The sequence below is a fragment of the Toxotes jaculatrix genome, chromosome 11, assembly GCF_017976425.1.
Source record: "Toxotes jaculatrix isolate fToxJac2 chromosome 11, fToxJac2.pri, whole genome shotgun sequence".
NCBI lineage: Eukaryota > Metazoa > Chordata > Actinopteri > Toxotidae > Toxotes > Toxotes jaculatrix.
The window spans coordinates 14,908,968-15,053,146 of NC_054404.1; the positions used below are offsets into that span (position 1 = coordinate 14,908,968).

The 144,179-nt window shown below is 39.8% G+C and overlaps 5 protein-coding genes across 7 annotated transcripts; 2 read left to right on the plus strand and 3 right to left on the minus strand.

The window, feature by feature from the left end:
- Nucleotides 1-8,051: 8,051 nt before the first annotated feature.
- Nucleotides 8,052-25,070, minus strand: thbs2a (thrombospondin 2a). 2 transcript variants are annotated; one of them, XM_041049534.1, is made up of 23 exons: nt 24,870-25,070; nt 24,441-24,512; nt 23,643-24,196; nt 23,061-23,145; nt 20,607-20,806; nt 19,082-19,222; nt 18,905-18,998; nt 18,332-18,502; nt 17,266-17,442; nt 16,766-16,939; nt 16,455-16,582; nt 16,196-16,348; nt 14,868-15,086; nt 14,664-14,771; nt 14,409-14,568; nt 14,167-14,285; nt 13,840-14,074; nt 12,229-12,456; nt 11,836-12,107; nt 11,657-11,754; nt 11,111-11,250; nt 10,148-10,178; nt 8,052-9,797 (listed from the first exon to the last, which is right to left on the minus strand). In XM_041049534.1, the coding sequence occupies exons 2-23, from the start codon at nt 24,505-24,507 to the stop codon at nt 9,794-9,796; spliced, it is 3,558 nt and encodes a 1,185-aa protein (XP_040905468.1). In that variant the 5' UTR covers nt 24,508-24,512; nt 24,870-25,070; the 3' UTR covers nt 8,052-9,793. The 2 variants fall into 2 exon arrangements, with proteins under 2 accessions (XP_040905468.1, XP_040905469.1); XM_041049535.1 differs by lacking the exon at nt 10,148-10,178.
- Nucleotides 25,071-34,846: 9,776 nt separating this feature from the next.
- wdr27 (WD repeat domain 27) lies at nt 34,847-74,887 on the minus strand. The gene is made up of 25 exons (XM_041049536.1): nt 74,681-74,887; nt 74,193-74,334; nt 73,762-73,886; nt 73,369-73,482; nt 73,158-73,209; nt 72,728-72,798; nt 72,515-72,629; nt 72,298-72,400; nt 70,164-70,255; nt 69,633-69,697; nt 68,892-69,004; nt 67,857-67,930; nt 63,522-63,591; nt 62,763-62,831; nt 62,568-62,671; nt 61,589-61,678; nt 60,597-60,718; nt 58,557-58,690; nt 57,366-57,463; nt 56,483-56,580; nt 54,174-54,271; nt 50,299-50,401; nt 47,298-47,396; nt 36,494-36,603; nt 34,847-35,991 (listed from the first exon to the last, which is right to left on the minus strand). The coding sequence occupies exons 1-25, from the start codon at nt 74,831-74,833 to the stop codon at nt 35,910-35,912; spliced, it is 2,496 nt and encodes an 831-aa protein (XP_040905470.1). The 5' UTR covers nt 74,834-74,887; the 3' UTR covers nt 34,847-35,909.
- Nucleotides 74,888-75,941: 1,054 nt separating this feature from the next.
- psme4a (proteasome activator subunit 4a) lies at nt 75,942-99,895 on the plus strand. Of its 2 annotated transcripts, XM_041049636.1 has the most exons (48): nt 75,942-76,573; nt 77,781-77,921; nt 78,024-78,140; nt 79,401-79,457; nt 81,045-81,089; nt 82,342-82,491; nt 83,468-83,531; nt 83,623-83,697; nt 84,112-84,234; nt 84,329-84,421; nt 85,573-85,838; nt 86,004-86,190; nt 86,287-86,376; nt 86,483-86,547; nt 87,090-87,240; nt 87,329-87,427; nt 87,535-87,604; nt 87,708-87,775; nt 87,913-88,128; nt 89,004-89,161; nt 89,300-89,395; nt 89,641-89,696; nt 89,810-89,866; nt 90,013-90,068; nt 90,404-90,502; nt 90,675-90,737; nt 90,819-90,914; nt 91,108-91,239; nt 91,347-91,556; nt 91,980-92,116; nt 92,428-92,481; nt 92,581-92,710; nt 92,833-92,914; nt 93,027-93,180; nt 93,330-93,399; nt 93,515-93,640; nt 93,734-93,886; nt 94,037-94,141; nt 94,240-94,331; nt 94,413-94,544; nt 94,674-94,882; nt 95,058-95,143; nt 95,295-95,423; nt 96,066-96,221; nt 97,898-98,060; nt 98,158-98,291; nt 98,474-98,614; nt 98,797-99,895. In XM_041049636.1, exons 1-47 carry the CDS (start codon nt 76,377-76,379, stop codon nt 98,606-98,608), a joined length of 5,544 nt encoding a protein of 1,847 aa, XP_040905570.1. In that variant the 5' UTR covers nt 75,942-76,376; the 3' UTR covers nt 98,609-98,614; nt 98,797-99,895. The 2 variants fall into 2 exon arrangements, with proteins under 2 accessions (XP_040905570.1, XP_040905572.1); XM_041049638.1 differs by lacking the exon at nt 79,401-79,457.
- A 1,445-nt stretch (nt 99,896-101,340) lies between these two features.
- gpr75 (G protein-coupled receptor 75) lies at nt 101,341-103,068 on the plus strand. Its single transcript, XM_041050394.1, has one exon. It carries the CDS (start codon nt 101,341-101,343, stop codon nt 102,982-102,984), a length of 1,644 nt encoding a protein of 547 aa, XP_040906328.1. The 3' UTR covers nt 102,985-103,068.
- A 1,496-nt stretch (nt 103,069-104,564) lies between these two features.
- erlec1 (endoplasmic reticulum lectin 1) lies at nt 104,565-109,710 on the minus strand. Its single transcript, XM_041050673.1, has 14 exons — nt 109,409-109,710; nt 109,134-109,238; nt 108,565-108,645; nt 108,308-108,385; nt 108,142-108,205; nt 107,982-108,028; nt 107,645-107,868; nt 107,359-107,500; nt 107,106-107,267; nt 106,966-107,025; nt 106,447-106,571; nt 106,264-106,341; nt 106,049-106,124; nt 104,565-105,503 (listed from the first exon to the last, which is right to left on the minus strand). Exons 1-14 carry the CDS (start codon nt 109,547-109,549, stop codon nt 105,432-105,434), a joined length of 1,455 nt encoding a protein of 484 aa, XP_040906607.1. The 5' UTR covers nt 109,550-109,710; the 3' UTR covers nt 104,565-105,431.
- Nucleotides 109,711-144,179: the final 34,469 nt, after the last annotated feature.

The following is a 144,179-nucleotide window of genomic DNA, read 5'->3' on the forward strand; positions in this document are numbered from 1 at the left end:
CCTCAATGTAAAGAAAACAAATAAATAAATAAATAAAATGAAGTAACCTCTCAATATCTGTCTGTCTTCTAGCTGTACTCTAAGAGCTGCCTAGGCTTGAGGCATGTACATGAAAGCAACCAATAAGTGGAAAATGTAAATCAGGGCAAAAACATACGTTTTGAAATTGGTAGAGACTAACTATCAGCATGTCTCCTACCCAAAGTGGGTAGCCAGGAAGGAGAGTGCCTCGTTCACATTTCACTTAGTCTTTAGTGGAAAAGTGCAGCTGATATGAGGTTACTAGATTCAAACATGTGTTGCAGGGACACCTCACCACAAGAACTTACCCTTTTCCAAGAAACGTCAGCTTTCATTAAATGAGTTATGTGTTACTGTTAAAGTTGCCCTTCTAGGGCCCTTCCTTGGTACAGCAGGCAACTGGATACCATATAAGAGCAATGTCGTAAGTTTGAGCGCAGCTCTTGACGTTTGTTGCATGACATTCCCCTGCTATTATTTATTGTCCACTGTTAAATCAAGCAGAGAGGCTATAAAAATAATTTAAAAAAGCTTCCTTGCTAGATCAAACTAAAGACCAGATGTAATGAAGCTGGACTACATGCTTCTCTGACATGCAGGAAAACCAGCCAACTCAGCGCCAAAACATCCGCTTTAATCTCTAAAATCACTCTGTTATCACCCTATTAGGAATGCAGAACAAATTTTCAATAGCCGATGATGATGCTTGTTCCTTTATTTATTTGGTATAATTAATTAGCTACTCTTAAAAACAAAAAATCCATGGCTGCAGCTGACTTTTTTCAGCCAAGGCTGAATCAGGTTGATGCAGCTGGCCGAAGCCAACAGCGTTCAGCCAGGAAGAACTATACTTTTGGCTCAGCAACACAGGGGTGATTTGGATGAACATGCTGTATAAAGAATGCACTGAGGATTAAGTGAAATCACTGAATAAGTGTGATTTATGAGCCATTCTGCGTCAATAGACTGTGACTGGCTTTCACTCTTTTTACCCGAAACAAATTAACACTCATTCGACCCCTCTGCATGGCTCTTTAGAGTAATGGGCCTATCAGCGGACGATTCTCATCCTTCACTCATGGGTTTTTGGGTCTCACTGTGAGAAAGCCTCCCTGAATATTCCTCACAATGCAGTGAATTTATTCATTAGGATATTATAATGTGTGGCTCAGTAACAGAACTGCATGAGCGAGGGAAAAGATGTTTGAAGCACAAAATGCAGCTGCACAACAAGCCTGATGCAAATGATTTGACCAGACAGCACAGTTGGCTGCATTAGTTGGTATCATGCATGGAAAACTGTGACTGACTACATTTGTGCAAATGGTCTGAATAAATCAGGAAAAACTCTGACCTGGAAAAGACTATATTCATTCAAGTTTTGTGCAGGCTTTAGTAAATTAGGCGCTAAATCTGATTAAGTAATTGCGGATGACTGCATGTTGGAATGTCATGAAAGAAGATAGCGTGCTCAGATTTTCTGAATGCATGCATCAGGCTTTTGGACATATAGGAAAAAAGTACAAATGAGAAAAAGTGACAACACAGCCTGGGGCCTAAACTTTATTTGACACAGTGTATATGCGCAATAAGCCAGTAATGAGATCAAGATGTATGCAGTGTCTGTTTCCCCTGAGACTCTGCTCTGAGTAACCGCGGGCCCCACCGACACATCCGACTGTCAGTGAAACACTGGGAGGTTTTCTGGAGACACCTGTCCTGCTGTTCTCTGGGGCCCATACATTAGGCCTGAACCAAGTGCCAAAAAGTGCAGGCCTGAGTGAAGTTATTTGATGTAATGCCATCACCAAGGTGAAGAAGATTAAAATACTGCATGGTTATGCAATTACACGTCCTCTTTTTCAACTTTTACTCATGCATCCTCTGACAGATGTCAGAATTGGGATTTGAACACTCAGGAATGAGAAGATAATTCAATACGAGGTCACGTGCAAAACTCTGGATGTTGGTCACAGCGTATGTGTGAGAGAAACAGCGTATGCTGTTAGTGTAATGTGTCCAAATGGGAATAGCATGATATTTCTAATGTTTCTGCAGTGGTAATGTGGTCTCGGTGCAGAATGTGTTAGTTGCAGTTGTACAAAAGGCAGGACGGGTTTCATTCAGTCATTTTGGTTAAAATGACCAGTGTTGGACTGTAACTACATGTACGCACATATTGTACATAAGTGGTATAGAAAATGGATGGATGGATGGAAGGACTATATCTAATATGCAAGTGGTCCCTCATTATGTCAAACAAACTCTGCAGTTCCCCTCAGCTCTACAGCCCATTTCAGCTAGTTTTGGTTTTACAGCTGTTTCCAGATGCAGAGACAGCAGTTTTTAGCCAAATAGGTCTTGTAAACCCACTGTATGCTACCTACCCAGCACCAAATAGCAGACAGCCAGGGCATTTTAAACATTTCTAACTTTAGAGCCAGAGATTTCCCTGCGGAGTTGGTGGACACGAAAAAAGAGCTAAAAGAGAAAAAACAGGTTTTTAAAAAATCCAGTAAAGCAAAGCTAGAAAACCTACATTACCAAACCAAAAGAAAAATACCATGAGTAGGAGTAGCAGTATTCAAATGTTAAAGAGTAAAGCACTTTACTGAGCTTCTGTGTTACTACGGCTGTTCAGTGCTGTGTGATGATTATTTTATGAGGTGAAGGTTCACGCAAAAATAAAATTCACTAATCACCTCACAAACACCATTAAAGTCTGAAGGACCAGACACAGAGTCAGCATTCTTACAAATGACCTAAGTTGTCCATTGTCCATCAGGTCCATTTTTACTGCTCCTACAAGCATAAAGGAGGCCATCACATTTTTTTTTCCAAACAGCTTGCGAAGACTATTCCAACTGTTTGTTAGAGAAAGGACTGCCTAGAAAGATTTTCATCACAAAGACACACACACACACTTCCTGACATTGCGTTGTTTTAGACAGTGCCAACAGCTGTGCTTCTGGACATGTGTGCAGCCAACAACCCTCTCACAGAAGTCGGTAGACTGTGAACATATAAAAAAAAACCTGACCTTTTTGGAGGCGGCACATGCAGATACAGCAGCAGTCAAAGAATTCACCACATGTTCTGTAAGATCAATTATTTAGGTTGAAAGCATGACCCCAACCCTACAGTCATTTTCTCAGTTTTGGCCAGAAGTCACCGTCAATCAGTCAACACCCAGAAAGCTGAAGTGTTGGCAGTCTGTTGAAGACACATGGAAAATGTTAACGTCACTTTCACTGCTGTCTATGTTCTTATCGCTTAAAGAGTAAATTGATGAAGTTTCCAGAAGTTTTTGTGCATTTCTTTTATGAGCGAAGTTTAAAGTCACAACAAAATCAGAGCTTGTGCAGGAGCAGCTGATCTGACCTCTCAGGCATAAATGTCATAGAGTTATTCTCTGATTTCTTCTGATATTCTCTGAAGGTATCATTGAAATTCAATCATATGTCATGAATAAAAAAAGAACAATATCAACAATAATATAAACTTTTGTCTTTCTATTTTGTAAACTGAAATGAAAGTACAACAATATGTTTCTTAACACACCACCACAAGATTTGGTTGTTATGTGAAAAAAATGGAAAAATATATAACAAACATATTTCCATTTACATGTTTTAAAATGTTATTAAAATAAACTGCTTTGTCACAAAGATTGGAAAACTCTGGCAGATTTATAAGCAATTCTGTAATGGGGAAGTGACAAAAAAAAGAGAGAGAGAAAGGTGAGAACGGCTGATATCTTCAAACAGCTTGCCATGTGTATTTTCATGAGTGGATGTTCCATTACAGCAGAGCGCAACATGGCTGAAAAACCCATCAGAGATGTAAAAGGATATGGTATGATCACTTGTTTCCACTGGTGAAAAAGGGAGGGGAGCTTGTAGCATTATAGTCCCTCTCATAAAGAGCAGACGCTGCACTGCCTTCGTCATGTTGATTCATCAGGCTGGCCCCACAATGCCTCTGCTGCATTTACACTAACATATTGTACAGAGACCTTTATGAGCCATGATCTGGAGTCACTGTTACCAAAACTTTTTTTTAGTTTGGGTTTTCTCACCAAAACCATTGAAATGCCTGAAGAAAGCAGGTTAAATGCTAACATTTTGTTTTAGCACCACCACATTCACACACACCAGTGAATGATTTGTACATATGATTTGTTCATGTCATAAGCTACATTATAGTTAGTTATAACCTGTTTATTTAGAATTGCTTTATTGATTCTAAATGCTTAGCAGCTAAATAAACTGTTACTGGTTAAATTCACTGATCACTGGTGACTGATTTTCCTCACTTTTTTTTTGGTTTTCAGCTTCAAGCAGCAAACAGGCAAGGTCTTGTGACAATTGGGCAACATGCAGTTTTGGCTTCACTGTTATTTCAGGTGTAGGCGGAGGGTAACGGGATGTCTGGACTGTGTAAAAGTGTTTATGTGTGCCAAAAGCTTTGACACTCTTCCACATGCCTCCTGTGGACAGCGCACACTGCAGCCAGCACCCATCACTGAGCGTGGCAATGTAGGCTACTGATTTCCAGCTGGAAATTATGACTCTGTCACAAAGTCTTGCATTTCAGTATTCATTCAGACGTAGTGTTTAGCTGTTTGTATTTGCTACATGCTGGTAATGTGAAATTGTTTCTCATCTCAGAATGGTTCAGTTTAATTTTAACCTTCATGTGACCTGGACTGTTCATTACTTCAGCAGGTGGAGGCTGCGTCTTGCTCAAGGACACTTCACTGGCTCTGTTTCACACTGACTCACCATTCAGATTTTCCCAAACAACTGGGGATTTGAGCATCTATCAGGACATTTAAAAAGAAAAAAGTTAAAATAGTTGAAAGTCATCCAGCCCAAGATTAAAGCTTCTTTGGTGACACAGGACGTCTTGATGTGTTGATGTGGCTCAAGTATCACGATGCACAGCCAATGCAGCTTTCCAAATATCAAACAATTTCATAAAATTGTTTGATATATGTTTGCATTCTTGGATAATACTATTAAAACAAATGAAAGGTGATTTATCTCAAAGCAAAAGGAAGTAAGGGATATCTTGATTGTCTCTTCTTTCCAAAAGATATGGCTGTATTTGATCTGAGTTTATTTTTCTAAGTCAGATAAATCAGGCTTTAGAGGGCCCGCAGCTATCTGCACTGTCTGGCTTTGTTTTGTGCAAGGTTACTGCCAGGCCAAGACTTCACAACCTGATTTAATGAGACCCAATGCATCTGTTCTCAGTTTCACACCGGTGCCATCAAGACTTAAGTGGAAACAAGCCTTGCTTTGACACCCTGAACATTTTTGAGGATCAGACTATCTGTGAAAAAAAAATCCTGTTCCATTTGGTTTCCTTGAATATGCATCCCTAAAGATCAGTACATCTTTCAGCCTGGATTTGAGCAAATGTCCAAACATATAATTACTGCTGCATGGGAAAACTCCTTCCTCTTTTCCTTCTTTCCACTTGAAAATTTCCTCTACTTCTTTTTTACTTCTAGCTTCTTGAATGTTGCACTAGTCTCCGATGTCAGTCATTTAAAACATCTGAAGTGAAGCATCTCAAACCCAGGAGTAATATCAAAGAGCTGGGTTCTTGTAGACAGCTTGGAGCCCCTGTGCTGCAGGACTTCAGCCTGCAGCCCAACACATCTGGCACCCCTGTTTTCTGGGTGCAATGAGTGTGCGCCCCCAAGGCTGGCAGAGAGAAGGACCATGGATATTTTCCCGATGACGGGAGGAACTCATGCCCTGAAATAAATGACTTACTTTATTTCACATGACAGACTCACTTCTTTCCTAACACACTTGCCCTTGGCAGCCCCTCAGTCACTTTGTTCAGTAACAACATAGGTTCCCTCATTAAAAGAGCTAGTGGGAACACTAAACACTGATTTCTCTTGGATTCCGAGAAGCAGAAAAAAAAGAAAGAAGAAAAATGCATGGAGTCAAAACTACAATTGCTCTTTGATCAAAAATATGTTTCCGTTGATGCACCGGACTGGGTGGCTGGGGTTTAAGCTCGGGCTAAGGTTTGATTCTCTGATATGAAAGGTGGATTTTGATACAGAGCCAGCTGTTTCCAGTCTTTGTGCTAGGTTAAGCTAACGTGCTGTTAAACTGTTCCTTTGAGAGAGAATATATTTCAAGAAAAAGAAATCAATATTTTTTTTTAAATAAGAGAAGGTCGATTCACCCACAAACGTCTTTAAAAGAGAAAGTTGATATGCAGTGGAAATACTGGAAATAATCTCAGCTGTTGGCTGATTTCGTCATGTTCTTAGAAAAATAAAAAATTTTGGACCAGATGAACTAAACTTACAGATGGATCTTTTCTGTCAGCAGTGACTTTTGTCAGTAAGCTGTCATATTGATTTAGATATGTCTGTGTGCAGTTTTCTTAAATTACCTCAGCTTCTGAGTTTATCTTTCCCCCCCTGCTCAGTTGTGTCTGTCCAGCTTCATTAGAAAAGTACATTTTTATACAGTTACTTTAGGAGGCGATATGAAAAATGGGCAAGGAGAAAAAAGCGAAAAGAGGTGGAAGTGGGGTTAGAGTGGAGAAAGTCAGCAAATAGAATATTGTTCATAGTTACAGTTGTCCAGCATTGGACAGGCTGGTATTTCACACCACTGTGACCAAAAGGGAACATCACACACAGAGCAGATCTCTTTTTAAACTTGTATTTGAATAAGAAGCTTCCCTATCCAACCTCAGCTCTCTGTGTGTCGCTGTGTGCTGTTAAAACTAACAATCTGGTGCCAAACTCTGTATTCATATCCCCAAATAAATACACGTCGACACCAAACCATCCGATCTTCATCTCATTCAGCATTGATGATCTCATCCTCGGGCTCACTCCAAACAGCTCACCTTGTGACACCTCTTCTTAAAAACCACTGGAGAAAGTGAACTGTTCTTGATGTTCTTTTAGTTAATTGCAGCCAGTTTGCTTTGCGGTTATTTATCCTTTTAAAATGCATGCTGGTTGCTAAATACTCGCCTCAGCAGAAACTGCTGGTTTACTGTGTCACACATTGACATCCTCTGGCAAAGCTGTATGAACCACCCTGGAACGTGCTCTGGGCTCGAAACGAGCCACCAGTGCCAGACCCATATAGCCAATCTTTGGTGTGTGCCACGTGGACTATTCCAAGAACCTCAACCCAAATATCTCTACATTTTATTCCTGGCCTCATCATCGTTTACTTAACCCCTTCACTCCTTGGTTTGTGCACTGTGAGACAGATGGTCTGGTGCAAAACCACAGACAAAACCGTTTCATCTCCCAAAACCATAAGATTCTGCAAACTGACTTGGACATCATAACAACGACCTCTTTCAAATTTTATTTTACTATGAAGGATATTTTGCGGCACTGAACTTGAGGTGGTGGGAGACTCACTTTCTTTTATGTTGAGAAGAGGGAGGCTTTTACAGGAAATTGACTGTTCATGTTCTTTCATCTATTGTTGCATGCTAACGTTAATGTCTGGAGTCCATGCCAGACATGGATCAGACAAACTTGGTATATCTGATAAACTTTTCAAAGAACAGGATGTGGGCAAATTTGATTGTGCATGACATAAATAGTTGAATTAAAATCAGTATATGACACAATTTACAACAATTGTCACCAGATGTTTGTGCACGCCAGTGAACAAGCATTTTCATTGTGTATTAATCCGCCGCTGACAATAGTCCCCAAAAACTGCAGATTAGATTTCTTCCTTTTCTAGTAGCATTTGCTAAAAACAGTGCCCAGCTGTTGTTACAAGTATTAATAAGCCTTTAAAAAACATAAATCTACATTTTTGTGGTACGTAATTAATGATTTATATCTTCAGTTGGAATTAATGAGTTTGGGGCTAAGAGCAACAGACAGTTGCTCTTAGTTATCTGCATTTTAACCAACATTACTGTCTCAGTAATGTTGGTTAAAATGCATTATATGAGGGCCATTATAATGGGATAACTGTCAATCCTCATGTACACAATCAACAGAATGGTGTACAAGTGATTTATTTATGAAACAGAACAATCTTACACTAATGTCTGTAGAAAATGTATATCTAACAACACAAGTATACAAAAACATTTACATTTTGTGCATTGCAAACTCTCAACAAAATGAACAAGATGGAAACCAAACACGGAAGAACACGAATGCTACACAGACTAACGACACCAAGGTTGTACACTAACACGTCCTCGCTCCACACCACACAGTCACACAGTCACACTTTGTTCTTAGAGACCTTCATCTGGATTCCTTTTCAGCCAACACTGGAAAGTTTCACGACATCCAAAAGTGATACTTATGAATGGTATATGAATGAAAAAGTTATTTGTATAAAATGTTTTTACTGCATTTGATCTTCATGAATCGATCACACACAATGACTGACTCTCAGCTGCTGATGTGACATGTGCTTGGTACACAACATTAGATTTAATGGATATCAGGCACCTAAACTGCAATTCTATTTAAGTCATACCTTTCAAACTAATGTTATTACCTAACTCTACCTTCTGTTTTTGTATTTGTATTACAGATAGAAAAAAATTGATTTTTTAATATTAAATAGGAAAAGGGTGCTTGCTACAGTGCCAGTAGCTCAAGCTGCAGCCAATTTTAGTGATGGACCGTTTATAAACTCCTATAGACACAGAGTACGAGAACTGAAAAATGTTCCACGTGCACAAAAGTGATATATCACTTTGAGGACAATGAGGCCCTGTCTTGTCAGCTATGGAAATAAACACAGTGGCTTTTTTAACATACACATCCCACCAGAATTAACATTCTCTGGCAGCTACTATCACATACATAAACACATGATGTGTCTATGTATGTGTTTATTTAAAAAGCAGCTGATGTTTATCCTTTCCAAAGCCTTACGTTACAGTTTGTCTAAAAGATTTGAAAAACTAACGTGAAGGAAGTGCATGACAACACCAAAAAAAAAAAAAAAAACTGGCAATACTATAATGTGTTATCTTGATATTTGTGATATTCAATTATGTGTTTTGTCAGTGTAAACAAATAAATAATTATGTACAAGCATAAAATGCAAACAAACAAAACAAGCAGGGCATAAATAATTTACAAAAGGAATTATTATACAGACTTAGTATAAACATCTTTGGCGCTTATTTAAATCGTTCACTCATGTTCTCCATTAAAAACAAACAAAAAAAAACACCTTCAGGATGAAAAGAATGAAGAGAAATAGTAATGGACTAGAGACAGCTAAATGATTATGCTTTGGTTACAGTTTATGTTTGTCAGACACTATGATCATTTGTTCTGCAAAACAGAAGCCATGACTGAGCCTCCTAATCCCAAACAGAACGAAACACATTAAAAATGGAAGAACCAAGTCATTTATATGTACTAGAAAGCAAGAAACTGTTGGAAAGCACATACAGCATGTAAGTGGTTGTACAATGAATCCTTTAAAAATGTAGACATAGGTACACTAAATATAATTAGATATTCTGCAGATCCATTTTTTAAAACTTGTCCACTCCCATCAGTTTATCTTTCCCAGCTTGGGAAATGTATATAAGTTACCAGGAAAACTGAAATCTGCCATGGTTTCCTCTCCAGTGGATGGATCAAGGAAAAACATGAAAAAGTATGGAAAGTCTCATTTACGTCGAAATGGATTTAGTGATGACGTAATGTTTACTTTGCAAGATTCTTGTCGTTTGCCCTTTGATGTTTTTTTTTCTATCCGACTTGATTCAGTTATCTGCGGAAAGATTGAGAAAATAGCTTCCATTACTACCACATTTATAATCAAAACTAAGACACTCAGTGAGCTTCACACAGTCAAAGTGCCAGAGGAGCAGCAGCAACATGTGCAAAAAGCGTGTCTACGGCAATGTGACTGTGATTGTGAAAAGGCTGCAGGCTCATTTTCCACTGTTTAGCACTCAACAGAAGATCTGAAGTCCTTGGACCAACAAACTGTTGGCCTTTCACAATGCATCTGGGGCATTGTACATGGGCAAGCTGACAAGCAGAAAGAAAAACAACAAGCATGATTCTTTTTTTTCTTGCTCCAGCCAACACACAACACGTAACCCCTCTCATCATTACCTTGTGAACACTGTTGGCAACTCCGGCTTATCTGAGGTTTGAAAAAGATGTTGAAGGTTTAAAGACTTTACTCACATTATTCAAATGTGGAGACGATTTGCTCCACCAATTACTGATTTTTGTGCGTATTCACACATGCGGCTCATTTATGTGCCAGTACACACACACACACACACACACACACACACACACACACACACACACACACACACACACACACACACATACTTACTGCTGCAAGCCTTTAATCATCAAGACACATAAAAGATAAAATTCCTAATATTTATACTTAGAGTTACGTAATTCTTAATACCTTAACATTTATTATTAGCTATATTTACAAATATAGCTAAATGCTAACCTAGCTTCCCAACACCATATCATCATGTGCTGACTCATAGTTTAACCACAATTATTAACCAGCTCAAACTCAAAGGAATTCATTGAGCCATGAACAGCTCCCTCACATGAACAAATGCAGGAATTACAGCGTGAAGCCCTAACTGCTGTTAACTACCAATAGTTTTCAGCATCTACAGTTGTAACAAAAGCATTTAGTGCGTTTGTCTTGTGTTTGTTTGCAATATTCTATACTAATTTATCTCAGCTTGAAAAACTGCAATCAAACAAATGCACTTGTTTCTACACATTGTAAACATGGCGTTGGCTGCTATTTTCTGCTATGGTTGCAGTCAAAAAGGGAAAAAAACAAATCCCAAAAGGGCCTTGGCTAGATTGATGAACTATTTCAAAGTGTATGGGACACTTTTTGGTACAAGGTGTCCTGTAATGCATTAACATAGACATATGAAGTTTAGTACACAGGAGTAGATGGCACCTCTACAGCCATCGCTAAGATATCTCTTTTTGAAATTTAATCTCATACATGCAGACACACAGATACATACACAACAGAAACATTTTTGGTTATAACTTTAAAGTAATTAAAGTATTTGTACTAACCTCTGCATTCATACTTGAGGTCGGAGAAGAACACCAGCTCTTGCGAGAAGACAAACAAGCCTAACCTTCCTCCAGCAAAGGTCTTGTCATAAACTGGTCCTGAGTCGGCCATGATCTGTTTACCTTCATAGACCACAACCCTGCAAAACACAGGACAAACATGAACTTTATTTCACAGCATATTCTACCAATATACTATCATTTCAGTCTCCAACTCCCTAATATACATTTGCCACCTTCATTGTATAAACAGAAACATGTCTATGGCTAAACCAACATTTCACCATTTCCTTTTTGTAAATTGCATTTTGTTGTCACTGTTGACTTTTTTTGTGGTCTTCTATTTCTCTCTGCTATATCACATCTTTCCAATCTTTTCTGAGAGGCACTCGAAGGCCATGTGGCAGTAGATGGATGTGACGGGTAACATAAAATTACACAAAATACATACTGTAGCTCTTTGTGGAGTCCTGCACTCCCAGTTACCTATCACTGAAACAGAAAAAAACAACAGGGTCTCCTGGTCTGGTCAAATTTATTTCTTACCTTATAAAACCAGTCTTTGGTCTGTGAATGAGATGCCACCTGTAGGCTGTATAATCCTTCCAACCAATGTTTTTGGGGTCATGCCACAGAGTACGCACCTACGTAAAATAGTTAAGAATTGTTAACATTAATGCCACAGTCTTTAAAACAGACCAAAGAGTATTTAGAGGGCAGCCCACCTGACCAGGAGTGTTGCCCGTGTGCCACAAAGCATTCCTGAGGTTTTCTCCAGTGCCAGTGGTCGAGTTGACAACTTTGAGAGAAACGCCAGAGATGCCAAAGGCTTTAGAGGGCTTGTCCTCCCAGTAAGTCTGTGTGATCTGCTTCCACATCACCACATAAAAGCGCCCACTCGACTGGTAGCCAAACACAAAGCCTGCATAGTCATCATCTCTGTCTGTGTTCACGTACATTGTTCCACTGAAGTCCACTGCATTGAACTCATCAAAACCTGTGATGGTGTGAAAGAAAGGTTAGCATTCTGTGCAGTAAAAAGGAGTTTCAAGTCTTTTAAAGAGCATCAAATTAACACAAACAGATTGTCGGATAGTAAACATATGTGTGCTTCTCACCTACTGCAATGCCTGGGTCAGAGTTGGCAGTCTGGACCAGCTCTTTGCCCTGGTGTCTGACCACCCAGTTGGGATCAATTTGAGTGGTTCCCTTAGGATCCAAGTGGACCATCTGGAACTTCCTGAAGTCCGTGGCACTGATGGCACTGTTCTCCGGACACACATCAAGAATATCTGGTATATTGTCGTTGTCAAAGTCATCTTTGCAGGCATCCCCTCTTCCATCACCTGTTAAAAAAAATTCATCAAATATATAAGTCTAACCTGATTTAAATTAGACATGCATGATATAAACTACGTTTTTCCATAGGTTGGAAAAATCTCTATGGCAGCTAATGTGAGTGTCATAATACTCCCACTGCAGTGAGTGTTGAGGAGCGCCACCAAGTTAATATTAAAAAAGAATGGAAAAAATAGCAATTCCTCCCAGGAAACTGGCTTTAATACCTTTGCCAAGTCTACTAAGGCAAATCAGCCATCTTTTCATGCTGCGACAACTTCCACTGATACTTGTAACTATCTGAAGCCTGAAGTCTATTAGAGCCAGACTCCAAGCCAGAAGCTCACAGTGGAAATGATGCCAGTGGCTAATGAAGGCCACTGCGTGGAGGTAGCTCGTTGTTTTCTGTCATCATCTTTGTTATTGCACAAGGGGCTAAAACGATTCTATCAAATAAACGCTATCTGACGAGCTGTGCACAGTGTGAAAGCATCTGTGTCCGGGGGCCTTCATGGTCTTTTTCCAGTTACAGACAGCTGTACAAACTCCAGGTAACCCTGTTTAATTTGGCACTGTGGATTAATCATGAGCAAAGCCTAAAGGAAATAAAAACTTGCCCTCCTGGGCAGCTCACTGAAGTCATGCAGAATGACCTCACCCATGCCAACTCAGTCTCTGACTCTTTCCACAGCCACCACATTTCACACCTGCTGCAGCTAATTACTAACAAATCAGGAACATCACTGAGCAATGAGCACAAAGTAACAACAGACAGAAGGTAATGGGTGTTTATACGATAAAATCTAGCTATCTATAAATCTAGCTATCAAATTTAGCATCAATTCCCAGACTGTCAAGTACAACTACTCAATAAGTCTCTCACATCAGGACAACTTACATTTACACAGGAATGTGTCTTAAACTGGTCGTGAGAAATTTATGGTGATAATTAACTAGTGGTAATCAAATGGTAATTCATCAATTAATGATGACATTATTGTGCCAACTGCTGTCTCTGAGGTCAACTTACAACCTCAAATTTCAAGCCAACACAGACAAGAAGTCCTTAAAGTGTTCATGAAAATAAGAAATCTGAATGTACAATTCCATGGCAACCGGGCAAAGTTTCACTTTTTAAATGTCCTGATGTATCTTTTATGTAAAACTTGTATGTTGTTACTCACCACATAATATCTGCAACAAATATTTTTTCATGTTATTTTCTAGTTTTTGTGTGCATACTGTTAATATTTCATATTTAGAATATCTATATAATGCACATTGATTACAAAGTACAAAATAGCTTGGTTAGTCTGAAGCCAGCTACCTCTGACTCAGGCCAGTATTAAAACAACTAAAGTTTGTGTTGACAGGGTTAGGGTTACCCTCACCATCAGAGTCCAGCTGGTCTGCGTTGGGTGTTAGTCTGCAGTTGTCCTTGTCATCAGGTATACCATCATCATCATCATCATAGTCACATGCGTCTCCTTTGCCATCCTTGTCATGGTCAGCCTGGTTGGCGTTGGCCACATAGGGACAGTTGTCCAGGTTGTTCTGATGGCCGTCTTCATCAATGTCCTGGTTATTGTCACACTGATCTCCAACCAGGTCATTGTCTACATCAGTCTGTTGGATAAATGCAGGTGTTCACAGTGTTAACACCTCCTGTGCCTACTCTTGCACTGGAATGTTTCGTTATATGCAGTGTGGTACAGTACCTGGTCTGGGTTGTGCAGCATTGGACAGTTGTCGCACTGGTCACCAACTCCATCCATGTCAGTGTCCTTCTGGTCAGTGTTGTACACATAAGGACAGTTGTCGTTTTCATTCAGAATGTCTGAGAAACAAACAGGCAGTGGATGACATTTCATTTTCTTGAGAATTTAAAGTATAAATACAATAATTAGCTGCCATTGATGGACTGGCTGCAGTATTTTATGTTTAGGCTCATCTATTTTACCGTCTCCATCAATGTCCACTGCACAGGCGTCCCCTTCTCCATTGTGGTCGGTGTCTATTTGAGCAGGATTGTGTTCATAGGGACAGTTGTCGCACCGGTCACCAACCTCGTCCTTGTCAAAGTCAAACTGGCGAGGATTGTAAAGGAGGGGACAGTTGTCCTGTGGTGGAAAGTACACATTTGTTAGGGAACTCTTTGATTATAATGAATATGATTATAGAATAAAAGGCGTCCATGTGTTAAAGACTCTTGTACCCTCTCATCTAAAATGCCATCGTTGTCGTCATCCTTGTCGCAAGCATCACCTTGACCATCTTTGTCAAAGTCTTCTTGGCCAGAGTTGGGAAGGTTAGGGCAGTTGTCCTGAAATAGTAGTGTTAAATTCACAATTATTTAGATTCACTGCAGGATAGGCTACATCACATAAGATGACGAAGTTCAATTAAAAAAAAAAAAAACCTTCTTGCAGTGATAGGTGGCGTTGGCACCACACACAAGGTTCTGATTGGGCCAGCCATCCAAGTCAGAGTCTTCTCCGCAAATGAAGCCATCTCCAGCGTAACCAGTCCTACATTCACACTTGTACATTGGATCACTGAAGTGGCTGATGTAGATACATTCGGCATATTTGTGACAGTTGTGGGTCTTGTCCTTGCACGGGTTTTCTGGCTCACACACCTAAAGAAAAAAGGGCAGGTGGAACTGTATTATAAAATTTATCACCAACCACATCCAGCATCAAGGACACTGGGTGTGATCTGCCTGAAAAAGAAAGAAAGACGGCCCTCTATGCCCTTCTCTGCAATTTTTTTTTTACATGGTTTCCATTTTGTTGTCAGCTTCTGACGACATGTTCAAGTTAACCGTTTTTATTTTACCACTACTCTTTGTAGTTTCTTTTTGGAGGGCCATTCCAAAATGAATTGAAGGGTTAAGGAAGAGATTTTGGACAAAGCCAAACTACTGGGGCACTTCTGGGCACCATTGATTTTATAAAATCCCACTTAATGCATCATATATCCCAGTACGACCCACTGTTACTTCTTTATTGTAGCACAGGGTATTCACAGCTGCCACTCATTACCAGAGGATGAAGAATAACTACAGTTTGGATGCCACTCCATGAGCTCATAGAGCAGAAAGTGACAGCAAGCACAGGCCTTTGATCAAAACTGTGAAATGGAGCCCCTTAATGCCAGCAATGAGACAATTCCCCTTTTCCCTAATCAATTAGCGAAATTGGGGCATCAAATTAAAGACAAGCAGCTCCAGAAGCCAAAGAGTGACAAAACGCTCCATGAGGGATGTTATGCAAATGCCAGTCAGAGTGGCATGGCAAGTTTTTCAGTTTTCCAGGGACTATGTGAATTCAGTGATCACGAGGGAGCAGAAACTGTGTGTTCCACTCAAGTAGTTAATGTGACATATATGACATCTCATATTACTTGTGATATAGCTGAAATTTAGGACAGGAGTGGAAAGTGGAAATATTAAGTTGTTTTAAAGATCGAGTGGGTAGAGCCAAAATGAAGAGAAAAGCTTTTGCTTTGCACCATTTTGCTAGAGTAGAAGCACTGACCAATTCAACATTTACAGTAAAGATGCAGCATAAGAAGCTGTTTCAATCTACCTCTGATCTTACAGTGAAAGTACCAGAGATGTGCAACATATGTTTGATGTCAACAGTTGCCCAATTCTTCTTCTACTTCTTCAAAAGTTACCCATGTTTGAATGGCATCCAATCAATAGTCTGTCACTGGCACTGAACGAGAGTAACTTCAGCTCACCTGTTTGTTCTTCTTGGCAGCCTCCACACCCATACCAAAAGGCTGGGTGCCCTTGTAGCGCTTTGGGCAAGGCAGGCAGTGGAAACCTGGATCTGTGTTGACGCAGCGATGTGTTCCACTCACTTTGTAGCAAACATCAGACACCATATCACACTGGAGGAGGGACAGAAAAGCCTCAGTAAAATGCAAACAAACAGTTACACGAGTGAACTCTTGAATAAGTCTTATTTATGCGCATAAGAAAAACAGGAACTTTTACCTCATTAATGTCTTCACAGTGGGTACCATTTCCGCGGAAACCAGCAGGACATGGGCCACACTCCCAGGAGCCATCTGGAGAGCTGTTGCAGTCCACTCCCCCAAAGCATGGGTTAGACAGACAGCCATCTGCAATGAATTAAGATGACAAGAATGGATACAAACAAGAGAAACTGATTTGAACATTGCTGGACCAGTCTGTATAGTGCATCTCCACATGATTCAACTTTAATTTTTAATAGTCTTTATCTCAACTTGGTGCTTCAAGATAAAGCTCCACCAGCTGGGACAAGTAAAGTGAGTGGTGCTCACCAATAGGACAGTCCTTTTTGTTACAGATGTCACTGTCTTTGGCCTCCCCGATACACTTCTTCCCGCCATGCTGAGGTTGAGGGCTGTTGCACTCACGTGTGCGACTTTTGATCCCCCCTCCGCATGTTGCTGAACAGGTCGCCCATGGAGACCAAGGACCCCAACCACCATCGACTAAAAAGATACAGAAGCATTTCATTCATTTATACACAGATGTTTCAAACTCTGTATTTCTAAACAAAATTATGTCAGCATTCAAAGTCCAAAATCTGAAAAGCAGCCAGAGTCAGAAGCCTGGAACTTAATACTACAAGAGAAAACATACTGAGCTGATTTGAGTCAACATTTCTTGAAAGACAGACAGGAGGCCAAAACACATGGGGAATGTTGCCTCAAGGGAGCCATGAGGCACGAGGAAGTCTGCTTGTTCAACATGGATGCTAGCTGCTGTAATGGAGATGCTGCTGATGAATGTTCCCCTCAAGGGCTCAAATACTTACTGGGACATGGCTTGGCAGTGCAACGCTGAGTCTCTCTCCCACTTCCTTCACAGTCGTTGCCCCCCAGCTGTGGCACGGGAGCGTTGCAGTGTCGTATCCTGGTGATCTGGCCTTCTCCACAGGTCACTGAGCAGGACGACCACGGCGACCACAAACTCCACCCTCCGTCCTGGCGAACTGGGTATCAAACATCAAACATATCAGACAGAGATCACCACAACACATGTCATGTATTATCCTCCAGACTTCTATTCAGTCAAACAGTTACAGACATGTATAATTTGCAAAAGTAAGAAAAAAAAAATGACCACCACATTTTCTACAAGTAAACATTGTGTGATGTTGGCAATGATGGCTCACTTTCAAAGATGTTCTAAGATGCTCGCGCCAGTATTTATGTCACTGTGGGTAAACTATTCTCCAGTGGTTAAACTGCATCCTGACTGAAGTCACTGACACAGACTTCAGTCACTGACACAGATGCAATGTAATGTTAGCTGTAAGCAATAACAAATGCTAATCCCACAACTCATCAAACACCCGGTTTGTCAGTTTTGGCATCCAGCACAAATCTAAAGAAATCTCCTGACATTCCATCTCATCTATGGTACATCTAATGATCAAATTCATTATTATTATTATTTTTTTTATTTTTTGCACACTGGTGAGTCATTGCACTGTGGAAAACCCTCTCAGCCAGTGATTTATTTGGAATCAACTTTGACTGGGCACACCCAACAACCCAACCGTGCGATCCAGCTCTTCACTTGGATTCAGCCTCACTCAGATGGATCCATTTTCAACAGATTTATGGAGGCGTGAACTTGGTCTTTTGCACTTTGGAGGATCTCATCTCATATTTAACTCAGTGCTGAGTTTTTTCCACAGTTCCATCATGTTCCTCCCTCCCATATGTCATGCTGTTGTTTGTTTTAGATGAATGTGTAGTTGTGGCAGTGGAAGACACATACTTTGATCAAGATGATATCACCATCACTAAGGCGGTTACTACTGGATGTCAGCTATTTAAATGAAAACTGAGGGACGGGAGGAAAAATATCCTCACCACGGCTGTCGCATTTTCCCAGGCTGCACTTGCGGGTCTGGATAGAAGGTCCGGTGCAGGGGTTACTGGTTGCATCGCATGACCGACCCCTCTGCTGAGTTCCTGTCCCACAGGTGACTGTGCACTCTGTCCACTCTGACCAGGGGGACCAGCCATCCTCACTGTCTTTAGCTGGAAGAAGTAAAAGCACAGAAGGAACATTTTTTTTGCATAAGAAAGACTCTCATATCTACTCACTGTTAAAAAAGAACAATAAAAGCACTGGAAAAAGACCATGTCTGCACTGTTTTTATCCTCTATGTCAGCCTGTTTATCACATGACTTCATCTGAAAAAGCCACAGTGGCCATTCTGAGAGTCTTATATTTTGACCAATAAATATGTGGTTCACTCACAAAGACAAACTGGCTGTAACAATCCTGTGGTATTAAAATTTAATATGCGTGGAATATTGCTTTTATGGCATATTGCACCATTAATTTAAAATAGCATGCATGCATAAAACTGCATGTGTGTTTATAATTGTGTTTATATGCTAGGTGCATTGGCTAACAGGACAGTTCCGTCTACTTACGCATACAAACGGGGCAGCACTCGCCGTCGATAAACGAGGGGCTAGCACAGGCCACCGGGGGGCATGTAATTTGGTGGCACACGATCTTGGACTCCTGCCATCAAAGAATATTAGATATATCAGGATCCCTGATATCCACAGTGAATCTGTACATATTTCCTTAAGACTTGGCACTACCTGGCAAGTACATTTGGTGCAGCTGTCTACAACCCAGTCTTCCTTATCGTCAAACAGGCGGCCATCCTGCCAGCACATGTTTTTCTCTTTAGAGTTCCTCATCCTCCCAAGGGCCTCCTTCATGACTGTGTTCTCCTCTGTCTGAACATACAACAACAGACAGATTTGCAGTCGGACAGGAGATCAGTCAGAAATGATTAGGACACGCTCACAGTATAGGTACACTGCATTCCATTAAGCATGCAAAGGTATACACCTGCTGACAAGCTGATTCTTTCAAGAGAGCACAGGTTGAGGTTACTTTTCACCAGCTGGAAACTCTTTAAATGTTATTCTTATCTTACTTATGATAGATTACTTATGTTCAAGTCAAGTCAAATTCAGTCATGTTCCAGACCAATGAAACACTAACATCACTCCCAACCAACCAGCACTATACATATCAGAATAATTAAGGGCCAAATGTAATATTCTGTCACACTTTCAATGAACCCACCCTACAAACATACATCCCTCTTCAGCTCAGTGATGCTTTGAAGTAGACACTGTCACATCATTGAGACATCTCATGAGGGAAACGAGCCTCAGAGGACACTTAAATAAACTACACCTACACAAAAAAGCTACTCCACTGTATTAACGAGAAGATTTGTAAAAATGTTAATTTTGAAATGTGCTTCTCAACACTAAAGCTCTTTAATGTTTCTAGGAAAAAAGCCCATTGAAAAGTGCTGCTCAGTTATGCACATTGTAACCTCCAACCCAATTGGAGACCGGGGGATTTTTGGCTGGACTCCTTAACACTTGGGAACTGTCAGTTGATAAACTACTGCCAAAGGTTTGTGTGTAAATGTGGTGTGTGTGTGTGTGTGTGTCCTCCTGTTGGAAAAGGGAGGCAGCAGTGTGCAGCACTAGAATCTAAGACACCACTCGGTCTGGAAGAGCCTCAGGGACCCTTCTCATCCCAGCCGTTTGTTTTTTTTTTTTCCCAAGGTTCATGCCCAGACTCTCTTATTGCTGGGAGGCTCCCAGAGGAAACACATGGGCTGTTTAAACACAACCAGACATTAGACTGGACCCTATCGCTGCCAGGGGAACACTTCCTATATCCACATGTAACATGTCATAAAATCTGTCTGACTCACGCTGCCACAGATAGCAGGAGTCAAACGGGTTCAGCCATCACAAGCGACTCTATAAACAGTCCTGCGGCTACTTACTGTTTGCTTTCAAACCAATGTAGGTTACCTAGTAACCTAATTCAGACCTCTTACCTCCTGGCTGCCACGCTGAGGATTCAATCATTTATTTTCCTAAAAAGTAAATTTTCTCTAAAATGTTAATTTTCTTCCCTCACACAGAGACAGACTGTGGCGATTTCACATTAATCAGTGAATCTGGCCTGTAACGTACGGTCAAACAGGCAGTAGCTCGTCTAAAACAAACACAAGTCAGGATTATGTTGATTTACGCCACAAAAGAGTGAGTCAGTCAAGTTAACACATTTGTCACATCTGCTACTTACCACTTTTTGCAAGCCATCAATAAGGTTACTGACGACCACGCGAAGGCCTTTGAGCTCCTGGAACATGGTGCTAAGTTCCTCGCAGGAGCGTTCGCACATATCTGCACCCGTCTCATCTGTCTTCTGACCTATAATATTTGTAGTGATGGAGGGACTCACATCCACAATTTCTGTGCTCTCGCTCACAATATTGGCATCATCTGGAAAAAAAAGAAGAGAAATCGGGGTGAATGAGCTAGCAAGCAAATGAATGAGCAACACAGGCCGGTGATGGAAAACATATTTGAGAGACATGATGATTGAAACACAAGGACCCTGATCGGGGAACGAATCAATTTCCTGTTTTCCTGTACTCGGCCAAGAGATCACAACAATGCTGTGATTACAATGTTTATTGTGTTCCCAAAAACAGATGTTCAGTTAGCGGTGTTTGAGTTGAAAAATGTATATGCTTGAAAAGGCGACGGTAGAACTTTCCACCACAGACGACAGCAGGGCTGACTGTGGGAGGACGGGAGGGGATGGCACTGTGAAGCTCGAAAAGCTAAAAATCTGGGTGTTCCTTGTGTGATGGGAAAACCACACCACGTTGTCATAAATCTCCATGACCTTTTAGATAAGTGGACACTTCCAATATGAACTTAACAGACATGAGTGACCACACAGATGGATTTACAAGGAGCCTGTGAAGCTCATGGTCTTGCCCTTACAGCTGATCAGTAGCACAGGCACCACAGATACTCTCCCTAGATGTCAACACACATCTAGCATCTAAAGTGTGTGAAAATCCCTTGAGTCACAGAATTTGTCATTCATTACTAACACTGAGGGCTTTACACTAGAAACTTTTGCCCTTCCGTGCTCGATGTGGGGTGTTTGAAGAGTGTAATGAGGTTAAATGCTGAGTCTTCTCTGCACAGTCTGCAAATTTTGGAGCAGGAAGTCCAGCCCAATGCAATGCGTCTGCCAGTTGTGACACTACCTCAATTTAGCCCTCAAATAATTCCCACAATTCGTATCTCAAACTAATGAACCTCAGTCATACGATGAAGTTTCTGAATGCGTGAAACCAAAAACAAAAACACAAGACACATATCGAGGCTCCGTGGAATGCCTGTCATTCAGCCAAATCTCAGGACGTATCTACAACTGGTTTGGACCTTGCTATGTAAATTGGTGAAGATTAATAGCAGACCAGGGACACTAAATCAAAAAAGTCATCCAAATTGCCCAATGATGTCCCACTGTAGCCAGTGCTATGTTTTCTTTCCTTTTCAGTCTGCTGGATTCATTCAAATCTCAGGAGGGCTTCACGCTGTGTGTGCATGTGAACGCACGCTAGCTCATCTGTGAAAGCGTTTACACATTCTTTTCTCCCTGATAGACATTCTCTCTTTTCTCCTGACAGATAGAGGAAAGAATTAAAAAAAAAAAAGCCTGGGTAGGTTTAATACTGCTCATTAATGTCCCACATGACAGGTTTTACAAGTGTGGGTTGTGTGGGTTTATGAGTGACTTTTGGCATTAAAATTGCCACCAGTGCAGAACCTCAACTGGTACCAGCCAGCATGCAGGGAACTTCCAGGTCTTGGTGACATTTGTTAAACAAATAAACTCATTCAGCTGGAATTCAACACTGCATGTCTCTATTATACACAAACCCTCACACTGCATGTGCATTTGCTTTGTCACAGCAAACCAAAGACACTGTTAGCAGATATGCTGACCCTATAAGGTATTTTTTTTTTTACTGCAACCGCTCCTTGCATGAGCCCTGCTGAGGTTCACAAGGTACCGCTCCTCATGAGAGCAAAGATTCAGCTGAGAAAAGCAACCCAATCAGCCAATTCATGACTTCACTGTGTGTGTGTGTGTGTTTTGTGTGTGCAGCTGGAAGTGGAAGCTCCCAGCTCTGCAGCTTAGCATTCACTTTCTCTTTTCTATTTTCTTTCCCAAGGCATGATCCTGAGTCCACTGCCAGGAGAAAGAAATAAATGTAAGCATCTGTATCTCCTTTTGTTCACCACGCACACTGCACAACCTCAAGCCACTGCATCGACTCTGCTGTTTCCGTAAATATGAAGTCATGGTGGGAGATCTTGCCACATATCAAATCTGCAAGCTTTCTGACCCACTTAAAAAAAAAGAAAAATAAGAGCTAAATTCATACAAAGGGAAGTCAACTGAGAATGCTAAACTGTTTGGTCTGGAAAGTCGCTGTGGTCGATACTTAACAAAACACAGATACCATGCTTTGGAGAATTGCATGTGAACGAGTTTCCCAATCACATCTGCAAGGTATCGGGTCTTGAAATGGTTTGCAAATATAATTATTTTGACTTATCTTTTGGATTATGAAAATCACACAAAGCAAAAATGGTTCCCAATGATCCAACAGAGCAGGAATTTTAGGGTGAATGCTGGTTTAAACTCCTTAAAGATAACCACTCTCACCTTGCTTAGTGACCTCGCAGTCTCTGCTCAGGAGGACGTCCTCCACTGAGGTGTCAAAGATGAAACGTACATTCTGTAGAAGGCCCTGTTTGGAAAGAAAATACACGTCTCAACCACCACAGTTACAGTCTCTGTTATAGATTTTGGCTAGTGATATTCAACATATCCATTTTCTTTTCCCACTTACTCCTTTTCAAGTATGCACTGGGAATCAGATCCACACTCGAACACAGAAGTTCACTCTTGACCTTGTTACACACATTTGCACTCGTTTTTACACACAAGGGGCAATTTAGAGTCTAAATTTGGAGTCCTGTCCATACACAGAGACTAGGGCAACAGTGAGCCACTCTGGCACACTTTAAAGAGGGAGTATGTTAGTCTCTGCTTCTGGAAACTGTTGTTTAAAACAAGCTTCTATTATAAGCTTAGTGTAGAGCACAGTTTTGTAACTTGTGAGAGGTGACAAAATATTGTATGGCCAGCTCACAGAGGAACTGAAGTAGCGAGGAAAGTAAAAAGCTTTCAGATCCTGGGTGAAATCCTTGTCTAGCTACCAAAAAGTCACAGTCTTGGCCTTACCCTGAAGTGGTTCTCCCGGATGGATCCCTTCGCAACATACATGCGGCTTCCCTCAGCCTGCAGGTGCTCGTAGAAAGGCTCATCCAGGATGAAGCTGTCTATCAGGTTGCAGCCCACAAACAGGTTTGCATTTTCCCCATGAACATGAAGCGTGATATTCTTCCACTGTGAGTCAGACAGGTCCACGTCCTCGAATGAAACCACGTTCTGCGACCCATCCACCCAGTATACCAGGTCCAGAGTGTTGGCCCGTCCATTGGACACAATCTCAAACTGGCGCTGGCCATCGGGGTCCTCCAAGCCAATCAGGGTGCCCCGTGAGGCACGGTCCTGGCGTATGCTGGCCACAAACACAAAGCCCTCATTGTTTTGGATCTGACGTAGTATTTGTTTTAGTATGGGGGGGCTAACTGGAGGAAGGTGGTCGAAGCGGATGAAGCGGTATGCAGGGATTTCTGAGTTTTGGCCCCTGAACTGTTTGGCCCCCAGAGTTTTGCGTGTGATGTGGCTGATTTCAAACAAGTCAAATGATGTCTCATCCTCCTGCTCACCATCTGTAAATCAGACAAGAGGAAATGCAAATGGACATTTATTTTAGAATCACTGGAAAATGGCAAATAGCAAAAGAGGAGGTTTAGTCTTGAACTGGATGATGACACCTCAAGTTAGTTAAGACTTTAAGAGCTTTGAGTTAGTTACAATAATAAAAACTATTATATGAATAAATATGAATATTATTACTATTAATTATCATCATTATTAGTCAGCATTATACCCATTAAAAAGTTTTCCCCTTACCTTGAGTTAATGCGTGGAGGAAATTAAATGATAAGAGCAGCAAGAAGAGACTTCTCCTGAGTATCATATCTCCTTCAAAAAAACAAAAAAACAACAGAAATGTCTTTTTTTAATGAGTTTTTAGGTCACTCGTATTTTTCCGACATCCTGGGTCCGTCTCAAATGTCTGCACTTGAGCTTCACAGTTGAACAGTGCATAATTCGAAAATAAAAATCAAGCGAGATGATCATGTTACAATAGAAGTAAGTCATGAATCGCCTACAATAAACCGTTTACACATATAGACTCTGTTTTGTGTGTTGAGTGTTAAAGAATAAAATCGCGAAGTTATTCAGATTTAACGTTAAGTCTCGTACCTTACTCTACACCATATCTCCACATAGAAATATTCAACGATAAAAAGCTACTGTTCCGTCTATGTAACTTACCTGACGAATGCAGTTTTATTTTTATTTTTTAATTCAAGTATCCGACAACAGGGGAAAAAACAAAACAAAACAGAAAAAGCAGCTTCTTTGATTTGATCTGAGCCGATGATTAAATGAATGAGAAGTTGATATCTCCTGTAAACCTCTTGCGTAAAAAAAACAAAAAAACGTAAAGTCCACTTTGGTTCACTACATCCACAGTCTGGAGGACTGGAGGCACAACAGTGACTGAGGCACCCACCTCCCTCCTCTTATATAGAGGCTCGCAGAGAGCCTGTCAATCAAAGTCTTTTGGGTATGAACCGTTTGTGACCGGTTGTTAAGAGACAGAGTTACATAATTATCTTCCGATGGCGTAATTTTCTTATCCGTGCTCGTACACGCACCCGCACGCACACACACACTCGCGCGCGCGCGCGCGCACACACACACACACACACACACACACACACACACACACACACACACACACACACACAGAGGCTGGTTTGGGGGGATTCGCGACCCCTCCTCCCCTCCTCCTGTCTCTCTCTCTCTCTCTCTCTCTCTCCGTGATGCCCACCACCTTCCCCTGCTTGTCAAACCCACCTTTCCACTGTGTCTGGAGGTGACTCACTTTCACTGGGGAAGAGAGATGGGGGGCGGCTGCTGCAATTACATAGCATACATAATTAAGAACAGCAGAACTATAATTAATCCTGAGAGTTGTGGGGCATAAAGCAAAGCTTTGACGCAAAGCTTATTTATTTATTTATTTATTTATCTATCTATTTTTAAAGAGATAACTCTACACAAGCATAAAGTAAAGATGTTCTGGAATATATGATTAAAACCATTTTGATTAAAACAGTGTTATAACTCAAAACTTGCCAAATATATCCATAACTTGCCAAATATATTTATAAATAGTGAGAATGCCAGCTATGTCTGCAATGTTAGACAAAAAAAAAAAAAAAAAAAAAAAAAAAGAACATGAAAATGACCTCTAATACAATAGATACTTTGGATGCTTCCACTTTGCTGGCAAGCAGTGTCTTGTGTCTGGAGATTGTCAGGTGTTTGCCAAGACTTCCCTACTGCGGTGTCAGGGAAAGAAAAGCTGATACAACGTCTCATTCTTGGAGCCCTGCAGAGGGATCACAGGGCTGTGGATCTGGGTAGGCCTTCGTGTACCAATAGGATACGTCTCAGCGATGGTTTGCGTCAATTGGAAATGTGCATTCCATTTAGAGGAAAAGAAGAGGGTGAAGAACAGACAGTTTCTTACTGCCTTTCAACAACACAGATTCACTAACCTGACAGAAATTAGAAACAGTAGTGGACGGTTAGTCTGACAAGACAAGAATATAACAATGATCGCTGATGATAAAAGCATTCCACAGTGACCACCAGACATCAGATTAAAACTGTCAGGGGTGGAAAAAGTTGAAATAGTCCACAGACTTGCACTTATTAAATGTGGTGGTGCAACTGTCAGTTGTAGTTTCTCAGGATGGGTTTTAATCAGTTTGAATGTGTTCCTTTTAAATCGTTAATCATCAAAATTATAATGTCAGTTATGGAAGAAAAACGTTTTTAATGGCTGTTTTAGTATGAACTTGGATCACTTCTGGTTGAATATATACACAAATTATAAATAAGACTTTTAAAAGTACTTTTTAAATACTTTTTTAAATATAGTAATCTTTATTTTAAGAAGGCATTTACTGTCACCAAGGTGCCTCCACTGATACCTTTTTTGTGATCAAAAAATACATACAAATACATTCAAATTAGAAGAGAAGAATAAAAGGCACCAACAAATCCATGTCAGACTTGTTTATACCAAACTGTCCCATGAACAGACAGTCAAGAACACACTGCTCTTATGTCTTGCTCAAAACAGAATTTGTACAGTTCAGGTTTCTGTCACTTTTAAGATATTGTTGAAAACTTTCTGGGTCATTTGGACCAAATCACGATCCAGTGCTCACCTAGTATGCAGCAGAGACGCACACATAAAAGCAGACTCCTCTATTAATTCTACAAACACCAGAGATGTGGAGGAGCCATGAAATGAAGGTGATGGATGTCAGTTTGGTTGATAAACAATTATAGTTTCCAGCTCTCTTCTCCAAGTTGTGACTTCACCATAGAGGTTTATGTGTTTTTAACAAAAAATTGGTTCAGTGTGACTCAGGAGCACAATCCAAAAAGGAAATCTGGCACCTGAAATGTTTAAAGTACAGAGAGCTGGAGAGAGTGACACATGTAACATGCAAATCTCACATCCTCTGTAAAAATACAATAGTTTTGGGAGTGATGAAAATAAAGATGTTAGGTAGAAATGGTCTTTTTAGTTAAGATTTACTTCAAATAGCCCCTTTAAGTTGATCATGCCAAAAGCTGAGTAATTCCAATGAAACAAATTTGGCAAGAATGGCTGGCATTGTAAAATATCCTTGCATAAGCTCCCAAATGGAATGACGGCTCTGTTTGCATGACAATTGGTCTATAATGTACAGTATGTATTTAAATCTATGGAGATAAACACCATTTTTTTTCTTTGGATATTACTGTCCTCATTACTCATTTACTGTGCTCTGCACACAGCAGTATTTACTGGTTAGTTACTGTTAGTTTGCTTGTAGCCATGACAATGGCATTAAATTCATCTTTGCTGCTCCAAAACCAATGTTGATATCCCTCTCCCCATCTAGCTACAGCCTCCTCTGGAGGTGGATTTCAACATTATCACTGGTAACCTCCAGATTTTTATTGTTTCTTTCAGAAGGTTTGCTATAGATGATATGATTAAGTGTTGGTTGGCCCACTGCTTGTGAGAGTGAAATGTCTGACTTTTCTTCAATCTCCACCATGAGGTTGACAGTTGTGGTTTTAAATGTCTTGACAAAAAGTGAAAGTTAGTATTTAGCTGAAAGCACTTCTGTGCTAAATCGGCAGCCACACAGAGCTGCTAGCACGGCAGTAAAAAAAATCCTTCAGTGATTCTGCCCGAGAGAGAAAGTTTGGAGATTCAGACATTTTCTTCACAAGTTCTCACAATAGCAGTTTTCACTGTTAAAATATTTTACTGACACAGGTCAGTTAAGTTTCACCGTCGCTGACTTCATTTGTTTCTGTCTCTTCCCTCAATTCAAACACTTGTGTACTCTAGCTTATTTTCTTTCTGCAAACTTTAGACAACAACATATCCTCCTACCACGATTGTTCACTTGACTTGGTGACACAGTTTACAGTTTCTAGCTGATGTATGGAGCCACATCACAGAAACCACCAATCAAATCCTCTGGGCTGCAGAAAGCTATGGAAGCTTTGTGCAGAAACAGATCTTCACATGAGCCTATGCCAGTTTTACAAATTTCATTACAAATGCACCAAATGTGTGCATAAATTTACTGGTTCAAGTGATGTCATTTATGAACAGGTTCTTGTATTATTCAAAAATCGACACCATGATAATATTCATATCCCCTGACTTTCTGAAATCACCAGAACGTCCTACCTAAAAGTCTGAAAGTCCTGATCTTATTTCTGCTAAGACATACAGTGCATTTCCCCTCACATTGAGATGGATTGTTACAGGTAGCAATTTACAAAAACATTTGAGTCATCAGACAGGCCTGTTTTTACAGAACAGGGCTCTATGAATTATTCTCATAGGTTTTGTGAGGCAATTGGGAAGTCAACGGGGGAGCAAGAAAACTGTGGAAAATATTCAAGCTGATCTGTACACATCATTAATTATTAAATCGCAACACAGCAGGACTTCCAGTTTGACTTTCTGACTTTAAAGGGAATTCTAACTGTGTACTGACACACTGATACTGTCCATTAGTCACCCTCCACTTTGAACAAGCTGGGGCTCATTTTACGAGAAGGTGACTTTTATTGTCATCAAGGATTTTACAGCAATCTGGAGCGTGAGCATTAGCATTAGCATTAGCAAAGTGTGCACTCCAGCAGTACGAGAACTATGTTGAAGATATTATGCGATGATGCATATTGTCTACAGAGTCTAGTGTGCAACATCCAAAAAGAAGAGCTTGCAAAAAGGATTTCTTGTTTCCAAGATACCGCATGTTTGCTTTCAAAGCATCTAATTCCAGTTTCATATTAAAATGGCTCGCATATCTTGGCTTGGACCAGGCATTACATCAAAGTGAGATAACCAATGTTTGACTTGTTCTCCTCTCAAAGGTTTATATGTGACCTACGTGAGTGGGATTTGTTGATACATGATTTGTAAATTCAACACAACTGAATATTTCTTGGGTGATATTATGCTTGGGATAATAACAGGATAAGGGCTGGATTTTTGTTTTATTGTCACAGAAAGTTCAAAATCAGATGATGCGGCTCAAAACGAAGATCTGTCAAATCTTTGTTTGTTCTTAGCCAATATCCTAAGTGGAAGGATGAACAGAGGGGATCTTGTTTACTTCCTTTGTTGCCTGCAGGACTGTTGGAGGATGGCAGGCTGTGAGAACCCCATTAATTGCCTCCTGGTTGCTCATGTTTAGCGAGGGTCGAACACTGCCAGCTTTATGCAACATCGCTTGTCAAAGTGACGTAATCAAGCCTCAGTTGACTGAGTGGGCTAGGACTTATTACCAGATGTGTAATTGAACTGTTGGATTTGAACATTTGACTGATACTTGCCAACATTTATGTTAATAGGTAAGGGATTACACAAGAACAATTTTGCTTCCGCTCTCTTTTGTCTCAATTGCATTTTCATTTCTGAGATACAATCATTTTAGAATGAGTTTCAGATTCCCATTTTCCTCCTTGTGCTGATGGGATGAGTGGAGTTACAGCACAGAAGTAAGATATATTGTGCAAATTTATAAGAGCCTGAGAAAAGGGAGAATTCTGGGCTCATTTTACAGACCACGTGTACTTGTATGACAAAGAGATCTAGAGGGAACAACAATAAAGGACCTAGAAAAAGATTGATGTGTATGGACAGCGAAAGCAAGAACCATGAATAGTGTTGTGTGAGAAAGAGAACAAAGTGAGAGTGAGATCTCTTCAGTGCAGCGCACAGGAGGAGGAGGAAGAGGAGGAGGAGGAGGAGGAGGAGGAGGAGGAGGAGGAGGAGGAGGAGAGGGAGGAGCTCTGGCCTTGGGTCCCTGGGCACAGAAGGTGCTGCAGCATAGCTGAAGCTACACTGACTATACAAACTGATCCTGCACAGATGTGGTTCTTGGAGGTGGACTAAACAAGTTTAGGTTCATGCTAATAATTATATTTAAGTAAAACATCCATTTCACACTAAAGTTCCCTGCAATAGTGGTGGAAAGTAGCTGGGTGCATTTACTAAAAGACAGTTTTAAGATACTTGTGCTTCACTGACATATTTCCATTTTTTGCTGCTTCATACCTGTACTTTCCTACATTTTCAGAGGTACATAAAATACTTTTCTACTCCACTACATCCATTTTTAGTGTTATTGCTTTTGAGTTACTACATACGCTAAGTTTATTTTAATAACAATTATTTTTTAGAATAAATTATTCCCAGGTACCCATACATTTAAAAACTGTGATTAAGATAAAATTAAACCTTGAACAGCTACATCATTAAAATGCACCTTACACATGTATACGTCAGTAACAAAACTTCAATAATATAATATAGCATACTGTATAATATTGATGAAGTATTGTACATAAAGTATATTGTATTAGTATAAAGTATAATGATAACTTTTAAGTACATCACCCCAATCTTGAATTTTTAGAAACACATGCTTTTTAAAAAGCATGTGGAAATGTACACTGCAGTTTATATACATGTAGTTTATGTATAAAAATAAACTACAGTGCCCATGTTCATTACAATGAGGGAACATATCAACCAATGCACTGACTTGGCTTGTTGATATATCTTTTAATAGTTTTTGGACAACAGTGGAGCTCTATGACAGGGAGAAAGATTAGGAGGATCCGTTCATTGTTTTTGATTTTCATGGGATTTGTTGACAATAAGAACAATAAAGGTATCATCAGACATATCCTTTAGAGGTAGAGCAACACTTCGCTGTTGGCACAGTTATAAAATGAAGCGCCTTGTATTGTCAAGTTGAGAAGAGAATGTACTGCACATTGGACTTAGATACAGAAGCACAACCACTGAAAATACCCTGAAGATAGTGAGATGCAAGGAGCGGGAATGATATGTTGAAGAATACCAAATGTTCCAGAGGAGAATTTCCTGCTCATTATTGAGTCCAGGTTTTATAGCTGGCATCCTGCTTCTGTCTGTATGCCGACAGTTTTAAGCATTCAGGGTAAATTAGCGTGATGCAGCCGTGGTGAAGGAATAAGATTTGTCTACGTCCCTGCAAAAACGAGTGTGCTTGGTGCTGACGGAAATTAGATTGTGAGATATTTTCCTTACTGCTGAATTGGATTTCATTCGAGGGTATGAAAACCTGGCGCACAGTTGTTCCTCAAAGTTAAGTTAGTCAGGCAGGTGATAGCCATGGTTAGTTGGCAACCAGACAACCTGAAAACTAACTTCTAGTACAGACTTACAGATGATACGTTTGGGCTTCTATTTTGTTCACTTTGATGGATTTTCAAACTCTGCCAGCAAACTGAACCTGAGTAGTATCACATCATTCTCTTCATTGCTTTTTTTAAATTTTGTTTCTTCATTTTATGGCAAAAGTAAAGATTAAGCACCAAAGTTAAGTTTAACGTGACAACAGTATCGCAAATCCAGTACAAGAAAGCTACACACAGAGACGTGTGCAGCAGTCACATCCATTCACTAAAGTGGAGCTCAACCACATGTGCTGTTAATTCTCCACCTTAGTTAAACACGATTACAGAGAAAAACATAAAACTTAGAGGAAATAAATTCAGCCATAAAAAACAAAGGAATTTGCTAATAGTGGAGGTTGATGCTGAAATGCTATCTTTGCTGTTCATGAAAGGTTGGAGTTTAGGTTGGTGGGGGTGAGTTAATGATCCTGAGAAATGTGCAGAGACTTGATGGTTTACACTCAGATGCCAAACTATCATCTCATCTCGCCCTTGCACCTTGGCTTAATGGAGCTGATTAAGTGTCTTAAATTTATGAAGACCTTGCATAAGGAAACACTCCGCACTTAGCAAGTGCTTCTCCTTTCAGGGCACAAATGAAAACTTGGAGTATCCTTTTCTGCAGCAAAAAGTCAGAAAGAGTCAGGAATTAATGGAGCACAATGAAAAGCTTTTAAAGCTCAAGATTGTTATTCAGAGGTTTGCTATTTGATTTCAACTCTAATACAGTGATCTGGCACCTTGTGTTACGCGCTCCTGTTTTCCCCATTTGTCCCGCTAACTCCACAAGGGTCTTGTGTTGATTTATCGGAGTGTTAAGCACTCGAATGTTTATGCCTTGTTCCCTGGATGACACCATCTGCTACTAATCTGTATTTCCGTCGTTGTCTGCACAAAGCAGCCCAGAACAGCTCGGGACAGAGTCAAGAACAAAGACACCGATTTCTAAGTCTGGCTCTTCCTGTGTGGCTCCATCTGGATATTTCACCAGTATATACTACTCCACAGCTTACCATTCATGTTCATCCTTTGCAGTTACCTCGTATACTGTAGTCAAAAAGAGTTAATGTTAGAGTTACTGAATACTGGGATGTGCTGCCTCATTCAAGCCACTCTACATAATCCACTGCAGATTAATATCCAGTGATACACTAAACTGAGTGCAGCTATTTCTTGCTCATTTTGGTGACTGGTGCTACTCACTGCTCACTGTCGTTGTGGTTTTGCACAGCTCCTTTCTAATATTTCTTTTTTTTTTTTTTGAGTTCCTGTTGATGAAGTTTCACTTTCTGCAAGGTCGCACTGTTTTCTTTGTTTACCTTTAGTGTCTCAGCTCATGCTAACCGCCAGCACTACTGGTTACTGGTTGACTCATGTAGAATTTAGACAAGACCTAAGTAAAAAGTTAGCCATGACATGTGACATGTATAGGAGATTTAAAAAAAGGAGGTGCCAGGAATCAACTTTACTGTTCCACTTGACAGGACCAACAACATTTCAATTTTGTTGTTTAATCATGTTGTCAGTTGTGTGTGCATTAGCGCCCTGTGCTCCTGTGGGACAGCATCATGCAACACGTCAGAGTTGTCAAACTAAAAGATGGTCCCACACAAGTCTTTGGGACTGTTGTCGGGACGTCATGAGGTGTCCCAGATGCTGCCTCTGTTGACATCCATTATAATACATTACATAGGATAGGACAAGCAACTGTCAAAGCCATCACTATTTTTTTTTGTTCTTGATGCCCAACATCTTTCATGCCAAGCCATATCATGTAGTCTGATCCCACCATTATTTTGCACCAGGTCTTTAAAGCAGCACTGAAAGCAGATGTCAGAGATTATCGCCTTTATATCCGTCAGTCTTGTTACTTTTTTCTTGTAAATAATTCATACAACATTATACAACCAGAATTGCATAAGACTTGCATGAGTCACAGCTATATGACAGCAGTTTTTGACATGTGCACAAATATTCCACTCCCTTGACTTTTGAGTTTCACAGAGTTTATGAAAACAAAAGAGCAGAGATCCTCAGAGGTCTCTGGGGGATCATTAAACTGCACCTGTCTCGTGATGTATATCTTGGTTTTCTTTACATAAATTACTCATGAGGGAAAGTGAAGGCCCGCATTCAGACCTCAGGCCAACACAGAGACCGGAGAGTCAGTCAGCTACCAAAACACTTTGCAGGCAATGTCGCCGACATGCACAGACTATGCTTGGGTTGTAGATGATACTGAAATTCAAAATGGACGTCTAGACTGTGAGTCCTGTACTGTATCTTCCTTCAAAGTGACACTCTGCTCTGTTCAGTGCTGCCATTCGGTACATTCAGCGTCCTAATTCTATGCAAAGTTGGAGTTGCTTCTCCCTGTCAAATTGTATGATAAAGTATTGTGAGAGATCAAACTTTGGACCAGATTGCATTATGATGTACGGGTGTGGCTATTCTTGAAATCCTTTTATTTGCGAGTATAAACCCGTCATTCTTTACTGGTGAGATCAATGCAGGGAGTGCACCCAACACGACCTCACACAGACAAGGAATGTGCCTGTACATCAGTATATCACTTTGGTTTGTGAATATGATCTCCAACCGAATCTTAGAGTAGCAAGTTAATTCATTCAAGAGAAGATACTCACTCCTAAACACACGTACACTCACTCACTCACGCACATTCCAGCGCATTAAAATGGAGAAAGAACATGGCTACATAAATTTACTCCAAAGACAATTTATTGTGTTTTGTTCCAGTAGAGAGTCTCTGCTGTTTGCAGGAACACTAAAGCTCACCGTGACAGGGCGGACTTAACCTTGCCAGTGCATACCTATCTTTGTGGCACAAAGAGCACATGCACACACACATACATACATAGTAAGGTGTATGACAAAAGAATAGGTACCACCCCATAAATCCCATACAGCCTCAGCCCAGCTTTCTTTTAATGTCTAACATCAGTTTTTTGTGATAGGAAACCTGGCAGCTGATATTGTGCAACTTCAAAGCTATATTTCATCTGACCTAGCTGAGGCTGGTGCTGCACGGAGAACAACCTTCACAGGCAGTCTGCCTCGGTATCAATTAAAGCACACAGTCCAAAAAGACAGAGTAAATCAAACTCGGAATATTGGATAAGGGACAAGGCAGAAATGAGCAGTCTTCTGAAAATTCATCTCCGTCTGAGGGAGTTAAGACAAGCAGCCTATCAGGATTTATCATTCTATCATCATCGTCAGCGTCAGATAATGCGTCAAGTACAATATCTTTTCCTAATGGACAAGGAATGAGTGACGCTTGAAATTTCATTCCATTCCAGATAGGCAGAATTTTCCTTCAGCCTCTTTGAGGACTTAGCTGTGGGTTACAACATGTCTGCACTGATAATGGCAGCATAGCGGGAGATAATAAGAGTTTTTCCTGGTCAAGAAGTAAGTGAGAATTACGACGAGATCACAGGAAAACAAAGTGGTGCCAGTGACATGTCCCCAGGAAATATTAACACTTTTTTAACTTTGGTATTATGTTGGGAGAGTATTACTGGAAACAAATGCAATTAGTTTCAAGACACCAGAATAAGTCATGTTTACGTTTGCCAAATGATGACAGAGAACAAATATGTGCAGGTAAAATATTCCAATTAGAGGAAGCTCTCAATACGAAAACTTGAGACTCTTGAGCATTGTTTCAAACAATTTGACTAGAATGAATGTGTTTCAAAATAAATTCATACATTTCTAATTCATTCTAATACAAATTTTCATAAACTATTACAGACGACAGAGAGAGTTTGGTTTTAAAAGAATTTTGATGACTAATGTCACCACAGTCCAGAGTCAGGAACATAAGTTGTGAAGTAAGTCTCTGTCTGACATTAAAATTCAAAACAATGTCTGGAACAACCGAGAACACTAATAACAAAATTAACTTTCTTTCTAATGTGAACAATGTGTGGTTTACAGACTCCATCCATAAACCCAATTTTATCAACTTTCTGGACAGACTGACCCGTCATTACAAACTAAAACCAGAGCTGGATATGTAGTTGAGGTTCTGTCTCATACCAAAGACCATTGTGTAAGACTTGTTTGTTTTATTGAGTTTGTTAGCTGACAACCCAGTTTGTAGAGTGTTAAAGTCAGATTGCAATGCCTCTTGAATTTGTGATGAATAAGGTTACAAAGTATATATTACAATATTGTTGGCATATAATTTAACCCAACAGTCGTAAAAAAAATTAATTGGAGATAAGTAAAAAGAAAAAAAAAAAGTACTTAAGTGTTCCTAAAGTAGAACTGTGAAGCACACATAACATGCATGTAAGTATGATGTGGCAATGTATTTATACCCCTAAAGCTTTCATTTCACATTGTCACAGTCCTGTGTTTTTATTCTCTTTTATTACAATTGAGTGTAACTGACATTTTGTTGTGACTGAGGCAGAGAACAGTAAATGTAGAGCTCAAACAATGTGGACGGGTGTGTCAGTATGAACAGTAGTAGCATCTGTGCGTCTGGCATCCAAAGAGGTTGCACCCAGCTGATGTCATCGCTTTGTGTACTGATCTGCTAAGTGGTGGTCACAGTCAGTAATACAGAAATACATCTGTTCCACATACTGAAACGAACAAAATCTGATTCTTGACCATGAGGCATGTGCATGAATGGATGGGAATAACTGCTAATAAAACTGTTTTCCCGCAATTTTAGCTGCAATTATCTGTAATAGAGTCACGATAATGTGGATTAATGAACCTGGTGCAAGATACTTAATCAAACCACTTGGATCTCAGTTAAAAGAAAAGTGGTCTGATTATGCACATACTGGAAGTTTAACAAAGATGAGTGAGCTGAAATGGGTGGTTCCTTCTGACAATTTGAAGTGCTTAAGTAGAAGAACATATAAGAGTAGATACAACTTTTTAAACTTGTACCTATTTTTGATCTTCATCAAACAGCCAAAAAAACAAAACTCCTGTGTTCTTCTTTCCCAGTGAAATCCTAGCCAGAAGGCTGGAACTGCTTTAACAAAACCTGCATGGCCTTTGCAGCAGCCTGCTGTAATTACCTAGTCATGTTGGGGACGCCATGCACAGCAGAACTGGTGTCATGAGACAGACGGGCCCCACTGCTGGACTGAAACAGTCTCAGCCTCCCATCCAGGGTCCCAGTCAGCAGCTAGGAAAGACAGAGGGAAAAAAACACATGACATCACATTCAGCTTTTACTCTTGTGGATGATACTTCAAAGGAACTGTGTCACACATCACTCTCCTTTTTACGACTCTCTATTTGGAGGACCAAGTTGCGTAACAGCACACCTGCTTCCTTAAAGACGAGCATCACCAAGGTCAAGATCCATACTGTGTTTCCTATTGAAATTCTTGATTTTCCATACCTGCTATTTATCACAAAAAAACATAAAGCCACCTGGCCATAACTCTGTTATATAACTCTGTATAATCAAAACTGAGGCTCGAGGTTCCTGCCAGTGTTAGTCATGGTGAGGCAACTGTTTACAGATTAAAAGGGCACCCACACATCAATAAACTAACATCAACCCACACCCTGCATGTCCAGTTAAGATTAAACACGTGCAAACTATTTCACTTTTTAAGCAGCAAGATTTTTCAAATCTTTTTATCAGCCAGCAGAGCAGATGAGAGTGAGGGAGCATTACCTCAACAATCAATCAGCAGCAACAGCAATAGGAAACTCCACATTTGGGGTTCACAATGAGGTTTATGATACATATTTTTATCTGTAGCTGCTCAAAATAGAGTGTATAATATGATGGAACAATCCTAATTCAAGACAGTTGTTCACAAATTGCTCTATTTTCACTTTATTTTTAAGTGTATGTGATGTGTAAGACCAGGGTGTGTAAGAAACCATTTAAAAACTGTTTCATAGTACTTCAAGCCAGGGTTATTTGTACTACACTTAATCCCACTTAAAGTTTTAAAGGACTTCACAAATCCTACATGATGAAAAAGAGGGAAGTGAAAACAACCCAACAAATTGCAAACTAAATGGGAACGCTTGGGTGAATGTCCAGATCTGCTGTGTAGTATCAATGTCATTTATGGTGATTTCAGAGATTTTTAGGTCATTGTAAAGACAGAGTATCTTTTTTAAAATATACTAACAGCGGGAGTCTTGGAAAACACTGATTTGCCAAGCAGTGATAAAAACCACATTTGGTACAGCAATAGTCCAACATTTTTTCCCATGTACTAAAGCTGTTTTATGCAGGAGAAATCATCTTTTACCAGCAAACAGATGCCTGTGCTGGGAAAGGGAGTCACAATAGCTGAGGTCTGACGATGACTCAAGCATACAATGACTAAACTGGGATGGATTTAATCTTCCTTTGATGGTGATCCTTGCAGCCTCTCTCCTATAGACACACAGAGGATTTCCAGGTGTGTGTGGAGCCCAAAGACAAGAGGATTTCTCTAAAAAGGCAGCCAATCAAGCATAAGTGCATTACACCCACATAAGCATTTCTTGTATTTGTTTTTTTAGTGTATGAAAGTGTTTGAGACTCCCACAAAACAAACAGTTCATTTCACTAGCTCTTCCATCTTCAAGGAGTCTTCTTTCACCATGACCTCTTGCTCAGTGACCTTAATGAACAATGGCCAAGCTGTCTGGGTCCCGCCCCCGGGGCTGCTAACATAGCTATTTAAAACTTAAAGAGGGTCAGAGAGCAGTTCCATTAGCAACCACAGCTCTCTTCATCAATTGCCATCCAAAACCATTAGACTGTGTAATCACCTAGGCATTACACTCCTCCATGCAAACATGCTGTCCAGAGTTGAAACTAAATCCTGGGTTATCTAAAAAGGTGACAACAACATTAGTGGAAATTTTAAGTCATAAACTTGCAACAAACGTCTGTAATCCAACACATTCCATCTCTGCAGCCATCCGCCTTTGTTCACTGAGGCTGAAGCAATCTAAGCTGACGAGGGCTGAAGGTTTTGGGTGACCTTCAGGGTCAGAAGGCAGAACTTGCTGAGAGCTGATTCACTGTAGAAATATAGCAGGGGCCATGCTGGGCCATCTCAAGTGAGTTATTAGACTTTCCTTAACATTCCATTTCTAAGAAATGCAGTTTTCATAGGTTTGATCTCTGCTTGAAGATTTATTTACAATGTCAGATGTTGTTATGCAATCCTAAAACTACTGACATACACTACCGGTGAAATGATTTAGAACACTCCCATTTTTTCATTTTTTATTGAAATTTCAGGAGTTCAAGTCCAGTGAATAATCTCAGACAGCTCAAGGTAAATAAAATCAAGTTTAGGTCATCAAAAACTGAAAAATCCTATAAATCTCATGGAAAACAGGTCTTTCCTAATGATTAAGAAATTTACAGTTCTCCAACAGCCATGGAAGTAAATGGAGCCTTAAAAATGAATATAAACAATTCCTGCTGGAGGCCGAACTTTTGTTGATGACTTACAAACCCTCTGTCTGTACAAAGGCAGTCTTGGAACAAACTGTGTTACTACACCCTCTGATGCATTATTAGGACACTGCTGTACTGCAGGAAGTAGTGCTGTATAAGGCTATCAGAATGCTGAGAAATAGGCAAGTAACAAAGGAAGAAAGACTGGTTGGTCAGAGGAAAAAGACCACAAATCAATGGTTCAAAGCAGGAATAAAAATGATAAGAATGCAACGTGGGCCAGACTTTCCAGTGGTGAACACTGAAACTGATACGAACATAAGCTTCACAAATGCCAACATACCAGGATGTTTTGTGCTGTACATGTTGAGGAAGGGTGATCCACATGAGAGATGGGAAAGAAGATCAGATGGTCACCATGGTTATCTCCGCAATGAGGTTACAAAAGGAAATGTATAGTCTATTGCTGATAGTGACTGATATATATTAAATGGTTTGATGCTTTAATAATATTTAAGCATTAATTATCGACTTTGTATTGAAAATAATTTTAAATTGATGGCCAAAATTTGTTCCTAATAAAGCAATTATGAGCTAGATTCTAAAAAGACTTAAAGGGATTTGTTTTAATCCTGAAAATCCATAAAAGCTTCAGGAAAATGAAGCTCACCGCCCACTAAAGACATGACATTGAGTTTTTATTTCATAGATTTTCAGTTCTATCTGACAGGCTCAGACTTTCTGCCTGTTTATCCATCTGCCCTCTAGCCAGTCTCTGACAGGCTGTGTAGCTAGAGCTCATTTCTAAGGCCCTGGACACGCCCATCTGAGTGAGTGTAACACAACGCAGAGGAACGCAGATACAATCAGACTCACTTCATTCCCTGTGTTTGCTCCAGAAGCTGTGTGAGGAATGTTACTTGAAAAAAAGTGCAGGGAACACCCATAAATAAAAGTGAACGGTGAATGTCTATTAAGGCTGACACAATCACAGAATTATTACTTATTTTTATATCAGTTTATGACATGTTGGAGGGCCAGCCCTGTCAATATCTCAGCTGTTTCAAAGTTTAATGCTGTCACCAAAATCATAATGAATAATGAATAATGAATGAGAAACATATTAAAACTGATCTTTTGAGAGTTTTCATTTGGTAGCTTCAAATTAGAAAAAAGAAAAAGACATACGTTCTATGCTTCTACAACATTAAATATATTCTATATTTGTGTGCCTCTGAATGAATCTATGTGATGCTTATTTAGAAAGAATAGTTTGACATTTTGGGAAATATCCGTATTTGTTTTCTTGCCAAGACTTCAATGAGTACGTATGTAAGCAAACAGCTGGTTAGGTTAGCTTAGCTTAGTATAAAGACTGGAAAGTATCCAAAAGTAACAAAATCTGCCTACTAGTAGCTCTAAGGCTTATTGATCAACATGCTAATTAGTATGCTTATTTGCTGTCTTACACTGAGTTAGATCCAAAGTAATTTTCAGTCATAATATATGCCTTTTAACTGTAAATGTGCACATCTGAGCTGCCTTCATGCACTGAAGCTGCACACTCAAGACAAAATGTTGTGTCATCCCAGTTTACACAGAGTCCTTCATAGTTTGTGTACTCAAGCAAAGAACAGGACAACGCTTTCAACTAACACCATGACCAAATGAGAAAAGCTGTCTACTACATGTGAGAGGTTCGGATACTTAAAAAGGCCTCTTGTAACTTTGCAACTGGACCCAAACTTTTTATTTCCTCACTTCCTATTCATTGCAGTTCCAGCTGTGTTGAACACAGGCCAGTTGATTTCAGAGAGGCTGTCTCAGCTCAGTCTGTGTCTCACTCTAATGTGACATTCTGGACCAGACAGCAGAGTCCACCTCTGTATTTGCTGTCTGGCCAGTACAGTAAGAAGAGAGGCGTTTTGCTCTCTGGGGTCAGGCAAAGAGGAAACGAAAAGATAAAATTAAAAGAAAAAAAGAAAGAAACTAAAGAGTGTGAATAGCTAGCTTTTCAAATGACAAATGGCCACAAATGAAATGATACAGTAAAAAGGTCTAGTGGGACGCCAGCTGCTTTTTTGCCTGCCTGCAAAGAGCAAAGATGATACGTGCTGACATTTGGAGACAAGAGTAGCACTGAGCTTGAAAGCCAATGAGATGATTCACTCATTGTTCATCTTCCTACTTGGGACGATAGAACATGTTAACTTTTAGAGACAGCTGCTTGTGTCAGTAAGCGGTCACAGTCCTGCACTAACTCCAACACATGAAGTGCAAATTAGGTCCAAAGTACTTGAGGGAAATAGTTCAGAAAGTTCTCACTTATTCAAAAGACTGACACTGAAAACTGTGTTTTCATTTTTAAAAGAGTTCTAATTTGGATTTTGTTTCTTTTCTTATTCCCTTCCAATAAACACATGTGTATGCATTTAAAAAGTGACCAGAAATGTCAGAGTGCAGCAGTGTCTCTGGAACAGACGAGAGTTCAGTATCTTGCTGAAGGATCTTTCCACGGAAACAAACACATATCTAGCAACTGAAATTACACAACAAACATGATGACAATATGCCAGACTCTTCACCACGAGCTGATTCAGCTGACACTGAAACTCCTTGTCAGTATGTTTAAAACTCTGAAACAAGCACACCTGGTTTAGGATTATTCAAAGCAAAACCCCTGCTCTGGCTTGTAAATGTGTCTCACTGTGCAACCATCCTGTTCATGTCTTTCCAGTCTCCCACAGGTAAAAGTTACAACTTTTACAAATGTTCCAATTCATATGAGTCACATTTAACAAGGGCTGACACAACATACAGAGACTTCAACACCACTGTGAAGATTTGTTTCCCTTCTTTCTTGAATCACTTGAAACCTTTTATTACAAAAAGTCCATCTCCTTCTTTGTCATTTCTCATTGGCATTCACTTGTTCTAAAGCTAAGATTGTAGAGAACCATTCATTATGGTCTACTATTCAAATTCTAGGCGTTTATTTATATTTAACATTTGCCTACCTAGAGAATGGTCATTAAGATGAAAAATCCCCTTTTACACAAACAAGGAGCCAGAAACTCAAACACCTGAATGTACAGATGACAGCTTTCCCATTTGTTATCAATACCAGTGTTCAGTGAGATTCAATAACCAAAGCACAAAGGCATTCATCCTCTCAATTACAAACACAATGGAAGGACAAACAAGCCATTTTTAAATAAGAAGCAAAAAAAAACTTCAGTGTGAGGCTTTGATGAACAGGTCACCAATTCAAACAAAGCATCTGAATGAAGAAACTATCATAACAATAGACAGGGGGTTCAACAACGTTTCTTGTTACTTATTATTAAAAAATACATCAGCATTCAAATCAGTCCACTGGAAAAAAAAATATTAAGGAAAAACAGAGGATACTCCACTGTCCTTTAAAAGAACTCATCTTCCGTAGTAAGCTGATCTTTGCATTACAAAGATGTTTCCACTGCTGATGTGGAACAATGTAATTGGAGCCATCAACAGTACAGAAATCTGAGTAACTCAAATAGAGCATAGCCCCATGAAGTCTATTTCTCTAGTCTGACCTAGTAACCTGTTTCTCTGAAGTCGCTGTTGATTCGCCTCGGGCTACAGCATTTTTCTTTGCCTTTACTTATGATCCTAAATCTCTTAAATTCCAAAATTAATTGGAGGAAGTCACTACAGATGCAGTAACAATGTCTTGTTTTGAGGCCCTACTCGAATTGGACAAACCTTTGTTTGCCTCCCTCATGCAAACGCAATGAAATAAATGAGAAATGAATGACAGAGAACATCCTTATGTGTAGAACCAGCAGGGACAAAATCATTCCTGTTACAAGTGAGAAAATACGCCTTCTAAAATTTGCAAGTGAACTTTTATGGCAGCACATTTAGGTCCAACAGAGGGGAGCGTACAAAACTTTACAGAGGTGCGCCATGTGAAATCCCACAAGATTTTACAAGACAACAAAGTGAAGTGACAGTAAAAGTTGGGATCTCTCATTACAGACTAAAGTACAGGAATAAACCTGAGGGAATGAACCCCGGAGCTAGATCTGCCTGCTTGATGGTCTTTTAAGTATTAGGGTGGAAAACATGAGTGAAAAATGAGTGGAAAATATGCATTGCATTATCTGTCTGTGCCTTGCATCGGAGGGTTCTCACAGCAGTAAATATGGAGAACATCTGGCCATCAAATGTGGCTTAAAAGCAAGGTGAGTACAGGTTGGGGACACTTTTTGCCAGCAAATGTCTTGGTAAGGAGAAAGCACTGGTTTAGGAAATTCAGCTATGTTACTGTTGCAATGTCATAGACTGGCCATTTCCCAGGTATTCTTGAACTTCCACTCATTTTTATTTACACATGACTTCTTTGGCCAAAAATAAAGTAAAAATAAAGATACATATGTACGGTATGAGTCCATTCCAGTCAGACATTAAATCAACCAAATCAAGGTTAACTAGAAACAGCCTCACAAAGTAAAGCCAGGCACTCAATATATCAGTAGAAGCCCAAGTGTCTGAGGAGTAGGAAAGAAACACTTTTCAGTTAATGTGAAGGAGAGTTTTCTGTAACTCTCTTTGTATGTATCTATGAAAAATCTTACACTCAGTTATATTAAGAAGATTGCTCATTTAAATGATGAGGGCATTACTGTAAGAGTCAAAGGTGTAACTTTCTGGATTCTATAGTACTGAACTTCTCAGCATCTTGAAATAATTATAAATCCTCACATTTTCCAAGATACTGTGCAAAGATTTTCCTCACACAGACTGAACTGTTGTTGTTTCCCACTATCCTGCTCTGCTGATGATGTTTTTGTATATATGTCAATGAGTGACTGGAGCTACTCATAATATGACAGCTGAAATGACAAATAATAAGATGTCACTGGTAAGAGTTTTCACATGATTTCAGTAAGATATGACCAGAGGGAGAATTTGTCTTAAAACAATCCATCTGAATGACAAGAGAGCAAACAGCCCCTGCTGGTGAAGAACATGTGATAAAGCTGTGGAAATGCTAGTAAGTGGACCTTGAGTTGGGACTGTTGCAAAGTCAAGAAGTCATAAAAGTGCTATGGATGGAACCACAATATTTACCAAACTCCTATGTCAACAGATCTGTCTCCATGACAACTGAGCTAACTCACTCCACTAATCAAGACTGTGAGATACGGTTGAAAGCTAGTAAGTCAAACCACCCTGAAATTAATTCGGTGAAAATAATAGGCACAGGATTGGAATGTTTCAGTTTGATACAGTTTTATCTCAATTCAATAATAACTGTTAGAGGTCTTCCTTCCCTCAAGGAGGTCCAGAGAAACATTAGGCCACAGTGAATGTAGATTTTAGCCACTGATGAAGAACAGCTCTGTCCCTCTGGGTTAGCAAACAAAAACGTCACTGTGCACTGGCGTATGCACGTGACTGTCCCCAGCTGTGTGCTAATCATATTTAGAGAATTGTCTGACAAGCGCTGGAGCCAACAGTTTGCCAATACAGAATTGCTTGTGTAATGAGAAGCTGTAATTCAATGAACTACAGTATTACTGGTCATTGGTTAGTAGGGCAAAGCAAGTTTCTTTCATGAGAACCAACTTCTGTGCTTTAAATTAAAATGGGAATGAGACAAACAACAACAACATAACTCTGAATCAGGCTGTTCCCATGTGGACATCCTGATTTCCAAAGTGGGAAGCCTTGTCATGGCTCTTTTAGACCCCGTGGAGCCTTCCATTTTTTTCACACATTTGTAAAATTTTATGACTTCAATCTGGTCAAATCTTAGCAGGTATCTGTAGTATGAGATGGCCACTGACAAAAACCTGAGAGTAGAAATCAATAAGAGATGATAAAAAATTATGAGCACAAGTCTGTGCTCCATGTGTGAATATTTGTAAAGAAAAACAGCCACATTTTCATGTGGAAATAATTTGTTATTACTGCAACACTACCACTGCAAGTGGTGACATTTGTATTATCATATATGTTTGGTAAGTTTAAAGCAATATTAAAGCAATATTTTAATCTATCCACCTGACACCAATAGTGAAAAATACAACTGCATTTCAGTGTATAGTGCCAACATTTCTCAATATTTTGGGGGTTTCTGCTTTGACTGCATGTCCTATCAAACCAAACAGAATGTACAGAGGTACTGATGGGGAGTGAGCATGCTCTGACTGATGAAGTGTGTCTTCAAACTCTGCAGATCACTGTAATTCAGCCAGTAAATGGCCATGGATCAAACTTTCCACTTTCAAACTTGGAAATCTGAATGTAACATTGTGCTGCAAAATTTAACTGAATGGATTTACGCAGATGGACATGCAGATTTAAAACATGTGTCTCAAGTCCAAAAGACAGTCAACAAGAAGCCTCATGAGACGTCCAGCAGAGGTTGTGATATTATATTTTAAAAGCTTTCTTTTGCAAACCTACTTGCTTTGAACGGTTCCAAAGGAAAATCATTAACTGGACAATAAAACACTTCCAAAGGGAATTGTTGCTCTGTAAGAAATGCTCCGGAGACTTTGTTGGAGACGTTGAAAGGATGCTGGCATAAAGTAGCTCTGTAAACTTCGATTTCTTATATTCCTGTAATGGCAATTCAAGATAAACAAAGGCCTTTGTCCAGTGCTAAGCATTACTTTTTGTTTTCGTTGGCAAGACTGCTTACAGCCCCCAAACCTCTATGGATATCTACCGGTTTAAACTGAGAGAAGGCCAAGTATAGAAAACAGCTTTAAATTTACTATGGGGACAACTGAAATAAAGACATCACAGCAACAAACTTTAGAATTCACATAATTTTTGACATGTGGCACTCACACAATCCAGTCAATATTGAACTGTCTCTGTTGCATCAGTTTAGACAGAATGCAACAAAATGGTATAACATTATGCTACAAGGGATCTAGTAAGACTGATAAACAGTCAACAGAAAAAGGTGGAAAGCAGCTCCTGAAGTCCACAAGCATATCCTTGTATATATCTTTTGTCGACTGTGGAACTGTGCAGCAAATCACAGGCTGGAACAACCCTACAGGCAGCCAGTCATTCAGTCATACAAGTGGATCAGCACAGTCCACAAAGCGAGTCACTAGATCCCACAGATTTATGGTGCGGAAGAGTGGTAGTCATTATCTGATTGGACTATAAACTGGCCACCACTGGTTAAACCCACAAAGTGATTTGGTGGGATATTCATTCTAAATGAAAATGGTATTGGTCCAGGAGGCTGACATTTAGAAAAAAGGTTGTTGTCTTAGCAGTGTTTAGAGATGCAAAAAGCATTTTTATGTGCGTTTATACACATTGGAATTTCAGGATATTCATATTTTTTATGAGAATACTATATAGTCTGCAACTTCAGTATAATATGCAGTATTTATGTACATACAAAGACAAAAAAGTATGCACCCACACACTAAAACACACATACAAGTACACTCATCCCACACATATGAAATGCTACAAAGAGTTGAGCTTCTTATTATTTCTAGCTCAATTGTAATATTGAATACTTTCATGGCTACTAGTAGAAACACTGTGAGACTACAGACATAAAATCCACCCAGCCTGAACCGTTGGGTTGGTCTCAATAAGCCCTGCTATGTGACCTCAGCCTGAGGATATCATTCCTTCTTTACAAAAACTTACAAAGAGTGCAATGCAAGTAGAGATGGTGCAGACCTGTGCAAACACCTGACTTAATGCATTTGTGAAAATGTATATATAAAACTTTCAACTTTCATAGGCTACCAGTATTTCTATTTGTAAAGTCACCAAGTGAAACTCGAGTAAAACTGAATTGACTGAAGCAGTTTCTTGGACTAAGGATGACATGTCCTCTGACTTACACTACTTTTCACTGTGGCTTTTTTGCTTTTAAACAATTTCCTTCACACCTGTTTGAGATGCTTGAGATAAAGCACAATATTTGGAAGTAGAACAAAACCCACTGATTAGTAGTGCTGTTTTAGCCATGATGTGCAGGGGAGGGGCATTGGGCAAATAAATGTTTAAAGACTCAGCCATTAAGCAGGCCTTTTATAACTGTGGGTATTACACCATTGATGCATATGCATAATCAGGGATGGAGTGGAGGGTAAAAACACACATTAACACTGTTGGCTGTATGAATGTCCCCTGGGGTGTTTATACAGAGTTAACATAGGTCAACATCTGGAAAGAAAGAACAATCTCTGGTTTTACTTTGGCTGACTGATGTCAGTAAAAGAGAGTCAAAATAAGACATTTACTACATCTGTACAAAATATATACTCTGGCCAATAGCTTACAGGGATGTGGAGAAATATGACTGATGCTTTATTTAAGATGATGAGCGATGGAGCATTGAAAGCACGGTAGAGGAGTAACAAAAGAAAGGAAAAAAACAGCCACAAAGACAAAAGGTAAAGAAAGGTTCTTACTTCAGGTGAGGCAGGGTTGAACGTCACACTGAGCACTGTGTCTGAGTGTTTCTGAAGTTTGTGGAGGTAGCTGCTGCTACGGATGTCATACACATAGGCCTGAAATGAACGAGACAGATTACATGAACAAAAGCAGTGATGTACAGATGGAGGACACACTGATCATGAGTTAAGTTGACCCACCTAGTGAAGCTCATTTTAGGTGTATAATACATACAACACACAAGAGTGTTTAGACTGAACAAGAAGCGCATACTACTGTAGATTTGGTACGACTGCATACAAAGTCAATGGAAAGACATAAGCAGATGGAAACAGATTTCCTTTAGGGAAACTTGGAGGGAAATCTTTGTGCTAATCATGTTTAAGTTTTGAGGTTCACACACACACACAGATAAAGGCATGCTTCATACACATGCAGTTATTGTGCGTATAGCTCCACACTGCTCCACACTGTCATGTCTGTTGGTTGTTTGGGGTGAATAACGGAGTATTTGGTCTGAACACCTCAATAGTTCACTGTAAATATTTTCACGCTATTAAAATCTTCTTGATGATCACTAGAAGTTTGTGTCTAAGTTGAGAGATTGGCTAGACAGTAAGTTGGCTTGTGTTGACATCGGTAATCAGACACATAAAATCATGGAATATTTGTGCCAGAATCATTTATCTCAACTGAAGCCAAATGACTGTGGAGGTCAATGGTGTATTTAAATAAAAATCTGGAGCTGGTTATCCATTCAATATTCAATAGTTTTTTAGTGATAAACAAAATATGTCTGTAGTATCAGAAGCTGGCATCAAATACTTTGCCAGATCTACTTTTCTTTGCTGACAGAAACTGATTCTCCCATCAAAGTGCTAGTAAAACTGCCTGCGGTGAAGTAACATTCAACACTGATTCACAAAGCACTTTCAAATATTTTGTTAAAGAGTAACTTAATACCAGACTGAAAGGCTTGGTTTCATTGCAGTGTTTGGTTGGAAGTTTTAAATGTGTTGTATCCAGCACCCTTATTCAGTGATGGTTGTGGTCAGAGGTTTGCTCCGTTGCACCTGTAACTATACTCAACAGTGATGCCACAGTGTACTGACACACCTGAATACTTCTACATCACTGCAGCAAGGTGAGAAGTTAAACAACAATCCTTAGGATTTGCCACTGTCTGCAGCAAATCCAAACGAGACATCAAGTACTGATGTCAGCTGATGTCAGCCTCACAAGACAAAATACTGTCATGCTGACTCTCAATAGCTTTGCAATAAAAAGCCACTTAGAGTCACGGAACCCTTGCAGATTGATTACTGTTATTTTCTGCTTTGAGGTAGTAAAAGTCTTATTAATCAACCCTTTTCTTGTGTGTTAAGTAGGTGAAGATTTTACACTTGGCCTTGGGTGCACAAAAACCATTTGCATACTGCTTGTGTAGACATCTTGGAATCAAGACTTAAAAATGATATCTTTGAAAAGATATGTGAATGTGTTAGCACAGTTTTTGGAGTGCAGTCTGAGTTTTAAGACTAATTCGTTTGCTTCAGTGCCACGAGCACAGATAAAAATAGATGTGGGGATGTTTGTTACCAGACGGCAACTCATCAGATTCCTGCAGCTGTTTTGCATTATGTTTCCCTGAAAAATGCTTCAAGTGAGCTCTGTCAAATGGTCCATGGGTAGAACGTCTCCTGTCTGAGGCATATGACGTGAGTGGTGCCTGACAGGGCATTAGATACTTGGAAAAGAAAGGTTCTTTCGGGAATGCTAAAATATAATAAGGAACCCCAGATGTATCAGTTTATATCAACAGTAACTGAAGCAAAGAGCAGGGGCAACAGAGCATGAGGTATGAAAACTATCACTAGGCAGGCGTCTTGATTAATAATTTAAAAAAGAAAACTGGTATATTCTAAATAATCAACCATGGCAGTTGATAAGAGGGGAAGTGAAAATTATACGTATTTCAACTGAAAATATAATAGGTTAAAATCGACCACACTGAAATCATATTCAACTTAGATTGTTTTTGGCCTTGTGTTTTTTGGAAAATGTGTAATATGATCTAGGGAGTCTTTTTAGAGCATTCTGTTTCTTTTTTTTATTTTCCATGATTGCTTTTTGATATATTAAGACAAGTACAAATGTGTCTGGCTTATGGAAGTCTCAGGGCAGCTACAAATAAATATGGTGTAGCTCACTACCGTATACTCTCCTGATTTCCACGAAACGTTGGAAATGTCCGATCTCGACAGGGATGCTCTCAAATGTCCATGCTGTGCTTGAGTCCCAATAATTAATAATAACCAGCAGCATGCATATATTATTCCACTGCTTTCAACAAGCACATAGTCCAGAAGAAAAGAGAGATGGATAAGGAAAAGGGAGGCAGTCTTCTGAAAACGTCTTGAAAGCAAATATAAGGCATGGTCTGGAAAAGCAATTAAACAGTTCTGCTTCGACATGAATGTTGAATTTGACTTCTATGGAAAAAGGCTGGAGTCCAAATAAAAATCTGTGAGTCAAGCACAAACAGTCCTCACCTTAAAAGATGGTGAAACTGATAAAGGTACGCTGCTGTTTTCCTGACGTCTTTCAGATATACAAGGTCAAGTAAAATAATACAATATAAAGCGTATTTTCTTTATATTATTATTAAATAATTTACTGTAGTAAGTCTTTATACTTTGCTGCTTATGGGTCTGGTGAACTGCAACTACACTTCAACACACTTAGCAGCATAAATAAAAGCGGACTAGCGTTTTCATAGAGGACTTATCTGCCCCTTTGCATTATGGGAGTGTGGGAATGATTTAAACTTCTGTGAAAATATCTAGCAGAACAGCAGATTCACCAAAGACTAGACAAAAACTAGCCAGACACTAAAAAACTAGCCAATGAAAATTTGATTATTATGGTAATCTTGTCAAATTATGATTGCACAAGAACATGACTGTGCGAGATACAGTATAACCAGAGAGGTGTATTCAAGGGAGTATTCCAACTTACACAGTTATCCTCAGAGCCTGAGGCAATGAATCGGCCACAGGGAGAGATGGAAGAAGAGCATGGATGGCAGCGATTTAGATGGTTCTCGTAATGACGTACACACCTGAGGAGTAAATGCAAACAGTGGTCCAAACATACAATCATACAATCTTAGTTTGACTGAGTCCCTTTGGGATTTAATCAATATATGTAAATTTTGGCTTGTGCCACTGCAATGGTCATATTAAGAGCAACTTAATATGTATACTGTAAAATAATCTAATTTAATTCAAATTATTTTACCCTGATCTCTCTGTCCCAAAGAAAAAGTGTGAAATAGAAAGGGCCATCATTGTTAAAAATAATATTATAAAAAAAAACAATGGTTGAGAAGTGAGATATCTTTGGTATGAGCATGAGTTGTGTTTCATACCCGAGTGCAGTTATTTTTATGTTAAAGTGATCTGAACTCTGCAGGAGTACCCAAGGAGCAGAATGCCACCCTGCAGACTTCACGTTTTACAAACATCTGAACAAGCTGAAGACAAGGAGTTGAGAATGACTCAAGCAAAACACAGGAAAAGAGAAGGTAGTAATGACGAATGGCCCCCTCGTGCAACTTCTGTGCTGTTTCATTTGGTTTGCAACAGCATGTAATGTCTTTACAATGCCACTAACAGCTAGCTGAGCTGGGGTTTGTATATGGGCTGGCATGTTGGCAGGGCTGGGCTTTGACAGGATCTGGTGAGAACATGTCTTTGACATTCACATGTTAATGTCATTAAGCTGGACTAAAAGTAGGTCATATTCACTGGTGACTGAAAAGAAATCTGATATACTCAGTAACAGTGAGTTCTTGAAACATACACGGAGTAGACACATGGGAACACATTCATACAATTACTAAGAAATAAATACAAACTTTATGAAACTTATAGTGTCATAAAGTTTGTATTTATTTCTTAGTAAAAACTTTATAAAACTTATAGTGTTGAATAGTTGTAAAGACTGTATCAGTGAGATTTTTTGTGGTGTTGTAATCAAAGGGATAACTGTATTTTGTAAGGTGTTCCTCTCATTTTTCCAGTATGACTGACAGTTAGTGAGGCCAATCAAATGGGAAAAAAATGCAACGCAAAACACAACAAGATAAACGACTCAAGACAACCCATAATCTTGACTGTGGGGATGATGGACTAGTGCTAAGCTCTTTGTAAGAAAACACTGAAAACTGAGAAAGAAAATTGAAAGTTATTCATATTTGAAACAATTTCATCTTGTAAATGCTTCTAAATTTGTACTGGTTAGCTTGAATTTAAGGATATATTTATAACCAGTAGAGTTATATTATTTCCAGTCTGACATCTACTCATGACAAAAATAGACAAAAATCTGACCTCTAATCCTTTTGACGCATGGCAAGATGAATGAGACATATCTGTTTCTAAATCCCTAGTACATCTGGACATTCAGGTCTGCACCAGAGCTGACACAACCTGTTACTATCACACTGATAAGAAGCAGTTCAACAAGTTAGATTAAACACTCTTCTCTCTGGTTTTCTAGGTCAGGATGAGGATCTAATGTTTTGACTGAAGGAGAAGAGATGCTGGGCTGAATCCCACACAAACACATCCTCCACGTTGTGTGAGTGATGACTATCCGGCATTTGCCTGATGAGTAACGCAGACTGCACTGGAGGGTCTGATCCCCTTGAGTGGGAGACTATTCGGTTACCGAATCCACCTGGGTATTCAGTGTCAGTCATCAAGGTAATCAGCAGGCTATTCATAGCTCCCTGTATTCAGCCAATAAAGTTCACCCAATTTAACTGTGTCAATGCAAATCAGGTGAAAGCTTGTTTCTACAGTAGCATTTGATATTATTTAATTTTAATACATTAATGATCTATTTAGCCACAGGATGTACTGCTCAGCATGAATTTATCAGATGGAATTCCAAGAGATTTAAGGGGAATAGATCACTGAACTAAAGAGAAACAGATCACCATCTGTTCCTTCCAGCTTTACAATCTGCATCTGAGTGGGTCTGATTTCTAACTATGCTAAAATACTGGTGTCTAGATCTCTAAACTGGAACCTTACACACTGAATCACTTCATTGGGAACTGCATGGAGTGAGTGAAGGGCTGGGGGTGGGGGACTGAAAAATAAACTGTAACCATTTCAGTGGTTTACATTGTTTATAAAACTTTCTGTAAGTGGGGAAAATTTTCAAAAATCATTACCCTCATTCAATCTTTGTTGGATTCATGTGCGTATCATGAGTGTTTGTGCTCCTGTCTGAAAAGGAAGGGGCAAGGAGTGTTGGGAATTCTCTGGTGACAAGGTAAAATAAAAATGAAGATTGAGTTTCAGAAGTTTCCACTCAGTGAAATGTACATTTCCCATTGTGGTTTTTCTGGAAGTTCTCTAGTTTGATTAGAGACAGAATAGAGCTTAAACCCCAGTTTAGTACAAAATCAGTCACTGTAGTTAACGTTAATTCACATAACATAATTTCAAAAGATTAAGAAAAAAAGCATAAAACCATTAAGAGTTGATTTTCACAACTGATAAATCTTCATCATTCATTCATGATCTCAAGCCAAGTCTTGAACAAAAATACATGAAATTGCTTCATTTAGGGGAAAAAGCCACAAAGACTAAAATAAACTGATTATCACCAAGAGCAGTCACATGAACACCTTATGTAAGCTTTACTCATGCCACACTTGTTCCAAGAATTTTTATATTGCCTTCTGACGAACATAAAACCTAGAACTATCTTAACTACTTCCATTAGCTGCAAGCCTCACATAAAAAGAAATAAATACAAACATCAATGTAGGAGAGCTGTAACTTTTTGTGGTCGGTACTAGCTACAGAAAAAGGCCCATAAGGTTTATCAGAGTGGGAAATAAAATTACCAGAGCCGAAAAAAAAAAACCAAAACAAAAATAAATAAATAAAATGCTTTGGCATATTGTTTTCATACATTCATATGTTTCACCTCAGAGGATCTGCATCTGCTGAGGGATACTTGATGACAGCTCTCAGAATCAGAAGTTGACCTGGAAACCAGGCACAAATATTTATCAGAGAGCAATAAGGTTTTGATGGAGTCTGGGATGAGGAGTTAAACATGGAAGCAATCGCAGACATGAAAGAATGAAATACTCAATAATGCCTTCTACTGGGCCAAAAAGAACATTTTGAAATCCAAGAGAGCCTACTTGAATTATCCGCCTTATATGGATATCTGCTACTAAGGGCCAAAGAAAAATATTCTCAGCTACGTACTTTGGAAATTGAACAACTGCCGATTCACTCATCAACTTAGGAATGTTTGTCTAAGACAAAATGTTGGTGTGATTTGAATATAAGGTAATTTTGCACTCCCAGGAATAGCAGAAGCATAAAAAACGATCATGGTTTCTTCCTTAATGTGCTTGAATATTCATTACTCTTATGTAATTTTGACAGATTTGACCACTGATTTGAAATTGAGGCTAATAAGTTGGAGGTTGCATTCTCATGTTACAAACACCTGAATCTGAATTCAAGGCATTACACTACTGTGATTTGTGTAATGACTAAGTCATTTCAGAACTGACTGCCAGTCAGTCTAGAGAACAAGCACTCAAGTGTCCATAATGCCACGACCAAAGTAAATGTATAGAGTGTCAGTGCTTTCTTGTTTTGGTTATCTTTCCATACAGAACTGTAATGCCACCAAGGTTTTGGACGGGGTTTTGAACACAAGTTTTCTTCTGAAGAACCTAGTAAACAATCAATATACAGACATGGCTGTTTGATTGCACTTTTCTTCCCTGATTTTCACATTAAAGGTGCACAGATTACATACCCAACAGAACAGCAAGAATCAATACCGACCTAAGTGTACGAAGGTCCCAGATCTTAACACCGTCTGTGACTGCACTGGTGAGGAAGAGGTTGTATGAATCCGGTGCCTGTGTGCTGAACATGGAGCCCTGTGAAATATATACACACACAAAAAAAGAAAACAAAATGACTGAAATAGACTGTAAATCAGTTTAACTTAATGTCCAGTACTTGAATATTCTGCTGCTGTGTACCCTGCACTGGCCAACCGGTGTTTATATAATTATTTAAGGTAGCATTAGTAGTACCTACAATTAGAAGCTGACATTGAAGATGATGTAAACACATTGGGGCTGGAAATTAAACTGGAATGGAAGCACAGTTGTTGTTAAGCTACCTTTGAGTGTCATCGTCCATCTTTTATGTGCCACAGTGAGACAGACTGCAGCTATAAATATATTGAGTTTCCACTGCACATCTATACATAAATTCTATATCTTTCACACCAAGTTATCAGATGATACAGTCGAGTGTGTGTATGTGTGTCTGTATGAGGGAGAGAGAGAGAGAGAGCAGCGGTGGGGGTGTTTTTTGTTTAGATTTCCATTAAGAGTGTGAGAACGGGAGTCTGAGAGGGCATTTCCAGTTCCATTTTCCGAGAAGTCCTCTGCTCTGATGAGTTCCAGGTGAATTTTGCAGAAGAGATGATGGAAATTTGAAGTAGGAAAAGCTGCTGCTTCACATGCTGCAGTTCCTGATGTTTGGTCCACCTCGGGACAAGAGAGCAAGAGTGGAGAGAAGACGTTGTGTGTGCAGTCCCCAGGCAGGGGCAATCCCTCTGATCCACAGGTATTAACCCTCCAGCACCCAAAGGCCCTCGGGCACCCAGGAGGAGGACCCCACACTGACGCAACAGCCAAGCTGAAACAACACACTGCAGGCTTTCCACAATGCATGGAACACAATAGCTGGCGTGACAAAGAACCGGCACCTCTGGGTAGAAGGAGTAGAGTCAGCTGTGTGCAAGACTGCATCACAGTTGAATGGGTTAATGCATTTAATCCATGCTACTAGCTGCACTGTGTACAGCTAATCCAGGCTGGCCTGAGTGTTAAGTATGCACAGGTCAACATGAAGAAGTGACTGAGGTCAAAACTCCAAGGTCACTGGGTACAAGCCTCTGTCTCACACAAACACATTTCTGTATTCCAGTAAGTTGTATAAGTTTCTGTAAGATTGGTCAAAATTTCCATCATTTTTACGATCAAAATTAATGGTTTTATTGTGATTACAAAGCTGGCAAACATTCACATGACTATATGTGAAGAGAAACCATGACCTTCTTTTCACCGTAAAAAGTAATGCGATATCTATAAAGAAATGTAAATAATATGCAGAACCACAGATTTTAATGCATAAATTTATAACTGATATTTATAATTTCATTTTGAGCGATGCAGTATTACATTTTTCATAGCACTATAATGGATGTGGAAACAAGCCCAAGCTGTCTACTTGTTAGACACCAGCAAATTGGGCCCACATTGGTCCAAGACACTGATGTGGGAGTAAGGCCACAAAAACCCAAACTGCATCATGGAACAGTTTTACTCCAAGGCCATGATCCAGCGTGGAATCTCCTCCTGCCATCTCCAGTGGCAGTCTTAATCCTGATTCAACAGGGATTTACATTCAAACACTCATGATGATGAATGATACTGATGATGGCATGTCCTGTCTGTCTGTCATGGAAACGTTTGGGTAACCATGACATTTTTTTTAACCATGACCTTTTTTCATTCACACCACAAGCTAACACTTTTATTCCCTCAAAGACAATCTGTGCCTTATGTAACTCGCTCAACACTCATAGATGTCTTATGTAACACTATAACATCTGCCAAATAGTAGACCCTTCAAGAAAAGATGGAAGATGGAGCTCGCACTACCAAGTGATGCCAAGCCAAGCAAATTCTTTACTGCGTGGGTCAGGACTATAAGTCACTCAGTCTGCCTGTTGAGTGATGAGATGTATTTGCCTCTGTCATTCGCAAAGGTTAGGGGTTATCGTACGTTTTTGTCAAACTACAAATGAGGAAAAAAATCTGAGAAAGATATTTGACAAAAACCCCAGAGTGTAAGAAACTTGCATGTGTGATTTTGCTGTTTGTTTTTCAGTAATTAAAATTAGTTTTTTAAAATGTCATTTTCAGGATATTAATGTGCAAAGAGGAAACTTCAGAACAAATGTAATTAAATTTGTAAGAAATCATTTTGATTTCAAGAATGACACTTACAGTAGATGGTTGATCTATTAGAGTTGCCTGTTTTTTCACAGGAACATTTAAATTGCTTCTTACCTTGTTCTGAGTAATACAGTGGATGGCTCTGCTGTGGGCATCAACCGCCTCTGCAGCAACTGTAAACTTGTTCATGTCAAATACTTGAATGGATCGATCTGAACCACACAGCAGGACAATGTCTGAGACAACTGTTAAGGGAATTTATTATAATTATTATTTTAGAAACTATAGGCCTATTGTTGATGAGATGCAATTCATACACACGCACATTCTTTGTGACATTTATCTCAGCAGTGCAAAGTAAAACAACATATATCCGATCAAAAACATATGTAAAGAGTATCAGCTTTCCCTCATTCTTCATGGGCCATTACTAGAAGCTAGTTCTAAGCTGAGAAGACAGCTGAATACATTAGTTTAGTCATAAGACAACCCACACATTACACACAGTTTGCTTTCTTGCAGACAGCTTCTATCATTCCATGCCAGGATACAAGAGTGTATACTGATAAAAAAAAGTGTAAATGATAAAAATATCAGAAGTCATTTCTACTTGTGGTATTTTTGTTTGGCCTGTGCACAGAGGTGCAAAATAATTCCTGACAGGATCTCACTCATCCAAACGCAGCTCTGTTCAGTGGATTTACTGGAAACTAAATGCATTGTAAACCCTAACAAGGGGTTGGAATGCAGACATTCCTGAAAAATTAAAGACACCTAAATCATTTACAGGTAAAATCAGCAGTGGAAGCCCCGAGGCAACATGTGAAGTCTTTATGAAGCACAGACTGATTGCTGTGGTTGACATGGAAGTGGTCCAGCCAGATGCTCTGAGTAAAACTACTGACGGAATAGGTTCACTTTGCAGTCTACAGCATCAGTGCAGTCTAGACTAGTTTGTAACAGTTCCGTGAACAATAACAACAAGCAAAAAGGATACAGGAGAAGAAATCATTGACTGCAGACAAGGCGGTGATGTCTGTTGATGGTGTTGTTGTAAAGCAGCTTGCCAATTTGACGACACTCCGTTGCTGATATCTAAGACGAAAACGATGTTGCATTATTTTCTAAACCAATAAAGGTAACTGCTGTACATCTCACCGCACACCAATCACTCTTGCTCTCTGTCTGAATTATACAGCTTAAGGACAGAATTCAGCAGGATTTAAGATACACAGTAGTAGTACACAGTCAAGCAGTCTGTGTGGTAATGAGTGTCAGCAGTGACTGTGGTAGCAGCTAAATAAAGCCTTCCTAAATAAATTACATACATCTTAAAACAATCTAATCCTTTGATTTATGTTCTCCTTTTTGCAATGTTATTGCAATATATGTATTTGCATAGCTAATCATTATTACAATAGGTGGGTGACTGAAGGTGAAAAGGTCCAGATGACTGGTTTGAATCTCTGACCCTCTTTATTCTGCAAGTATTGTTCATTGTCCCTTGAGGAAGGCACTTAACCCCCAATGTGCCAGAGTTAATGTTTAGAGGCCAAGAAGACTGTGGTCCTTCCGTACAGCTTTGAGGTTTGAATATATTCCATTGTGATTGTGTAATACAATCTGATTTATTTTATGTTATGATGCTTCTTTCAGCTGTGTGAAAAGTTACCAAATACTAGAATACAAGAAGCATGAGCAGTAAACACAGTATATAGATTTGGAAAACGAATATTACAATGATATCCCTTATTTGTCATGCAAAATGTTCTTACAGTCCAAGAATAAATTTTGAGACCATACTGTGCAATGAGTCCACTGTTATATTAATGCCATAGGTTAATGTTTGATTTGAGGCCTTGCTGGCAAACGTTATAGTTGATTGCCTAATGTCAGACTGTCTCAATTTCTCCAAAAACTTGCATTTCTGCTTTTAATTTCACCAAAGTCACAGCTTAATTTGATTACCCAGGGCGTTCAATTGTATGAAAAACTGAGACTCAGCTTGACACCAAAAAAGAAAGAGAAATTTTCTTTGTCATAGTGTAATGGCTATTATATCAAAGCAATAATTTAAGTGCATCCATTAAACCAATTCACAACCCATAACTAACTCACTCATCATCATCCACTTTATATGTTATACTGTTCTGTATAAACGTACAGCATAAAAATCACTTGTAATTACCTCTTGATGTCGTCACATGTGATGTCCACATTATACAGGTATAAGTATAAAGAGGGTCCAGATGCAAAAAGCAGAAATTTGTCGAGGTAGTAAAACTGAGCACCTTTTATGGGTTTAGAGAACAAGCTGTTGCCCTACAAGAGAGAAGGAGACCACTTGAAATTAGTTTTCATTTATAATGCAGGAAAATATACTGTTAAAAATGTAATAACTGGGGACACATTAATGTAAAAAAAACTTTGAGAAAGTTTGATCCCTAATAGTTTTGTCTAATAACACAGTTTTGCGAAAAAGTGATTTCTGAAAACAATAATAAAACATCACTGTGAGTACCGTACATGCAACGCCCTCAAATCCAGAGTGATAATCTGCATCCTCGGCTTTGTTTGTGTTATTCCATCAAACCCACAGCAATAAATTTGTGGCCATGCATGGTAGACCACTTAATCTTCAATCATTGCTCAATTCAGATATCCCTTACAATATTTCACTACCAACAGCTCCTCGTTTTTGTCTCTTAACAGTTCACAGGGGAAGGTAAAAGAAAATCTGTGACAAAAACAGAGGGATTTAACACAAAAAGAAGCATCCTCACAAGAAACACTGTACATAGTGGTTCTCCTTAATTCCCAAAGGGTACAGTTGGAGTCTGTGAAGGTAAAAGAAGCAAACAGATGGGTTATCCTGTTAGATATTTTACTCTGTCTAGGTTTACAGCTGCACCACTCTCCCAACCACATCTAAAGACTTCCAGTGACAAGGAATCTTAAGGAATACTATGTGGTCAAATTATTTCTTTTTTTCTTTTCAAGTATACAGTAACTGTGCAAAGCTATTTGTAATTCTGGCTCACCCCGACAGGCTCTTGTCTCTGAAAAGACTTGCACTTGTTGCCAGGTTGTTTCACAAGAACAACAAGCAGTCAAAGGCTGCAGACCCAGCCAAGCTCAAAAACAATCTCACCGAGTGGAGCAAAGCTGGGATGGTTAGTATCAGTAATGGGGACACCCTAGATTTTGTGGACAGGCCTTTGTTTTCACTTGGCATGGGAAAGCAGAAACACTTCTGACTGTCCTATTAAACGTGACACCCAATGAAGTAAGGAGGGTCTGCACATGATCAGAGTTTTGGATGCTCTGAGCCCAGCAGATACTCTGAATGACAAAGTCACTGTCTTTGAGCCAAAAAACACATCATTTATCATCTCAATTAATTTGGCTTTCTCAATTTTAATTCCATGAGGCTATTCTTTTAAAAAAGGAAACACGGAATTAATTTATATCAAAAGGTCAAAGATACATTTTGAACAGCAATTCCCCTACAGAAGCTCAATTAAATAGGTGAGCCATGACGGAGTTTTTAAAGTGTTACACACTAAACAGATTGGCTAATTTTCATCACAGCATCTCTTATCTATATTTCACTACTATATTATTATTGTATTACATCCATCCATTGTATTACATCCATCCATCCATCCATCATCCTTACACATACACATCTCTTAGTACAGTAGACAACTTTAATGTAAAATCCAAATCTGAGACATTATACTCTGTAAGCATTTTACTGAAAACAACAAATGAGAGCATGAAGCAAAACATTGCGGATACAGTAGCAACCACTATTTTACTGTCATTTAAATGTGGTATCATTGCCTCATTTGCAACACTGCAATTATGGACAAAATCCTTCCAGAAATCACAACCTTCTTTGAAAACAGGAGTGAGAGTGAAAAATGTGTACAGCATGTGTCTGTAGTTATTTTGTTTTACTTCTGGACCAATTTGACTTTTTAGACCTTCAGAGGGAGGACATTTTTGCAATATGAGGTCACTCTGGCTGGTCCTCATTCCAATGGTTTTTTTTTTGGTTAGGTCTTGGGCTTAGAGTAATGACTGAGTGAAGCTTTGATTAAGGCTTAAGGTAGGGCATATAGTGGTGATGGTTAAGACTAGGTTAATAGAGACTGAATGTAATTCATAAATCAAGAGAAAAAATACACACAAGAGTGTACTGGTGAATACACAGGACATTTACCATAATAATAGCCGGCTCTGTGCTGCCATGGGCCCAGATTCGAAGTGAATGATCCTCTGACGCACTCAGCCACCACTGTCTGTTGAGGCTCCAATTAACACTGCTCACTGGCTTGTCGTGCCCTGCAGGCAGAGACAGAGATTTGAAATTAACCTGGAGATACAGTGTGTGACTCTAACATTTATTTTTATGGTACTGTTCAGAGTCAGGCAGAGGGAAGAGGCTCACAGTGACCCACTGGTCACCTCAACTTCTGTCCCGTTTTCTCTGCCGCCCCCTTGTGGAGATTGTGTTTCCGCTGCATTGAGTCCAGTGTCAAAGTGATGATTGACATGCATGGATATATTAGAGTTTACTGCCTAGAATCGTTGGGATTGGGGCAGTGGATGTTGGTGTGAGGAAGGATTCAATAGTGCTTAGAATTGTGAGGAATTTCTATTAGTTCAATCCTAGCTGATCTCAAAAGGCAATGCACCCTTTACATGTGTCTTTTTCCACCATCACACAGGTTTTACTGTCTGACAAAAACAAAGATAGCATGTACCAAAGTCTTGCTTTGCAGTATAAACTACACCCTTCTGGTAAAAGAGTACCGTTTATCTACAGTTTTAACAGTAATAGCTGAGTAAGTGAATATTTGGATTTTTCTGGAGTCTTTGATCATATGCCATGGATCCATGTCAAAGTATTTTAACCAGAAAAGCCCAAATAAGGCATGCCCCAAGATCAGCTTTTTAATACACACCTTGTCTCTTAAAAACATCAGGGGTAAGATCTTATCCTTGAATAGCTCTAAAATGTGAGCATAATTTGTGGGGAGTCGATTAATAAAGCCTATTATCGAAGATATCATGAATATTTCATGAAATCAATCACTCTTCATGAACAAGGAGAGAAATGCAGTGCTGATAAAGGCACAGAGGAGACTCAGGGCGCACTATGTATAACCTAAAAGTTTTTAAGGTAGGGATACTCATGTCCGCTTCACGCACCTGTGTAGACAGCTGGATTGCCAGTGAGGGAGGACTTGTACAGTAACACTGAGCTGTCGCCAAGACCACACAGGATTTGTTTTCCATCCCCTGGGAGAGACAAGGAAACAGAATTGTTTTATTAGGATATTTGAGTCAACAGCGGATTTATTATTACCAAAAATGGAAAAGCATTTTTTTTAAACATAGCAGTGAAGTGTTTCGTATGAACAATGGATCTGTTCTTAATCATATTCCATAAATTACTGTTTTACCTAAGCTCAACCTTCTAGTAGGGGATGGACAAAACTCAATGCTGTATATAACTCTTTTCTGTTTACTGAGCTGATACTGCTAATAAAATATTGTGGATTTAGGCTTCAAATGGTCTTCAGAGTTCAAACTAGAGATCATCTTGTGATAGGATCACTCCAGCCGTGATGCCTGTCAGCGTTCTGACATTCTGACCCTTAATCCATAATTACTCAGTACTTTCTCCTTCAGTAGTTATTCCTACATTACTAGTACTCATGGGTCAGACCACACCAATCTTCAAACTCGGACTTCATTTTGATCTCCACTATACACCTGTATAGTTTCATGAATGTATTTTGCACAGCTGAGACGCTATTGCGATGACAAAATCTGTCCATAAACAGACACCTGCCAAAATATTAAAAACTACCTCTGTTATAGTTCCTGCTACAGTAGGTGTCTTCAGGACACATATGTGACGACAAACATGTACATACACACACACACTCAAAGATGCACAAGGTGAAAGCAATACCATTGTTCACACATTGTCACAGCTGATAATAAATGTGAAATGCCTTCATGTTGTTGTATCTGTGGTCTATTATCAGCCGAGGGCTCACACAAATTTCAAGTAGCTCAGATCTAAAACCTAAGACATTCCTGACTGGCCACTTATTTAAATATATCATTATATTATGTTTTAAATATTATAGTAAGTGTTGCAGCAGCAAGATTGTCTCACCTGAATACTGAAGGCAATAGACTGGCTTGTTAGCAACGCTGAGATGAATGTATGGAACAGTAGGTGCTGCACTGTCTGCTGGATAATCTCTGAGGAGTAAACCCCTACATGACGAAAAATACGTTTAGCATTTATATAAAAAAAACATTTCTAAAATTTTCTCAAAACTGTATTTAAAATAATGGGACATCTTACATATTTTTGCTGGTCTTCTTAGAGGAAGGCTTCTTCTGGATATTTGTTTTAGGTGAAAACATAATCCTTCTGAAAAGAAAAACAAAAACAAAACAAACTTTTTCCCATGGTGCTTGATATATCAGTTTATTTGATTCACCAAGCCACATTTCATTCTATATTTTTTGCATTGTTTTTGCATTTTTTCGCAGGCTGACCAGTGAGCAGGCCAAGCTGCTTACTGGTCAGCCTGTGCTGAAGAGCAGAATGTCAGACAAGCCTGGAGGGTTCACTGGGAATGCTTAGTGGGGAACTCTGACTGCACAGATTATGTCTCCTGGCAGAGGTTAAATACACCCCATTCAAAAACTCTTGCTGAAATAGCTAGAAAGGGCTTATGGTTGAAAATAGTTGGTGTTTATCATAATGAAACTTGGGAGATGAGGTAATTTAGGTACCAGGGCCTCTGTGAAGTTTAAGTTCTGAGTCTTGGACTGCCTGAAAATCCCCAAAAGGATTTAAAGTTTCTGGGTAAACAACACCTGCTCTGCTTGCCCCTCTGCCCCCACTGGCCTCAACTGGATGAGTGTGCCCGAACAAGTCAAAACTTATGATGAAGATCACTTTATATGTATGTTTTATCTGAGGTGTTTTATAATAACACTGCAGTGTGATGCAAGTGCCCAGTTCCATACCCCCTCTTACTTGAATGTACTTTTAAGTTGTGCTTTACACCCTTATCCAATTTTTGGCAATAAAATAAACTGGCTATTAACCTACCGTGGGGCACTGGTGTATCCAGATGACTTCACTTTAGAGTGGAAAACCAGAGGCTGCTCCTTTAATCCTCCTTTATGAAAATGATAAGGTGGTCAATAAGACACAGACTACCACAAGCTGCATACATGACGTGTGTATGCCCAAAACAAAGATAAAAGATACTCAGCAGATGTCATGACTAAGTAGTATTACAATATGAGACAATTTTTCTAAAGGAAGAATTAGCATTTTTCACAATTAGGACAGAAATAGTCATTATACTGTAGTGGTCTTTCATGAATTATACTAGGAAAGGAAGATAAAATATTACTGGCTGACCACTCTGTGCTGTGAGGATTAAGTGTATCAGACACAAACTGTGGGATGGTTCATTCTGCTCCCTGTTCGCTGTCAGTGCCTTTACGATATTACAATGAGCTCACTTTTTCCACAGCTATTAAAATGTGTGAGGCTCTCCAAAAACTGTTCTCCTGTCAAATACAGGCAAAGTAAGAAAATGTCACATAATCTCTGAGTGGCAATTTAGGACTTAAGTTGCATCAGAACAAATATCCTGATTTGGATTACAGCCTCGACCCCAAGTCAACATCAGTTTATCTCCACCTACCATCAATTACATTAATTAGTTAATGAATTTATTTGGCTAACAAGGCTTAAAACTACAACTAAACCTGGACAAGTTAACTGTGTGAATGTCAGAATGACAGTGGCATTTGAACTGTTCTTTAAAGCTTTTTGAAAAGGAAATTCAATTACAGAATCATTTATAAAGGTCAATAACCAAAAGCAAACTTATGGCTAATTACTTTATATCTGCATAAAACAGAAGCATCATAAAGTCAGCAACAGATGTACCACATCAGTAGTTTAAATTTTCTAAAATAACATTAAACTTACAAAAACCTGGACAGCTAAACCAGCTCACCTGACTGTGTTTGAATGTTAAATACTGTTTGTTGTCCTGCTTAAGCTCTCGTACAACTCAGTGGAAACATGGTCCCAGCACAATACTACTGACATTTAATGCAAGTGAAACCAACCAGTTGAAACACATCTGGATCTCTTTTCAGTCCACTCTTATCTGGGAGAGCTGTTCATCACTCTGGTTTTGGCTTGAATGGTATTCTCCTGTAAAATACACTCGACATCCTCTGAACAACTGCTCTGCTCCCCTTTGCTTGGATTTTGAATTGAAATTTGAGCTTCTCAAGGTACATGTTGTTTCTTTATTTGTTCAGCCCCAAAGGAAAGTGCTGCTGATACTATTCATGCTGTGTTGCTTCTGTAAAAGCAATATTCTTATTTGCTTCGTTAATTCAACGTGACTTTTTTCCCATGAAGAATCCTTCATTTTATCAGGCGTTTGAAAAGCAAATGTAAAAGGTTGTGTGACACTGGTATGGTATCAATCAGCCATGACGGTGTAAAACAGTACATACCAAATGTGCCACTGCTTTTTTAACCTGAGATCAAAAGTTCTTTTTGCCACTGGTCACTCACATGTAGCACCTTCCTCCATTCCTCCATTGTCTAGAATGTGAGGTGGGGTACTGAGAGTAGCTTTTGGTCCAGAACAGATTATATGCAGGAAACTAAACATTTTAGCCCAGAAATCTAATTACCTGGCGACGCAATCACTTGGCGTTACCCAACAGCCCTATTGACCCCCTGCTGATATATAATGGTCATTTAGTTTTATGGGCCAGTAAAAATCTCATAATTTACGCTGACTTTACACTAGAAGCTATTTGAAGCAAAGTGAGAGTTTCAGACAAATTTCCAAGTCCAGTCATATCTGCGTAAAATCACAGCAGTTTGCTGAGTGTTCCTTTTACTGCCCTCATTATGTAAGACTTAGCCTAAGCTGTCTAAACCATTATGGCAAATTTCATCATATTGAAATTCTTCAATCCAGCTCAACACATTAGGAAGTTTAGCTTCTGAGGCACCAGCTAACAGAGCCACAAATGGTTATGGTGACAATGAGGTTTTGCCTGCAGTCTCAGCACATTGCACCACCATCACGTAGCCTTTGTGCTGTTTAGGTCTGCACCTGTAGGACTAAAAACCATGAATGGTTATTTGGCTGTTTAGATTGATGACACTTAAAATATCTATAATCATTTTTATTATGATGATAGATATATTATTATGTGATTGTTTACAGCTTGAGTTGCCTGCATTAGAAAGGACAAGGCCCAGGAGTTTATGCTAAAGTAAACCACTAACTCTTGTCCTCAGAGAATAGGAGATGGCAAAGCTCAGACCTCCCTCTGAGTTAGCTGATGAAATGTGGCCCAAGAAAAAGACTAAATAATTCAAGCTTCTAAAAAAGCATAAACCATAGCAGCCATATATGACTCTAAGGTATTATTTTTACTGTAGCCAGAGTCTCTGGCATGAGTTATTGCCCTGCTGACCTGTGAAAAGTGGGGCATATAGCAGGAGAAAGGAGCAAGAGTAAAAGTAAAAAGGTATCAGAGGCACAGTAACTGAAGACTGACAGGAACTACAAATACAGAACCAAACTAAGGATCTGACTGCAAAAGAAATCATGTAAGACCTGAAAAATATGCTACAGGGAACATGAGTAACGTGATGCGGGAGAAATGTTCAAAGAGGGCAAAGAATATACTACCGGATGTATATATGCAAATAAAATGCTAAGCACAATATCAAACTTTAACAGGGAGCTAGATGTAAAGTAGATGTGCTAAACAATAAGGTCCTCTGTATTAGCAGTAGCAGTGACTAATGGAGTAGTTGAAAGCAGGAAACGGGAAACACTTTGCGGTTTCATTCAAACTGGACTTGTGAAAACTTCACACTTCCCTGTGTCTCACAGATTGTTTTTCTCATCTCACTCTACGCAAAATTAAAAAGCAGCTCTAAAAACATAAGACTGAATTTATGTTTAATTCTCTATATCAGGCCAAAGTAGACTGAGGTCTTGCAGAGGTCATTGTGATGATATCGTAGATGAGCGCCAAGTATTATTATATAAATCAAAGCCTGTCTCTCCTTTTGAAATAATGTTAATTTTGCAGACATTGGTCGTATAGACAAATTAGGGCATCCTGTTTTTTTATATATATAAAACTACATATTCCTGACAAAGAAAAACAACGAAAGGTATCAATTAAATTTGTAACTGTTATTACCGATTTGATCACTGTCTATGGAAGAACGAAAGGATACATTCAGAGTGAGTTCTGCCCATGTAATTGAGGCCATTCATCACCGCTGCTTCAGTAATCCCCTGACATCCCGACTATAAAACAACTTAATCCAGGCAACAAGACTCAGGCATTAAGCTCTAGACAGGTGACATCATGCAAAAAGTAATAGCACCTGATTATCACCATCTCTAAAAGCCAACAGTCCTGGTTCACTTCATGATTATGTTACAAGGCAGTGTGACATGACAACAGATACTTATCTGTGCTCACAATTCTTTTCAAAAAGCTCCTCCAGACTCATGCCAGACTTACAATGGAAGAACATTTTCCTTTCCAGGAGTCTCAGAGGTTTATGGTGTAATTTGTATACGATTCTGCAGATATCCTCAAGAATAAGGAGATGCATGAGGGCAGCATGGTGGGTTGCGCTAGTCTGTAAATGTTTGTGGTCTCTGGTCTGACATTGCAGTCACGCAGCACTTCTAGACTCCCGTGAAGATCTCCTACATAGTCAGGCACTGGCAGCTCCCTTCACTCCAGCTGTGGGGAGTCCGGCTAATACTGGCTTTCTCAGCACTAACTCACTGTAAGAGCAACATGTAAACCTCAGTATAATATAGGTCTCCAGCAATAGTTTCAAGCTGCCTGATCCTAATGATACACCAAAGAACCACAAATAGGCTCACTTTACCCAGGAATCCACTACTGCAAGATGCAACTGTGCAACAAACTGGGCTAATTAGTGCGGATTTATCAGACTAAATGTGTTGTACTCTTACTTTTGTTTAATTTCAGGTACCTGCCTATGTGGCAAATGAAAACTGAAGGGAATCTAACTATGAATGCTACATCAACGCCCCCCAAAATGCAAAGGATGGAATTTTTTCCATCCTCTATATTTACAGATAATGAGGAGGTTCTCAGTAGCTCTTGTAATAGCCAAAGAGACTTTCTATAAACCTACAATAAGCACAGTTTAAAAGGATTGTCTGCGGCCAAGCAAAACAGACAATGAGCCAGTCATGGAGTGAACTATAAAATGGGTCATATTTTTAAAACCCAGAGTCATCAAACAGCAGTAGCTCGGTTTTTATTTTATGTGCGTGAGCATAAGTGAGAGGTGAGCTGGTGCTGAGACGATGACAGGGATGCTGACCTTTCTTTTTAGGATGACTCTGTTCCTTCTTCTTTAACTCGGCATTCAGAGGAGACTCAGGCAGCGGAGGAGAGCTGAAAACAGTGGAGGGGTGAAATGGGGGAAAAGAGTTACTGGAAACGAAGGAGCACAGCATTTTCCACCGTTATGGATTATTAGTCCCTCTAAAGCTCAGTACCATGATATTGTTGACTCATGAAAAACCAGATGGTAAGAATGGGGATAATAGGCCAAGTTAATATGGAAACGTCAGAGTCAGAAGGAGTCACAGGCAGGAGGCCAACTGAAAAACAGGCCACACTCATACGTCCCGTTGCCGGTGAGGTCAGGTGACCAGTGTCTGAGAGAAGGCAACAAAAGTCTATAACTGCACTGTTTCTGCTAATTTTAACAAGCTGAAATGATTATGCTTTTGCTCATAAATTACAAATTTGTTAAAGCAGAAACACACATAATGTTGATGAAATTATCACTGTTTATTGGTGCTGCTGGATTTTTGCTAAATAATCATTTATGGAGGTACAGGTAATACCTGAATGAATTTCATTCCTTCCCGGGAGGACAACTTTAATTTTTTGGGGGCATTTATATAGCATTGCTATTGTGAGAGAGTAATAAGTACGATTTTCTGGATTAAGGAGTACATCCAGTACAGACAGCTTTATTAAAACTCATGCAGATTTAAAAGCCTAGACAAATAAAAAATGTTCACAGTTAAGTCATTCAATGAGCAGAGCAGTTCCAGGCTGGAAACAAATGATGTGAGCTACAGTGAAGCTGTTGTTTTCTCTTATTTGTGTCTTCTATGGACTGTTTTGTGATGAACTATACTACTTCCACCAAATAAGCAATTGGCAGAAAACTGAATACTACTGAGATACATACTACTGTATTTAGCAGGTCGTCCTTAAACAAGAAAATCTTTTGGTTTTACTTTGTTTTCTATACTGAAGGAATCCAGCAAAAAGGAAATTTTTTCTACATGGTAACCATACTGTAGAGTCAACAATTTTTTGCCTTTAACTTGAGGTTTACCTTGGGAACACTGAAAAGCTGTCACCACAAGCCTGGATCCTCCCTAAGTCACAAAGATGTAACTCCAACAGCACCACGCAAGGAGTGAACAGAGAGCTCACTAGAAACACCATCTGTGTGACAAGGAATTCAAGAATGAATTCAGATTTTTAAAACGAGTCCATAATTGCTTTAAAAGAAGAAATGAAAGATACTTTTTTATGAATAATGTTCAGGAAAACAGGGACAAAGGTAAGGCAGGGTGTTACGTTTTTATAATGCACTATAGCACATAATTGCCTCTCTGTAGGAACAGAAAAATATCAGTTGCCTTAAGGAAGTAAATCACAGTCACGTCTTGTAAAAATGTCATTATGTGGTTTGCGAAAACATAAAAAGCAAATTGCAGCGTTATAAAAATTCCAAAGTTTAAGCACAGGAGCACCTTCAGACAGTCAAAATGAACCTAGGAAACAAAATGAAAAACTCCACTTAGATCCAGTGGCTTAATAGGGACTGATTTCAGTGGTTCGTATTGTGGTGAAAACTTCATTCATTGAGTAGTTAAACTTGTCATTTTATGTGACTTTTATCATCATAAACTCACAAGATTCACTAGGACTGACAAAAGAAGCCAAGCATGCACAAGCCTGAGTAAGTGGTCAAAGGATCACATGCAGCACAAGAAATAGGCCAATGAACTATAGAAGAACAGTGCAGTGTCTTACCCTGGCTCATCAAAATATTATTGCAGTTACTCACGGTGTTATCCTGTCCTGGAGAGATTGACCATGATCCAGCCATTGTGATGCTGAGGTTGGCGTAATCTAGAAGAATAAACATCAGTCATGTGTGTTGGAAGAGTAATATGAGCAAATTACAATAAATCATTACAATACCCCATCCATCCATTTTCTATCCTGCTTATCCTCTTAAGGGTGCCACCATGCCACCCGTCATTACGATTTAATTTTATGGCCATCACCTTGCAAGCCAATCAAAATGGCTTTTTTGGCTTTTTTTCATGTCTCAAGATGGAAATAGCTAAAGAGGAATTCTGTGTTTTACAGAAGGAAAATAATTGCCTTCTTTGACCTAAAGCATCATAAGAAAACTGCTACAAGAAGGTAGCCTGAACAACTCTGAGATATTTCCAAGTAAAAAACTGGGAAAGCAGGATTTGTGGGTCCTTAACAAGAATCTCAGAAATGTTATTCTTGTGAAATGATGAGATGATTTAATAAGTTATGATGTGATGCTTAAACATATTACAGAAGTACAGCAGCAGCCTACCTTTGAAATATAGGGCTGTCAGGAGTTCTGAGGTAGCCAGATCCACCACATACAGGCCATCAGAGCTTCCAATACATAACCAGCTGTTGTCCCTGCAGAGGCCCACACAGAAACGTATGGAAAATCTGTGTTACAGGATTTCCCCCAAGAAGCATTTTTTCAGATCATTTGAGGAAAGACAACGTAACCACATACTAAAGAAAAACATACTGATGTGATGGAGTGGTGAGGCATGCACACCATAGGACCATAGGTTTTTATTCAGGTTTCTTTTGACTTCATGTAGTCTAAACTACGCACACCCCACAAGATGGAAACTACTGCCACACAGAGTAGAAAGGAGAGGAAGCTGAGTCTGATGGATCCTTTTTTATCCTGTTGCTGAGCTGAGCTACATGCTGAGGTCATGGTGCAGTGGGGAATGTAAGGTAGAAGTTTGACCAGTTTTACATTTTAGTGCATCATTATTTTCATGCTGATCATGTGCTTCTGTACAGGATAAAGACAATTAAAGCCATTACATGATTACTGCTCTGTTCAAATTGTTCTTCTTGTTTGTAGAAAAATGAGCACCGTTCATTTTGGTATGCCAAGGTATCTTTTTTTGACTCTTCCACAGGAGGGCACAAAAGTCAGAATCTTAAATTCTACACATTAGCTGTTCATATTTTGGATATAGGTGTGATAAATGTTTGGATGACAAAGACCCACACAAACTTAGATATCAAAAGTCCACATGAAATTTGTTTTTTGATGGTTAAGTATACTTTTATTCAACAAAGAAATCTTTGAAGAAATGTTAAAAACAATGACTAATTTGAAGCATCAGAACCATTCGGAGTCCTTGTGTATACCTAAACTATCATACACTGATACTCTGTTACACTACACTTTAATAGTAAAGACAGGCAGCTTCTGTGGGGTTTAAAGCCCCACTGCATGTTTATCCCATAATGTATGTGATGGCTGTATCCACAGACACACAGCTGGAACAGAAATATGGTCATATTCTTTGTCTCACCACACGCAACATACAAACCCTAACAAACAGGTTTATGGTTTCACACACTCTCCCACCTCATGACTACCATCTTTATTAGTTTTCTTTACATTTAAGTTACATAAAACAGATTGTTTAGTTTTGTTTATTGCTATATTTTGACACAACACTGTATTCTCAATGAGGTGTGAACTATTGGGTTACATTGTTCTATAACCATTGCAGATAAGTTTGTGCAACCCTATTTGTGTTTAATGGTCTGACCAGCCAGTATATATGCCTCCACGGTGTCTCACTTTGTTAGGTCAATTAGTTGAGTTAAAGTCTTGTTTTGTTACATTTTTAATATTCTTATTTTTTAATAAATTTTGGTTGACCTCTTTTAGTTAGTTACTAAAAATTCTTATTCTCATTCATCTATATTCTATGTTTCTTTGGTTGAAATAAACCCCACTTTTTGAGAAGTAGGCCTGTATCTTCTTGTCCTTTGTGGTCCCTAACAACCTGAGCAAAAATTGTTTTATTTGTTAAAGCCCATGAAGAAGAAGCCAAACACTGTGCAGTTAATTAACTAGATTTTATGCTAAAGCTGTTTCAGTCAAGAATAAAGATTATATAAATACTGCTCTGAGATCATGTGCTTTGCTTACAGCTATAAGGAATCAATGTCCATTTCAATCCAGTGGGCCACAAAATACTAAGTGCCTGCTTCCTGTCATAACATCAAATGTTTTAACAGCCTGAAACAGTTAATGCTACGAGCCTGCGAAGTTTCCTGTTATGTGTGAAGTTTCCTGTGATGTTTTCTGTGTGGACACGTGCAGCAATTATCCCATAAAGATGTGGCATTTAGTTTTCCAGGCTTTTGTGACAGTATGAGGTCTCTATATCGTTAATAGCAGAAATGTGTCGGTCGTTATTGTATTCTCCTGAGAACTGTTTGATTTACTTTTGTAATGTTTTCCTGAATTACACACAGTTTTTCACCGATATTCTCCTTCCTAAGCAAATCAAGAACCCACAACAAGCAGGTTCTTAGGTTGAGCAAATGTTTGAAATCTGTATCCAACTACCTATATTCAACATTTCAAACTGTTTATGATTACTACAAGTATATTTACAGTGTTTACTCACTTTTTCTGCTCATGACTGGCGTCAGTAAATGAGCTACATAAAGCCATTTTGAGGACAGGTTTTGCAGTCTCCACAGTATCTACAGCTGATTGTTCTGCACCCCCTGGAAGAAAATATACACAAAGTAGCATAAAAATAACTCAGTAAACTTGACCAGTTGAAAAGAGGTAAATGATTTAGCCTGTACTACACCCTCTCTGTTAATTTACAGCATCACCTGTTTGATGGCTCACGGCCTCTTGGTGTCTTTGATGTCTTTTTTCCATCTTCTGAAGGTCCATTTTGGTCACCAGGTGACACTTGTGGTCATCATGGTGAGAAAAGCACCACACCTAAGCCCAACAGATACAAGTGTGTTATATAGCTTGTGGTATTTCCTACTCTGGTAGTGATTTTGAGCTGTTAAGGGGTGTGTGTCTCAGTCACTGACCTGTCCATCAGCTGAGCCGATGATAAGGTGCCTGGTCTCCTCCAAGAAGAATGCACTGAGCAGTGGAGAGGCTGAAGAATTAAAGAATTTACTTTAGATGGCAGGGAATATTTTATTTTTAATCATTTTGCAAGGCTCTGACTCCTCTACAGCAGTCACTAAATAAATGTTACTTTACCATGAAAAAAATCAATTTAAAATGTTACTTTCTTACTTACATTTAAAGTGCTCGTCTTACCGGGGCTTAAAGATAAGCCTTGACAACTATATTTGGCTATTCACAGCCATTTTATTCAGTATAATAACAGTTTCAGATGGATCCCACTGCTACTCATGATTCTACCACCTCTGCTGTACAAACTTAATGGGAGGTTTCAGGCTTTAATGAATAATTTGCAAATTAATAGTAAATAAATAAATAGTGTCACACCTGAAAGCACAAAAGACTGATAGCAAACAGTTCCAGTTTTTAAATCCCACACCTGAAAAGAGAAGAAAAGTACTTCGTAGTTATTAAGATACATTGACACACTGTGTAATATTTGATATTTGCTGTGTATACAAATACACATCATCATCATCATTAAATTAAATGAGAGATCATTTTTTGACTCTATCATTTGTAAATCTTAAGCAAGTACCTTAAAAGTGCGGTCTTCTGATGTGGTGATGAGAATGTCTTCATTCCAGGGACAAAACTCTGCTGATGTTGAAGGTCCCAGATGGCCGGTCAAAGTAGAAATAACTTCCTGCCTCTGGTGTGGAAAACAGCAATGAAACTTAGACAAGATAAAGTGATGACCTTTGATGGCTACTAACGCATCACAAAGAAACAATATTACACATCTTTTCATAGAAATGTGTTGTGATGTACATCTAATAAATCACAGCAAAGTACAAAAAAAATCACACTATTTAATATTAATAAGAACAATACAAGATAACATACAGTATTGAAACCCATGAACTCAAATGTATTTATTAAGTGTCTGTGTTCACTGAGGGAGACTGTGAAAATGTGCATCATCTTGTACCTTTGAGCTGAGAATATATACAGTAGCCCCCGAGCATGCAGCCACTCGCTCATCAGAAAAACAGAATGAAAGATGGGCGACTTCACCCAGTAAAGTCCCAATTACTATTCCAGCTGCAACTTTACCTGTAATCAAATAAACTTTAATCAGTGTTTACACTGAAAGCAAAAGAATTTCATGACCACAGCAGTCACAGGTGACATATCTGGTAATATTTCACTAGATGGCAGGCTTGTTAAGATATTCACTCAGATCATACTCCCAGATTCACAACTAAAAGGGGGATTAAACTAGTAGACATAACAATGAAGATTATGACAAAATGTGATATCTGCATTTTAGCAATTAATGTTGAAAATAGTGCAAACTGGCCCAGAGAGCGACTCTTTAGTGCAAACACTTGATTGAGCACACACAAACTACTTCCTTACCCTCCTTTGCTTTCTTCTGGCACAATTCAATATCCCAAACAATGATATAGTCAGAAGAAGCGGAGCAGAGGAGGACAGGTTTACTTCTTTTCCCAAAAGTCATGGCGCTGATTTCACCATGGTGGCCAGTTAGCGGCAGGGGCTGTGGACAAACATTTAGACAACACTAAAATACGCAATACATAGTCTCAACAATTATTAGCAAGACTATACAGGATTCTGATTACAAACACTCTAACCCATATTTTGATACACAGAACAGTGAACCTATATCAAACATAGCCTATAGTAGGCTATCTGTAAAAAAAAGGCATGTTCAGATAGAAAATACACACGGACTAATTCTAATTACAAACAAGTTTTACAGTTATGGGTCACTGTGGTTTGTTCCTTGCTAAAACTTGCAGACTTCGAGCTAACTAGCTAATTTATGACATTTAGGTATAATAAAATATTTTTTCTCCACATTGTTAACTTTGTTGACAAACCTTCTGCTCTATGTCTACATTCTGGTAAATCAACATTTCCTTGTCACGCAGTGGTATGCCACAATAAGACTGACAACATGCGAGCTGCCGGTGTGACAGGAGTCTGTCACACGCCAAACTGAGCTTTTCGATCATCTTAGCTCCTCCAAACATTAGGACACGACCCTTCGTGTTGTGTGCTGCAGTCCTCAAATAAAACGCTGACTATTTTCCATTAAACGGGGCTGAGGAGTCAGCTTTAACCTTCAGTTATTTTAGTTTCAAAAACAGTGAAATTAAACTTGCGTTGAGTCGGTCTAGCTAACATTAAGAGAGAGCCTTCGACCTATGTCTTCGACACGGAAGTTGCAGCTGGGCAAATGCTACAGGTTGCTAGGACACCAAATCAATTTCCGTTACATTAGATTGTCTATGACAGAGCGATGATCCACACATAAGCCAAAAAACAAACCTCGGTCAGGTAAATGTGTGCTGCCTCTCATGGTATTTCTTTCATACGCAAGGCATCAAAAACACTTCTGTTCTTTTTAAAACCTCTGAATACTGTAGTTTTATGACACAAGCGGTACATTTAGCCGTTTTTTTTGTAGACTACGGTGCATTTGAACTCAGTGGTACTTGGAAGTACGGCCAGAGTGGGACTTCTCTCCTATCACACCTATCGGTTCCTGCTTCTTGTACCTGTGCGTTTAACCCATAGCCGCAAGATGGCGGTCATTGTTCACCGGTATCCATGGCACCATGTGTATGAGTGATCATGGGCATGTTATCACCCATTATTACCATATGAGACGAGTCGAAATGACAAATCAGAATCAATGTTCATAAGAATGAATGACTGAGTGAACGAATAATGAATTAATAATTATATTAAATTAAATTTGAATATGAAGTTAATTTAAATGATGCTTATAATATGGGCTTTATTAACTTGAAATAAATACGTTTCAGCAGTTATTTCAGTATTTATCAATTTATTGGCCTTCTTATATTACCGTTCGAGTAGTTATTTTTGGCATAAACAGACAGGGAAAATTCACTACATTAGAAATGACATCGGAGTATACGAAGTCTTAAATGGATTTCAAGTCATCCAGTCTCCGCAGGATAAACATTTATAAAAAGCATGAATGGAGAGGGGAATGCTGGGAAATGTAGTTTGCCGACCAGGCAGCGGACATGACGTGTGTTGTGTTGCTGGTAGCAGGGTGTCGTCTGCAGTCTGCTTTGCCGTAGTTGGATGAATCAGTCGACGTCGACAGTCCTTGGGATATGACAGTGATTTTGTAGTAGAGAGCTAACTTTAGCTAGACCGTTAGCAGATTGTCAGGGTTTTAGGATAACGTTAGTTGAAAGAGAGGAATTCGAGTGCCAACGCGTTCTCTGGACAAACTTGTGTTTTTCGTTAGCCTTAATATTTTTCTTAAGATGGCACTGATAATGTTAGTGTTTTCCGGTAAAGGAAGCTGACTTAACTTAAGCTAGGTGGCTAGCTAGCGTGTTATCAACTTGTGAATCCCATAACTTAGTCTGTCTGTGGGCCACAACAACCTTAGGATTCATCAGAGAGGGTAGCTAGCTGGTGAGTTGCTAGCCGTTATATTAGCCAGGTAGCATAACAACGTGCACAGGGAATCCGAACGTTGAACAGTTTTTTTTGCTAGCATAGTTAAGCTAGCCAGTTGGAATTTATAATATGAAAAAGGCACAGTCTAACACATTGGATTTTGTACCTCAAAAAGACATCGTGTACAACAAACTTCTGCCCTACGCGGATAGGCTAGATGATGAATCCAACGATATTTTGAGTAAAATAAAAGGAAACTTGGGCCGAGCTGTTCAGCTCAGAGAGATATGGCCCGGGGTGCTCTTCTGGACAAGGAAACTTTCCACGTAAGTAACACTTATCTCTGGTATATTAACGTAACACTAACAGTTGTTGTTCACTCGATAATGTTTTCAGTCATGAGTCTCTTAAGGGAGCGTAAACAAACTTTTGCGTAACATTATAATGTAATGTGGACACAAACATTTCTCTGTGTACGTTTTATTTTTAGCTGTTGGGCAACACAAGATTGTTTGTTAGGCTAACAGTTTGCTCTTGTTGCAACTGTACACACATTGGTCAAGGACTCAGAAACTCTGACGTTACCTAAGTGATAAAAGCCTGTGTGTTTTATGGGTTGTTGAGTGTTAACTAGACATTTGTTCCTATAAACTACCAATTGCTCAGTGTAACTGAGTACGGACGGTATCGGTTTCATAATCGGAGTGTCAAATACACAACCTGAGCCAGGTAGTGCAGCAGCAGAATAGTTGGTCATTGTCATTATTGTTCCCCTTGTGTTCCGGCTTTGACATTTTCAGCGGTGACAACTGACGAGATATCTCAAAATAAAAATAACAAATCAATAATTTAGTCGTGAATTTCCCGTTGTTGCTTCAAGGGATTCTCATTCACACCCGGCTTTTTATGTGGAGTGTTTCATATGGTTTTAGAGTCTGTTACCTGTTGAAAGTTTTCTGCCAAACAGATAAGTCGATTCATACTTGTTCATTTGATCTTACTAAATACAATAAATCGCAGCATTATATTTTACCCCCTTTTGTATTTATCTTCCAGTTATTTAGTTATGAGTCACACTGCACCAGCCAAAATAATGTCAATATGACAGTGGATTATTTAGAGTGCTGTTTCATTTTGTTGCACTTGGTTGCCGGGCTGTCTTTAATCCATTTCAGTCCCCAATGCTGGCGCATTGGCCTGTCCAAGAGTGAGTCATTGCCGGCTCAGAGAGATGGAAAGTTTACTGTGGGGTTGACCCAGATTCTGTTCACTGGTATTTTGGCATTTTAACAGTAATACAGGCATGTTATAAGTGTCAATTTCCAAGGTCTCTACAAAGCCTTTTCAGTTTCAGTTGTATCACTTTAAAGAATGTTCTCACTCTTTAATTTTTGTTGTAAATGTCTGAGTTTGGTATACTATACTACTTTTTTCTTATGCACGAGAGAGCACAAGCAAGTTTGTGTTGTTTGGCCACTTATTATGCATGTTGAAACTGGAGTCATTATCCCTCAATTTGTGTGTCTTATGTAGGTACATGAGACTGTATGGACGGAAGTTCAGCAAAGAAGACCATGTGCTGTTCATCAAGTTGCTTTACGAGCTAGTGACGATCCCCAAACTGGAGATCAGCATGATGCAGGGCCTCGCTCGGCTTCTTATCAACCTCCTCAAGTAAGAATGGGCCCCATCTGCTCATCAGCTTGTACACGTTACTCATGCAGTTATTTCATGCTTTAAATGTATGTAAATCTATATGTCTGATTCATCTAACAGGAAAAGGGAACTACTGTCAAGGGAGGACCTTGAGTTGCCGTGGAGACCACTGTACGAGCTGCATGACAGGATTCTGTTCTCCAAGACGGAGCATCTGGGCCTCAACTGGTTTCCCAAGTATGCCTCTGTGCTTTATTGTTACTGTTACTATTATTAGTTTTCAAAACACGCTTTATCACAGAAACTAGGAAATGCTATTGGTATATCCAGTGAGGAAGGTGTAGTTGCTTATATTGTTCACATTTGGTTGCTTTGCGGTGGATCAGATCACATTTTCTAGTCACATTTGGAAATGAAAGTGTTTTAATTTTTATTTTCTGTGATTACTCCAAACACTGTTAGTATCCATCAAGATCCATAAAAAATATGGAGTGTGTTCACATCTATTGTTATTTTTTTATTCACCCTGCAACATCCATTTTTTAGATTTTGAATATGGTAAAAGTAATTATAGAAGAAAAATACTGAAGAAACCAGACCAAATATTTTAGCATAACCCCTGTTCCTGGAAAAGTCTGTGTTGATATGAATGAGAGTAAAATCACTGAAAATGAGATGTCATATAGGGCAAAATGTTTTTAATCTTGTAACTGAGCGTAAAGGATTGCTACCTTGTTGGGCTTACACTATTGACCAGTACATTGCGGACTATTTTCTAATTGTCCAGCTCAATTACAGTGTAACACACAAAGGCCCATCCATTTCAACTTGTTAGCTGCCATCGAATTATGAAGCCATATACATTGTGAACTTTAATTTCACTGTAATTTTGTACTTGTACTGTAAACAGAATATTTAAGTCACAGCATATTAACATATTTATACTTAAAGGTAAAGGTATATAATTCACAAGCCATTTTTCATAGCTCAAGCTACTTGTAGGTTATGGGTTTTGGTAATTTGAATGACATCTGATTGCTTTTGCATTAGTGGACTAGTTGGAGAACAAGTAGAACGTGTTTTATGCCACAAACCCTTCATAACTGCACTTTTTGCAAGGAGCAATGTCCACTGTGACCTTTACACTTAGCAGTGGTTTAAATGTTGGTTTACCCTATGCAACACCCTTTGAAATTCCCTATGAGGGTCTTAGCAAGCAGTGCGAGGTGCTCTTTTATGGTGCTATGGGAACATTGTATGCTTACCACACAAATGCCTTGCTAGCACATCTTTTTTATGTTACAGCTCATGAAAGCAAGCTGCTTTGGCCAATTGCCAGCTCACCTCTGTCAAAACTATACTAATGCACACAAAACATGATACTCTGATTACATAATAAATTGTGTAAGTTTATGCATAGTATGTTAATATTTAAAGTGATTGGCACTTCGTCGTGCTGAATGTGTTCTTTATGCCTTTGTCTCCTTTCACATTCAGTTCTCCACGGCCTCGTTCATCCTCTAAACTCATAATGATAAAATTGTTTCAGAGGTGGTAAGGACAATACTTCTCTTTGTGTTTTACTTTGAAATCATCGTTTGAGGCACTTGTTTGTTTTTTGTTTTGTTTTTTTACATTGCATGTGAAGGCAAAACTGGACACCCCCTGTTCAGCTTGTGACAGAAGGAAAATCAAGACTTAATCAATGTTAACATTTCACTCATATTGGAGACTGTCGCACTGCAGCTAACAGATTTTTTTTTACCTTCCCCTATCTCCCATATCAAATGTGAGAGAGTGACAGTAGACTGTAGTTTCTTTAATATTTTTCTGTGGTTTCCTCTGATCTACCTTGTTGTATTTCCTAGTATTTCAACTGTAGTGGATTATGTGGCATACAGTAACAAAATCATTACAACCATATTAGCAAATGATGCAGTTTATGATATTTATGATACATTATGTAACATGTATAGCTCCATAAGCTTAGCAGTGGCATTAGCGTTTCCATGAATGATCTCTCAACAGTTGTCTGTGTTCTGGCCCATGTTCAGGGGAGTTTTTTGCTGTTTCATATACCCCCTCTTAGCTTACTTTGAGGTTAGACTTCCCTTTGCTAATACACAGCATTTTTAGGAGTCATGGAGGAGCACAACCTCTTGTCACGTTTCCTCCCCTCCTGGAATGTGCTGTGGTGAACGTGAGGGTTCATTTAAACTCAGACACAAAGGTCATACAGTGTAGTCTGGGGTTCCCCCTCCCTGAGTGACTGAGCACTTTGCAGTGGCACACTCAGTTTGACTAGTTCTTGCTGTTGATGGATTTGCAGTGCGTGAGTTAGACCCTGGTCTGTGGCCTGTGTGTTGTGGGCTTACAGAGTTGAACATTGGGCTAAACCCATGCATTTAGATCGCTGCAGTTTGGTTTGCAGAGTGTCACCCATAATTCAGCTATTGTTAGAGTATTAAATGTGGAGTATGTCAGCTACAAAAAGACTTGAATGATGTGGAGATAAATAACCAGTTGCTGAGTGGGATTGGCAGGGCATTTCCAACAAGGCATGGCTTGAGCTTGCATGTGAGCAGGTAGGTGGGATTGTGGGCTGGGAACTCAAAAGCTGTGGTTATATCGGTCCCGAGCTTTCAGCACTGTTATGTGATCGCAGTCCTGCTTTTCCAGTCTGTATGTGAAGGTAATCATATCAGGAGTTTGTGAAGTGTAAGACAGTTTATTATTAGAAGTAAATCCAAACCCACCTTTAATAAGCTGTCATAGCAGTGATTGAATCAAAGGTGACATGTTATAAGTGAACAGTTAGTAGAACCATTAACATATAAATTTGTAAATTAACGTGAGGCCAGTTAGGAAGATCAACAACTATTGACAACAGTCACTATGTTTGTTTCAGTGAACTGATTATAGTCTTTTAATACAGTTCATTAAAATTTCCTCACCACACCTCAGGCCTTATGGTTTTCTCTTTCACTGAACACCAGTCAGGTGTGTAAAGATGTTTCTTTGTGCATGCAATCAATGTGAAGTTGCATTGGTGTGAAGATTGTTTAATTGTTTCTCTAACATCAGTGTTACAGTGTTTGGATGTGTTCATGACTTTTTTTCCCCCATTTTCTTTTATTGCAGCTCTGTGGAAAGTGTGTTGAAAACACTTGTGAAAAGCTGCAGACCGTAAGTACATCTTAATATCATTGTCTATGAATTCTGTCTCATTCTCACTCGTCTTTTCATTTATGCTCTTGGAGGGTCTCAGTGCATTTCCATGTATTTAGTTGTGTAAAAAAAAAAAATAGAGCTGTATGAGTCTGACAATTCATTTATTGTATAAATATGGCCTTTGCTAACTTGACAAGATATTTAATACCACGGAAACGGATACACGGAAAATTACAGTTATGTAAGGCTGAACTAATATGAAAGAAAGCTCTCTGTTTAAATGTTGGAGGCTGTAGTGGGTAAAGAAGCCCAGTGTTTGGTCTCCCTTCTGTGCTTTATCATTTCATAGCTTTGCTGTCACCAGCAGGTCCCTGATTGTGTTCACCCTGGTGGTGTGCCTGTAGATATCTTAGGCGAGCACTAGGACTCGTCCTCACTTTGCACTTAGGCAGATAATCCTATTATCTCATCTAATTCTGTCTTGTGTGAGAGTTTCCTGTTACTGTGAGAAGGGAGAGTGATTTGTGGTCAGCTGCTGAGACACTGTGGATCAGCAGTGAGGCATATGGAAGTAGCCTTGGTTGGAAGTGACAGTTTTTCAAGAGCCTTCAGTGGATATGGAACTGCTGAGGCGGCTAGGTGACCTGAAATAACCTGCAGGGTTTACACAAGCACATAATGGATGCTTGAAAATCCCTCTGTGGGACAGTGAGCCCAGTGGAACCACAGGATTTACCCTAACAGCTAAAAATGGGCCACGGTTATCATTTGTAATATCCCGTTTTTAGAACACTGCACTTTCAGCATCAAAATTTCAGTAGCTGCAGGTTCATATGTTTTTTAGTCTTCTATCTGTAATGTCAATATAACTCAAATATATAGATGGTGTAATAAATAGAAAGTTAAAATAAACTGTAGATTATTTACAGTTGTAGTTGCATTTGTATTTGCTTTGAAGCTATTACATACGGTTTTATCATATGTTTATATGAATGTAACTTAAGATTTTCTTAAGGTCAGACTGCACAGTAAAGTACAGCATCTGATGGGTGTGTTCAGTTGTTGGAGGGTGTGATTTGTAAGGGACCTAAGAGGCTTGTCCATCTTTGAAGCACTCTCTAAGCTGCTCTACTGGTTGAGATGCTTCAGGTGTCCATATATATCCATTCATAAGCTGGTGAATGATATTAATAACATTCCTGTCGTTACCTTGCATTAGCTTGGTTTTACAAATAAAGTAATTGGGATTCTCTCTCTGTTCATACAGATACTTTTCAGAGTCTGCTACTCAGGAGATGCTGGATGAGTGGAGGCCACTCCTCTGTCCCTTTGATGTCACCATGCAAAGAGCAATCAGCTACTTTGAACTCTTTCTCCCCACAACTCTGCCACCAGAGCTGCACCACAAGGGGTTCAAGTAAGAAACTCTCAAGCCATCCATGCTAACACTACAGTCTGGAGATGGTCTAACTAGTCAGCCTTGAGATCCAGTACAAAAAAACAGTTTGGCTTCTGAGGGGAGAACAGATAAATGTGTCTGTCATATATAAGGACAGAGAGTCCCGTAGCAAATGTCATGACTGTTAGTCACTCAGGGCTTGTATCGTGGAATAAGTGCCTCTGTGAATATGTGAGGGGGTGTATCCCATAGTGACACATCAAAACGAGTGCTATGAAAGAGAACCAAGAGTCAGTGACAGTTTTCTCTGTTTTTGAATTTTTACTTCTTGTCAATATAATTTTTAAAAAATTCATTACCATATTGTCTGGCTTTGCCTTCAGAGATGGGGAGAGTGAGGCCCCTTAATACTGGCAGAGGAGCCGTTAAATGTCACCTCCTACCTAATGCCTTTGCAATGTTGCAGAGTGCCGACCAGATGCGTACTTTCACAACCACTGTCTACGCTTTTTAAAACATACATTTCTGCCAGGGCAACAAAGAAAGTGATTCCAGGATCATGACAGTGACTTCAGTGTACTTTTCAGATCTCACCCCAGCAGAGATCCTTTCACATGAGAGGCAGTTGGCAGCAGGAATGCTGGGTCCAAACTGTGCAGTACTTTGGAGTTAACATCGACATGAATTCCCAAAAAATATTTGTAGCATCTTACATGTGTTGAAAAATGTCATAGACAAATTTCACGTTTTTGCATGTTTATCTGACTAAAGCGATACCCTCACTTGTTTTACACTGGTGTACCCTTTGAAGTAGTTAGTGAGGGACGGTAATGACAAGAAACGGCCTTTTTTGAGGACTCTTAAAGTAATTTAAGTCTTGCAGTTCTCAGTCCTACTTTAACTGAAGTTTTTCTTAGATGCCTGTCTTTGAAATGCCATGTGTGTACTTTGTAAGGCTGTCTTCTGCTTGTCTAACCCTTTGATTTGTTGACAGGTTGTGGTTTGATGAACTGATCAGCTTATGGGTATCTGTGCAAAATCTTCCAAGCTGGGAAGTGGTGAGTAGATTCATTTGTTAAAAAAGTTTGAATTTACAGTCAAGATTATTTCTGTCTTCTCTGTGTAACATGTTGTCCTACATCTTTTCAGCATCTGGTCAGTCTCTTTGCTCGCTTGGCTAATGACAACATTGGCTACATTGACTGGGACCCCTATATCCCTAAGGTGCGTGGCCCTCTTTCTCTGAATAAGCCCTTCCCCCCCTTCCCACTACACGTTTTAGTACTTGTTTGTTTTGAAGTTTGTAGCACATGCTCTCATGTGTAGCCTGACCTTTGTGATTTTGGCTCACGGTGTGTATTTCATGGCCCTTGCTGCTCTACAGAGAAACAAACTATCAGGTTTCCTTGTTGATCTTGCTCGCAGTCACTGACGGGGAAGTTCTTGCATCATGCTTGTGCTTTAGCCGTGTGACTGTTCAGATCTGCTTTGTTTTGTTTGTACAGCACCAGTGTGATAAACATAAACATGCTCTTCCAACCTGTTGAACCCAATTAGGGTTCACAGGCTTGTGATCAGTTTTATCACTCCACATCAAAATAATACAATATATATATATATTTTTTTTTCATATTTCAGATTTTCACAAGAATTTTGAGGAGTTTGAATCTCCCTGTGGGGACCAGTCAGATGATGGTACCACGATATGTCACCAATGCTTACGACATCAGCCACGTGGTGCTTTGGGTCTCATCCCTCTTGGTTAGTTCCTCATTTGTACATTTTTGTAAACAACTGCAGGTAAAGTTATGTGTAAAAAACCTTGTTTTAGTAAACTGTATTGTGTCATTTTCAGGGAGGTCCCAGCAAGCAAACCCAAGCACAGCTCAGTGGCCTTTTCAACAGTATTACATCCTTCTTCCACCCATCAAACCATGGCCGCTGGTTGGTGAGTCACTTTTTACTTCAGGTGGATGACTGCTGAAATGAAGAAACCATAAGCAGGACTGCTGCATTAGACAGTCTGTTGGGAATTCAGTGCTCTGGAGTTCAATTTAATGAAAATTTCAGCATCAACAATTGTTTTAGGTCTTAGAACTTTTTTAGTTTTAAATAGATGAGAGATTTTTTTTCTATATAAATAGTTAAAAAAACAGTTTTAAAAATATAAACTTGAGTCTAAGTCTCAATGAGTGTGAGAAGCTACAAAATTATCATAAACAACTAAACTCAAAAGGAAACATGAGTGACGATGGTTCAGTCGCTTCCAGTGAGTTTAAGTACATCACTCATCCAGCTTGTTCCAGCTCTGATTCCAGCATCATGTTAACATGGCCTCACAGGGCACATGGCAGCAACATTTACAGCTGACAGTAGGCAGAGTCACTCATCATGATTTTTCTAGGAAGGTTCCTGAATCTCGTCGGCATCAGTATCTAGTTCTGAAATAACGGAATGGCATGTGAGTGAGGAGGCTGCAATGCTATTAAAGGTCACCGGGAGCTGGGCCACATACCTTTCTGTTTTGAGGAACCGCCCCCCCCCCCTGCACTAGATTTGAAGCTCCACAGGCAACAACCTGTCCTCATACACAAACGTATTTTTGGCAGAGAGATGAGTTTGTGTGTGTATTCTAGGCTGTTGCTTGGAAACACGTGAGGAGCTTATCCGCCCGGCTGTAGTTTTATTACATGTAAACAGTGTTTTGCAATTCATTAAGAATAAAAAGTTCTGCTGAGGTCATGTCATAATATTTTTCATGTCTTCAGCTTAGTTGTTCCCTGGGAGAAAAGGGCAAATGATAAATCTCATGTCACCGTCACAAAATGAGTGCATTCTTCTTTGCCTGTTGAAATTTCATTCAAGATGAATGATGATGATCCCATAATTTGCATATGCATACAAGACAAGTGGTCGAAGCTGTGTTCACAGTGAATTGGTTTGTGTTTGTATGTCCGTTATGTCATCTCTGTGTCCACATGCTCTGTACGACACCCTCCACCTCTCCATTTGTCCAGACTACACGGAGGCACACTGTCCACCTGTGTGTCACCCCTTTGTCATGTATCTGTCTTTCTGTCCCTCTGTCCTCATGTCCAGATGAAGCTCATGAAGCTCCTCCAGCGTCTCCCAGCCAGCGTGGTACGGCGGCTGCACAGAGAGCGTTACAGAAAGCCGACATGGTTAACACCGATACCAGACAGTCACAAGCTTACAGAGGGGGATATCACAGACTTTGTGGAGAGCATGATGCAGCCGGTTCTGCTGGCGATGTTCAGCAAGACGGGCAGTCTCGATGCAGCCCAGGCCCTGCAAAACCTGGCTCTAATGAGGCCTGAGTTGGTCATTCCCCCTGTGCTGGAGAAGTAAGTTTGCACTGATCTAGAGGATCTCACGGATAAATCTGCTTCTTGAAAGTCCTGCTCCTTAAGAATCTGGCACACTGTTGCTAGTTTTCTGCTTTATATAAGAGACAAGGCCATATTTTGAAGTGAACACAAAGGGCTAATTGTTCTCTGTTTCAACCCTAGAACATACCCTGCTCTGGAGACTCTGACAGAGCCCCACCAGCTGACTGCCACTCTGAGCTGCATGATCGGCGTGGCACGGAGCCTAGTGTCAGGTGGGCAGCGCTTTCCTGAGGGGCCCACTCACATGTTGCCCCTGCTCATGAGGGCTCTGCCAGGCGTCGATCCAAATGACTTCAGCAAGTGCATGGTGCGCTCAACTGTGACCTTCTTACTGTATATGCATTTACTTTATTTTTTGTTAAACGTTATGTATCAGATATAAACATTCTTCCTGTCCCTACAGATCACATTCCAGTTTATAGCTACATTTGTGACTCTTGTGCCTTTGGTGGACTGTTCGTCTGCCCTACATGAAAGGACTGACTTGACAGAGGTGAATCGCTGTTATGTTTTCTCCCCTTTTCACAAGTGCGAAATGCAGTGCGACCCTTGATGATCCTTGCATAATATTTGTTTACTTATTGATTTATGACTTTCAGGTGGAAAGAGAGATGTGCTCAGCCTCAGCTGAGTTTGAAGACTTTGTGCTTCAGTTCATGGACAGGTACGCAGACTCTTGATGCATCGAAAAACAAAGCATTTTAATGGTGAAAAAAAGATTTATATTGTGTTAATGTAAACATTTCTGTTCACAACTTGTAGTTTTCACAATTTCAAGTTTGAATGTATGGTAAAGAGGAATGACCAAAATGACTAAATATGACACACTGAAAGGAATCTCTTAAAATCTGTAAAATAATTGTCTACTCTTTTGTTAAAGAGTAAGTAGGTACAGCAAAAATACTGCTCTGTAAAGCTGGTTTATTTGAACACACATAAATATGACTTGTTCCTGACTCAAGAGGAAACCAAATGTGCTAATTTTTGCTAGAGGAGTTTCATAACCATCACAGAAACAAATGAGATTGGTGGCTTTCAGACTGTGGTTTCACCTTAGTCACTGGTGTGTTCAGATACGTGATTGGAAAATTATTGGATGTGGAAAACATGTTACAGCGTTTTACGTATTCATTTCACAGCTATGTTGAGGATATTTTCTCTTTTCAGCATTTGAGTGGAATGAAATCTTTTTTTTTATCTGCACAGATGTTTTGCCCTGATAGACAGCAGTACTTTGGAACAAACTCGAGAGGAAACGGAAACAGAGAAAATGACTCATTTGGAGAGTCTGGTAGAGCTCGGCCTATCCTCCACCTTTAGTACCATCCTGACACAGTGTTCCTTGGACATCTTCAAGGTTAAGACTCAGCTCTCACGCCCTTGTCTCATTTCACATTTCTCATTTTATGCATACATATGAACACATTTGTCACATTATTCAACAGGTGGCGCTGGTAAAAGTGTTCAACTTTGCAACCACCAACATCTTTGAGACACGTGTAGCTGGGAGAATGGTGGCTGACATGTGCAGAGCTGCATCAAAGGTCAGTCTTGTCCACTCGGACTCATCATCTAAACCCAAAGCACTAACTTCTTGTAGCTTTTGGTTTACTATGTCTACTAAGCTAATAAGCTGTGCTTCTGTTTCCAGTGTCACCCTGCAGAGTCACTCAAGATGTTTGTGCCACACTGCTGCAATGCCATAAACCAAATCGCTGTCAGTAAGTACTCACTACATGGGAAAGAGCATTTTCAAAGGCGTAACTTTTGTTTTCTTCCTTGAGTCTTTGTCATTTCCTGACTGACTTTTTATATTTTTAACAGATGAGGAAGTGTTGAATGAGGAGGAGCTTGACAAAGAGTTGTTGTGGAATCTCCAGCTACTGTCTGAGGTGGTTTAGATGACTCATGATTAACTAACCCTAACCCCTAAGTTAGTTCTGAAATAACGGAATGGCTAACACTTTCAGTCTATAATTATGTACTGAAAATTTTTTTCCCCATTTTTTTTTTGCCTTATCCATGTCAGGTGACTCGGGTGGATGGTGACAAGATCCTGCCCTATCGCTCTGACCTGGTTCAGATTTTGCAGTTGACTCTCCACCTCAAGTGTAAGCAGGGCTACATTCTAGCTTGCAACCTGCTCCATCACATCCTTCGTTCTTCTGCCCTCATCTACCCCACGGAGTACTGCAGTGTGCCAGGAGGCTTCCACCAGCCAATCAGTGACTACTTACCCATCAAGGTGCTAAAACTGTGCTTTTCCTTTTACAAACTTTGTGGCCAAAGGTTAACTCCGTGAGAAATTGTGTTTCACAAACAAAGACACTCTTGGAATTATAAACATTTGCCCTTAAACCAGATAACTGTCTGCGGCGCTCACTGTGACCTAGTTTGATTGATTGTTTGCCTCTCTTTAGACAGTTAGTCAGTGAAGACAGGCTGTACTTGGATCCCATTAAGTCTCTTCCTTGGAAGAGCCATGTGTAGTAGATCACTTGGCAGGATTACTGTCTCCTGCACCACAGGAGAGATGAGTTGAGATTCTCACTTTGACTTTCCACTGTTGCCAGCAGTAGTGCAGACCTCGGGGAACGTGTTATGGATTGCATCAGGCTTTAAGTGGTCTATAATTAATGCCATATACGTATATTAATATCTTTTTAATGCAGTGATGTACTGTATGTCTAACCATGTTGGAACTCGAACCTTTTAGCCGTCAGTGGTGTCAGCACAGTTCAAGTCATAATTTATCTGAGTAACGATTGGCCAAAGTTTTATTACAACAAATACACAAAAATATAGCTTTGCTGTTCGCTAAGTGCTGGGAATGCTTTTTTCTCTTCACCAGCTTGAGTGAAAGTGCTGACTGGCAAGTCTGTGTGTTGAGATTTAAGTTGCATTAGCAGATACTCAGTTCCTTCCTTGAGGATACTTCCACATATTAATGTGACCCAAAGCAGATCACATGTATAGCTGCTATCAGAGTTGTGCTACAAAAAAACAAATGAGTTCACTTTTATCAGGTGGCGTTATTGTAACCTGATCTTTTTACTAAACTAAAGAATGCATGAATAATGTTAAAAATAAAGTTTTGCTCATTGTTCTTATCCTATGCAGGACTGGGGTCGGCCCGGGGACCTGTGGAATCTGGATATCCGGTGGCATGTGCCCAGTGTTGAGGAGATCTCCTTTGCTTTTTATTTACTGGACCTGATCCTCCAGCCTGAACTTCAGCGCCTTCAGAGATTTGCACAGGGAGAACAGGACATGAGCAGGTAAGGAGTGCTTCTTCTCTTCAGAAATTCTGATTTCCACTGACCTCAACAGGCGTAGACTGTATATAGTCCATTTTTGTTGGGCTCTGCAATAGATGCATATATATATATGATAGGTGTTGGTTTGGTGTTTTTCAGAGATGACGTCCTACAAAGCCTGACCATTATTCACCACTGCCTTCTTGGTGCTGGGAGTCTGATGCCTCCACTGAAAGGAGAACCCATCCCTGAACTGTGAGCAGTTACATTCAAAAATTACATTTTGGTAATAAAGTAGATTCAGTAGAAGCACTCACATGGATCGTGGATCCACTATATTTGCACATTTGGACTGGTAAAACAATGTAATGTATGTAATGTAATGTTTTGAGGTACATTTTTATATTATTTGTTATATGTTATTTTTATAACATTTGTTTTCAGACTTTATTTTAAATGTTCAGCAATTAAGATGGTCTCAAACCTGCTTTTTCCCCCAGCGTCCATAGCATGGTGAATCTGGATGAGACCACCCTCTATACAGGAATGGAGTATGGTACGCAAGTCCCTATTTAAGAGCTGTTGGATGATAAAAATTTAGCTCACAATAGATGTAAATTATACGATTGGTTGTATAATGTTCCACTGTAACATTATCTTCACTTGCAGATGAGTCCAGAGAGAACTACAGAGATGCTGTCTGTAGTGTGATGAGACAACTGCTGCGTAAGTGTTCACTCAGTTCTACACTGTCTTGGGCTTAGGCTACATCTTTTAATCAAGCTGTAGTCACATTCAGCTTAACAGGTAAGCTCACAGTGTACAGTAGGCCTCTGACCTGCCATCTGAGTGTCCTTTACCGCTTTTTCCAGATTACATCCTGGAGCACTCTGAAGATGACACCAAGTCTCTTTTCTCCATCATCAAGGTGAGCAGGCAGTAACACTTTGCCACCCCTATAACAGTCATTTCCTGATGTATTTCACAAGTGTCTACAAAATCACTGTACATCAGAATGTTGCAGTTCCTTTAAGCAAAAACCAAACAAACATACGCTTATGATCTCATTTGGAAAGAGTGGACAACTATGTGTGTAAGTTATTATGTGCTGTGTGGGACACTGTACAGCTATAGGCTATTACTGCATTTATTTAGCTTGCGTTTGTTATCTTGAATTCCTCAAACACAGGCTATTGCCAGTAGATGATGTACTGATCCTGTCACCCAACGCTAATCAATATTTTTATCTGTGATACCTTTCAGATTATCAGCGACCTGTTGCACTTCAAAGGTTCTCACAAACACGAGTTTGACTCCCGCTGGAAGAGCTTCAACCTCGTGAAGAAATCAATGGAAAACAGAGTGAGAAATCTGCCATTTGATCGTTACCTTTGTACTGTTATCTTCACGAGAAGGATTCGGAAACCATTTGCTGTCTGCCTTAAGGCTCAGATTATATGTGTGTGATACTGATACTTACATTTAAACCTGCCAGCAACTAAAAGTGTATAATACCTTGTCGTTGTATTTGCAGCTTCATGGCAGAAAGCAGCACATCAGAGCTCTGCTAATAGACAGAGTCATGCTCCAGCATGAGGTAAGTCCTTAGCAGTGAAACGGTGTTTTTGGTTTTCATTGTATTTCACCATTTTAACTCTGAATCTTTGTGTTTTATAAGCTGCGAAAACTGACAGTGGAAGGATGTCAGTACAGGAGCATTCACCAGGAGCTGATGAGAGATCTGCTGAGGCTTTCCACAAGCACCTACAGTCAAGTGAGTTCCACAGGACATCCTAGAGTCCCACAGCGATACCCTGTCTAGATGTTGTCATGGCATTGTCATTATTTCTTTTTTAACCATGTAATCACTGATTAGCCGTTACACATAATAAATCAATAAGACTGACTTGTAACCGTAACACATAATGTAAATAATAACTTTACTAAGCCCTTTTATTACCTTCCAGGTACGCAGCAGAGCTCAAAATGTGTTGTTCTCTGCTCTGGGAACCTACAATTTCTGCTGCAGAGATCTGATCCCCCACGTCCTCGGGTTCCTCAACCCGGACAACAGCAGTGTCACACAGCAGCAGTTCAAAGTACGATAGTCCCCTTGCTCTGCCCCATAAAAACTTTCAAATTACATTTTCATAATTAGGAATTTGTATTTCTGATTTTTTCACATGCTATCTCTGTACTCCTCTAGGGTGCCTTGTACTGTCTTCTGGGGAATCACAGCGGGGTGTGCCTGGCCAATCTGCATGACTGGGAGTGCATTGCTCTGACGTGGCCCGCCATTGTACGCTCTGGCCTCAGCTCAGCCATGTCTCTGGAGAAGCCCTCCATTGTGCGGCTCTTCGATGACCTCGCGGACAAAATCCATCGCCAGTATGAGACCATTGGCATCGATTTCTCTGTGAGAAAAATCCCAACAACACCCACACAAATGGATCATAAAATCAAACGCCACTGTGATATCTGCCTTCTTATCTTAGTAGAGGCTCAGACACTCTTTCTCTGCTGTAGTCTTTCCTCCTGAATTCAGTCAAGAGAAGCTACCAGAATTTTCTCATCAGTACTATGAGAAAGTTTTGAATGACATTGACCTTACAAACTTCGCTCTTAAAAACTAGTGAAAAATACTCACAAAATAGTTAAATAGGATGTTTTTTTTCCCGTCACACTCAAACTGCAAAGAAAAGCCGATATATGTTCAGTCCCCCTCCCCCATCACGTGTCTTTTCTCAGTCTGAGTTTACCAAATCACTCTCTCAAAATATTTCCTCCCCACCTACAGTTACTTCTGATACTATATGTTGTATCGTTTTCATCTCTTTAGATCCCTACCGAGTGCTGTGCTGTGGCCAAACAACTTATGATTGCTGGAAATCCTTCTCCAGAGGACCCCGTCCCTTCAGAGGAGGAAACAGCAGAGGGTGTAAAGAAACAGGGGCTCAAGAACTCTGAGTCTGTTGAGTAAGTTCACACCAGCAATAATTCAAAGAGTCATCACCACAGCAAAGACCTTGCAGATCACGTGAATGCTGCTTCCTCCTCTTTGAACAGCTACTTTGATGATGTAACTTGAAATAATTGATTATGGAGTCTCCAGTTTACATCAGGGCCTTTTGGCCTCTCAGAATAAAACACTGAAAAACTTCAAAAGATTGACACACAGCCCCATCTGTTAAGATGACGTGCTTACTCTGTGTACAAGCTTGATGTGAGAAAGATAAGTTTGGTTACATAAGAGGAGCAAATACTAATAATGCTTTACATTTTTGCAGAAAATACAAACAACTCATTGGTGATCTGCTGGACTGCCTCAGCAACAGGAACTTGTAGGTTAATTTAATATTTTGCGCTATCAAATCACATTGATATATATATATATAACATTCATATATATTATGTAACACCTACTTTGTTTAATGTTCCAGGCCTTGGAAGTTCGAACACATTGCCATCGGCTTCCTGTCGTTGCTGCTGAGAGACGACCAACAACTCCCGCCAGCTGCTGTTACGTTCTTTGTGAAAAGCCTCAACCATGACTCCCTCTATGTCCGCAAGGTGAGGCGTACACAATTTATTAGACCTGTAGTGTTAGTGCTGTGATTCTCAAACAGCAGATGGATGCATTCCAGTCTCTTCCTGTGGACATTTAGCTTGAAATGTCTTATTTTCTCCATTAGGTGGCAATATCAGCCGTAGCAGGGATCATGAAACAAATAAAGAGACCACATAAGAAAGTCCCTGTCACCCCCTCTGAGCTTTGTAAGCATCATAAGGTTTTGTTTGTGTTCTTGTCTATGAGCATAGCCTTTTTCTTTGTGTTTCATTTTATTCAAATTATAGTTTCTAAAACTTATCTCAAAATCTTTGCTAGGTGGAGGGAAGGAGGGAAGTTGTATTGTAGCAGGGGACCGTCCAGACAACCAGTGGCTCCAGTATAACAGCAGCAACCTGCCACGCACACAGCAGGACTGGGATCAGTGTGTGTTTGTGGAAAAGACTCACTGGGGATACTACTGCTGGCCAAGGTTCTCATTTTATAATGCCTGAATTTCTCAGCTCTGTCTTATTATCTTAACTTGGCTGTCTTTCACTGCACTGATGTATTTATCTGTTTCTCTTTATCTGTCAATCAACATCTTTCACCTTGGTTTTATTTACCATTATTGTTCTCTAGAAAACTGATGATGTATGCACCAACGGAGGAGCAACCCAAGCAGAACCTGGTTAGAGACGAAATGACAGAGGTTTGTGCATACACATCTCACACACACATTCGCTCGGAAAAATGTAACACATTCAGTAATGGAAAGTAATGTTAACTGTATCTCTTAAAATAAATGACCATGCTCATCCTAACAGCGGGAGCAGATCATCTTTGATCACTTCTCAGACCCGGTATTCATCAACCAGTTCATCGAGTTTCTTTCCCTTGAGGATCGTAAGGGCAAGGACAAGTTTAGCCCTCGCAGGTTCTGTTTGTTCAAGGTGAGATTTCCTGAGAATGCTCTCAGATGTAGAAAAAAAAAACTAAAGCCAGGTAATTGAAAGTCAACCTGTGGCCTTCTCTTGTTCTTCCAGGGATTGTTTCGCAATTTCGGCAATGCCTTCCTGCCTGTTCTGCAGCCGCACATGGAGCGCCTGGTGGCAGACTCCCACGAGAGCAAGCAGCGTTGTGTTGCGGAGATAATCTCTGGGCTGGTCAGAGGCTGCAAGCACTGGAGCTACTCAAAGGTGTGGATTTGAATCTCTCATTCTTACATAGTAAGGTGACAATTTATCCTGGCTTCTGAAAGTGCTGTTTCAAAATGTGTGAGTGTCCTTCCAGACCTTCTGTGTCACAACACAAAAAAACCAGGACATACACTTATGCTCTGTTTACAGGTTGAGTGCCTTTGGGAGCTGTTGTGTCCACTGCTCCGCACTGCCCTGTCAAACATCACAATAGAAACTTACGCAGACTGGGGAACTTGCATCGCCACTGCCTGTGTAAGCTTGTTGTTCCTTTAACATCCATCATGTCTCATCAACATATGTCCCTCTTCCTTTCTTCCATATGATTCTGTTGTTGTTTCTGGCTTTTACAGGAGAGCAGAGACCCACGCAAGCTTCACTGGCTGTTTGAGATGCTTATGGAGTCTCCAGTCAACGGCGAGGGAGGATCCTTTGTCGATGCCTGGTGAGTAGAAAGGTTGCTGCCTTAAGCAGAAGCTGAGGTGACTGAAAAACTCTGATGATTTTGCATCCTTTTCCTTTCCAGTCGTCTGTACGTGCTGCAGGGAGGCCTAGCTCAGCAGGAGTGGCGTGTTCCAGAGCTCCTCCACAGGTTGCTACAATATCTGGAGCCCAAACTCACACAGGTCTACAAGAATGTACGGGAGCGAATTGGCAGGTGAGTTTTCTTTTACACCCCTAGCGAATGTGAATATATCATTAGTCATTAGTAATACTTAAAAACTCTTTTCTGTGTTCTTTTATTTTGGTTCTCAACTTATGCTCTCTGATTTTGCATCCCCTCCAGTGTGCTCACATACATCTTTATGATTGATGTGAACTTGCCGTACACCCAGCCAACCACCTCCCCGCGCATCTCGGACTTCACCGAGCGGATTCTTTTGCAGCTGAAGCCTCTAACCGAGGGTGATGAGGAGATCCAGAACCACGTGATTGAGGAGAATGAAGTGGGAGAACAGGATGAGAGGACGCAAGCCATCAAGCTACTCAAAACAGGTGGATAGAGGATTTGTCACTGTTAATTCTGAACTCAGCTGTCACAATGAATACTGCTTACTGTAGGTAGTGTTGAAAGAGTTAATTGTTAGTAGAAAGTGAATTTATTTTTGTCAAACACGATTAAAGCAATGGATTGTTCAATAAACATTAAAAAAAATTCAAACGTCTGCAGTGCTGAAGTGGCTGATTGCAAGTGCTGGTCGCTCCTTCTCCACCGCTGTTCCAGAACAGCTACGGTTGCTTCCCCTGCTCTTCAAGGTGAAACACTCAATCATTGTTTCATAGCAATGATCCACTAGCTTTGTCACAACCAACTTTAAATTGTTTCTCTTAATTTATATACTATTAATGGACTTAAAATGACGCCAGCCCACTCATGCTGTCAACCTATCTTTGTCCTCTGCCCCAGATTGCCCCAGTTGAGAATGATGACAGTTACGATGAGCTGAAGAGGGATGCAAAGACCTGCCTGTCTCTGATGTCTCAGGGACTCCTCTACACAGAGCAGATCCCCATGGTCCTTAGTGCCCTGCAGGAGGTGAGTCATCTACAGCTGTGGCTGTTGTTCCACTTCTCACCTGCATCACACATGACTGGGATTTTTACAGACCCTCACATCTTATAACCTAAAAGATTAATAAGAAAAAAGATGAAAGGATGAAAGGACTACTGAAACTGACTCTGTCATTCTGAAATTATTCTGTGAAATAATATAGTGTGTCATTATCTACATCGTGTGTGCAGCTCCCTGGTAAACAAATGGAAACCTCTAACAGTATTGTGTAGGATTCCCTTGGCATTAGGATACATCATCATAGGCTACATTTAGCAATATAATAAATTTAATTTCACTTGAAAATAAAGAAAAACTAACCAATCTGATATATAAAGTTGATTAACTGATGATTAAAAAGTGAACAGTTCCAAGCTGTGGGTTGATGGTGACACACATGCAGAAATCGAGTGCTTGGCCTTCGTGTTTCCAAATTGTGATTGAGCTGTTGTAATCTATTTGATGTTGTATAAATTGTGGAAAATGAGTGGTATTCCCCCAAAGCGGAGTTCCATTACAATAAACCTAAAAGGTATATCCAGCCAGGGCCTGGTCTGTTCCTCCTGTGAAATAAATGCTCAGTCTGTTATTGATGTGGGATGGTTCTGTTGTTGTTGTGTGTTGCAGATTGCTGGCAGCAGCTCCTGGCACGCTCGTTACACGGTGCTCACATACCTCCAGATTATGGTTTTTTACAACCTGTTCACCTTCATGAGTGACCAGAAAGCTGTGAATGATGTGCGGGCACTGGTGATAAGACTGCTGGAGGATGAGCAGCTGGAGGTAAAAGCAAGCATTCATTCATTCATTCATTCATTCATTCACAGCAGTTTAACATTAAAATCAACTCCAAAAGCTGAAACATGCCATCAGTTCGGTACAAGCAGTAACTGGAAGATGTAGAAACATATGGCAGTCTGATTATATAATAATAGCCAGCCAATTGGCCAATACATGCTTGTTTATGCTAGCAGGCACTCTCACTGTCTTTCAGCTACACTGTAGTGATTCAGCACTCTCCTCCTGGCCCCCACCCCCCACCCCTCCAGTCCTCTAGCTGTTGCTATGGAAACCACAGGCTGCAGTAATCTGTTGCTATGGAGATAACGTTCAGATTGAAAGAGGATGAGAGGGAGAGGGATGGAGTAGAGACAAAGGAGAAGTGGGGGATGGATGGAAGTAGCCATTTTTGTTTGGCCTCTTAAATTAACCTGAGACTGATTTGTAGGCCTTAGCTACATGACACTTACATTTCTCTCATTTTTTTTGACAGAATCACTTTTAATAGAGAAATATACCCAAACACATTTTATGCATGCAGTGACCCCTTTCTCTTGTTATATTATTAAGCTACATATATCACACAAAACACCAAGTTCTACCCATGAGGAATGTGGCTTCCTTTTTAAGGAAAAAAAAACATGTAGCTTAAAAAATGCACCAGAAACAAAGGCAATAACCTTTTTGCCCTAGTGGTCCTATTTAATCTAAGAAGCCCTTCCTCTGGAGAATGCTGCTGAAAGATCTGCATAATACCTATTTATACCTATACCTATTTAGAATATCACTTAGAAATTGTACTATTTAATGTGCAACAGATCATTTTAGCTCACATTATATAGATGCATCCCCTCACACACACACATCCACCCCAGTGTACACACTACTGGAACACTAGGGCTGCCTAATGACATTGTTGCTATGGTATGTCTTATGTATGTCTTTCAGTGCAGTTAGAGATTGTATGTATGTAAGGTGCTGAGGCTTTTGTGGTTGTATGGGCAGTAAAAAGATCAGACAGAGATGCTGTACTTAAATTAATTAAATTATGAGGTGATGGCCTGAATTTGATATACTGTATTGTATTGTCACATTTAAATATGTGACAAATGATTTAGTAAAATAGCTCAAATAAAATATATAAATTAAAATGAAATACATGAACTTCATGTTTTCAGAGCAGCACATTGCCAAAAGGTCACCTCACTTGGTGTCCTCTGCAGCTATGCATTACTTTGATGGAAGGGTGTAATTATAGGTGTACAGGGAGAAGGGGAGTGGTGAGAAAAAACTGTGGAGCACCAATGATTCCCACACAGGGAGGGTACATGTCAGTCTAATCTGTAAGTTGTCACAAAGTGGCACTTTACATTCTAAGGTTTGTGGGTTTACAGTGCATTTTAAAATACCATTCAAGCATTCAGTTAACAGACACAGTCCTCAAGCCATGCTCCAGTAATTTGTAAGCAATATCATCTTTAGTTTTCCAATGACTTCCTTGTTCCTTTCAGGACATCATTATGTTAATTACCCGCAGCAAGTTTTAGAATAATCAGCTTTTTAATCTGTGTGCTCAGCTGGACCATTATAATCTATGTTGTAATTAATACTGCACTGTAGTGACACAGTACACTTTGAACTTGACCTTCTCATCTCCTCTTTCTGCCCTTATTTTCTAGGTAAGAGAAATGGCTGCCACTACTCTCAGTGGCTTTCTTCAGTGCAATTTCCTGTCCATGGACGCCCCCATGCAGGCACATTTTGAGGCTCTTTGCAAGACTTCCTTGCCCAAGAAGAGGAAGAGGGAGCTTGGCTCTATAGTGGACACTATTCCCTCCGCTGGTAAGGAACTAATCTCGATTTAACTTAAGTGTGATGATACACTTATTTTGCTGTTCTCTCTCATTTTAATGGAATCTCTCCTGTTGTGTTTTTGCAGATTTGGTGCGGCGCCATGCTGGTGTTCTTGGGTTGAGTGCATGTATTCTCTCCAGTCCATACGATGTACCCACTTGGATGCCCCAGATCCTGATGGACCTGAGTGCTCACCTCAATGACACACAACCCATTGAAGTATGTGAAATTCCCTACTAATCACTTCATATTGTCACAGTGAAGTTAACTTAAAACTTTTTTATTCCCAGTTTGTTGTCTTTTGCAGTCAACAAAGCCTGTGAAATGTCAGTAATTTCACTGAATAAGAAATAAAAAAATAGCCATAATTGTGTAAATAATTTGTGTTTGTGGCTTTTCAGATGACTGTGAAGAAAACACTGTCAAACTTCCGAAGGACTCACCATGACAACTGGCAGCAACATAAGCAGCAGTTCACAGATGACCAGCTGCTCGTCCTGACTGACCTGCTGGTCTCCCCCTGTTACTATGCCTAAAACCTGGTAAAGCATATTAACTTCACACTGTTCTCTAAACATAAATATCACTGAATGCGTTCACACCCAAAAGACATTCAACATGATTATCCTTCATAAAGCTGCTGAATAGATCATTGTACAGGGATAAGAGAGAACTCCTTGAGCTGCCTTTTTACAGTGATGTTTATTTGTCTCACTTGTATCAGTTTGGGACAACCCCAGACCGAACAGATACCAGCCTGCATTCAGGAGAAGGCTCCAGTTCTTGACTGATGAAAGGCACGCCCTGGAAAGAGTGGCACACAAAGCAACTGAGTTGTGGCACACAGAAAGGATTGAAAAGTTGTGTATTTATGTATTTAGCTCATTTACATTTCTACTATACTTAATATTTAAGGATCAATCATAGCAGGGATGGATGACCTGCAGTTTGTAACATTACTGTACAGTTTTTTTTTCTTTTTTTTTCTTCTTTGGTTTGTGTGTGTGCATGTGCACGGATGTATGTGTGTGCGCGCGTTTATGGGATGGTTGAAGACATCTACTGATGTCCCACACATTTCTCAGGATTAAATCCCAAGAATCAAGTCTGAGCCAACGTAATGTCCAGTGTAGGACATTCTCTTTACTATCTTCCAATAGTGAAGTGTTTGTTACAACCACAGAGAATTCACTATTGAAGTATGGTCTCTTTAGATTAGACTTAAACCTGCAACACACAGTGTTTGTGTGGCTGTTTGATCTATATATGATTATATGCATCATGTATGTATATATCATGGTATAGCAAATATGCACAAACATATTTATTTATTTATTTGACTTTTTTTTTTTTTTTTTTTTTGAAGTGCTAACTTTTAATTTTTTCATTGGAAGTGTTTCTGAGATTAAGTAGATGGCCGAACTCTTAGCAGACGAGTCTATTCTCATCTACTCTTGCAAAGAAAGGGAGAGGGCACACTCCCCGCTGCTGTGCTGTGTGATACATTTGCTGTGAGGACCTGAGCACAGTGTGATTTCATGTATCTCGGTGCAAGAAAATAACCAAACTGCCTGTCCATAATTGTGACCTCTTTTTCCTCTTATCCTCACAATCATTTACCTTTTTCTAAAACCCAGTGAGGTGAAATGAAATTACTTTGGTTTGCTTATGTTTTCCCCCTGATGACTTGAAATCAGTCAGAGCATTGAAGCATTTAGTACCTCAGTAATGTATAGTGTAGTGCCAAAACTGCAGTGTTTTTTTTTTTTTAGATGTACTGTTTGCTTATTGACTGAGATGACAATAAATTCTTTCTAACAAAACTGTATGCAGTGTTTTTTTCTTTAATAATGTTTTTATTTTTTGTTATCTATCTATGTATAAATAATATATAATATAAAAATGAAAAGGGAATTTATATTATTTGTAAATGTGTTTTATTTTGTAAGTTTATAGCCGGTATAAAATGAGTATAAATTTTGTGGTAGCTGCTGGTTTAATTTAAAACTATTACACTGATCTTAAACCTTACCTTAGCCCTAACTAGCTAAAGCTGGACAGGTGAGTTTAAGTCCCCATTGTAAACACCAGAACGAACCACTAGTTAGTGGTTAGTCATCTATCACAGCTCACATTCAAAACATGTGAAGCAATTTAAATACCGCCATATTAGCAGTAACGCTGACTATCATGACTTCCGTTATGGGTTACACTATGAAGCTAAAAGATCATGGGTCCGACATTTTTCGTAAACGCTCAAAGTGTGTTGCCATGGTGAAACAACCGTTTGCTGCGGCATAAAACGTGACGTGTCACAGAATACGGTTTAACGGTCTCCTTCAAATTTTGTAACTGTGAAGAAAAAACTGGGGGAAAATGGACCTTTATCTTCCTCTGTTTAACCGTCTTAAGTACAAAGTGGTGAGGTTATTCCTTACAGATGGACTACTTTAATGCAGTGGTTATGCTCATGCCCACATACGTAGGCAGTGACTTCATACTCATTTTTCAGTGCAAGTCCAGTGGCCGTCGCTCCTGTATAAGAATGGATATATCGCCAAGAAAACCAAAATGCGGTCATCTACAGGCGCTGTATAGGCTTTAAAAAGACGTTAGGGAACGTATTGTATTGTTACGAGCTGCTGTTGAAATACGGTTTTTTTTCCAAAGCCGCTGTGCGTTCACCTACTATGATACTGCTTTAAAATTAAGATGGACTGTATCAGATGATGATGGTGGTGGTGGTGATGATGGACCCACGATCGATTACAGAAGGTGGGTTATATGTTCTCGTCGTCAGTATATATTATCCAAACCATTTATCCGCGTGGGATGCAGTAGAAAACAGTGATGTATACAGATTTCCAGCAGACGTTCTGTGTGTGTGCGTGCGTGCGTGTGTGTGTGTGTGTTGGGGGAGAGAGAGTGGGGGGGGGGGGGGGGGGGGGGGGGCGTATAATTGGCCAAATGCAGTGGTGCATAGCTATAGCCTACTGTAGCTTGTGTCTAACATGTAGTGCATCACAGCTCCTTATAAAACATGTACCTGTTTACACTCAATGCTAAGTAAACCATTGCTCCAGTTTACCAACTGTGAATGTATTACTGATCTACTGCACAATATAATAGCTAATATATGACTTTGTATCTGTAGCACTCTACCAAGGTGGCAGCAATGGCGGAGGCAGCAGATACTGTGATCATCACATACTCCTTCCATATAGAGGAATAATGTTCTGTTGGATCCTTATAAATTGTCAATAATACAATGAACACCACTGTTACACCATCAGACCTGGTGGATGTGCCAAGACATCAGACCTTCAATGGCACCCTGGGCACACAGACCCCGTCAGGCTGGGCTGTGATTCACACTGCTACTTTGACCTTTTGCTCTCTGCTCCTCATCTTCATCTTCTGCCTGGGCTCTTACGGCAACCTCGTGGTGTTCCTGTCCTTTTTCGACCCAGCGTTTCGCAAGTTCCGCACCAACTTTGACTTCATGATCCTCAACCTGTCCTTCTGTGACTTGTTCATTTGCTGTGTGACTGCTCCCATGTTTGCGCTGGTGCTCTTCCTGGATGCAGGCGGAGGAGATGGCGTGTCAAAGAGTTTCTGCTTCGCCTTCCACTTGACCAGCTCGGGCTTCATCATCATGTCCCTGGAGACGGTAGCTGTCATTGCTTTGCACAGACTGCGTATGGTTTTGGGGCAGCAGCCCAACCGCACCGCCTCCTTCCCCCGCACGCTGGTCCTCACTGCCCTGTTGTGGACGTCCAGCTTCACCATGGCTGCCCTCCTTACCATGCGAGCGTACCCGCGCAGAGATGGACCCTGCTTGCCCCACTTTGGCCTGGGAGGTGGGCAGGCCAGGGTTGTGTTGTACGTCTACCTGGCAGACTTTGCCTTTTGTGTAGCCGTGGTGTCTGTATCTTATCTGATGATTGCTCAAACTCTGAGGAAGAATGCCCAAGTGAGGAAATGTCCCATCATCACAGTAGACGCCACATGCCCTCCACCCCCACCACCTCTCATTGCAGCAGGCTTTGAGAGCATGCAGTGTGCTGTTCAAGGCCCCTCTCTGTACCGTAACCAGACTTACAACAAACTGCAGAATGTTCAGACACATTCGTATGCCAACAGGACCAGCCAGCCTCTGGTTCCAGGGGCTGCCCAAGGAGCCACCTGCTGTCAGCTGGTGTCCACAGTCAACTTGGCCACAGCCAAAGACTCTAAGGCGGTTGTCACCTGTGTTGTTATAGTGTTCTCTGTGCTGCTTTGCTGCTTACCAATGGGTGTTTCACTGGCGCAGGATGTTTTGTCACCAGAAAGTACCTTTGCACATTACCAGTTTGAACTGTGCGGCTTTGTGCTCATTTTTCTCAAGTCGGGCATCAATCCCTTTGTGTACTCACGCAACAGCGCAGGCCTCCGCCGCCGCGTGCTGTGCTGTGTTCAGTGGGCGGCGCTGGGCTTTCTCTGTTGCAAGCAAAAGACCCGCCTGCACGCGATGGGGAAGGGCAGCCTGGAAGTCAATCGCAATAAATCCTCCCATCATGAGACCAACTCAGCTTATGTACTGTCACCCAAGCCACAGAGGAGGCTAGTGGACCAGGCTTGCGGGCCCAGTCACTCCAGGGATTGTGCCGGTAGTCCAAGGGCCACAGGTGTGCGCAAACCCCGCCCGCCGAGTACCTCCACACCTATCAACACCCGCATTGAGCCCTACTACAGTATATACAACAGCAGTCCCTCAGCAGGGCCCAGCTCCCCCACCAGCCTGCAGCCTGTCAGCTCTCAGACATTTGCCTTTGCCAAGTCATATGTAGCCATGCACTACCACACTCACCAAGACGCACTACAAGACTTTGAAAGCACCTCAGTGCACCAGATTCCCATTCCCTCAGTCTAATCAAAGAGCTGCCAAACAGAAAGCTTTGGGACAATCTTGCCATGGCTTTAAATCAAACGTGAATCAAAAGTGAAACATGAACACAGCCCGTTTTATGTATTTGGAATCAGTATTAATCTCTTGTTCTCTTTTACAGTGGAAGTAGATATTAAGTTTTCTTGAGTGGAAATATTAAAGAACCAGTCATAAGCTTTGCCATGGAAACTAAAAACAAGCAAGTGATTTGTAAAGAAAGTGTCTGACCCAAAAACTTATTTACTGTTATTGAATTAACTTACTTTTACAGATATTGCATTTTCACATAAAACCTGACCCTGTGTTGCGCACGCATGTGCCATTATAACCCAAGACTGTAGTTTTTCATTGCAGCCAAAGACTGCAGTTGCTGGTTTCACTGCTGCCTCTTCCCTGGGCTGAAGTTGCCGAGCACTGATGTCAGCTGCTGTAGTGTGGAGCTGCTGTAGTGTGGAGCTGCTGTGAAACCCTGCACAGGCCCACACATGGCTGTCGATGGCATGTGGTTGCACTTTGGTGGACTTTTGCTTAAGAAAAATGTATTTGTGAACCTCATACACTTTTTTAAAACAATAAATGTTTGGCAAGTGCAGTGGATCTGTGCTTTCAGTTTTTTTTTTAAACTAGAGCTAAAATGCTAATCAGTGATTCCTTATTTTCATTTTCATAATTGTAATTTTTCAAGCTAAAATGTCAAACTGGTCCCAGCTTTTCAGATGTGAGCCTTTGATGCTTTTCTTTGTCATATATTACTGCAAACTTAATATCTTTGGGTTTTACTGTTGGTCAGACACGACATAAAGACATGACCTTGGGCTCTCCCAAAATATAATTTTCTGATCTGAGTTTTGAGACAAAAACAATTCATTGGTTGAGAAAACAATTGCAGATTATTCAATAATGAAAACAGTCTTTAGTTGTAGCCCTAGTTTTGATGCTAATGGGCAGCAGTGTCAAACAAAAACAGTTTGAACTAGCATTTAATGGCTCACCACTAATGCTATATTATTTTTAATTTTTTTTAATTTTCATGTAAAAGCGTTCAAACTGCAAATCTGCCTCAGAGACCATGCTTAAAATTTAAAATGAGTTCTGACCTGGTATTCTTTTCTTCATGTAGTGAAACTGCAGATGAAGCTTTGCAGAGTTTCACAAACTCCCAGTTCAGTCAATTTACTGAAACTAAAAATGGTTGAGACAGTGACTGCAAACAACTGCAGTGACGACTATTAAACACCTCAGTGTAAATAGGACCTTAAATTGCAATGGTTCTTTTACATTTACAGTTGTTTTCTTTGGATAAATGGAAAAAAGGCTTTCATAAGTGGAGATTTTAATACCACTCACATGACATCAGCACCCCCTGGTGGCTTTAAATGTCCCATGGTAACTTACTACAGTGAATGTTCATGTTTTTCAGTCAGATGCCATGTTTTTGAAAAGTGAGGTTACTTTATAAAAAACAAGAAAACACAAAGTGAGAATTCTGTTTTTGTTAAAGCCGATCAAGCTAATACGTCAAGTCAAAATATCTTTTTCTGTGTGGTAATTCAACACTATCAATGGAGGTTTCATATTTTAGTTTTATTCTTTCCTTCAAATGCATTGGTTTTGTTGTTGTTGTTGTTGTTGTTTTTTTATCTCTGTGATACAGCAGTGATCAGGATCCCAGTGTGCATTTTCATTTAACCACAGAATACCTCTTACAGGAACCCACAGACATTCTGTACATCCTACAAACTCAAATGAAATTTTAATCAGCCGCTCGCTTTCGCTGCTATTCCACAGCATCTCCTAAAGCATAAGTTACACTCATTCATCCTGTAAATTAACACAGCACACATTCACACTGCAGCAAAAACATTTTCAGATTTGCTTTTTCTCATATCTACTCGTACAAAGTTCCACAGTCAAACAGCTAATCACTTCATACCCCCCCCCCCCCCACACACACACAAATACAGACCTTAAAGACAATAAAACCACCATGAATGTTGTTGATTCCCCTGATAACTACGAATCCCCTGATTCGTCACTCATTTACTTGCAATTAATCAACACAAAGTGAAGCATAGATATGAAGTACAGGCAATAAATCCACTGCCTTCAAGAGCGAGGCATCAGACACATTTCACTGTGTTGTCACAAAGTCGGAGCTTGCCTTCTGGATTAGGCTGTAATGTAACATTGTCCATTGCACACATCAGAGCATGGGCTGGGGCTGTGCTCCTGGGCTACATGAAGTCCAGCCTCAGGATCAAGTTTCACTTCTGTTTAAGCTTGATTTTGGCTTCTAGCACAGTGTCATGGGCGTCTCTCTTCCTCCACCTAACAGGCCTCAGTTTTCTCGTAAGCGTCCTCTTAGTTGAAGTGCACCTCTCTTTGTCTGTCCTTCATGCGCCGCTGCTGTCTGTCACATGATCTTTGTCAGTTTAGCTGGAGAGTGACAGAAGTCCATGTTCATCAGCAGTGTCGAGAATCCTGCATATGACTGGAGACTCAACCTAAGGGGGAAAATAAAAGACAGCTTGAAAGGATGCTTCCTACATGTATACAGCTGGTATACCTAGATATTGCAACTTCTAGTCTTCTTCCCTTTCATTCATTTTCAAGGCATTTCTTGCCATTCATTGTTACATGGTATGAAAAAAACTACTTGGCAAATAAACTTGAAAACTTTTACATGCAGATATATTTTGATGATCTGACAGAAGTGTTTGATCAGTGAGCATAGTCAGTTTTTCTTCTCAGTGGAAACATTTGTCCATCTTGTGTGGCACATGCACATTTTGCTAACCTAAATCTTGATAATTGTACTTTTTTTGTTAGCATTCCCAAATAAATCACACTCTCAGTCTTTTTTTCCAAGTCATACATTTTGGTTTGCCAGTGCAGGAAAAGCACAGGTGATACTGACACCTGTGCATTAACGGTGGCTCAGTTAATTATGCTATTAGCTACACCTGTGTTTGACAAGCTGCAATGTCTGCTTTGGAAAAAAAAAAGTCTGTTTAAGTTACACTTCACATGCATGTTTTAGTGAACTTACCCCAAGTATGTACTGACAAGTCTGAGGCTCCAGCATATAGACAGTGACAGCATGGGGAGACTCAGATTCCTTACATCTGACAGAACAGAAATGAGATGAGTGCATCAACACTGAAAGATTTGGGTATTCTCTTACTCATGCGTCGACTCAGGGCAATGACACTGAACTGGTGCTATGATTCCCCCTCCCCCCACCCTCAATGACTGTTCACTCACTTGAGCTTGACAATGACCTGTCTGGGCTTCCCTGTCAGATCACAAACATCCCCATGGCCGTAAAAGTGGGAAACCAACCTGTCATGGATCAAAGAAAATGAACAGAGGGGGGGATAAAAAAAAAAAAAATCAAGGACCTCAATTTGCATGTAGGTTAACAGTTCACAAATCTGAACGACATACTTGACTTTCTGCACTCCGTCGTCTTTGAGCTGGTAGGATCTGGCGACGTTCTTCTTGGCCCACTCAGTGTGCTCCTCTGCGTTCCAGCTCCCCACCACCACAATGTTCTTCCCTTGCTCTTTATCCTGCCGAACCAAGGAACATTTACACTGTACAAATGCAATCCAAGGTACAGAACATACACAGTTAGAATCACCACTTCTATGCAATTACAGATCTCTTCTAAACCAATGTTTCCGTATTTGACAGCCAAGTAGAGCTGGAAAAATTACCCAATAAATCAGTAAGTGGAAAATTAATTGGCAACTACTTAATGGAAGTGATTAATCATTTTTTATTTATTTTTTTGATATTTTATGGACAAAACATTTAATCAAAACAATAATCACCAGATTGATTGATTGTGAAAATACTTTTTTTGTTGAATCCCTACAGTCAGAAGCCACAAAAGCTTAAACTGATACTGGGGCTACATTTTTCCTTAAATAGTCCACATTAAAGACAAGGAGGGACCCTCACCTCATGGTACTGATGGACATGCTTTCCGTAACAGAATTCATATTTCCACCAGCCTACACCCTGAAACACACACACACTGAGATGATTACATGTCACTGAATAGTTTATTTATAACACTACTCATGATGAACATGCCTCACCCCATGCAGACAGTATGAGCCACTGAGGAACTCTTTGATTAGCTGGTCGTCTGTCAAACGAGAGATGTGAGTGGTGCCAACAGTGACCTGAGACTGCCCTCCAACAGTCATGGGTTTGTGAGTGGAGGTGAAGGCTTCCTCTCTCACTGGTGACGCCTCCTCCTGTAATGCGTCAAAGATATAAATGAGCCTTGTGTCGTCAGTACGTGCAGTAACCAATTTTTTCCCCCCTTTGTCATCTTCTCTGTCTCACCTCTCTGGCCTCGGAGGTGGTGCTGAAAGGCGGCTTAAGCTGCTCCTCTTGCTCCTTGTCCAACTGAGTGAGTCGCTGAGGCCTCATAGGGGAGCCCGCCAAAGCCTGGCAGAAGATGGCGTTCACCGGGGACGACTTAAACCTGCAAGGAATATACATGTCAAGTTTGGAAACGGTGAGATATGAGCAGGAACCTCACCTGCTGCAGAATACATTTCAGCACAGGGATGACTCGTCTTAAAACAGAATTTCAGAAATTCCAAAAAACTGCTACCTGTAGCTTTACCTGTACTTTGGATGAGCACAAAGCAGCGGTGTCAGCACCACCACCTCATATTCGCAGGTCGTGACCTCAGCGACAGACAGGATCTCATGCTTGGCCTCTGGATGACAGACGTATAGCACCAACGTGGAGCGAGGCTCGTTCTGTTTGAGGACGCAGGGAGTCCCATTTCCCATTTCCAATGAGTAGTAGGGAGTGAGCTGACCTTCTATGTTCTTAGTGGGCACCTGGGCACCAGTGGAGAGAGAGAAAAGGAAACAGAAAAGAGACGACAAATGTGAGAACTGATAGCTAGACTGGAAAATTTGGCTGGTTACTGGTTCATGATTATTATACTTACTTCTGTTTCAGCTGTTGATTTGACAGTTTCTGCCTCTTCAACTTTATCTGAAAAAAACATCCTAGCTTTAGAGCAATAAGGATGAGACTAATACACCCAGAAACATTAAAAATAATATCAGCAAGACATATCATAAAACCACATTCACAGGGAAACTCACCTGTCTTGGTCAGCTGGCTCTTCTGTGCCATATTCCCCAGGAAGTACTCTTGAACACTGATCTTCTGTAGAAACACACATGATCACTTTCAGTTCATACTGTGCTGTCAGTGCTGGCTTCTCATTACGAATAACTGAGACTTGTTTCGCCCACTCCAAACACCGACCTGACCAGTCTCCTTCTCTTCATGATACTGCCTTATGTGCTTTCCATGGCAAACTTCATACGTCCAGTATGACTCAATCTGCAATGTTGGTAAACCAAAGTTTAGATTTATAAGCGAGTCTTTAACTCACCACACATCCTCAGTACTACGGCAGAAAAATACGTTTTTAGTTATGCTTTGCAAACGAAGCCTGAACTCCCCACTGAGGGGAGTAGGGAAATTAGATGAAAGTAGAAAAGAAACTTGAGCAGTCTCACCCTGTAGGAGCAGCTGCTTCGTTTGAATAATGGCTCCAGCAGTTCACCCGGACTGGGCCCGGTGTACTCCTTATCATTGTCCTGAGACAACAAAAGACACCAAACAATTGACAACAGAAGACTTCCATGAAACAATATGGACCATGAGTGATCATTGTGGACATCAAGAGACAAGTTAGTTACCACTTTAAAATGAATGTCTCGGGTAATATAGTCAAACCGGGCTAAATCAAGCTAAATCAATGGAAGATATATTCTAGTCTTCTTTAACTGAAGACTGTACACAGGCAGGTTAGACTGTTTAAAGAACAAAGGAGCACAATTATGTCCAATCATATTCTGTAACATGACATACCATTATACATTAACCCAGTGGTGTAAAGCTGAGTAGCTTTGTCTTTCGTGTTTATAGCTATTACCTGCAGAGGCAATAAAAACTATTCATATAAAAAAAAAAGCTGTTCCCTCTATGCAGGGTCATGCTTCTCGTCCAATCACAGTCCCTCATGAAACTCTGCTCAGATATAAAGTTGACAGTCCTGCACCAGTTTCTGAGTGTTAATCCTCACCTCTTCTCCAGCTGTCAGAGAGGGCAGGAGGCATTTGTACTTCTCCTTCTCTGTTGTTGTCATGATGACAAAGTCATCTTCATTGTAAAGTGCACCTGAAGTTGGCTGAAAACAACAGACAAATGTTTGTTACTTAAACCGTAACGTCGGGTATGAAGGAAAAGGGGAAACTCTGACATTAGTGCAAGCTTCACAGGTGACAGCAGCATCTCCCAACCTCTTACAGCCAGTTTGTTCCTATAAAGAAGATGGTGTTAATAAAGCAGGAGGCATACCAGCGTGAACTCAGCGTCTGGCCAGGTGATTTTGAAAGGGATTTCGTCTGTAAAGGACGGATACCCCCCTCTGTTTCCTGAAACGCCGCTGCCGACCTCCAGCAGCCCCCCGACAAACACTAACAGCAGCCCAGCCCTCATCTCTCCTGTCCGGCTGCGGAGCTCCTCAGCTCAGCCTTCTCCTCATGTAAGACAACAGCCTCCTCACCGCGCACTGACACCGGCCAGAGGGATGAACTGAGACCTGCAACAAAGTCCGACTGAGTCCGGTTTGACAGACGTAAGATAAGACGGATGTCAATACCGCACGAAATACAGGAAGTGAATTGTTTACTTGCCACGTCGTGTTCCGCCTCTGCGTTGGGCTGAAATAACAACAGCGCCTTCTGACGGCGAGACGAGGAATTGAAGCACAGTTTAAATACATGGAAAGCAAAATAACTTAAAGTCTCTGGACTCTGAAGTTTATGAGAGCAGAACTAAGACCAACTTTTTAATTAAACAACAGTTATAATACATTATTGCTTTTTTTTTTGGTTGTTGGTTGTCGGAATTTCTTTGCCAACACCCTGCTGTCTTAAGCAGTGATAGAAGACTGCAATTTTGAGGTACCCCTACATTTCACAGGGAAGCGTTATTTTTTTTATTTTACATTTTTAGTTTCTAGTTACTATTCAGATTAAGATTTTAAGTAAGATTTAAAAATTATTTATTTATAGAACTCGAGAAAATCTAAAAAAACAAAAAAACACCAAATATAAATTTAAGTAGTAGAAGTTTGTTTTTTCTTCTTTTCTGTCCCATTAATCATCTCATGACCCCTCAGATTTATGTTATAACCTTCTGGAGGGGCCCAACCCTTAGGCTGGAAGCCACTGGACTAAACTATCTCAATAAAGTAGTTAATCATTTTGACCAGCTACAACGGTAAAATGCTGCCAATACATTGTTACAGCTTTATTAAAAATACCAAATATATCAGGCTAAATGTTGGTAGAATATGTATAAAATGTGTGGGATGAGAATCAACCATGAGGCTAAAATGCTATAACTGGATGTGAAGGTAATTCATATATGTATTCAAAATAAAGTAAATACAGTACAGTATAACTTCTATCACTTACAAGCCAGAATAAAAATATGTGTGAAGTCTTAGCTGCAGGTCATTCCACATTTTATGAGAGAGATAATTTATCTCTTTAATTTTCTGGTGGTATGATCTGGAATGATGCACATTAATCCATGCATACTCAAGGCACTTGGCTGTAGATGGTGAAAATGAGAGCACTTAATGGACTGTTTTCCAAAAGGGATTTAAATAAGCCTCATGTCTTATAGCTGACTAAAAGAAGAAAATGAATGATATAAATATACAGTATCTGAAATCTTTTGAGAAGCACATTTTCTTCTGTTGTACACAGGTTTCACGGGTGAAGCACAATTTCCCTTACGTCATGCTAAACTTAACCACATCCTCATATGAAGAGAACAGTACTCATGAAGCTGTTACTGGATGTGGACCACTGCTCGCCTGAAGCATTTGGCTCCTGTTGAGTTTAAACGCTTGAGAAAGGTTTCCAGAGGATGTAGGCACAAAGTAAAGTCAGATTTCCTCATCTCTGCCTCCCAGTGGAGGGACTTGGAAGTTTTAATCGTGTCAGAGTGCCTGCTGAATATACAGAGCTGATGATTTAGGGTGTCTCGCAATTATTTTTATAAGGACTCCATGCAGAACTGAAGATGAAAGGCAGTATGAAGACAGAGAGTATATCAGATCCTGCTGAGAAGCTGATTTACTGAGCATTTCCCGGAGATTGCGTCGGTTGACTTATGAAGAAGCAAAGACGAGAGCAGCTCTGTGCCAACGAGCAGTGTCCTCACTCTTTTATCCTGTGACCCTGTTGATTCAGCACTGCTGTGTGTTGAATTACAATAAATAATCTTTCCCCCCATTGAGCAGTTCACATGGAAACAGCTCTCGGTTACCAAGAAATTTAAAACATAGACCTTGAAAATATGTGGTGTTGCATTTTACTGTCAGGGCAGAAATGTAGAGAGATCCTTGGACTGATGGAAACACGGAGTGTAAACCTGCGATGGGCATTTTTCCACCTGTTGGTGGAGCTGTTGATGCGAGAATGTATAGCACGGCAGCCGGGAGAGAGGAGAGAGATTATAACAGAGATTTTGAGACAAAGAGTGAGAGGATTAGGAGGAGAAAAGGATATGGAGGAACAGGGAAGGATACAAGCAAGAGAACATCCCCCTACATCATCCACCCTCTACGACCACTCTCCTCTGCTCTCCTCTTCTGCTCACACCTGCCTCCTATGTATATGCTACATATGGATATAAATATGTATGTATACGCTACCCTGTATGTGTAGATAGATAGATAGACAGATAGACAGATAGATAGATAGATAGGATACATTTTGTTTCCATGGAAACTGTTATTTTTCCATTGAGTTATAATGTATTCCAACACAGTTATTTCTTTGTTTTTCTTGTCTAATCTTTATTCATTTGATAAACAACAGAGGTGGGAGTGAAACAGAGAGTTTAAAACTAAAAGCTCTTACATCTGTGTCAAGTTTCGGTCTAGCCCTCGGAAACAGTAGTTTGAGGAAATAAGCAATACTTTTAACATAAGGCTTTCTTGCTGGCTTTTCCTGGAGATTTCAACCACACCTCAGTCTTCCTCAGCAATTTGAGTTTTCTCAGTTGTCTTTTTTTTTTTCCTTGCAGTTTTTAGCTGCCATGAAAACTATGCAAACTCCATCCACCGGGGAAGACCATGGGATGTGGTAAGGTATGCTATTTTTTCAGTTAGTTGACTTTTCTTGTTATAATAATAACAACAGCAGCAACCACAATATTTTGGGTTATATGTGCTTATTCACTTTCTTGCAGAGACTTACAGGAGAACACTGATACCACTTCCATGGCTGTACAGTAAATACAGTTAGCTTAGCTTAACACAAAGACTGGAAAGGATGGGCAGCTAGCCTGATGTTGTTTAACAGCAAAATGTTGTTTTTTTTTTAAGCTGATTAAACAAATGACATGATATTTTTATTAGTGAGGTTTATAGGTGCTGGTTAGCAGATTTGTTACCTTTGGACAGATCCAAGCTGTCCTTGTTTATGCTATGCTAACCAAACCTCTGCTAGCTCCAGCTTCATATTTAGCATAGACATGAGAGTGGTATCAATTTTCTCATCTTACTCTTTGCAAGAAAGTGAATGAGTGTATTTTCCAAAATCACAAACTCTCTTTTGAACAGTGTTAGAGATTTTAAAACATTTACTAATTACATGCAGCTACCCACACTTCATGGCAATTAAAAAAGAAAAAACATGCATATTTTCCAAAAGACACAAAGCGCAGTTAAACCTATTTTGTTTGTTTTTATGTGTCAAAAGCCCTTTGCAGTCGCAACAATGAATGTCCTGAAACCTGAAAACCATAAATGTTAAGATACAACCAGCCGAAGGGGGTCAAACCTTCTTTAGTGTCTCTTTTTCAGCGGTTGTTCACAGACTTTTCCAGAGCCTGACTGGCAGGAACTTACCTGAACTCCCCACTTTGAAATGAGCATTTTCATTTATTTCACTGTCATCCGTTGGGTGAACTTGATTTGCATAGATGCCTTCCACACACTCTTACCTTATGCATAATTGATACAACTGTCATCTCCCCAACCATAATAACATCATTCCAAAGGGAGCAGAGAGAAATGAATTTTGGCATTTGAAGGTCTCAAGCGAGATTAAGACATCTCCAGAGCTGTCAACCAAAAATATACATAGAATATGTCAGACGTCAGATCAATATTGTCGCTTTTGCTAGATTTTCTTAATGACGTTCGGTATTGATTTGAATAAAGCATTCCTACAAGTTGTATTTCTTTTGTAGTTTTCTTTTGTAATTTGTGTAACTGTTTTGCAATTTTTCCCTGACGAAAAGTGTTTTTTTTTTTTTTTTTGCTGACATTTCCTTTCAGACTCTGAGTCCATACAGCATGTCTGATTAATCATTTATGGTTCATTGTAGTGTTTACATTTAAGCCGCACACTTTCCAAACTCATTAACATTATATCATACCTTTTTTCCTGTTGCATAAATCAAACAGACTTATTTTGTGTACTGAGTTGTTTGGAGTGATGAACTGATTTTTACTGTTTTGAATAAACTTCAGCAAACTGGTAGGTGTGTTTAACAGCTTAAGGACTGTAGTGTCAGAATACGTGGTATGCTTCCTGATAAGCATTTTAAAGCGTGCTTGAGCAAACTCTCCTAATCCTGTCTGCTCTGCATGTACACAGTTGTCACTCATGCACCTGTTGTGTTTTAGTCAAACTAAAAGACTGTTATAGGCTAAACGAATCTTTTAAGGGACCGCTACTTGAATAAATGCTGCAAAGAAGCAAAAACAACAATTCAGTGAAACATGAAAGAAATGGATTTAACCGTGCATGGTGGATCAGACTGCTGCCCTCCACATCCCTGCAGAGAAGGTAATGAGAGAGTCTTTTTGTTTGGATGGATCTGGATAGGATCCAGATATTCACAGTGCTGGGCCTTGCTATATTTTGCCTGGTTTAGCTCTCATATGAGAATATCAGAGAGGGGTCAGGAGACATAGAACTTTCCTGAGTCCCTGGATGCATCGTGATGGCACAGAGCCCATGATTAAATTTATACAGTCTAAACCTGTAGCCAGCAAGATTTATGTCAAGGGTTACAATACTTCTAGGATATACGTTTGGGTTTTCACGGGTTGACTCAATTCTTACATGAATACAAACTTGTTCTTGGTTATTTGGATGTATTAATTATTTATTTATTTATTTATTTATTTATTTATCTATTTATTTATTTATTACAGACAGCCATGGCTTTACTTCCAGAGAGCTCCCAGCCTGGGGAAACCTCCAGATAAAGCTTTATCACAATGAAAGTGGCCCATTCAACCATGACCAGTCCCAAAAGTGACCTTGGATGTTTATGTAAATACAGTTTACATTGTCTGAGACTTTAAGCTTTTTCAGAGTGTCTTGATGCACGCTGTGTTTGAATACAAAAGTCAGTGAAACCCCAGAAGTATGTTTTGTCTATAAGCAAGAACAGAAAGTGGGTTAACTATTTGAAAATGCATCCTAAGCAGTGCACATAAGCTAGAGGAGCTTAGGGAAGCTAGGGAGACTTTGAGATGGAAAGTCATTTAGTGTTTCTTCACAGTTTGAGAGTGAATGGCACAAATACTGCAAGGTGAGGAACAGAGCTCTTTACTGAGTAGACAGAGAATGGAAACTGAGATTCTGTGGATATTTGATCCATATTAGCACTAGATCAGCTAAAATGCAGAAAAATCTGATCCAGATTAGACAAAAAAAGACAACTATGAAAAAGATCATGCTACACCCTGCTCATTTTGCCTGGAATCTTGAAAACAATACATGAATGTGAGGTAAAACTAAACCATAATACATGTTGGCATATATAAATATCTAATATGTTGATTTTGCCTTGTTGTCTCCAAATAAATAACACCTGTGAAATACTGGACACAAGATGCTGCATCTTTTACTGTTTCCTCTAAATTATCATATCTAAGAAAGATCACTAACCATCCACAACAACCAGCATGAGCTATTTACAGAGCAAATAAAAACATTACTTTCATAACACAGTGTTTTATCTCGCAGATGAGAAGTACAGCATGTACTGCATTTACTGAGTCATTTATATTCAACTGGCTGCTCTGGTGTTATTGATGCAAAGAAACCCTACACAATCCATCATCATTTGAATGCAGTTGCAAGATCTCATTGGCACCAATTTGGACCACAGATGGGTTTAATTGGCTGAGATATGTGAGAGATGATGGCTTCTTCCATTTCATGTTTGAGTACACTGTCTGCCACTTAGATGATATGTAAAGCTTTCCCTGAGTCAAGCTAATTGATGACAACTGGGGGAAAACAAGTACAGGCAAAAGTTTAATGTGTAGAATTTAACCTTCAGCATGTGTATGTAAGTTTTGATTCTGCCAGACTGTGAGGTATTTAAACATCATGAAAAACAAGCTACAACTTGATGAAATCACCCTACTGTTTGCCTCATGTAACATAACATACCAACCAAAATATAGAAACGTCCAGAAAGACAAAGCCTCATTGTTACAGTGAAAACCAATGCATATTTGTAATTCCATTAGTAGGCGTTTCTTTCTTACAGTGTCTAAATACAATTGTAAAATGTTTGGGTCAGGACTCCTTACTCAAAGCAGTCACATCTAATACTGAGCACACAAGGCCACTGCAGGCCCTCCACTGATGTTAAGTGTTGTTAAGTGTTGTATGTTAAGACTCTAGCACCTGATGATTTCAGATATGATTTGCTCTTCTGGATGGTTTGTATTTACATGCACATCAGAAAATAATATAAGAAATAAGTGATAATTACATGCAGCACATTCTCCTCTATTACACTTGTTCTTCAAAAATCCTTCAAAAAGAGTCCCACTGAAGCTAACTGAAGACGCTGCATTCATCCATTTTTGCCTGCTTGGGAATTTAAAAAAATAAAAACCAAAACACACAAACTGACACACACAGACATGACCGACCAACCTTGGGAAAATATTTTGAGTACCACAGCAGTGTAAAGCTCAGATCACATGCTTTCGCACCACTTCACTGAGTCTAAAATATCATTTGCACTGCACTGGAGCTACGCTAAATATATAAAGTGAAAGTCAAAGGTTTCAGTACACCTGCTTGAAAGCTACTTTACCCTGCTTTTTTTCATGATTAATATTTCATTGCATGATTGTATGATGTGCTTATACAAACTGATAACGTAAATGAATTGCATTATTTAATAGCATTAATTCTAATAGAAATAATTTATTTTGCACTTAAAATTGTTGAGAGGAAGCCATGTAGAGAGAAAGAGAAAGAAGCGTATGTTGTTGTTTTTTTTCTTTTTTATTGTTTTATGTTGTATTGAATTTGGAAAACAGGGAATGAATTTGCGGTGCAGTCTTATGTGTGAGGAACTGCATACTGGGGGGGGGGCTCGGGGGAGTTTAGACTTCAGAGTTTAAGCAAGCATCGAGGATATCACTTGCTTCTTTTTGTAAAATTTTTGCTGCGAGTCTACCAAGCACCTTATACCAAGACGAAGGGAAAATACGTTTTAGTATGAGGTGAATGTTAAATAGTATTTTCACAATAAAATTGATGAGAGCCTCTTTCCAGCTGGAAACCGGTTGAGTTTCCTCTGTGACTTTGGAAAGTTTCTGTTGGACCATGCCAAGAACCTGTATTTTTCTTGCCCAAGCCCGGCATAAAAAGGTTCCAATTTGTGCTCGTCCCAGAGAAAGAGCAGAAAGAATTTGCGAGTGCACCCTAGAGCATTCATTTACAATTTTTGACCATAGCCAGGAAAGACTGGATGCACTCTCTGGTCGCGCCATAAAAGAAAAATCAGGCAGTATTTCTTGTAGTGAATTTGTTGTGGAAAGATCCTCTGCAAGTGATTTTAGCTTGTTGAACGCAGCAGGAATTTCCGACAACAAATTTTCAATTCTTTCCAGGACGCATGCAATCCCAGAGCGACAATCTGCCATTTCCGGAACGGAGACAGCACCTTGTCCTCCTCCACGTCCTGTGGGCAATTTTTTTGCTACTTGTTGTACAGTAGCCAAAGCAGCTTTTTGGGCCTTGGGATAAACCGCTAGGATTCCCATGACAGCGGCCCCTCCAATGACAACCGCAGCTCCAATTTGCACCTTAGAAAATGTTTTTTTCTCTGGGGCACTGGGGGAGCTTACGTCATCTGACTGCGGATTTTCTGTTTTGGTGTTATCCTCTGTTTCTTTTTTTTCTTCTGTGTCAGAAACAGGGCTAGACAGATCTGTCTGGGGAATGATGGGCGGGCTGCATGTGGTAGTGAACTCTTCTTCCTGTACTGGTTCATCTTTGGTCACTACCACACCAGCATTTTGAAAGAATTTCCTGACAGCTCTGGTGACCAGGTTACCAACAATGAAACCCAAAATGAGGATTGGCATTTTGGGACAGAACGTGTTTGTTCAAAGATGTGAAGTAATAAGTGATTATCCGCTGGCTCTGTGTTTGTTCCCAGTGGTTTCAAGTCTGAAGCGGGAGAGGGACTATATATATATATTAGTTCTCTATATTAGTTCGCCTTTAATGTCTATTGCATCACACGGCACATGACGCAGTGAAGACGCCGTCTTAACCGCGGCTAGTAGCGACGTCATCAGACTCACCTGCTGCAGACACGTGACTGCAGGTGTCGCGGTGCGCGGAAATCCACGCACAGTTGATTTTTTGTACATCCCGACGTTGAGATCAGGCCACATCCGTAAAGTTTTGTAAATCCCTTCTTGAAACTTTACTCTATTGGAAAGGTTTAATGAATATTTAATTTGTTGGAGGGTTTTATTGTCCCACCTATATATTTTTTCATTTTTTTATGATCAGTTTGTTTTTATTTGCACTGTGTAACTTTGCTAAGAAAGGTACTAAATAAATAAAGTCTATAATAATTTATATTATTATTATTATTATTGTGAAATAAATCAATTGTGTCTCATACTGTCTCATATGCAAAATATGAGAGATGACCAGTGAGTCAGGTTTTGTGTTTACAGTAATCTTTCCATATAAATGCAGTACCAAGATTAAGTCAGCAAGTGTCACTATTTAGACTCAGACAATGAATCATCTCAGCAGATCTGCTTCAGAGTTGATCAGGTTACTGTTTTATACGCTTCACCTTCCAGAGAACTCTCAGTTTGCAGTTTAACTTTGCGTCACCATCATGAGGCTGTTTGGACACAGTTATTTGTAGACAATGGAAGTCCTGCAGAGATGTGGTTTAATAGGACATGTCCATTGTCCCTTGTGGTCTGTTGAGAGTTACCTGTAGTGCTTCTTATTCTCACTGTAAAGCCCTGGTTGGGTAAAACAGGTCTCAGGAGAACCTACCCTTTAATAATAAACCAGGACACAGCATCTCATTTCCATATGTGCAGCAAACAGCGTCCTTATGAATCAAGCTCCAAGGCCAGATTCTTCTCTTATTACCATGTATTTGTTAGAGAGCAAACTAATGAGACTTGATGCAATTTAGTCTGCACATATAGAGATATAGGTCATAAAATAACCCTGACTCACCAGAGAGGAAGAAGAGAAAACTGAGCCCAAGCTGAAGTCATGCAAAGGTAGGTTCACCTGTAGCAGCACAGTTTGCTACATCAAATTATATCTTAACTCTCCCTCTGTGTAAACTAAGTTACGTTTGAATTTAGACATATCTGTGCCACAGCCTGCAGCTTATTTTAAATCAGTTCAGTGGATATATATTTAAGTCTGATGTGAAATTAAGAGATAATATTTTATGTGTGTTGCCATTATAACACTGACAAAGCAGCATATCCCATATCATTCGTATTTATTTAGTGTATATGACCAGTTCTTTCCTTTGTCAACATTATAACATCATGTTTTTCCTCTTTCTTTTTAGAATCACTTAAAAACTCCATAGAGGCTGCAACTGAGGCCACATCCAGCTCGGCCAACGTTAAACCTCAGAGGAAAAGGACATGGGCCACTTTCATGGCTTCATACTCTGGGATTAGGTAGGTGTCACTTAACTGGCCTCAGAGAGGTTGTGAGTGAGGACACACAGCAACAGGTAGGCGTCACATCATGCTGGTGTTTTTGAGACTTAGACAAACTTTCATCTGTGCCTTAATCCAGACTGCCACAGATGTAACTTCAGAGTGACGAGAATAAGAGGACAGCTCCACCGACCAGGATGGCGTCAGGTGGTAGTCGTATTTGGATGTCAGTAGTATTGCCTGAACAGGTGATACTGGCAGAGCTACTTATAAAAAGAGAACCTGGTTTCCCTCCTGTTAACGCCTCTCCTCTATGTTGTAGTGTTAAAAGAGGCTGGAATTTTTTTTTTTCACAATTTTCTCCATTTTAATTTACAGCTGCCCTCTAGGCACTAAACATACCCTGGAAGGGGGTTTCCTGTTGTGTGATCCTTCCCAAGGTTTCTTCCAATCTTTCATGTTATTTTGGGAGTTTTTCCTTGTCCGCTTGAGGTGTCGTCATCATGTGGGCCTTAGATTAAAATTAGTAAAAAAAAGAAATTATGAATAATTTCCAGCCTAGGGGTGAAAGCATTTATTCCCACCTAAGTAGCAAATACTGCTCAGTAAGACATTGGATTAACTGGACAGAACATAAATATGGCCCAAAATTATAAATAAACTAATCAACTGGATATGACGTTTTGTCATTTCTTTATTTTACTGTGTAATAGAGGAGAATCTCCTGCCTCTGCAAGTTAAGACAATGACTCTAATTGGTTCTAAATTGAAGTTCATATCCTGCTAAATAATGAGAGGAAATTTGCAGTTTCCATAATGCATGCCACTCTGTATGTTATCCAATTTATCAAGTGTATTTGGCTTCATAAAAGTCTTAAGCAGTCTTGCACTATATCCATATCTGTGCGTAAGTTATTCAAAGTCTCTCCCCAGAGGCCCCAAAAACCCCTTCAGTGAATCTTCTTTCTGAGTCATCATATACAGTGTTTACTTACTTTCTTGTCTGTTCCCCACTTGAACATGAAAAAACATAAACTACTGTAGGTTTCATTTTCACTTAGAGTGTTGCTGCTGCGATGCTATTTTCATTTTCATTCAATGCTGCACCTCTTTCTCCTCAGCCTCCAAAGTTTTTTTTCCCAACTTTTCATCCCAAACATTAGTTTGCCAGCCGTCGTGCAGCCATGGTAAACCATTTAGTAAACAACGTATGGTGTTAACACTCCGATGAAAAAGACATGCTGAAATTATATTGGCGGGTTGGTATCACACTGCCTCTTTTCCAAATGGCACAAGGAATCTGACCTTTTCATGATCTCAGCGCTGTCAAAAGATGACCTTTGAGCACAGCATCACGTAGTCAGTGTGTATGAGTTTGAGTCTTTAGACGAGGCACAAGCCTTGCCTTTTCAAAATCACTTGTCAATAGCAACATAGTGAGCAAAATAATAATAATAATAATAAAAAAAAGAAACAGCAATTTCATTTTGTATTATGTAATGACTTTACCACATTTGTGTTACAAGAAGGCACTCCCACAAGTTTGGTTTGTCAGACAATAATTCGGTGTCTTAAGTTTTGGTTGGAATAACAGAAGACAAAATAAATAAATAAATAAATAAATAAAAAAGAATGGTTCAGAGACAAATTTACCCCCAGTCCTTTGGCATTGATGGAAGCAGCGACTGAATCTCTAGTGTATAAAAGAAAATTCAATTCAAACACCCACATAAAATCTGTTAATGTTTTTTCAGGACATTCTCACACCTCTTTTTTTTTTCGGGGAGTTGAGAAAACTGAGTAAATCAATAAACTTCTGTTATAGTTCTTGGTTTGTGGGTGTAACCTGAGGGAATTGCAGAAAGAGGAGGAGGTTGAGAACGGGCAGCTTGGCTTCCCTGGTGGGTCAAGGTGAGTCTGTTAGCCTGATGGCTTGTTCACTCTGCAGATGTCACCTGGTCATTATCCTGAGGCAGCCATCTGCCAGTTGGTCCTGCAGGGGCCTGGCCACTCAGTCTTCTGGGCCTTGTGTGACTGGCAGGATCCATGCTGCTTTCTCTTCTGTTCTGACCTGCTATTCCACCTGCCTCCAGTGTCCAAAGGCCAGGCTGGTCAGGGCCAGAGGGAAGACAGAGGACACACACAGAGAAACAAAAAGGCAAGCTTTGAACTCTCTGCCACAATGTAAACTGGGATAAATTAATGATGCATCCACAGTTTTTACCTGGGCTCCCCTCACACAGCTGACTGCTTGGCTTCTCACCCTCAGCTCTGCTGGGATGCAGAGGTATGCTGCCAAAATAAACTCCTGCCTCCTCGATTGACTCGCTGGTTTCACATGCAGGTGGTTTTACCTTGAAAGTGCTCGACATGATTGTTCTATTTCTTAAAATTATCTCTTGAGAGAATCCTCAGACACTAAAGCTAATGACGAGAGTCGTTACATCACAAAGTTAATTGTCAGCCCTTAAATCTTCCAGAAAGTGTCTCACGGCGGGTAATTATCTTGGAAAATTAAAGCCTTACTTTTAGACACACTTAATCATGCCCTCCTTCAAGGTGTTGGATTTGGCTATGACTTCTGATTTTAAGATGTAATTTTGACTTGATAGGGTTTTAGGTTAACCTCCTTGGCTCATTAGAATGAGATTTAATTTCTCAAGAGACGAAACGAATCTTTCTGAATATCACTCAGAAATAAATTAGATTCTTCAGTGTACATAGGCTATTCACAAATGTATTTTTTCAATTGGTGTCTATAGGCCTGGTTACACAGATGAAAGAGTTCACACAAACATGCACATTTGGATGAAAATGTTGACTTTGGGTAAAGTTGGTTAGTTGGTAAAGTTGGTTAGTTGGTAGAGTTGGTTAGTAGATCAGGCAGGAAAATACCACACTAGGAGTAACAAACTATAACTTGCACATCTGTCTGTTCAAAATAAATGAAAAGAAAGCTTGCCTTATGCATTTGGATTTGCTTTTTTCCTGATGTACCAAACTTGTACTGAACCGTGATGTTCAAACCGAGCTGAGCCATGGCTTCTGTGTACTGTCACACCTCAAATTATGAGTATACCATAATGAACTGCATGTTGCCATTGTCAGTGTGAACGCACTGAAGATCACAAGTACGGCAGAACGCAACATGAGACACACAACTGTCATGGCAATGAGGCTGCAGACATACCAACACTCCAACACACTACTCAAGGACACGCTGAAGGGTAAACGTAAGTTTGTCAAGAAATTGCAGCATGCAACTCTTCCTGAATTCCACATGATGACATTTTTGCTAACGGATTAAACAGTCAAAGGGTAAATTTACGAGCCTCAGAGCTGCTGAGCTGGTGAGAGGGCGGCAAACTGTTTCCCCCTGCTTTCAGTCTTTAAGATAAGCTAAACTAAGCTAACCTAAGAAACTAAAGCTAACTCCAGCTCTTTACCAAACACAGAGACATGAGGATGATATCCATCTCCTCATCTTTCTCTTGGAGAGAACGTTTTTCAAACAAATTTTCCAAATTACATATTAAGAACTGAGAAAAGGTATAAATAAGGAAACACGTTTAGCTAGTCACTTCAATTTCCAGATTAGCTCTCAACTGAAATGCATGTAGCAAGCTACTCTCATATCGTTTCACTGTATGTTGAAAATCGCAGACACGGAGGAACTTACAAAAATTGATCTTACAAAAAAATGATAATGTTGGAAAAGTAACTTTTCTCTTTGACCTCTTTCTCTCCAACAGTGAACTTTGTTTTGAAGAGGAGAAAGTCGGACACTCTTTTTCTTCAGTCCATGAGCATAAGTCACACATGCTGATAGCAGGGACTATTTGAGGACATGTTCACAGATAACCAGTCAGGTAAAACCCATAAACACACTCATCTTTTGCCTGCCAGTAATGTCCAGGAGGCTTTCAATTTTTTATCATCTCCACACTTTCATCATTTCTGCTAACCACAAAATACCATTACTGGCTAATGCACACACACATACACACCACACACGCTTCCACACCTTTGATCTCATATCCTCTGTGATTCTGATATTTCATCCTTGACCCAGTTTGAACATTTGACCTGCAGAAATGTCTTAGACATGAATGGCTGCATGGGCAATCTGCTCCTCCTTTCCTTCTGTTGCTTTTTTGATTTTAATTTTGTTTTTCTGGATCAATTATACTGTTGTTCTGGAGGACGAGTGCACCACAACTTGAGGCTTGGTTGTGTTTCAAGCCCCTGATATAGAAAAGAGAACCATGATTGTGGGAGGCCCAACCTCTAACCTGCGTGTATCCCTGGCAGCCAGAACGGGCCAGCTGGTACTGTCAGCAACCCTGACAGATGACCTGCTGAGCGGATACTTTTAGCTCATGATTCACCCGTCGTTATACAAACATACAGTATAATTTACAATGCGCTGAAACAAAACCTTCTCTTGTTACAGTAGCATCGACAAAGTGTATTCCATGCAATTCTGGCCCACTTTAAAGCACTATTACAAAGAACTGAGGCTCATTTCTGGCTCTCTTTAGTTGTTTGGTGGTCTATTTTTCTCATTCTTGAGCTTAAAGAGCCAAACATAGATGGTATTTTATAAGATACTGTTCTTGTACAATGGAGTTGAATAGGAAAATAGGTTTCAACTAGAAATGGTAAATGCCATGTTTGAAAACCAGCATAAAAGAGAAGAACAAATGCCCATTTTCAACACAATTTTCTCCGATGCTCAGCAATCACTGCCGCAGGAAAATGCGTTTCTGAAGAGAAGAGATACTAAATTTAGGCAGTAGCCACAAACCATAATGTAATGTAGCCACCAGTCATGTTGTGCTTTATTTCAGTGCACACTCTCACTTCCTTTACTGAAAACAGTCTTGATCTCTTGCTCTCTCACCATATGTTTTTGCTATCTCTGTTAGAAGTTCCACCCACACAGATAACCTATGACTGGGTGGCACATATTGTAGTTTGTGCCCCACTCTGGAGGGTGTTAAAGGGACATTATGGGAAAACGTAAGTTGAGAGTTTAGGTGCCAAAAAAAAAAAGAAAAAAAAAAAGGAGAAAAAACAGAACACTAGTACATTAAATCATGCCATGCACTCTACAGACTGCAGACTGAAAAAATAAAAATAACTAAACTCCATTAAGATAAATAAGAGATTTGTCTAAAGGAGACAAATTAGAGAATAAGACATTTTCTGATTTGGTTTGTGATGTTGATATGATCTCTTGACTGATTATTCATTCTGTAGAAACCAAGTCAAAAATAACAAATACTTAAAAATACTTGTACTTAAAAATGAATGCAAGTAGGATGGAATTGGTTTAATAAGCGTTCAACAGATATGAACACATCCAGTGCGAAACAGGCTGCATGGAGCATGGTGCATGGATTTCAATTAAGTTTTATTAGATTTTTACAAGACTCTAACCAATCAAGATTTAACTTATTAAAAAAAAAGTGTTTTGCACAACATTCCTGCTGTGTGCATCCTGGTCAGTGCCGCTGAATCTCTGCTGTGCACAGTAGCCATAAAATCCCCTCCTGCATTAAACTGCTGTCTGTGTAAATAAAATGCTGTCTGTTTATGTGATATGATGTGATCTGACACTTTATTCAATATGAACAGAGATCAGTGTGAGCACAGATTGAATTTGAACTGCATAAATATGAATTTATCAAGCTTGCGCCAAGCAGCCAAATTTAAATTCCCTGAATACAGCAATTTTAAATTGAAAGCAAAATACTCAAAGCTGAATGTGACAATTACCGAAATGAAGCAACTTACCAACAATTACAGTTCATTTCTCAATTCATATTCAAATTTCTTTAATTCAGACTCTGCTCTGAGCGCCTGAACATCTGGAAGGAACTTTTGTTTCTGGAGTGACTGGAAGACAGCTGCCTCCTCTGAGGCTGCCAACAGTGGTCTGACACTCTTCACTTAGCCAAATGCAAGCCATGTGGCACTGTGCCGTTCTCATCCCCTCAGCCAGTGATCAAGTGTTCTTTACACTCTGTGAAAGGGATGCAAATTGCGTCTTATAGCTAGTAATAATTGGGTGAACAGATCGCTCACATGGGTTTGTTACCTTGCCTTTAAAACTGTGTCCTGCCTCCTTCCAGGTGGGGCATTTTTGGAAAGCAAGCTACAGTTGTGGCAGAGAATGCTACAGTGAAATCACCAAAACACAACAAAAGTGTAGAGAAAAGGATAACCACTGGCTGAGAAGATGAGTGAGGCACAATGCCACATGGCTTGAGGTTGGCTAGTCGATGTCAGCTCGCAGTTGGCTGTCTTGGAGGAAGAAGTTGCTTTCAAATCCACTTTAATGGCTGCCATCAAACGGAAGCCAAGAAAGGTGATGAAGGGAGCTGCTCAGTCCAGCTGCTGGCTGCACTGACCCAGGAATTTAATCTCTTTGTAATGCCTGCTGGTTTCCGAGTGATGCAAAGTAAATTCATAACACTTGACTGAGGGGGACGCTTTTGGATTTCTTAAGAGTTTTTACTGTCATTAACATAAACAGAGAATTTAGCAGACAGAGAAAATACTCCCTAAATGCAACCACAGCAGACAGATGAGGACAAGTCTTAGTGGCTAACAGAGGATAGAGACCTTGAGATGAATGCAGGTTGCCAGAGTTTAGTCTCTAAATGTTGAACACTGTTAGGGTTTTTCCAGTTAAAGTTAAGAAATTTCTAAAAAGTTTTTAGTATTGGGCAGGATTTATTGAACTTTTCAAATCTATACCAGAAAAAAAAAAACCCAAACATTTCTTTTGGCTGTTTTCAATTATTGTAATATCATCATGCTATCTTTCTGTGTTTAGCTGCTCTGTTGACACTAATGTGAGAATAGCTTAGTAAACCCATAGTGTTTGGTTGCACTTAATTTCACACTAATGCAGTTTTAAACCAGGACCTAGAGCAATCTGCTTAAAATTTAAAGAAAATACCTGTTGAAATAATCATTTTCTGTATCACTGTTATGGCACAGGAGTAAACACAATAGAGAAAAAAGATTCAGCGTCTACTCTTCTTACAACGTCTATTCTTAAGCCCAAAGAAAAAGGTTATTTTTCTCTAGATTTTTGTAAATTGTATTTTCTTAATAAGCTTCTGACAGTATCCAAAAAACCTACCTCGTACCTGATGAAGATCTATAAGGGCTTATAAGTTTTCCTCTGGGATTATAAAACAAAAAGAATTTATTCATACTAACAGTGAAGACAAGGCTGGTATGCCTTTATTCACGTGTTCAGAGAGAATTCATACTGGTATGGGATACAGTGAATTATGAATGGCAGCTGTACCACAGTTAAACGACACTGTGGTTATTTGGTTTACATTCTGTTCTCATGTTTCATATGGTATCGACACTTTGATTCAGTAGTTATCTCCTTAGAAACATCTGCATGTGAAAACGGTTCCCTTGAAAACTCACTGAAGCCTAGAATCAATAACAGAATTGTTAAATACACCGAGGAATGGTTTATTGAGCTCACCAAGACCCTGAGGAAAGTTTCTGATGTGCTAATTTGATCGCGGTTGTACAGAGCCTGAGCAAGTGTCAGCAGCATGAAAGCAAATCCTGCACATGGAAGCTGTGGCTCACATCTTGGCAATGTGCTCATTTGTTTCTCTAAGGAGACGGGCGTGTAAGCGAGGATATCCATAACGCCTGTAAGCACATAAATGTCAGATGTAGCACAGATGCTGTAGAAATAGGAGCTGCAGGTACTGGTCGTCAGCAATAACTTAGAAAATGTATCTTCACATTGAGTCAAAGCTGCCTAAATTATGTTAGTGGTAATTTAATCAATGTACATATGACCCCAAATTTGGAAATGACCAGAAAAAAAAAAAAAAAACAATTGCAAGTTGGTTTATCCACTACATGTGTATTTTACTCTGATACTCCAGTGCTGGAACAAGGAAAATGTAATTAATGCATTGTCACTTCCTGTTATGTGAACGCTTCCATACTGCATGCTGCAGGGGCACACACAGTGCTGGGCTTTTAGGGCTGTGCAAGGTATAAAGAGCACACACTGTAATTCCCTTAAGCACTGTGCATTACAAAAGGCTTTATGAGAGTAAACCCCAACTGACCCACCAGGAAAAACAAAGCTCAGTCCTCACTGAGGAGCTGCAACCACCTAAAATCAAAGCAAAACACAAGGAGCTTTAATGAATAAGATATACCAGTGCAGTCACACTGGTCACAAATGGGCTCTTTCTTTATATTGAACTGGGCTCTGACATTAAAGGAAGAATAAATAATAAATCTTATTTGAACAGTTGTGTAAATTCTACCAGTGTGGCACTGTTTGTCCCCAATTCTCCCTCTGGCTGGAAAATCCCTCTCCCTTTATGTCTCAGCTCTCAGTTTCTTTCTTCCTACCTTGTTATAGCCTTTTTTCAATGCTATCATTAATGAAACATTAATAAAAGTAAGCACACAAGACTATCACAAGAAGACTGGGAGTATTTACTGGCCTTGTTATGAACATTTTATGTTATGTGACAAGTTGTACCTAAACTATAAAACTGAGCATTCGTCAGTGCCTCCCAAAACGACCCATGTGACTGTTCCTGAAATTGCTTATATGAGTGTTTTCTGATCTGCTGCTGTTATTACATGCTTTGTTCCCTCTGGAGGAGGTTTTGTGGCAGTGTGACAACACCCCGCTACTTCTGCCTTTGCTACTTAAACTGGATTTGTACTTGATGAAACGGGATCATGGCACTCCCACCGTATATATGCCTTTGGTGCAGGTTTGGGTTTATACAGTAAGTCATTCGTTTTATGATACAGAACAATGATGGTGTATTTATATAAGTGGAGTTAAATCCAGGTAACTTCTGTTTTGCCTAGTCTCATCACTGGGTAGGAGACCACTGCCATGCAGTTGCCATGTTTAGCTCTTTAATTTACTGTGAAGATCAAGGTGGTTTGCAGCAGAGATGGGTTTGAAGGAGAAGACATATAATAAGTCTTGAACTTGCTTAATGTTGTCTTCACTATCACCAATTTCCACTGGTGTTGGAAACTTGTAGGAGAAAATGTGAGCTGCCCAAGCTGGCCCATTCTCTATGAATCCAACTTTGCAGTAGAGAGGAAAAATTATTATTCACACCAGGGCAACAGGCCACTCAGAAAGGTTTGAAAGTGCTCCATCAAAAAGACAGAAAAATGGCTGCCAAGATCAATTGTTTTCGATCGTTTTAAGCATTTGAATGAATGAACAGTGTTGTTTCTTTATTGCAGTGTGGCACTGCACAAACACACTTAGAGTGCAGATATTCTTCCATCAGAAACAAAGGTAAATGGTCTTCCTTATTCCACTTCTCACTTCTTCAGGGTCATTGCTTTGGAGAGAGTCAACACCTGTATCATCAAGCTTGGAGCAGAATGATCACTGAGACAAATGAAAGCCATTAATATTCAGAATTAAATACTAAACCAAATTCAAGACATAGGAATGTGTTTTACTTAATGTGCCCCCTAGGGGTGGTGCCTGTTTGTGTTAAATCAAGCAATAGTTAATTTAAAATTAAGTTAAATGTGTTGTTTTATCTTACTGATGAAGATAAGGTAATCTGACTCAGTAGTGATTCAGGATCTCACTGTGATGTCCCCAAAAGCCACGCATCCCTCCTCAGTGGGGTGTCTGAATCCTAAATTAAATCTTTTTTTTTTTTTTGACATTTGAACGAGCTGTCAAATTACACTTCTGTCACATCTGATGGAAATAAAATCTGACAGCCAGAAGGAACTTAACTTCATGGTCATGACAGATAACAGAGAGAATATGGAATCTATCTGAGCTGTCAATCATTAGGAGTTTGAATGATCAAAGATGTTTAATGCAGATATTATATTATCTGAGACACTAGAAGCATTGAGGTGGTTTCAATTGTGTAATTCCCAGCTTTTTTCGAGTTTCTTGTGTGTGTTTTGCTTGCTGAATTGTTGTGCTGTTACATGCATAGTGAGGGCAGAAGAGTCACTGTAACCAGAAATTCCCAGCAGACACATAAGCTTGCAGCAATTTAACTTAGATACAGCACCAGCAGTGTTGTCTACCAGTCCACGTCAAATGTCTAACTATAGTGTTTATGTGTTTCAAATGGAATAATGATAATTTGGTACATTATTCTTTATAATCTTTGTTTAAGTATAATATGCTTTCATGCAAATGGAAAAATATTAACTTAATTTCAAAAGGTAATTTACATTAACTCATCTTGCATCATTGGAAAAGACCACACATGAGAAATATATACTGAGAAACCTCAACATCTGATATTTTCTTTGAAGTACATTCTTACTGTGAGCATCAAAACATTATGAGACACAATTTATGATTGTCATGAACAATATGACAATTTAAAAAAAAGATATGTCAAACCCATGTAGTAAGGGCTATATGAATAATAACATGAAAAGTAAAACATTTCAGAACATACACATGACTATGATTTGTTATTTTCTATTGATTTACATCTACAGCTACAAGTGCAATACTTCAATCATCCAATAAAAGGATCGCAAAGGTCAAAGCTCGCTGACACAAAATGTCACAAAAATCCCTGTGCCTGCAGATAATTACTCATATGTATGTATGCAGAGAGCTGACACATACAACAATAACAGTGACTGAAAACAGGTCCCTTGAAAGCTTTTTCTTTTTTTTTTTCCATCTCAGCTGCTTTGAAAACAGATGGTAGTTTCCTACAGAAGAGTTGACCACTTGGATGTGTGTCATGAGTTTGGTCGGCGTGCCTGCTTTACACAAAGAATACATGATGAAGCTGAAGCTAACTTTCTCAACAAGTTCATTTGAGGATTTGAAACCTCACTTTGAAAAGTTCCACTTCTGTCAAAAAGCAATTTTTACATGTAGCTTACTTTTCACATCCTCCGAGGTATGACTCGCCCTCAGAAAAAACACACTCGAATTGGGCAGAGAGGGAAAAATATGAACCAACTGTGTGTGTGGGTGTGTGGGTTGGGGGGTTGGGGGGTAGAAAACCCCCACAAGGTCCGTGTGGCTGCTGGGTGTGATTGGCCCCATTAAACAGACATCATTTCTGTGACAAGTACACAACTACAGTTTCATAAATAATTCATATTTGTTTTTCTGGATTGTAACCTTGTTACCTTGTCTCCTCCTCTCAATTTCAAAGACACTTGTGTTTTATGTTAACATATACAGTAGATGTTAAGTCTCTATCGAATTTGGACTTTAATATAAATAGAGTTGGATTGAAGAGAGAAACTATGAATAAGAAATTCTCACGATTTTCATAGGAGTCGGGAAGAAAAGCTCTTAAGTCCCCAAGACATGGAATTTAAATCCTTGTCCATTTTATTTCATGAACTTTGCTTCTGTGTTTGATGATGTATCTATCCATTTGATGTGTAGCGAACTACGCAGGATGAGAGACTGCCTTTTCCTGTCACACTGCATCATTCCTCCATTTAATCTCTATCAAAGAATGCAAAAAGCAGATCACTGAACAAAATCAGGGGAGAATCATAAGGGGCCATATGGTACAAAACAGTCTTATCACTAGATACAGGATATGGCTCTCAGTGCTATTAGGATGTCATATTGAATAAGGAAGATATAATTCAGATCGCAGGATTAACATTGAGGTTGACAGAATGTAGGAAAAAAATCCCTACAAAGGGCCAGTTCTCCATTATTTATCTTTTCTAATGGAATGATTTACGGGTTGAGAGGAGCTTTGAGGTCACTTCTTTAAAACTTTGCAGCTCAAGGTTTCAGCGATGCAACTTTGATTCATATGATGATAGAAAATGAGATAAAAATTAAGTCGCTGCCAATTTTGTGAAGTTACAGGCAAACTACTAGATCTGCTCTGTCCAAAGGTAACAAAATCTGCCTGCCAGGACCTATTAAGCTCACAATTTCACATATTTTATTGATTTTTTTTTTACCTTTAGAGGCTCTTTCAACTAAGCTAGCCAGCTGTATACAAGGTGCAAACTATAGTGTTTTTGCTTTCTGTAAGAAAGGATCATTTATTATTCAAACAGAGTGATAAGTAGAGTGATTCATTAAATGGCTTGGAAGCTTTTGGAAGTGAATTGAATGACAGTTGCATTGTCTCCCTTTTACAGGCCGAGATCTGGAACAAAATGTGTATGTCTAAGCATGTAACAGGGAGCAAGGAAGGATTTGAATCTTAAATAAATGTTTACTTCTTGTTGCCGTAGGGCTGCCGATGTGCAAAAGATATGGAATGACGATTTCAGTTTCCCCAGACAGGCTTCATCAGTCAATCTGCTTGGGCAGGTTGAGGAATGATACTGAAGGAAGTGTTACACATTTCTTACTTACCAGCATTAGTGGCACCAAAAACTATCTGCTCCACCAAAAATGAAAAAAAAGTCGAAAAGTTGGAGCTGTACTTTGTTGTTGTGCTGAAAACCTGCCAGGATCAAAGACCAAAACACTAACAGCCACCATCACTCTCTGGCATCACCATGTTACTGAAGTAGAAAGTTGCTCACGAAGCCTCTACTTTAAAATCTGTTCCCACTCTCTAACCTATACCAAACAGTAAAAAGTTCATCAATAGGCTTAGGAATATCACAAACCCTGAATGTTGGTGAAGAGGACTTAAATCCAGCAGCACTGTCAAAGAATAGAAGAAGAAATAGAAGAAAAACAAAAAATAAAAACTGAAATAAACAAGCATATATGAAACATCCAGAAAGAGAAATTCATCAGCAGTGAGTCAAAATGCACCATGGTTAGACATCTAATGTGCAAAACAAGAAGCTGTTACAATGAAATTTGAACTTATGTTTGAATGTGATGAAAAAAAATTACATTTCTGAGCTATAATGATTTGTTTGAATTCAAACTTCAGAGTGCACAAGCACAACAGGCAACAACATCCTCAGTGTCCATCTGATCCATGCCCTGTTGCTCTATTAGTAATTTGGCAGGGTATAATCACACTGAAGGGATAATCACGAGAAGTAATGTGTAAGAGCTTCATGGGTTCAGTGTCATATATAGAAAAACAGTGGTTAAAGGCTGACCTTACAGTAACATTATCTTGTCACTCAAGAGAGGCAGTGACTGAACTAAATAACGTTAGTTGTGTGGAATTAGGCTTTGTGGGCTGCTTCTGAACAAATTACATGTTAGTTTTAATTCTTTCAAACTTGATTTTGTTTAAAAGGTGACAGCGCTAACAGGAAATAATGAAGGACATGGGCTTAAAGATGTGGACATGCTATCACCGGTTTCAGATTTAAAATCATCACAAATAGCAGAAAACAATATGTTTCAAAGGACATATTCATTTATGCTCATGGTGGTTTACTCATTTTATTAACAAAAGAAGGCTAAAAGGGAAGGTGAAACAAAATCAGTGATCAATTTGAAAAGTCTTTTTTTTTTTAATCCACATGGAAAAATTTGGAAACCAATGCGTTTCTTTTGTTCCCAGGAGAGCTGTGGCCTCAAGCTGGAAAGCGGTCGGAAAAGGAGAAGGCTCTGTTCCGCTGGGATCTGCGAGCAGCCGACCCAATCGATGCCTCTTTGATCGCCTGCACCGGCTCTCTTCTCTCCTACCTCAGCTCACCAGGGGGGGAACCAGGCTCCTTCATGTGAATTGTAACCATCAGAAATGGCTTTGGTGAGGTGTTGGTAAGCTGCTGGTTTTAGCCTCCTGCCTCAGTGCTTTCTGCACCGTCCTATGTGACGCTCAGAATGACAGGGTCCTCTCTAAATATACGTGCACAAAAATGTAGTCGCGGTCTTCCACTGCCAGGGGAATGCATGTGTCATCTACAGTCTCTGCAATTCAGAATGACATTTCTTCCAAAAGATTGCCCCTGAGCAAACATGCCATGTTTGTTTACACACGAATAACCCATCACTCCTCATGTCTGTTCACCACATCACTGACAACAGCCCCAACTGTTGAACCATACACATTATACTGTATATACAAGAAATATTGTTTATTAATACAGTGTTAAAATTTGAAGAAGACGAAAAAAGAGGCAACAGCATGGATATGCTTTGAACAACATGTTACGATTGTTTTCATTCATTCATTCAAGCCACAGAACATTTAAGGGTTAAAAACACATAAATGAAGTGATCCTGTATTAATTATCATCAAATGTTATTTTAGCTACAACAGCTAGTGCAGCTAATTTATGGTTTGTTAAGTTCATGCTTTGCTTTCACATTCGACAAATGTGTCACAATTCTCACTGATTTAATTTCAGAACTGTCTCTAAGAAGCGTTTATTTATTTATTTTTTTTATTAATGTCTTTTGCTTTACAATAGTGGTTCTTAGACTTTTTCTAGCTTGCCCCCTCTTTGGAAGCTGAAAAAAGTTTGCACCCCCCTCAGCCCACAAGTTTCATCAATCATTAACTAAGATAGGGGAAGCAACTAATAAAAAAGGATCAGAGTTGAATCAGAGTGAAATAAAGGCCAGCACGATATCATCAGCAAACTCTTATTTGTTTATTTTCCCTACATGAATCATGTTCATTCAGCTCAGTTTCACTCCCCCCTGCAGTGGCTCTATGCCCCCCTCAGGGGGGGCCACCCCTTAGTTTGAGAAACACTGCTGTACAATGTACAATGATTTCTTTTGTTCTGGTTCTTCACTGTAAATTTCAGATCTTGAGCTATGATGAATCATCCACTGAGCGATATGCAAATTCCTGAGCTGATTATAGTGGTGTGAGATTGAAGCTGCCATTCATCTCCATGATCTCATTTGTTTGCCATTAATTATAATCCACCTACTGTCCATGATTTCGTATGTATATTTAACAAATTTTTTGTTATTGCATCCATGCATCCTTAAAGGATAAGGTTGGTGTTATTCTATACACTTCGTAATGTTGACAAATGTGATTAAAAGACCAAAACCAACACAGAAATACATAATTAAATAAAAAAGGCAAAACAAGTTTATAAAACAGCTGGGCACTGTAGTTCTCAGCAGATGTTACTTAAACATGCGTAAATAAGGCATTTGCTGGGGACTATTTTCAGCTGCGGATTAATACACATTTTGTGCTCCAGTGACTATTTAGAGCAGCAGGAATGTGATGCATCATTAACATCCTAAATTAGCAATCTAATATTCACATTACATCATTTGCTATCACATTGGGAACAATATGGAAAGCAAATCTTCATATACCTGTTAAACATCAAATGATAAAAACAAACATTAAATAACGAATAACCTCACAGTCACCATTTATTAGTGACGATACTACAAAGCATTACTTGGTAAATGTTGTGTGTCAGTGGGGTGTTAGCACTAATGTAAGTGAACTGTGTATCTAAATTAGAAATAATTAGGCTGTGTAAAGAGTAATTACTTGAAGGAAAGTTGCACTGCAGCTGTAACTTTTTACCAGGTACTGTTGGTGATGGCAAACACGAGTTCTTGAATCAGTTAACACAAACCAAACATGCCAGTTTTCTTTGGCAGTCGACTCTCGCAAACACATGCACGCTGAGAAACACAATACGGCAGCAAGTAGATATTTAAAAAGGAGCAAACGTGTACGTTCTCTTTGATCTCAAACGAGGTAGAGTCTGTGAACTGAATACTGACTTGTCTTGCCTCCAGGAAGCACAGTTCATTTGTGTGCTCAAATTTAAATAACAATTCATATGGTTTGAGAATATGGAAGCAGCTCCCTGGTATTAGCAGCTTGTGATTTGTGTGAGATCAAATATAGGCCCTGCTCTTGCCTGTGGTTAATATGTGCTTATAGCCAATGATGTGTCTCTCTCCATTTATGTGAAAGAGCCTGTGGTGGCTGAGTTTCTCCGGTTAGGGCGACCCTCCTGCTTTCCTGAATTGCTGCTGTGCTGGGTTCAGTGGAGTTGAAAGTCTATCAGATTTAATTGATGGAGACCTTCCAGAATCAATGAGGCTAGGAAAGCAGGACAGCCCCTCTCTTTGGCAAGCCAGGAGGCCATCAGTGGGGGAGGCAGGATGAGGGCTGTGTGTGATGTTCATGCGTGAACCTGGGGCTTCAGAGTAATGGTGTGTGTCTACCCCGGTGCCACACCACATAAACTTAGGACCTCCCTGTCAGATCCAGACACAGGGCCTACGGCAACGCGCAGGAGGAGTCTGCAAAGAATAGATTCAACATCCCAAATGCTTATATGTTATCACGTTGGTGTCACAATTAGGACACATGCTATGCCAGGAAAACTTAATCCAACATTTTTCTCTATAATTTAAAAACTATTCATGCTTGCATGCATGCTTTGCAATTTTATCTGGAAGCTAAACTACTTTTATTTAAACCAACATTTTGGAAGTGCTGTTTTTATACTTTATATTTATACTTTTAAAATAGCATGGACAATATATTGTATTATAATTGCTTTAATGAATAGTCGACTGTTTGTAGTTACATTTCTGTTTCAACCTTGCAACCTAAAAGTCCTACATGAGCAAATGGTGAGCGGTGAGCCCTCTGATAGTCACTAAATTGAGCAAATTACAGAGCGAGCACAATCATCTGCTATGGTTAGAGGGCTAGCGAGCAGCGGTGGCAGTACCCTCTGAGCTCCTCACTGCAGCATCAGCAGTGGCAATGGACTGTGCCCAGTCCCAACACGGAGCATCTGGTCGGCCAGTCACAGCACATCAGAATGATCAATGAGCACTCTGGACAAACCACAATCCTGACCTGTTTCACAGAGAGTGATCAGTCAAGTACTGGAATCAAATATTTATCTGTCTGTCTGAAACCCTGGACAAAAATAGAAGACGGTGTCGGTAAAATTTGCTCCTTCGCTGTTTCTGGCAGAGCCATGAGTTTACAAAAATGTGCTGCCGATGCATGTAATCTTGTTGTAGACACATAATAAATTTAAGACTGGAAATAGACTCCAAGAGAAAGTTATAATTATTAGCAAGAGGATTTAAAGGGAAGATCTGCTATTTGTACCAATCAGCACTTCTTTGTAATCCTGAAAACAAACAAAGAAAACTGAAAGCTCATGGGATGATGAACATTCCTTAAACTGCTCAGATCTGAAAAATAAAGGCTGGAAAATGATCAGTATCCAAAGGAGCAAACCTGCCTTTCAGCTCTGAGTGCACAATTTGCTATTAACATTTAGAGATGTGGTTAGAGCCCATTTTAAAATGTGGTGGATGGCTTTGCACGTAAAAGTGGTGAGGAAGAAACCCCTGTTAAAAGGAAAGGCAGCTCAAACATGTTGCTGCATTTTCATGGATATTCAACAAACACTGGAAAGTGTTTGTCATGCTCTGTGATCTGGGCTTAGATGATCAGTTTGACGTTCGTTTACAGTTTCACTGTGTGACTCAGTGACAGATGACAGAAGTGGCAGACTGATGACGATGGAAACTGCATCATTTTGGCATCTGGCAAATAATGGTCACTGTATATTGATGGCGAACAGCAGGAATTTCATGCTGATGTTACTAATATAATATCCAGAATGAGACAGGAATTGTATACATCCCTTTTTTTTGTTTGGCTTGTGTGCTTTTAACCCATGCTACCTTTTGATGGTTCAGAGACACACACTAGTATCTTATATAAGTTATATAATCTTGGCTAGCATTATTATCGCTACTAGCGAGATAACAGTGTCTATATTTTATGTCGAGTAACTTGAATTCATGTGTGTGGCTGAAATATCATTTTGAGATGACCCTGACAGACCATCGCATGGTGTCATCTGTGGCCTGCACAGCAAAACAAGCAAACTATACGTATGACATCTGGAATTACCATACCATGGGCCTGAGTTTGACATACAGCATGTATAATCACCTGTGTATCTGGTACAACAGCCACAAGGAAAACTGGAATATTTTAGCCAGTCAGTAATGCAGCATTGAAAATGAAATTACAGGAAAAGTGGTTGCTAAGACCAACTCACTGCAGTGGAAACGTATAGATTCATTTCGTCCATTCTGAAACTCGAAAGACGGCAATCAGGAATAACTGAACCTTATTTGTTAGCCTCTCCGTGAAGCCTAACAGCCTCCATACCTGATCAGCACCAATCACAAGCATCCAGCGGCATGGCAATCAGAAAACAGAACCGACCAAGCTGGTTGAGAACCTCTGGCACAAGGAAACTGAAGCTTTCCGTTGAATGTACTTTTAATTTGTTCACATCTACATAAGCAGATTTACACGTTGTTCAAATGGCATCTGCTGTTATTTTAAGACAACTTCAAATGAATGTTTTTGCATGTCATGAATTACATTTACATAAAACTGAAATGTCTGAAAACCTTCCCCGACCTCGCCATCGCCTCTCTGAGTGGGTAGACAAATAAACCCAACCTCTGCATTGCCAGAGGTGCTCCTGAGGTTGAGCTTAATGTACAAAGATGGGGGATGTGGAGAGCATGTAGGTATGAGACGTTCCTGAGTTGCAGTGGGCACATAAATAAGGGAGAAGCACAAAGCTATCCCCCAGGACTGCTGTCAGTTGGCATCTTAACACGCTGGATACTAATGAGAAACAATGCTGCATCACGCACCTTATGCAACATGCAACACGCAGATGGAGTGGGTCTTTTTACAGGCTTACAGTAAGATGGAGGTCTGCCGCGTGACGTGTGCAACAGACATGCAGTAGGCTATGTAACCAGCACGCAAATCATTACCAATACAATTTTACCCCAGCTCTTGTTCACAAGAAGATGGGCTGCAATATCATGTGTTGCTTTTTATTTAGTTGTATGAAGCCATGTACTATCTGTGGAACATAAATACATAAGCACTCACACAAAGAAAGACTCTACAATGCCACTACCACTCTACTTTTATTAAAACACTCTCTACAAAAGTTGGAGTCCCTCATGAAAACTATAGAAGACGTTTTTAATTTACCTGTGAACCGTCCAAAAGGGCAGCTTTAACTGTTCTATGCAAACTGTAATATAAATCAAAAGTTGTGTTATCACTCGGAATCCAATTAATGCTACTGTGGTCTGTTTTATTTTTTTCTTTCATTTTAGGAAAGGTATCACAAATCATTGTACTCCTTTGCAGTCAAGTTGTCTGTGACAGACAATTTTACATAGACAAGTGGTGGTGACCGTCATGATCAGCAACATGTTTTCTGAACCCTTTTGTTTTGTTTTGAACTCTCCTTGGACATTTGTTGAACTCTTTACAGCCCCTTTTTGGACTCTGGTTTAGTTTATTAAGTTCTGTTAGTAGTTCTGTTTTTGTTAAGTCAAGTTATTCTTTTTTTTAAATTAATTTTTGTCTCTTCAGTTTTGGTTGTGTATTTTATTTTGAAGTCTTGTCTGTAGTGTAGAGTCTTGTTCTACTTCCTGTCTTTGTCTGGTTTCCCTCCTTTTTTGATTGGTTGCTCCGCCCTAATTTGTTTCACCTGTTGCCCATTACCCTTATCTATTTAAGTCTCCTTGCTTCCCCTGTTCCTTTGTCAGTTCATCTGTGTCTGTACTTGTGTCTGTTCCTGAGTCTGCATCTGTGTTGCCCTTGTTTATTCCTGTGGAGTGCCTGTTTCCTGCTGCTGTTTAAGTTACATAATGTCACAAGATGTCCCCCAAAGCATTGTGAAGAGAATCATACCACCTATACCACTATAAGAAAACTGAGACTAGTGACTATGTAAGGTCATCAGAACTAAAAATAGAAGATGCCAACATATATCTTATATGGGCTCTGAGTTTCAGCTTTTTGGTCAAAACACACTGGATTATTAACTCTGGGTCTTGGCTCTTGCACATTCCTGGTAGTCACAGTGTTCAGGTTTGAGGAAATGGGCTTTAACAGGAATAAGAGAAATTCTGTCCGCAGGCTCTGACTACGTCTGTCTACTGCGACCACTTTAGCATGGTATATCTGTTTGGATCAGTGTTTCAGGAGCAGACAGGGGTGGCAGCAGACTCCCAGCTAACATGACTGTACTGGGCCAGTCCCCTGCAGCCACACACCACAGATGAAAAGACACGGGAAATACAATGGTATATACTGAAATACAATGGGAGGCTCAAATTTCCAATTACAGAACATACTGAGCTAAACTATAAAGGTATGTGTAGCTGGTATGGAATTCCAAACATGCAAGTTTTCTATATGAATTTCTCATGCAAATGTTCTGCACAGAGACATAGACCCACATTAACATTCATTCTTGTTCTCTCTGTGTGCAAATTAAACTGATCAAACATTCATAATGTAATGGTGCTGAATGCAAAGAGCAACTGTAAACAACCAAGCGACAACAACAACAGATCAAGATTAATTCAATTTGAATGGAAGGCTTGGCTTGATGCAATTAGCATACCGTTAATGCTCACTGTCGATGGGCTCTCAAAGGGCCTGAGTCTGTTCTTGTATTTTGTTATTTGAGACTCGAAAATTCCCCAGTGATGCACAAGCAATGGAAGAACAATAACTGCTTTTCGCAGCTTCAGATCAGTGGAGCTCTGACGTGTTAGATGACTGTGGCAGAGAGGGCTTGGTGATGGGAGGAGGAGGGTGGCGACGCCCGCTCAAAGGTCCATCTGAGAACCAGTGAATCATATCTGAGACTCGGAAGAAGAATGTTTTGCTAAATGTGATTTTCACCTTAGGGTCATGGGATTGAAGATACCAGGAATTGTGCAAGTCTGTGAACAGAGTTAAAAATCAGTTTAAGTTTACTGGTCTTATTTAATTTTGTTTTTCATCCTTTAGTAAAATCTATGTTATATAGCAAATGATTGATTATTGATTGATTATATAAAGCACGTGCTAATGAATTATCTACAGTTAACAGTTTATAATATCCATATCTATTATAAGTTATTGTAATTGATCATTTGAATAGACATGCCCATGACAATACCAATCATGCCAAACTTGCTGACATGCTGACATTAGTTTTTGTGCCCCATCTTGAATGATTTGTAGACGTAGTGGCCTTATGTGAACCCGTAAACCCAGACCATGGGGACATATTACTGTATCCTCACCCTGTCTGTTTCAGTTTCATACTGCTGTTGCTGAGTAGTGCTAGGCAAAACTCCTGAATACTGACGTCCTGTGTATGACTTGGAAGTCAAACAATTATTTCTATCTTTGCAACCACCAGTATGTAAAAGTTGAAGAAGTGCAGCTGTTTCATTCCTCTGCGTTGTGTTGGTACGAGGAGATGTTGTAAGTTCAAACATGCAGGGAGGAAGAGCAGCTGCAGATCTCTGGATTTGTCTTTTTTGGATACAAACTTGCACACTGCTAACCTTTATGTCTTTAAAGTGCAGTGACACAGAGAGATGGAGCCACTGGCAAAGACCAGCTTTTGCAAGGAGAGAGTTGCTGGAGTGTGGGCTGCAGAGAGCAAACACTAAGGCTACATGTGCAGCGACGCGTAATAAAGACATGTCGGAAAAAATAAATGTTACATGTGATCACTAGGTTCTGACACTGATGCTCGTTTACTAATTAAATATAAAAGGATTTTCCTTTTTCTGCAGATTATAGGGATTACAGGGTACACTAGGCAGGCAATCAAATGACAAATCTAGCAGCCTTATCAAGATAATCTGTAATCATCGGAACTGTGCCAGCAATCCTTTGCAAAACCCCTTTGATGCCTAAGAAGTTAAAGACATTTTGAATAAAGGAGTTTTATTTGTAATGCAAAAATAATGCTAAATCAAAATTAATTTAAAAGGGAGTTCACATTTTCAAACCAGCACACACACACACACACACACATATTCTTTGATGTGTTACCAGGAGCAACAAAGCTGTTTTGGGGCTGCCATTTCTGTGTGGCTTGGTGAAGAGTAAGACTCCTGGCTGAAAAAAGAAGAAAGAAAGAAATAAAAAAGAAAAAGTTGATGTTAAGGTGAATTGTCAGTGTTGAGGTCAGTCTCTGTGTTTTAGATGAGATGAGATGAAAAAGATTTAGGTTAAAACTCTTCTGAATGACAAGAAAACTTGCAAATCTCAGGAAAGCTGGAATCAAAATTAATATTGTCATCCAGTGTATAAAGATAATGGTACAGCTTTATAACTTTAGCTAATGAATTTACCCTCCAGACACAGAAAACTGTGTTCCATCTAATGTTTACAAACCGGTCACTTTGGGAAACAACTAATTTAGGACCAGTTGTCAGCATTAATACTCATGTGGCTGTAAATACAGTCCACACAGTTGTCATTTTGTGACGTTATGTGTTATTGTGAGATACCAGAGAAAGAGAAACAAAAAAACAAAAGCCACACACCTTAGTGTAAAATGGCCCCTGTGCCTTCAGTCCAGTTGTTCTATTTTCAATACAGTTTCAAAGTTTACATGCAAAGTAGTTGTTCCATCAATTAAGACAACTCCTTAATCAAGGGTCAACATTTTCATCTTTTAACTTCCAGTAAGTGGATGTCATTCTAATTATAACACAGAAAAAAAACAACCTTGAATGTCTTTAGACAGTGTTTTAAACCGCAGTGGTGTGGATAATTTTAATTACTCAGTTTCAGTTCATTAATCATTCATTTATTCATGTATTCACTGACTTTACCTGGTAATTACTTTACTTGTTATTAATGGTCATGCAGTAATGGATTCAATCCCAGTATGTGACGAGCAGAAGGAAGGAAGGGAAGCCCCTGTTGATAGGTCACCATGGCACTGCTGCAATTCACTGTTGGTGTGCAAATATACTGTGGTCCATTTAACCATGAAAAAAAAATCTTCATACATTGAGATGCCCTGATGCTCTTTAGGTAGTAAAACACATAGAAGTTAAAAGAGCCAACATTACCCTCTTTGAATTATCATCATGGTCTGGGGATATGCAGATTGTACCTTCATCTCAGAATTTCCACACTTTTATCTGACACCAAGGACATTTTAGATCAAATCACAATGACTCTCCCCTGATCAGTAAGCAGGATGCACCACCCAGGAAGCTAAGATGTGACACCTGTCAGTGTCTGTAGCTGACTGGCTAGAAGCTGTGGACTGTGAGAGCCGGCGCTGCTGAGCCACCATGTTCTGGAGGCCCTTTGATCAGCCTGCATCCCTGGCCAGTCAGATGAACAGGCACCGAGGCAGAACAGGCCCTTTGAAGATCTCAATCATCTGTTACTGATAAGGTTATTATGTTGTTGCTCTTTGCCTTCAAGGCCATAATCAAATGTGACAGAGACTGCCCTGCTGCTGCTCCCACAGGGAGGCAATGAGGTGTACGGCAGCAGGATTTTGACAAGGGAGGCTGAGGGTGGGGACACCCGAAGAATTATTAGATGTTTTCATTTTTTGGTAGCAGTTGCAGTGCTAGCAACCAAATTATGCTAGTGTCTGCAGGCAAAATCTAGCTAAGTGTCAGCTGCATACAGTGGCGTTTCAGCGATATACGTGACACATGTGGCAACAAAATGTCTAAATTCCCAGGGGTTGTAAGAAGAAAATTAACATTTTTCGACGTTTTAATATGAGATATTCTGTATCTGCAGAGCTGCAGGCTATTTTGAAGGCAACAGGTGAAATGAAATTGAGCTGATACACACGTCATAACACTAAATGCCTATATCAAACTTTTTTTTTTTTTTTTTTTTTTATCTGTGGCTTTCCCTTTCAAACTGTCAAACCCAACCCCAAAAGAATACCTCTCCCTCTGAAGAATCAAAGCCTTTCCACAGATGGAGGGCTTTTATTTTGAAACGAGAGGTTGAATAAATCATGGAGCCCTCTTAATGAATATGCCATACATGTGTTGGGAAACATGTGCTCAGCTGCCTTTAATGTGTTATTAGTTGTCTTTCAAATTAAGTCTTGTGCATAATTCTCTCTGCTGCCTCTCCGTGCAAACATGAATCATGATGAAACAAAATCAGTGAGATTACGACTAATTACTGTCTGTAACATCCTGACTGTGCAGTGTGCTGTATGTTTAGTAATCACCTTTAATAAAAAATAGGAATTTCCTGTATCTGTTGTAAAACACTGAACATTTCTCTGAAAGACATATTTTTCTTTTTGCTTTTTTTGGTTCAGGTGGTTCAAGTGGCCTCCATGACACCTCTTTTATAATAAAGCAAATCAATCTTTCTGACATTATAATGAGCTCAGAGAAAACAAGAGAAGAATAACAAGCATGTGAAAGACTTAAGAAAGAAAAAAAGAGCTAGTTTTCTCTCTAATCTTCTCCATCACACTCCCAAAATCCAATGGATTAGGCCCTGCAGCCCTGAGCTCACTATCATACTGGAGACTAGTGGTGCATGAAACATCTCTTATCACTTTCATTTCATTTCTGCTATTCATGCCAAGCTTTCTTGCCCAGGCTCTTTAAAATGGAGGCTGCACAACCCACAAATTTTAGGAGTCTTTTTTTTTTTTTTTTTTTTTAGCCAGACACATGCAGGAGTTTTATGAGGAAGGTGGCAATGTTTACTTTTGAAATCACTGCTTTAAAAAGAGAGAGAGAGAGAGAAAGGGAGAGGGGGAAAAACAGAAGTTCAAATCCCTGCTGAGAAGAAAAAGAGGATGGTAGTCGGTAAGCAATACACTAAGACAGGACAGACAAACACAAGTTTAGGAAATGGGAGCGAAGCCAGACAGGGCAGAGCTGAAGGTCACCAATCCATCATCTGCTTGTTAAATAACTAAAATGGAAATCAAAGAACAATAAAACAGGGAATCAATAGCGGCTGAAGCTCAGGGATCAGACCCACTCCTTTGACAGGGATTATCAGCCAAGCTCACTGGCTTTTAAATGGCAAGCAAGGCGAGGAGCTCTGCCAGCAATGCAACTAGCTGCCGCTATTTCACGCACATTTCTCTTCTCCTCTGTCTCGCTGCTCCTTGAGGCAGTGACCTTTGCAGTAATATTTCCATAGACATGCTGTTAATGGACAAGGCTGACATATAAGTATGCCTTGCAAAGTTTGACATCAAGGATTATACAACAACCACAGCCATTGACAGTGTGTTCAGGGGGGGAAAGTGCCTGTGTTTATTACAGATTCTGGTCTCAGGGCGGTTGTTTTTCTCACTTGATTAGATGATTAGCAGTAATTAGATAAT

Excerpts from the sequence above, each read along its gene's own strand:
- thbs2a (XM_041049534.1), bottom strand. The coding sequence starts at position 24,507 with ATGATACTCAGGAGAAGTCTCTTCTTGCTGCTCTTATCATTTAATTTC. Across the intron at positions 16,583-16,765 it reads CAAAAAGGACTGTCCTATTG|ATGGCTGTCTGTCTAACCCA; the intron begins GTGAGCACCACT and ends AATTCATTGCAG. Across the intron at positions 14,075-14,166 it reads TGCTGCACAACCCAGACCAG|ACTGATGTAGACAATGACCT; the intron begins GTACTGTACCAC and ends TTTATCCAACAG.
- wdr27 (XM_041049536.1), bottom strand. The coding sequence starts at position 74,833 with ATGTTTGGAGGAGCTAAGATGATCGAAAAGCTCAGTTTGGCGTGTGAC. Across the intron at positions 73,210-73,368 it reads CAGAAGACCGCACTTTTAAG|GTGTGGGATTTAAAAACTGG; the intron begins GTACTTGCTTAA and ends TTCTCTTTTCAG. Across the intron at positions 67,931-68,891 it reads AGCTTTTCAGTGTTCCCAAG|CTCTCCTCCGCTGCCTGAGT; the intron begins GTAAACCTCAAG and ends CACTGTTTTCAG.
- psme4a (XM_041049636.1), top strand. The coding sequence starts at position 76,377 with ATGAAAAAGGCACAGTCTAACACATTGGATTTTGTACCTCAAAAAGAC. Across the intron at positions 87,776-87,912 it reads ATCTCCAGCTACTGTCTGAG|GTGACTCGGGTGGATGGTGA; the intron begins GTGGTTTAGATG and ends TATCCATGTCAG. Across the intron at positions 90,503-90,674 it reads AGAAATCAATGGAAAACAGA|CTTCATGGCAGAAAGCAGCA; the intron begins GTGAGAAATCTG and ends TTGTATTTGCAG.
- gpr75 (XM_041050394.1), top strand. The coding sequence starts at position 101,341 with ATGAACACCACTGTTACACCATCAGACCTGGTGGATGTGCCAAGACAT.
- erlec1 (XM_041050673.1), bottom strand. The coding sequence starts at position 109,549 with ATGAGGGCTGGGCTGCTGTTAGTGTTTGTCGGGGGGCTGCTGGAGGTC. Across the intron at positions 109,239-109,408 it reads CAGACGCTGAGTTCACGCTG|CCAACTTCAGGTGCACTTTA; the intron begins GTATGCCTCCTG and ends TGTTGTTTTCAG. Across the intron at positions 106,572-106,965 it reads ATGTCCATCAGTACCATGAG|GATAAAGAGCAAGGGAAGAA; the intron begins GTGAGGGTCCCT and ends TTGGTTCGGCAG.